The sequence below is a fragment of the Schistosoma haematobium genome, chromosome 2, assembly GCF_000699445.3.
Source record: "Schistosoma haematobium chromosome 2, whole genome shotgun sequence".
In the NCBI taxonomy this organism is placed as follows: Eukaryota; Metazoa; Platyhelminthes; class Trematoda; order Strigeidida; family Schistosomatidae; genus Schistosoma; species Schistosoma haematobium.
The window spans coordinates 24,449,295-24,558,799 of record NC_067197.1 but is presented as its reverse complement, the minus strand read 5'-3'; the positions used below and the strand labels follow the sequence as shown (position 1 = coordinate 24,558,799).

The following is a 109,505-nucleotide window of genomic DNA, read 5'->3' as shown; positions in this document are numbered from 1 at the left end:
AACAATGAAAGCACGTGGATACATGAATATAGGTAGCACAATATAACAAACCTTTAAAGACTATGAGTGTCAGTAATTTGTCTAACAGTTTATCTAGCTGGCGTTTTATGAGATTCTGACTAAATCAAGGTAGTAGAGTACATCAATATTGCAGACAAGAACAAAAACTCAAATCGACGAAAGTATATGAAATAATGAACAACTCTTATTAGTAAATCTTATGATAAAATCAAACAGTAAGAAATTTTTAATCTATAAAGTCTCCATTAGAAGCATACCCACACAAAGCTCTAATTAAAACGAATGGTAACACACCACAATATAACTAAATCCGATGATGTAATTTGTATCATTAACAAGATAAAGCAATTTACTCGGTGAGACTTTACATAATATTCTAAACGCTTGACAAGTTGATTTTAAGAGTAAATTATCTACCCCACTTTCATTTGAATATACTTTACCCCACTAAGTGATATCGCCTGAAGAACATTTGAAATTCAAGGATCACTAGACACCTGTGTTGTTCTAGCTTATGAAATACCAACACGGTAAATTTATAATGCCGGGGAGGATTTAAATAAGAGATTTCAGGTCTTATGTTAACTTTAGACCATTTAGTTCATCTCCAATAGTCCAAATTTTCGCATTTACTCATTTTACGACCCAACGTGAAGATTATTCAGTGTTACCGAAAAAACCTGTTTCATTCCTGACATGGTCAAATTGAGCAGTCACTAGACCTTCTCGAATTCATATTGATGTTGATCATTAGATAGTAGGTGAATATTGTTTCCATGATAAACACTTTAACCAGATAAGCTTGCTACACAAAACACGCGTTCACATACTGATTTAATTTCACGATTTATCAGATAATCTCAGTTTTACGTCACGTCCTTACTTTACAGTGATAACTAGTGCAAATGATCAATAAGTGGATAAATATGTCATTTAAGTACAGGACTACTCAGTTATGTACATCCATGACACGCCAGTGATTGAAACCAAGACTTCTAGGCCTTACGACGAAACTCTAAATTTTAGACCACTAACTTGACATACAATCGTTCAAACTTCCGTCAATTTGTAATACTGTCCAACTATCATCAATTGTTTTTCACTTTAAATCAGGAAATCAACTCCGATAACTAGTCACTAATCATTGCATGATGTAGGATACATTGCTAACGTATTATATGCTAGAACGAAATAGCTGCCCGGGGCTGTATACTTTTCGATGATTATCTAACTATCGTCAGTTTACGATGTAGCGTATTCATGACTCAATAATCTCCACAACCTCATCTACTAACAATTAGAATTTGTGTGATAAATGCCAGAAACAACTGCTTATTTATTACTTAGTTATTGGTGGTTATCTTCTCACTGACTATATTTTGAAGTCCTAGGAAAAAAATAAACAAATTCACTCGAGATTAAACTGATAAGCTAAACTACTTAAAAGTATCTCTAAGTAGTCATTTCATTATTTAATGAAGTGGATTATATAAATCTATTGGAATTTGTTATGAGTTATATTCACTCTTAACTCTGATTCTCCTTGACTTGTACTCACATATGTGAGCATATGATCCACCGATCAATAATTATTGAGTCTTCCTTTAAAAATTGGTATCAGATTAGTAGATTTACAGAATCCATCCTGTTTTTTTTGTTCATTTGAAAAAAATGTCTTAAACGTTTTAACTAATAAGAAGTGATTGTCATAATTAAACGACAAATTAAAATTTACCAGTAATTGTCATGATAGAGCAAACAAAACATATTGACTTTCTATGGTAAATATATCATCCAATCAGTATTCCAAACAATGATGTATGTAAATGAATTGAATTTAGGAGATGGGCCTGCAGAGTTTTGAATTAATAAATAATCATTAGTTATCATTTCAGGTTCAGTGAATTCCACATATACAATCATAAAATGAATCAGTATAAAGTTGTGGAGATTGTTGAGTTTTATCGAGATCATGAACCGATCAATGTTAGATCACCAGTGAAAACCTGAAAGCACTGGACGGTCGCTTCGTCCTAGACTGGGACTCTTCAGCAGTGCGCATCCATAATCCTATGAATCCCTTGTTTGATTAATAAAACAAGCAGTTCCGTCGTTTAATATTAAATTATGAATAGATACACCCACTTGGGAGAATCATATTTCACATCAGTTCAAATGAACCTTGTTCGTTTTAGTTTTGTTGTGTTAATCAATTAGACGTCAAAGAAACAAAAGCATATCAAGTAGATTAAATTGATAAAAACCAGCAATTATTATGCCTTGCGATTCCACATCAATATAAAGGCGGAATGACATATTAACATACATCATTTAGAGATATCTAAGAGTAAGAAATTAGATTAACCTCTAAATGAAGAGGTTCATTGGAGTGCAACACATGTAGATAAAGAAGAATTTATTCTATCTGATGATTTCTTTAGCGCTTTTTTAACTCTCCAGTTTTGCTAAGGACTAATAATGTGATCATTCTCTCGTCACTGGAAACATTTAACTGTATTTTATTTGTGGTGATGCAGTTAACTACGAGTTCAGCACCGAAATGTTTACAAATCGTGAATACTTCTGGCCGCAATAGTTACCATACTGTAGAGAAAACTGATTACTTATACTATTCATGAAGTTGGAATAAAGGTTATTTGATGATGATAAGTGTAGTAGTAAGTAAATCCTTGAAATAATTAACTTTGTAAGTCTTCGACATTGATGGTGATCTTATTAGTTTCACTGGACATATCCCTAGCTGAAGAGACTCGACCAACAATACGTATCAGATCACGTTTGAGTACTCTGTACTACATATCTACGACAACTAGCCAGCTGAGATTGCGTACACTTCGATACATCGACCTCATTCAAATTCACGTTTACACCCTTTCATTATCGACTTCTGGTTTTACTGGTTTCGGGATTACTTCGTAAGAAGTTCCAGCCAGTAGAGGTGTTTAAAAGTGTATAACAGTGACCATCTTGACGATCATAAGTCTAAGCGAATCCGTAAATTCTTAAACCAGATAAACAAGATGGGTTTTTATTCTCCATGTATTATACTTGTAGTTATATATATATGCGTTATCACTAGTCTCACCTATGCTATTTAAAGCAACAGTGCATGAAATAATGTAAATTACAGTCAAAGATAAATGCTGCTCTTCATCGACTGTTGACAAAGAAAGGTAAATGTTTTGTCACGACTCCAGAAAACGATGTTACTGAAGGAAAATGATGGAGTATTTAAATAATTTTCTGAGGTATCCTAACGAATTGGCCATTAAGAATGCCGTCTTTATAACACCTGATTAAATTATATTCTAGTGTTCTGAAATTTTAGAATTGGGACTGAAAATTATTTTATTCCAAAGGCTGATTCGAATAGGATGCTTGAGAAGAAACTTATTTCCCTACAAAATGAATCTCCATACGTAAGGTCTGTTGTAACAGGTAGTTTGAATAGTCTTCTTAGCTACATACAAATTCTTAGAAAATTTCAAAGATACTGTAAGGATTGAACTATTAGTTTCTTCGGAACCCGTGTTCACAACTTGTAAACCAAAGATAGCTTAGAAATATTTATAGCCCACAAATACTAATGTGACTGCACAGGATAATCGGTTTGTATTATTATTTACTTTAGAAAAACAGTGATATGTTCACTTCTCAGGAGTTGAATAACTTTGATTTAACATTTTTTATTTAATGTGGTTGAATGTAGTCTAGGACTCTTCAGTAAGATGTATCTCCACTCTTGATGAAACTGATGTTCACTGTGAGATTCAAACCCACATCACCTAGCTTCACAATCTGAAATCCCACTAGTGAGTTTTTCGGTCTGAGAATAACCTTCTGTAGGGTTGAGATATTGACATTGATTGATCATTTAGTGGTAACCACTGTTATGTTTGTCCAGGCCTTAGGGATTGATTAAATAAGCAACACCGATTATTATTCGGTATTTATTTAATGGAATTATTATTTTGAAATCCATTACACATATTAGTTTTCTAGTAGTAGAATGTTTAACTTCATATTTGATATAGTTCAACACAAACGAATGGTTTTATATAACTGAGGTAAAAATTATAAACAAACAAATGAAACGAATCAGTTCAAAGTGTTTTAATCATATGTCAGTTAATATCTTACTAATAAGAGTTTTGATAAATGATTATGTCAAATTACTTCACAGACAATGTACAGCTCATTTTATTTAATTTGTAAAGGTCTATTTATACCGGAGAAAAGCATGACAACTCTTTACGCTGATAAAAGCTAACAGTCTTGGAATAATTCCACTTATTACATAATCTCATCTGAGTTATCTGGACACTGTTTACGGTGCTTCTTATGCAATTACTTGTTATTATTACTTATGAACAGATCTTACTTACGTTATATGGTTAGATTTTCCAAGTATAAATACCATTATATTAAATTATGATGTTTATTATTATCATCGTATCTTGTTTCGCTGACTTATTGTTAAAATTTGAATTTTTAACTTGATCTTTCATAATGAGGACATTTTATTTTTTGATCGCTTTATAACGGTTGAAGCTGACGAGAAGCATTAAATCGAGAGTAGCCAGTGTTTAGCTTTGACACAATCCATTAAGAGCGATTATGAATTTATATAATAAGACACTGGAATCATTTTGAAGGAGAATTTCGCTAAGAATTAGGCATAGGAAAACTTTTTCGTTTGGATACATGACTTTATAGATGTGTACATACACCAGGTATCAGACATACTCCGTTTAATTCCTGAAATGCAGTCATCAAATTCAGATCATTAAGTTCCAGTCTGGTGGTTTACAACTCTAACTTCAACACTTCATGACATGAAGCAATAATAATCCAGCTTAATCAGCGATGAATCTTTTACTTTCAACGTTGTCATCAAAGTTATGCATAGCTTAAGATCAACATGTTAGAAGCAAACAACTACCCACAACTCCATGGTTTTTAATGATACTTCTGTCAATATCAATCCTTGATAGAATAAAACCCTTAAATACTAAACCGACTGTCACAAGTTTCTCAACCAGACTATTTTCATTCAGAGAAGGTAATATGTTATACCTATGGATCTGTTTAACCATTTTCCTGTATTCATTATCAAATTTTTAGTAATTAAAAGATAAAATAATTCAATATCACATAAATTCTTCATTGAATTATATTCCGAAATAGATGATAATTATATTGGTATTACATATGGAATCTTTCCATTGCTATAAATAAATAATTAAGTAGTATTAATAAAAGAACAAATTATTAATATCAATAGAGTTAACTTAAGAAAATCATATTTACTTCACAATTTTATCAGTTCATTATTATAATTAATTTAAAATAATCTTTCGATATAATTTAATTAAAATCTTATTTATTAAATACTTGTTCTTCTGCTTCCATTTAATTTTGTAACAAATATATACATAGATTTATGTGGAGTACGTGTAATTCCAAAAGGTGTTAAACTTTCTTGATTTCCTGGACGAATTGTTTGAAATGGTGATTGAGTAATATTTTGAATAAGAAATTCTTGATTAATAGCTGTTAAAATTTGTTCAATTAGTATAGTAGCTATACGAGCACCAGGACATGATCTAGAACCTTTATTCAAATAGTAAATAAATAAAGAAATCAATGATATTAACAATGTGAATTAAACCAAGTTACAAACTTGTTTTACTATTAACATTTACATGAATATAATAATATTATGATTTATGCTACTTATATTGACAGACATAAGTAGTATGTAATACTAATCAGAAGTGGGATGCCTGTAGTAGAAGTTTGAAAAGATTGAATTGAAGAGAATAGATAGAGAAACAGAGAGGAATTGAAGTGACAACCGAATTTGAAGATTGAAGAAGTATGTACAGGACAAGCGAAAGACGACGAACAAATAATGTATTTAATGTATGATTTTCATATTTTATGAAAGCACTGTGTAATTTAGCATTTAGTAATAAATTAGTCTTTTCCACCTGAGTTTTCGTTCACTACAATATTACTCTTTTTTCATTTATAACACATAAGAAAACTCTCAATACAAAAGGATATCAACAAATGCGTTTCTCAAAATGAAATGAAAATATTAAAAGTAAATAGATATGAGAGAATTATGTTAATAAAATGTAAAAAAAATCTACATTATCAAAGAGTATTATTCAAATAAGAATAAAACCAAAGTTAACTTCAGAAAGTTTGTTGGTGCATCATAATACAAAACTACGGAAGAATCATCAACATCTTTCCCGTCAAGCCGTGTTGAATGATTTCATTGGCGATTACGTTCTAGGATATCTAAAATTCCTTGAGGGGAATCGTGTCGAACCAATAGCCGCATACTAAATACAATTATCACTTCTTCGGTTACTCTATGTCAAAAATCGATCAACTTCTGAAGTTTTTTTGTTTAGTCTGAAAGAAAATGACTATCAGTATGAAGCCCACTATGATGATATGTGTAAAACACATCCATGTCACATAAGTCGATGTTTTATGATGCAAGCAGTTAAGGAATCAGAATGTCATGAATAAACACTTCACCAGACCTTTGCATTCTTTCCACGAAGGCCAGAAACATAAGGCTGTAGACCATTCAACTCGTACAAATACTAGTTTTTATAGAAAAAGACTCAATCTAACCATATTTTGACCCATCTCGTACCTCTTTTATTCAGAACAACATTTAATAGTCTTAAAGGTAACGCAGTTTGTTATGAGTTGCATTGATTTTCACTATAGAAAAACTAGTCTCACATGTTGCGCTACAACCGTCACTCACACAACCGTCAAGATTCACAAACATGTTAATAATTCCTCACAGATCATCGTAAAGCTCTTTTTCAGTACATTTCTCTCTTAACTAATTAGAAATACTTTACATTTTGGTGTAAACAAGTATCATACTTATGATATGTGATTGTCAGAAGACTATGTACACTTTCAATGGCCTCTATGATATCCTCCAGTCAAACGGTGTCACCAATGTGATCAAGTTTAAAGTTTTTCAGACAAAAAGTTTATGTTACCACACTTTGTTTATAATATGGTCTATATCATAGTCAAAATGTAATAATGAGATCGGGTTATCCTGTGTCCCAATATCTTTTTTAAAAAAACAGTAATTAGTAACGTAACCTAATTAAGCCTGGGGATCTTGGATTTATTTTTGATTTCATTTTTAAATTTGATTCCAACGTTATCATTTTAAATGATTTAACCAACACATTTCTTTTGTAATCGTCTTAGTAATTGCCCATCATTATTTTACAAATAACATTAGACATAAATTCCATAGTTTACCTTCAAAAACACTCGATTCATAATCTCATTCTTTCGCAACTAATTGTAATAATCAGGCGATCTTGTAACTTTATTTTAATTTTAAACTGGCATTTCTTGAAGAACTAAGTGATACATATCTTTAGAGAAAATGTTGCGATGTATCGTTAAGTTGATTCACCATTTATATTGTATTAATTTCATAATTAACTGTACAACTTTTATTTTAGTGGAGAGCTATAAAGAAGACTTGACAGGACAATTTAGGAAAAGTTGTCCCAGAAGTGGACCAAATAAGTTCTCTTTCTATGTTGTATGACCGGCGTCCCACGTGTCTTTAAAGTTTGATAACTGATATGGTTTTCGCATCACAAACTTTCCCAAACGACCGCAGAATTTTCATTGTTATACGATTCTACGGTGTGGTAAGGCACTCGATTATCGCCGTGTATAGTTTACCTTGGTTCCTCGTTCCCATAGCCATGATTAGTTATTTTTATACAGATTTTAAAAATTCTTCTTATGGCTTACTGAGGCCACTTACCTGCAAACAGGGCGTTAATTTGCCTGGCAACTGCATGTTATCCTGCCAGGGCGGCCAATGTTCATTGGGCTTTTTGGTAGGTCAACAACCAGATTTAAATCTATTTTCATTCGGTATTTGATTGCCCTTATCGGTCCAAATAATGTGTTTAGATTAGTATGCTAAGCATGAATGATTTGTTAACTACTGAAATGCAAAATGATTTAAGCGCATACCACTCCATGATCAAGATCTAGTTAAGCAACCCGAATACGTGGGAATTATGTAAAAAGCCAAGCCATAGCTAATGGCTTCTTGTATCGTAGATTCGAGTCTATACTTGGATTTGTAAATAGGGAAATTCATGAGAACCATCCAAAATGACAATTACTATATTAGGAAGTGTAACATTAGTTTGTGATTAATGCAGTGGTGCAGAAAAAACTCTTAATGATCCAACCTACAACCGAATTTCCTATTAACCACTTAAATGGCTTTAGACTGCGCCTGGAAATCAGACTCATATATTCAAAGTATTTAACTATCCCCACGAAATCTGTAGAACGCGAATATTTCAAATCATAGTTAATTTCCTGTTAGAGATACATCTTGATTCCATGTATCATTTGATTGACTGGAGAGTAGATACAGAAAATGGATATCACACATTCTTTCAATTTAATCCAACTTTGATACAACATTCTATGTGTATATAAACAAAAATTAATAAAGATTACAGGCAATAATCCTTTCTTTGACTGTGTGTTTAGCAGTGACACCAGGATAATGGTAGCCAGGTTTATGAAGGTACTGCACACAATATTTGAAGTGCTTTCATTGATCACTAATTCATAGCTTTAAAATAAATTTCAAAAGTTTTCTAATAATCGTCTAAATTATAACAGAAAATATTTTCGGAGATTTAAAAACCTCTTAACAAGTATTTCAAATATGGATTGATAAAAGTATCTCATATTACTTACCAAGTGAAAATGGTATTGGCTTATCACTTTCTTGGATTTCATCCGATTTTTGTTCAGTATTAATCAATTTTTTTAACTGACTATTATGTACAGCATAAAGATTATATATTAAGATTGATGATTTCGGTATATAATAATTTTTGAGCTTAAAAGATTCACGTGCTATATGAGGTAATGACAGAGGAACTACACTAGCCCAACGATGAATCATATCAATAACATCTGAGCTTAGTTTAAATGATTCTTTCGGTGGAGCTCTTGTTAGATAATCACATGCCCATGTTAATGTTAAAGACGTAGTATCAGTACCAGCAGCCATTAATTCAAATGAAAGACGTGAAATATCATTTTCTAACGAAAACAAAAAATAGAAACAACAAACGTTACGTATTATTTGTTTCAAATTAATTTTTATAGATAGTATGAAACTAGAAAAGTAATATCCCATAAATTTAATGACATTGGGTTATGTGCTACTTATGTCGACATAAGTAGTATATAACACCAAGCAGAAATGAAATGTCTGACGTTAGAACGTTGAGAAGATCGGACAGATAAGAATGGGACCAGAGAGTAATTGGTATAAAAATGAAGGAACAATAAAGTCTGAGATAATTAATGGACGTTTGGCAAATAGGGGATTGAACGTATGGTTTTCACACTTTACTAAAAAAACTCTGTCATGTAGTGTTACAATACAGTCAGTTGACCCCACCTGTATTCTTGTTCATAACAGTACCATTAGCCATTTTAAAATATTGACATGATAAAAACTAGTTTCTTAAGTGAATCTGATTGTTCAGTATTTCTTGAACTTCAAAAGGATTTGATATTCAACGATTAATTATTATACACTGCATCCATTTCATTAATGTATCGGTGTTATTATAAACAAAATTACTGAAACATAGTACAAACATTTAAGTTTCCTGTAAACAAGGAAATCATAAATTATATCACATAATGAACAACTACTTCACTATACAATCTGTGATTTCTTTTAGAGGTGAATAAACAGTTAGAATTTATTCGAGGTAGATTAAAATAAATTAATCTTAAGGTATACCCAATGAAAGTCACATTCTATACAGAAACTCTCAAATAGATTTCAATAAATGTCAAACAAGAAAGTTGATGGAGTTATATTTAACATGTAACTTAATTAAAAAAGAACACAAGAAAAAAACAAATGAAACTCACACGGAACCAATATTCTGCGGATCGAATCATGTCATTTAGAAGTTAACTGTTAAAAATGTTCTGTTTGTCAGAAAAATAAGTTATTCAGAATTTACTAGGTAAAACTGAACTGTAAATCTGTAAATTGTATGATACCATAAGACGTGAATGGTTACTACTACTAATAATAATAATACGGTGATGTATGATACTTATGTTGACAGATGTAAGTAGTATATAGCACCAATCGGATGTGGAATGCATACCAGTAGAAGATTGAGAAGATTCATTTGAAGAAAACAGAAATGAGTTATAATAGCAATGGGATTGAGGGAATCAGGAAGCACGTAAAGAACAATTAGTGGGAGATGTACAAATTATGTATTTAATGTATGGTTTTTTATATTTTATGAAAGTACTCTGTAATTTTGCATATAAAAATGAATTGGACCTCCCCACTCCACTTCTTTGTTCATGACACTACTATTAAAGTATCTTTATAAATCCTACATAATTAGGATGTTCAAGTATTAAGTTAACAACTACACCTCATTTGAACTCAGTAAATATGATGCGAACAAACTTACTATTTAAATTCAATTTTGAATCATTGATTAATTGACACAATAATGAGTCCGAATTATATATGTCACCGACATTGCTATCAATTAACTGTCGTACGGTCTTGTGTTTCTGTAATATCTCTTCAATGTCGAATAATTTTCTAGCGAATTGAGAATGTCTAAAAATGTTCACACTGAAGTAAAGAATTGGTATGCAAAGCAAAAATGATTACTTTTAAATATTTTAAAGTAAATAGTAATGTAATGTAGTTAAACGGCATTCAGTCGCCACTTGTAGAATGTCTAGTATACGTTTAATTCCTAGCTCACTATACTATCTAGACGTTATCGATGAATGTTAGACTACCACTGAAAACCTGGAAGCACTGAACGGCCGTCTCATCCTAGTATGGGACACCTCAGCAACGCGCATCCACGATCCCACACTCTGGATTCGGACCCAGAACCTTCGGTCTCCCGCACGAACGCTTAACCTCTAGATCACTGAGCCTGCACCCAACGGTGTTAATGTCTAAATTCAAGCAATCCACGAAACTATTTCTTGTTACTTTTCATTAAATTTAAAGGAGAAAATCAATTTTTACTACATAGAAGCTTAGTGATTAAAGTTATTGACCATTCGATTAAGTAAATCTTTAAATGTACAGGCTTATTTATTTCGACCACCTGTACACTAATTACAGATATTAAATGGTTCGGCCAATAATCTATATCAGTGAAGTAGATATTCTGGTCATTTATTTTCTTTAAGACTGTTATTTTTTAATATTTCATACTAATTATTTTTATCGAATTTTTTTTAAAATATATTTTTCATATTTGTCATTCTTATGAAGTCGATATTTCCATTCTCTTGCTCATCATTCGCTTAATTTCTTTTATTGATCTATTATTATTTGAACGCATAAATATTGGTACGAATGGGCACCGAATACATATGCGCCACACAAATCTCATTTGATTTGCGAGTGGGCTGAGATACTGTCTGAGTGCCCAGACTAAAGTAGGTGGTTTTATTAGGGACCCACATCCGGACCCTTGCCCATAAAGGTCTTATCCACAAGGCAGTGGAGCAACGTCACGAGATGCAGTCCCATGGTAGCCGGTGACCAATAATTGTTTCACACGCCATTTGTTCCTTCAGGATACTGGAGACCATGTGCACCATTGGTTTGGAATCAGGGTTATCCAAATCCCCTAGGTGAACTCTCAGTATCCACCAACCTGGTTAAAGCGTCAGGCATTCACTTTCTGTCCTCTCAATTTCTTAAACAACAGTAATGCCGCGGGAAGGCAGTGAACAGGACTTCCCTGTCAGTGGTTGTATGCACGTGACCATGTAAGAGCATTTCGAGAGGGAGAGCGGAATCTCCCCACCCTCGGCCGTACTAGAGCATTTAGGGTCTCTGGTGATATGAAGTTTAGTTTTTTGGAAAGAACTATATTCTTAATAGATCCTGCACTATTATCATGTTGACTAGAAAGTGTTACAATTTAAGGTTCATTTTCATTTTTAGACAATTTTTCATGTGCATTAAGTTTAAAATTTAAAACATGAAGTAGAATGAACATGGAACTTATCAAAATCTAGGCAATAGTTGTCTTGTTTGAAAAAGTTGATTTTGTAAATTATTCGATGAGATATCATCTAGAGTATTTGAAATTTGTTTGTCGGTTAACTGACACTCTTTTCCAAAAACTAAGTTCCAAATAATTCTCCAAACTGTGCATCTCACCAATTGTCTAGAAGAAAGGGAAACATTATTAATCATTATCCAATAATTTTTAAATGATGATTTAGGAAGGAATAAGTGTTTTTTTTAAAGGTGAATAATTTGCATTGTGTTTTCTGTTTTTAGTCATAACTGAAACATTATGTTAGTCTTAGTGTTTTTAAAATCTCTAAACCTATCGGTTGTGTTGAATAACATGTTAGTTTGCGTTTAAGGTTTCGAATTACTTTATTGCAAGAGAACTCTGCCGAAGCAAGTTTTCATCAGCCAGCTAGACAGAATCCCTGAATTTTCTATAAACTGTTAGATTACCTAATTCCCCTTGTGAAGCCTTATACCGGTTATTCTGCAATATTTGTATATTATAACGATACTACTCATGAGTACTTAGTCTTCCAATTCTATGATCTCTCTAGTATTTGATTGGTTAATTGGAAATTAACTGTTCTTTTATTGGTTCGATCATTTTCTTTTCTGTCTGGCTATTAAATAAATTTTAATCGCTGAGATTATTTCAAATTTAATTTTTACAAATAATGTTTTCTCTGTACTCGGCATCCAATTTCTGTCACACTATTTGTTCCAATACTGACGAATATTCGTATAAATAAAGAACATTTTAAATCTTGTTAGGCGTCCCTATTTCATATAATAAGTCCGATATTAAATTTGTGTATTTTGTACTATGCTACTACGTAAACTCCTTCTCGTTGATAATTGAGTATTTTTTGAGAATTGTTCACATCCTTCCTTATTTGAGCCAAAAATATTTAGCTACTTTTGCAATCGATTCAGTAGTATATTAACCAATTCCCAGTTTCATGTTTTGATTCTATTAATCTATGAAATCAAAATCACTTTCATCAATCAATTTAAAGTTAATAAAAAATAACTGAAAGTTTTGAACTACATTAGTCCTGAATTCTAATGAGATATATTATTAGTACTAGTTCCATACGAAATAGCATGCGATTATTACTTACAGTGACTTTCGCTTGAACCACTGTTTACTTACTCTTGTTATCCCTCGTGGAGGAGCACAAGCCTCCCACTAGCGTTTTCCATCTAACTTTGTCCTGACCAATCCTTCCAAGTTGTTTTTAGTTGCTGTTCATTCTCTTGATGTCTGCTTTCAATTCTCGGCACAATGTGTTCCTTGGTCCTCCCTTTACCTTCAAAATTCCTAGTTAGCACTTAACTTCTGATGCAGTTTGGTGATTTTCGTAATGTATGTCCTATCCACTTCCATCGTCTTTCCCCAATTTCCTCTTGATCTGGAAGCTGGATTGTTCTTTCCCAAAGTTTTCTGTTGCTAATGTTATCCGGTCAACGGACATTGAGTATCTTGCGTAGATAAATGTTTATAAATACCTGTACATTTTTGATGATGGTTGTTGTAGTTCTCCAAGTTTCAGCCTCTTACAGTACAACTGTATCAACACCCATATTAAAGATTTTGACTTTGATATTGGTCTGAACCATAAGTTTATTTAATTCCAAATTTATCCATATCCCTTCATTGAATGTACTGTTCTATCACCTTAATCTGAATGATTTTTAACTGAATCGTTGTTTACAAGTAAACGAATATTTTTTCACTTAAGAATGAATTCTATTCAAGATTCAGCTTGTTAGAACTTGTTTCAAATACTTCCAGTAACATTTGTTTGGTATTTAAGTAATGTGACTCATAGTGTGAGTTGAAGAATAATACACGCTAGCACAAATTTGTGTGACTGAACCTACAATGTTCAAGTCAGAAAAGGTTCCATTTTAGTACAACTTAATTAGCTTGTGTAGTGTTAACACCTAGGTTTAAAACATATAGATCCAAGCTTTTCAGAAGTGAGAATTGCAAACCCCTGAATAATCTCAAGCTGAGTCGTAATAACTTATTTTAAGTGTAATTGTTTAAACGTTATTTTTTAGTGAAAATGATATTTGACTACTTACAAAATATTGACAGGTTTTCCTTGTCTTATTCTCAACTGTCGAATCAATTCATTTATTTGAGCGTTGATTATATTCTGCAATATAATTGGGTGCAATTTAGTACCTTCGTGTTCTTCGGCTGTTTTTATATTATTATGTATAAGACGTAAAAGAGCTCTTCTCATTTCCAGTGCCTTTGGTGTGTCGTAATTTGAAATACCTGTAGAAAGGAATAAAACACAATTCGAAAGTTATCAGAGCAGAATTCCAGAATAAGATGAATTCATTACTTCAGTAGTTTGTATTAGGTATACTGAATCTATTAAAAATAAATCTTATACATAGTAAACAACTATACTTGTCTGATGATCGTGTATAAACAATCATAACATTTTTTAAAAAATATCATTGTAAATTATCTAGAAATTTGAATAGTAATTAGCGAGTCAAGCCACACATGACAGTGACATAACGAGTGATGAAATTAGCAAGTTGTAAATAAGGAGTTTGGGAATATCTATTGCAGTGGATATCTAGACAATTTGAAATAAAATTAAAAAACGAATAATATCAAAATATGAAAGATATGAAATAAGACTTAGCAGTAAAAGAAAGATGAAGAGTGAATGTATTCAGTCATCTGAGATTGATTTTGGGTCACTCAATATCTCTAGCTACAGATTATGATGTAGGAGTCGAGCTTAACACTTTCCCCTTCAAACACATGTACGTTATCCACTTAGATGATCATCTAAGATAGCCACCAACATGTTCGGTGAGTATGGTGTTAATATTGTAGATAATAATGCTTTGAATTATACTGTCAGTGATATTCAGGAATGAATTTGATCAATCTTTGTTAGCGTATGTAAATCCTGTTTGGTTTACCTTGATATATCCCCAGATGATACACACAAGCCAATAAAGACTAGTCAACATTCAACCCTAAATATAAACAACAGGATAATTCAAACCCTAACTAATCATGATGTATTCGTGACAGAGTTTTTATTGAAAAGTTAGGAATTTGTCAGCATTAATCAGCAAAAAATGTTTTCTCATTCACATTTTGTTACAGTTATACTGTATAATATTAGCAAAACAAGCAATATATTTATTCAGAGTAGTTCACCTGAATTTTCTGCCAATAAATCATTTACAGTCATTGTATATCGTCCAACTTTCGAACGATTCTCATTTGCTGCTTCGTTTATTAAATCATAGTTATACAATATGATTATTGTTTTTCCCAAAACTTGAAATGACACAATATCACCATAAATCTTATTTAACTGCTGAATTTTACGAAAAGCATCAGTACCTATCAAATAAGAATAGAATGGATTATATTTTTATGTAAAATAATTGATCTAGTTTTAAAAAAATAATCATTTCACATTAGAAGTGAGTTTTTTATGATGAAGTAATGTACAACTAGAGGATTAATGAGCATTGCTACGATTGATCTGTCCGAGATTAAAACATTCTCAGAAGGTAAAGAACATCAATTTCAAATAGAATTATCATTTACAAAGTTTTTAAAATGGTAAAAGAATGATTTTTTTAACTGTATTTTAAATATAATTGTGTTTCTATAATTATTTATTAATTTCATAAAATAGATTTGATTCTTTAGATGGTATTCAACAGTTCAACTTGGTGATAATAAAGATTTCAAATTAAGTTTATCATATTTTGATGTTTACTAATAAAAAGTACTGACAGCATCAAGTGAATGCTTATGAATTTACTGATCAATGAACATTTCTCCAATCTAAATTAAGTCTCATCTCTGAATAAAAATGTGGATTCATAAAATGGGAAATAATCCGTTATAAAACTTGACAAAATCATTTTCAAGTTCATTTGTCACCACATTTTTCATTATTTCATTTAGATTTTAGCTTATTATATTAGCCCAGTCACTTAGTAACATTAATCATATTGTATTGAAGAGATGATATGAGCTTCTTGAGGATTTCAATAGCTACGATCATAGCTGTAATCTGAGTGACAGCATAAACAGTAGTTCAGTTATATTTTTAAATAACTGAAGTTAGATGTGTGAGCCATCATATTCACCAGAAAAACTAGAATGTCCTGGGTCGAATCCCATGTCATCACATAAATATCCACAATTGACGAGTTTGAAACTATGGCTTCCCTGTTGGGATCCAAAAATCCTGTGGTTTATTAGCTCAGTTTATAATACAAAAACCACACTCATTTATTAACTTATAAATCTAATTTTCCACTAAGCACGAAGTCTAATCATAAGTAATAAGAGTCATTCGACGACATTCTGATAAACACGAGTCAAATGATAATTGAATTTTAATTACATTTGAATTAGCAAACATTTATGGTGTGAACAGAGAAACAAAGAATCCATGATAAACAACTGAAGTTATTTTTTAAAACGTTATTTCACTTAGTTCAAAGTTTGTAAAACACTATCATTTATTTTTACTCCTAGTTTATTCTACAAGCCATAAGTTTTCGTTCGATGAATGATTCACTGTCATACCCTTTTCCATTCCAAAGCTATTGTAATTTAAACATAACCTTTAGTACTATATTTTTCTACCCTGAAGCCTAGTTTTGGACATAATTGTGTTTTCTAATTGTTTGTGAGTTGTGGATAAGTTAGTCATCTATTTATTCATGTATCTTTTTGCACCAATCTGAATCGTAACCGAATCGTAGTGTGAATCGGGATTGGGAATAAATCGGATGGTGATCCGGTTGACTCGTCTTCTCTCTCTCAATTGTCAACCAATCAGGTGATGTAGTAGTTTTCGTCTCTACCCAAAGTAGTTGGTCTCACTTTAAACTGACGCGATTCTAGCCTCAAGGTTGAATCAGTCAGCTTATCGTGTCAAGGCTCAATCTAGATTGGGACAAGTTATCAACTGTATGTTAGTAAGTAGACAGATCAAGGACGTAACAATATATCTCAAACATTTTATGGACAGGAAATATATCAACCAAAATTAAAAATACTTTCTCAATAAATATTTAACAGCTGAGACGATAACTAGCTATGCAACAATGCTAATAATAACAATGATCAATGTATTTTAAACCCTACTCTATCTACTATAAATTATTGTACATTTTTTCTATTATATGTTTATTGAGTCATCGGGTTACATCTTCCCCTCTTTTTCCTTTTTCCCATGAACTTAAACATACGGACTTTCATTCGTAGCCCTCCCGACAAAGTATAAATTATCAATCACGCGAAAAAAACATTTCTGTATAAAATAGCTTAATTGGACAATAATTTCTTAATTGTTTTTTTTGGTTAATTTCAGTATCTCCATTCAATAAATTTTGTTTATTTGCATACTTTATAAGTTAAATTCATATGACATAATCCTTTGATGCAGTTTGATGATCATCATATGGTGTTAGGTGTAAAATGTAGATAACAAAGTGATCACTTAGAAACAATATATGTTGTACGTAATCTAGCCCAAATAATCAACACTTGTTTATTTGCCTTGAAAATACTTTTTAGATAAATGAAATATTGTATATAGGACTTTAAAGGTCAATGTATGATTTCAATATAAATTAGTACTTACTAATTCACATGACTGTATCATTCAAATATGATGTAGTGAATGACTTCCATAGAATGTAAATGGAAAACTTCGGTTTCAAACTAAACAATTATTGAATTTAGTTAAACAGTTTTCGTTGATCTATGAAGTCCTTACAAGAATGTACATGTACATATTGTTCCGATAATCTTAACGAAGGTAAATCAACAGTACTGATCAAACAATTTAAATCTAACACACTTGTAACTCATAGTTTTCATCCTATTATAAGTATCCTAGTTATTGGTTTAATCTGCAAACACTGTGTGACTTTCCAAATAATTTAAATGAATTCCTTTTGAAAATATTCAACGATTTATTTACATATTGATAAAACTTTGGATTATTAGCTCAAGATTGAAAGATTTGACGATAAAAATTAGAGTCAGAACATTTATTAGGTGCAAGTTGTTGTGAATACTTGTCTATGCAAAAATATAAATGGACAATGAATAGAGTTCCTAGAACAATATGAGTCTTTAATTCATTTTTATATTGGTTGTTTGGATTTTCTCTGCTTAAAATTAGCCTTTATTTGAAATTTCAATAGTTGAAACCATGAGTCAATTGAAGCCAGACCACCATGGAAAACTTGGAAACACTGGACGGCCGTTTCGTCCTATTGTGGGACTCCTCAGCAGTGCTCATTCACGACCCCACCCCCGCTAGATTCGAACCCAGGACCTATCAGTCTCGCACCAGGAGCTTAACCACCTAGACCACTGAGCCGGCATCTAATGGTGTTAATGTCTAACTTCAACCAATCCACGAAACCGCACCACCGTACACCATTGTCTTTAGTGAGCTGATATCTCACAACAGACCTGGTTGAATGAAATCCGTGATATCAAAATAAATAAATAAATAGATAAAATTCTGTCCACACATTTCATGTTATTTCATGTATTTGGAAAAATTCTAAGGGAATATTAGAGTTCTATGCATAAATATTACAAACTAGAGCTAATCTGATAAATTGTAATTCAGGTGATCAGTTTTCAGAAGATAAAATTTATTGGTGATATTCACTTACCTAAACAAGATATATATCCAATTAAAGGCCAACTGATTGGCCCAGGTGGTAATTTTGTTGAGCTTTTGATGTACAACAGATAGATGATAATAATGCTAAGCATTAAAGCTATAGTCGAAAACAGAATTGTCCACATGGATATGATTTATTCACAAAATGAATTGAAAATAGTCTGTGATTAACAAAGAAACAAAGAGAATGATTGTTTGAATACGTATATTTTGTACAATTGTTGGTCAGAAAGCGAAGAAAAACAAAATGACACGGACTAGGTGAGTGAGCTAACTAGATTTAATCAAGATTTAATTGATATTTATAGTCAAACGAAAAGAAGTTACAGACATTTGACGAGTAAGATAAGAAATGCACACACATACGCTCATATAAAAACAGTCGAGGTTAATTTTTGCTAAAAGGATTTGTTACTGTAATCATATGTATTATATTCAGGAAAGTAGTTATCATTATTAAAGTTTAAGTTCAGGAATTCCTAGTTTGCATTTCGTCTAATTAATTATAATTAAACACAATGTAACATATAGTCAAATTGATTAATGCTCTATACTCGGAAAGTTGTTAAACAAGTGTTATCTATATTGAAGAGTGGATAGTGTTGTTTTGGATATACTATATAGGTAAGTCAGAGCTCTTAATCTTGGTAACTATTGGGATTTATCGACAATATTGATTTAACATTAGATGTTTAAGTATATTTTAACATGTTTTCCTTAAAACTAATCATTTGTTCTTTCTAAATGTTTAAAATTTACAACCAGATCAAAAGAAGCTCATCACAATTTAAATTTAGCTAATAACTTTAGTTCAGACAAAATTATGTAACAAAAAATATGTCAAATACAAATTTCCTATCATAATCTAATTACTTCGAGTGTTCAAATAAAAAAAGTTTCTGTCTATGTGATTATAGAAGAGATAAATTTTACTGTTCGATACACACATACTTCTAACTTCAGTCAGTTCACTATATCATGTGACTATCATCCATTTTAGTCAAAGACACCTATTTTACACCGGACATAGTTGGACTCTATTGATCATTACTTGTCACTAGAACTTAAGAAATCTCTTCTCATAGTCAGACATGAGTGAATACATGATTTACCTGACTATAGATGATTTTTGCATACTGTTCAGTCTTTAGAACGAAAGGTATGTTAAGTGTTTTTTTAGTCTTCGATGATTTTTTTGATAAAGTCAGATTTTACAATATACTACAAACTGAAAACCTACAAAACAAAAACCTATTCTAATATGGCCGACTACTAATGAATATGATTAAGAAAAGAAAGTGTAAATAACATACAGCTGTAGAAAGATATAGATAAAATCATGGTAATTCTATTAAAAGAAAATCTTTTTCTCAGAATTCATTTTATTTTAAAATCCGGTGAACTTTTGTTCTAAACACAACTCTAAAGAATTGTTTAAAATAAATCTGTATACAATTATTAGGTTTATAATTGTTTAGAATTATGAGAAGAAAAAGTAACTATAGAATAAAGTAAATAGATTCTTTCATAAATGATTGTCTTTGAATTGTAAACAAGTACGACCCTAATTCTTTATTAATTTCAGTGGATTAGAGATAAATGTTGTTTGATTAAATTAAGATTTGGAAACTGTTTTATGAATTGCTTACTTCATATAGGTTATAGATCTTAAAATTTTGTTGAAATAAAACTACGATTTATATGGGTAGATTAGTAAAGTAACAAGCACATGGTAATGAACCTAATTTGATGGTTTCTTAGTGATGTAGTTGTCAAGGTGTTTTCAAATCAGTTAATTAAAAGGAATTAATCTTGTCTATTTCTGGTAATTTTCAAGTCGATATAAAACAAACATCAACCATTGACTGATTTTCAAAAGGTTACGAATTCTTATGTAATCAATGAAATTATATGTTTAACACTAAGGGACATTACAAACAAGGTATAAAGGCTGTAAGTCACCCCCAGTTAGATTAAAATACTTAAAGTGGTTATTCACTTGATAGTAAATAATATCATGTTAGCATACCCGTTAACGACATCAAAACCAGTCATTTAGACTAGTGGATAAATTAGAATTTGATTGATAGAATCTGATCAGTACTATGACTAGATAAATATGCAGTTAGTTACCACTCGGTGTTTAGTGTAAATCCAGCTACACCAAAAATTATCCATTTCAAACTGATTATCATTGCAGTAAATTGGTTAAGCAAATGGCAACAAGCTTTGATATATTTTAGGTTTAAAAAAGCATTCATAGTAAATTGCGACATAATCTGTTCTCATATTAGAAACGATATCGAATTTTCCTTATAGTTTAATCATAGTTTCTTAAGTCGTAACGTAACGATTGACTTACCCTAAATTATCAAAGATGATGTGTATGAGGAGAAAAATTTAGGTCAAATGAACATCTGTAATAAACTGAGAATATAAGAGTTTAATTTATGGTTCGTGACTACTCACATATAACCATTGGCTTGTAATATTGAACAAATTGAGAGATTTTTTTAATGTGATACTTTACCAATATAAAGGTCAAATATCCAACTGTACAAACATACGAACACGACCAATCATATTCAACCAAGTGGATATGTCCAATAACCAAGTGACAAAAGCCATATGCCCTAATTTGCGACTGATCGTAGAGATATAACAATTTAAAATTATTGAGGTTTTGAGCTAGGGTTAATCACAACCTAAAATCAAGAGGATTGAAGACATTAAATATTGACTAGTTTACTAGAATTCTATTGTTAGCCTAAATGACTTTTAGTTACTCGTTTTGTCTTTTATGATTATCTGTGATTGTTGCGTCCAATCGATTGTTTTACAGACTACATTTAATTTAAATCTGTGCAAACTCAAAACCTAGCCCATCTCTTTTGTTAATAAGTATATTCGTGGCATAGATTCCTTTGACTTGATAGTTTCAGCAGATAAGTTTGGTACTGTGAAGGTAAGTGTAATTGACTTCTAAATTGGATACTTTATACATGCGTATATCATAATGAGGAATTGTGGAGATTGTGGTAATTCTAACTATTGAATTCATGAGTCGATCTAAGTTAGACTGCTATTGAAAACCTGCAAGCACTGGATGGTCGTCTCGTTATAGTATGGGACACCTCAGCAACGTGCATCCACGATCCCGCGCCAAAAGTACTTGAACCCAGGAACTTCGGTCTGATGGGCGAACGCTTAATATTTAGACCACTGAGCCGGCATCCAACAGTGTTAATGTCTAACTTCAATAGATCCACGAATGGTCGTGCAAGCATTCATCCATTGTTTGAGGTGGATACCTGTCTCTACCCGATACGGATTGGACTACACTGGTCACCGCTTCTCGTTAGAACTCCCGGAAATCATCTTGAAGCCGGTCCCTAGTAAGAACATTATTATTATGATCAGAATGGGTTTTGTGGAGACTGTAGTAATTTTAATAAGTGAATTCATGAGTCAATGTAAGCTAGACCACCATTTAAAACTTGAGGTGTCCCATGCTAGGACGAAACGACCGTACGGTGCTGGAAGGCTTTCAATGGTAGTCTAGCTTAGATCGACCCGTAAATTCAACAGTTAAAATTACTACAGTCTCCACAAAACGCATTCTGATTTAAATTTGTCCGTTCGTAGATTTCTTAGAGAATCTGTATTAATAAATAAACGAATCCAGTAAACCTTTTAAGGTTTATGAATAAATATTGATTTGACATATACAAGATAAAACTTCTTAACTGTAAATGAGCTTTGGTAAACAGTGTCTAGACTCAAATGCTCCGTTTAAAGTTAAACTAATAATACTACGAGTTTACACTCTATAAACCTGGATTTTTACTTCTTATAATCAGACATACAGTCCTATTGTAAAAAACACCAAGAAATTTATCCAAATATTTGTGAAATGTGATTAGACCAGCAGAAATATTTTGTTTTAGTATTATTAGTTCTCAAAAATTATTCATTATTATTAGTAGTACATTTCAGAATCCTATATTGGTCCAAATCAAGATCTGTCTAATGGTTTTAACGTCATTCACTTCCCAAATTACGTAATGAGGTGAATTTCCGAAGTGAATGAGGTCCTCGGAACATTCATTCATCATCAATATATAACAAAACCGATGGTAACAGAAGATCAGGAAGGTCATTTAGATACAATAGGAACAGCACTGGCCCCAAAACTGTACTTTGAGGTACTCTGCTAAGTACAGTTTCCCAGCTAGACAACTTTGAGTTCGTCCATACTCATTGTTGATACCAAACTAGGAATCTCTGTATTCATTTATGTACGTTGCCTCAAACCCCGATATTACTTAACCTAGATAACAGCCGATTGTGAGGAACTTTGTGAAAAGTCATACTGATATCAACACAGGCTAAATCTATAGATAACTTTCGATCTTTAGAAGCTCATCAACTATCACAACCTACTGTTAAGTTTATGAAACATGAACAACCTGTTTTAAAAGCATGTTGATTTTCAGAGATGATCCGGTTTTTGCTTAGACACTTAAGCGACCCCTTTTGAATTATCATTCCTAAAATTCCAACAACCACACTGGTCAGGCTTGCGGGTTGATAGTTCTCAGGTTTGTTTCGTACTTGTTTTGAAGATAGGGATTACCATGGTGTTGAGGAGGTATATATGCATAAAATAGGAAAACATCTGTACGGTTTAGTATCGATTGTTAAGTTAAGCCCTTATTCTAGCTTCATGACAAACCAATTTACTCAACCTTCTTGAGTCACACTTTGACCTTGTCAGTTATTCGCTTATTAAGCTTGACTGTTTTTATGTAAACGTATGTGTGTGCACTTCTTGTCCTATCCATCACATGTCTGTAACATATTCTTGTATGACTATAAATATTGATTAACGCTCGACTAAATAGAGCTGGCTCACACGCCATCTCTGCTGTGTGTCATTTTGCTTCACTCTATCCTCTTCGCTGTCTTTGCTTCGTTTCTTTGAGTGTTTGTTTCGACCAACAATTGTACAAAATAGACATATTCAAAAATTAATTCTCATATTTGACTCATTTGGTTCTGTTATTCACCAACGCGAGTTAAGTCGATAAATACAAACGAGGATTGGCAATATGTCTACTTCGAAAACAATCACTCATGCAATCTACCTGAAGTCAGATTTAGGACCACGAGATTCTATTCATACTCAGAATAGTGAGAACCTCTTTACTGCGTAGGACCACCGAAATTCAACTGAGCCCTAACCAAATCACCCTGCAGTTGTGTCATTGATCATCGAACAAATCATCGATCCTCGTCAAGATCAAGGACAATCCAACGCGCATCAGTTAATCGTATGCCATGTAGCACGTACTATTAGCGTTTACTTGCAAGTAGGAGCAATCTGAAACACAACACAACAGTTAGGAACGGTAAATGCCACTGAAGTAAGAACACGGCGTACTGGCATAACAGAGATATATTTAAAAATTGAAAGACGCGGTTCGAGTACAAGGAGGGAAGCTTATTACAAAATGGGTTTATTCGTTGTTCTGCAGGGTCAGCTTGCTTAAGGCTTGTTCCTCTTCTCCCAGTGAGTTCATTCTTTGTTGCCCTGCAATAAGGAAAAAGAACTCACACTAGTAACGTCATATATAATGGTTTTTAATACCGTTACAGCCATGGACTGGCCCATGCGGCAGTGGTCTCACTTCTGTTTGTATCTACTTTAACTAATATATTTTTGTAATAACATCCTCTGCGTTGTACAGTCTTCAAAGCATCTATGGTACATTGATACATCAATGGGGTAGTCCATGTAGAGTGCTGACCACGAGGTGTGACTTCAACGTTAGTTGGTTCGTCACGCCATTCCTGTTTAACTCGAATATGCTTCCGATCATTCGATAAAGATCATCTACGTTGGTGATCTACAGCTGAACTACGTTAGGGAGTTTCCCAGACTCCTTTCCATACCCAAAGGAATTTACTGTGCAGCAAACTTTGTTTACAAACTTTAGAATACCTATCAAACTGGTTCAGTGAAGGTTTCTAGTTCTCTTGTACAGTGACATGAGGAGGTTGAGTGCATATGTTCTTGTATATTTTATTTCCAAAAGGTTGGCCTAACTTGGGCTGACACATCGTTTTTGACAGTGTCACGAATTTTAAAGACAAGAACTGCATAGTCGCTCTTACCAAAGGTGTCTTATAATCGAGGTTTTTAACGTCATCCTCATAAGGGACCAATATGAGGTCTTGTAAAGATGATTCGGACCGTGTTTTGTTGTCTCTCTCATATATGACATTGGGACTGAGGCGGCTAAGTTTCTGTGACAGCGACTACGTCCGGCTTGGTAAAGTCTATCTGCATACCTAGCTCCAATCGCTTAGTCAGCAGATATTAGCGCCATTTACATGACTTCGTGATGTGCCCAAAGCGGCTCCAGCATCGTGTCGGATCTTCACCGTCCAAAAATTTGCAATCCTAATAATCTAATCTTGGTTTTTAGTTTTTTTTTCAGGTTTCTTCATTTATAAAACCTATGAGTAGCTAGTTCTAATGAATAAAAACTCTTGACTCGTGTAGTTTGGGAAACTGGCTTTTCTTTGACGACGTTAAATCGTTTTTATATTTAATCTGTATCCACTTGCTGGTGTTCTCTGGAGTAGCGATAGAGTCACATTACACACATTGTTGGATTCTAGATGACTGTCGATGAACGGATGGCCAGGTTGTCTCTCCTCCTTCTAGAAGCAGTCCTAACCTTAAGACAGGGTTTTTAAACGTCTCCCGGCTTCGACCACTAAGAGGACGAAGAACAGAAGTAAGCTGCTTCGTAAACTTTCCGGTTATATAGTTTTGGCTGCCGTTTTTCATCTGCTTGAACAAAATCATAGACATACATTTCGGTCTAGTGGTTTTTGCACTCACATGAAGTTAACAAATTGAAACTTTCTGGATGTTAAAAGTATACTACTTTCTTATCAGAATTTTCCATCAGAATCCCATGAAACTTTTGATAGTTGAACAGAATCAATCGTCAACTACTATGTGGTGTTGCAAGCAGGAATACGATATCCGCGCCAACACGGATAACTTAGAGCATAATTTCATTATTGACATAGTGTACAAGAATCTAGGTATCGCAGACTTCGTTCCCTATGTATCTTATATAACCTCCAGAGGTTTAGATCGACGCGTGTTTATCTTTGGATTATACTAATTGAGATACAAATATTCAATTGATTGTTACTCTCTTACGTTGTAAGTGAATACCTTATATCTGAAATACACTATATACCTTTAGTCTCTGATCCCAGTAGTGACCCGGTTAATACTCAATATGTATATAATCAAGTATTCTATTTGGTTAAACGAGCTTTTTACTCACCCAGATTCAAATTATGATCAGTAGCTCTACCTAAAGGGGAGTTTCACTAACTTCTAAGCCGACTTAAAGGCCAAAATCTGTAACCCCTATGTCTGACGGTTCAGTGCCTGACAATTTCAAATCTTCATCTTCCTAACGCTGGTGCATCTTATTCACAAATATCACTATCACTACCTAATTCTGCACATAGCATTCCTTCGGTCTCTTCAAGCAGTATGCCAACGGTAAGACTGGTTGACATAAAATGCACAATACTCACGTGCATCGAAACGTCAACACAGTGGACCAGACAGCATGTTTACTAAAATGTAAGTTAAAAACTTCAAAAACATAAGAAAATACTAATCGATATAGTACTGAAATCCGTCAGTTTCAAATCTCTCTAGCTGAACTTAACAGTAGACTTAACGAATTAGCACCCATCACACAAATATGGGGCCTTAATGCTGCTAGGAATTTTCAACAACTCATTGGGGATGAGCGTATTTTAAAGATTGTGGCGAAAGAAGTGACGGAAAGACCAATGTCTTTCTACACTGCAGTCAAACGCATTCTACATAATCGTACACACACAACTAAGTCAAGGGATATTTGCCCCAGAGTATGCGGTATGATGAACTTCAACTGACAAGTCATCCGCCTGAGAAAAAAGTCGGAAAAATCTACATGCCCCCTCCTTCTTAGTTCTGGCTGTTGTGACGATGCTGCACAGCTTATTCGTTCGAGCAAAATTATTGGCTCATTTGTTCTATACAGTAGCATAAAAGTCATTCCAGACCTCACATCCGATCAACGTCGTGTAAGAAAACACTACAGGAAATAACCAACTAGAGACAATTTGCGACACAATAAAGGGTTTAAAGATCATGAAAAATAAGCATGATGTGACTCCACAAACGGCAGATCACTCTGTATATCTAGGTGAGTCTGCAGATCATAAACGTTTAAATAAGATAAGGATTACAACTGTTACCAAAAAGAATAACGACATTTCTAATCCTGACTGTTCACGCAGTAAAGTATTTAAATGTTATTCATGTGGCGACACACATCCAACTAAACCTATTCATTTGAAAATTATTCCTCCTAAAGGTACTACACAAGATGACTCGAATGAACCTGAATTTATCTCACATAGACAACGAAACTCTCCTGCTCTGACAAAAAAGGGTGGGGAGACAAAATCCATGATACGTAAGATTGAACCCAACTAGCCTATGGATATCCCAACAGCAGTGAACGGGTTCTCCCCACTGGTACCATATAACTTGCCATCAACACTTTCAAGCAGCAAAACCGGTGGTAGGTTTGAGAGTAACAAATGTTTTTACACACAGACCAACAAAAACTACCGGAGAACCGATCACTCCACTCATTCCTTAAAGCCTAGAACCATTATTGAGTATGATAATAATAGACTCCTCACCCCACATCCTATCAGTACCAACTCACCACATAAAATTGACCCCTTGTATAATTACAGCCATAACTACTTCCTGCTACGTGCAGTAGATCCTAACGTCCACACTAACGCAAATAGCTATAACCGAAACCACGAGCTTAACTGTCTAGACTATTTCGCAAATAACAGTGCACTTTGCAGTCAATTTGTACCAATATTTTTTTGAAATGCAATCCCTGGTGGCACCTCTGTCGAAGCATATCTCTCAATTCATGTTGAAACCGCATGCGGAATATAAACTTTCCGCTTCGTGCAGTTTCGATCAGAGACTATTCCCACCCCCTTCTTCTGGGTAAACTCTCCGAGCAACTTCACTGGGTCATTTGATATATCCTCCTCTAACTCCAGATATCAAAATAACGAGCTACTGAAGAACAATCAATCTCTAACTTTAGACCCATATCACACCCTTGACGGTTATGACAAATTTAATCGAAATACTCTCACCCATTTTAACCTGGTGGGTCATTTGTTTAATATGCGTCTTATCTACACTAGGTTGATCTGTAATAAAAAGACGGATTTATCCCTGTTTGTATCCATTTATCTACCATCACATTTATTGATATCTGAAGCATGGACTGACAATAATATATCCAACCAAAGTATATATCATCATAGCTATTTCCTAGTTTATTATGGAGTAGATTGCCAATACCTATCCGTGACTGCAGCACCATCACCAAGTTCAAAAGACTAATAACACTATTACTTGACACTGAAGAGCTTCGTCAACTATTCCCTGAACTCCCGCTCACCAATGGGTAACTATATTATGGACTACCTAATATCTAGACTGAACATGAATACAACGGACCCCCACTATCATTTATATGAATACAACCAAATGATAGAACACATGGTTTACCCTTTCCACAATTCATGGACTATTAGTTATGCCCTTATGCTCCTACTCTTCACCATCAGATTTCGAATATCTCTGATGTTTAAAGTTGCACTATCCTTCCCAAGTGTCATGGATGCTGATCAACTATGGCCGATCATAAGAAGTTCATAATATCCTAAATTCTTGTGAGTCGCTCAGTGTCTTGTTTTCTTACTCCTTTCGGAGTAAGATGATGACGTAAACGCCGAGGCTTTATCGGAATATTTCAGTAAAGTGTTTTCTATCAGCAATGAGGAACAACCAACAATTAATCGTGATCAGGGAGGCTTGTCAATGTGCCCCGTGGTTACTGAGAAAGGAGCTGTCCTAAGATTACTTCAATACCCTAACGATATTCATTCTAGGATTATGAAAGACCTACCGGATGAAACTGCTGAACCTATGGTCATATTGTTTGATATGTCTCGGAGGCAGCCCAAACAGCAAAGAGACTACAAAAATGCAATAATCAGCCTGATGAAAAAGGCGTGGGGCAGAGACCTGACTAGTAACTATCTACCCGTTAGTGTAACCAGTGAAGTTGTCAAACTAATAGAAAAGATTATTAAACTGTGTGGAAGGGCAAAATCATTTATCCAGGGAACAACATGGTATTAAGAAAGGCCTATCATTTTCGAACGGGAAGTTTAGTCCTAACGTGATTTGCATTTATAAAACTTTTGCTGTGTTCTTACGCAACAAAAGTACCATTTCAGTTCTAAAGAATCTATCCTGAGCTATACGTTCGGTAGATTACTTTTTTTTTGAGTCTCACTATATTAAATAGTTACCTGTGGTTTTGCCTCAGCTTACTATTCGGTTTTTTTTTGTTTTTCACGTATAGACTAGTTTCAGTTTATATCACTCGTTTTGTCCATTTTTGTCCGTTTTCAGTGTGCTTTTTAGTGCTTTTTTTAAAAGGCTTAGGCTCTTGCAAGCATCTATAACATAGTTTGCTTCAACACAGTCATGAAAAACTCATGCAAACGTCCGGGATGCCGTTTTGCTGTCACAACTGGCATGCAGTGCGACGACTGCAAAGGTTGGTTCCACGAAGCATGCACAGATCTGACAGCAACTTCTTACAACAAACTCAGCAAGTCAGACCAAAAGTGGGTATGTGTCACGTGCAGCACGGACGCAGTTGTCTTGCTGAGTAACATCATTGTCCTACTGACAGGTCTTCGGAACAAGTTGTCAGTTAACTTGGATAACACTAGTAAAAAATCCGGTCGACAAACAAGAGCGTGTGACGGACTCAAAAATAGGGATGTCGACAGGCATACCAACGATGGAGCATCCATCAACACTAATGACGACGTGTTGAGGCTCAGCACCATCATTACGTCGACAGTACTAGACTCCCTAAGCAAACTCGGGTCTCCCAGCTCAGGGTCCCTGGACACAACAGTGGTTCCCAAAAACCCTGTAGGTGATTCGACCCACGTTAAGAGAGCCCATAAGAACCAGGCATCACCGCCTAAGCCGAGCAACCCAAGTGTTGCTGCACGGAAAATAACTGGTGATTTGGTCGCACAGTCTACCCCCAAGACTGTCCGTCCGGTCAATAAAGAGCCCAAGATTCAAAAACGCACACTGGCCTCCAAACAACAAGTTATTAAACCTGAACTCATCGTGAAACCTGGTAAATTAACAACAGTTCGTGACGATTCTCTCATTATCATGAACCTCGTTGACAATCCTGACCTTCCTCTCAGTCTGCAGGACAAAAACGACAGGATGCTCTGGGGTGAATTGAACAAGAAGCTTGAACTTCCTAGAATAGAGCCTTTAACGGTCACCCGGCTCACTCGAGGAAAGGATTCTAAGCATCTAAATCACCCGAGGCTTCTCCGAGTAACATTTAAGAATGCTACCGACGTAGAGGACGTCTTGCTAGCAAGTCACTTGCTGAAATCAGATGGTAACGTAAGAATATTGCCCGACATACCGTACTCTGAGCGCAATATCATACGAAACATCCCTAAAGAATCTCGCGAGAAGTTTTTCCGCGGAAGAAACATAATTGTGCAAGGTATACCGGAAAATGCAGACCCTACTCAATCAAATTCTGACATCAGGGAATGGAAATTCATTAAACAGTCCTTGAGGCTAAAACACATACTGACTCAGCATGTGACGAGACTAGCCAAGAAGGACGGTGATCCTAGACCTCGTCTAATGAAGATAACCTTCCCATCTTCCCACATGGCGGCTGCAGTTCCGGAAGCATTTCGTGCCAACAGACGTCGATTGCCACCTGGAATCCACAAGCACCCGGATAGGCCATATGAAGCTAGGACCAAACACAAAAGCAAGTTGGAGCTGACCATTCCACTTGTGGACTGTCTAAATGATAAAAAAACGTGTAAAGAACAGGGCCTACCACCTCGGCAAACCTCATATAGGTGGGCTACCTGTCCATTCACATAAGGTTCATACAGAAAAACAGGACGAAGCTCACGCGTTCCAAATTGAAAGCATAAACTGCTTATATATGAACGCCGCGAGTCTACCAAACAAACTGGATGAACTACGTGAACTTAGCAACGCTAATAAGGCCCATCTGATAGGAATATCTGAAACCTGGATATCTTCTCAGTTCTCGGACCAAGAGTTAACATTACCTGGGATGACTTTGTTCCGCAACGACAGAAAAACAGGAATTGGGGGCGGAGTAGCCATATACATAAGCTCTTGCTTGGAGGTGCACCAAGTTCACAACCTCGAGTTTAACAATCTTGAGGAATCCATATGGTGCTCTGTAAGATTGTCTAGTACTTCGAGGTGTCTAGTCGGAGTCATTTACAGAAAGCCAACTGCCGACATCGAGTACGATAGTCGTATGCTGGAAGGACTATCCCGCTCTATCCGTCTCGGTTTCACACACATCCTGATTCTAGGGGACTTTAATCTCCCTAGAGTCAACTTCGCGGAACACACGTACACTGGAGGCGACAACTCAATTGAAGCTCGGTTATTCAACCTCATCGATGACTTGGGCTTATATGAAAACGTGAGGTCGGCAACTCGTTGGAGAAACAGTCAGACACCATCGCGCTTAGACTGTGTATTCACAAACGAAGAATTCCTAGTTGACAACCTCTCAATCCTGGCTCCTCTGGGAAAGAGCGATCATGCCGTCATAGCCTTCAGTTTTGTCATCAAAACTAAGCTAGGGTATCCCAACAATAATTTGCGTTGGAACTTTAAACGGCTGAATGTCCCAGCTCTACATGACTATCTACAACAGGTGGCTTGGGATGTTCACCCTCAACTCGATGTGGATGGTCATTGGGACTTCTTACTGCACACGCTCTTATGTGCTACAGACCATTCAGTTCCTCAAACGGTTCCCAAAAGCTGCAAGCCACCTACAGTAATCAAGAACCGTACCCTTCGCCTGCTAAGCCGCAAAAGGCACTGCTGGGCGGAATACAAACGAACTAATAACGATGGAGCGTATAGGCAATATAAACATATCAGGAACATATGCACGAAGGCTATAAGAGAAGACAGGCTTCAGTACCAAACAAAGCTTATGGACAAATTCGCCTCTAACCCTAGAAGCTTATTCCGTTATGCAGCCTCTCTTCGTCAAGCCAAAACAGGAGTTTCTCAACTGGTAGGTCTTAACGGCCCGACCAACAACGATGGCGACGCCGCTAACCTTCTGGCGGCACATTACTCTCAAACGTTTCAACCGGCTGACATCAACTTTACTGACGACAGTTTCATCTGCAATTCCACAGGACTTTCCGAAGTAGACCTAAGCGCTGACTTGGTGTTCCGGAAATTGCAGCACTTAAGATTAGACACTTCTCCTGGCCCGGATACGGTTCATCCTGCCATACTGAGAGAGGCAGCCTCAATCTTGTCAACGCCGCTTAGCGTGATGTTTTCTCACTCCCTTAGCCGAGGCAAATTACCGGAAAATTGGAAGTTGGCTCACATCACACCAATTTTCAAAGGTGGTCGACGCAATGAACCTTCAAGTTATCGGCCGGTGGCTCTTCTGTCATTACCTTCAAAACTCATGGAGTCCCTGATATGCGACGGTTTAAATGACTATCTACTGTCCTTAAATTTCTTCTCACCCCAACAGCATGGTTTCAGGAAGGGTTACTCTTGTATAACCAACCTGCTGACTGCGGTGGACAGATGGACAAGCATCCTCGATTGCAAGGGAAAGGTTGATGTCATCTACCTTGATTTCTCAAAAGCTTTTGATAAGGTTAACCACATGTGTCTTATCAACAAGCTCAAACGACTAGGTATCAAACCACCCCTAATCGATTGGCTTACTTCATACCTAAAAAATCGACACTTTAAGGTTAGGGTTAATTTCACTTTATCTCAGGCTATGGAATGTCCTAGTGGGGTCCCCCAGGGCTCAGTATTAGGGCCTCTTCTCTTCTTGATCTACATAAATGATCTTCCTCAACAGGTAACGTCAGATTTATTACTTTTTGCCGACGACGTGAAACTTTGGAGAGAGATACGCAACCAAGACGATACACAGGCACTTCAGGAGGATCTGACTCGACTTCAAAGTTGGGCAGACGATAACGGACTTACCTTTAACACTTCAAAGTGTAAAGTAGTCCATCTGCGACATGTTGCAAACTACAGTTACAGCTTAGGAAACTCCTCTCTAGTAGTATCCCAAGTCGAAAAAGATTTAGGAGTCCTGGTGCCCCATGATTTGAAGTCTTACGCCAACTGTGACAAAAATGCCTTCCGAGCAAACCTTGCACTGGTAACGTTGAGGCGCATTTTTGGCCAGTTTGACGGAAGAACTTTCCACACAATCTTCAATAGTTTCATCCGTCCCCATTTAGAGTACGGAAACATAGTACTCCCCCCTCACTCCAAAAGGACAAGGTCACTTTGGAGCGTATCCAGCGGCGAGCCACGAAATCAGTTCGAGGACTCAAATCTAAGCCTTACGAAGAACGCCTCCGTTCACTAGACCTTTACCCATTAGAATATAGGCGTCTTAGAGGTGATTTATTAATGGCTTATAGTATTCTTAACACTTCTGGACATCCTCTTAAACACCTACTTAAGCTTAGTTCGAATAACAACCTAAGGGGTAACACCCAGAAACTGGAAACACAACATAGCAAGACGGAATGTAGACACAATTTCTACTCCTTAAGAGTTGTCAAAAGCTGGAATTCGCTGCCAGCCGAGCTAGTCCAAGCGACTTCTCAGGAGTCCTTCAAGAGGCAACTTGACCTATTCTTAAGGACCAAGAACAGCATCACATTATGATTTACCAATCTCTTTTCCTCTTTTATTGTTAACATACCTAGGTTCCTGCCTGGAGGATTTGGTGATCCCCTACTACTAGACACGGAAGCCTGTTAAGCGAAAGCTTCTTCTATTCCGTCCACAACCATTTGAACAATTTTGAACCATTCTTGACAAATCTGCTGGCTGCAAGAGAAGATTGGGCTGAAGCAAAACATAGAAATATTCCTGCAGATGTAATTTTCATAAACCTGAGCAAAGCTTTTGACAGGGTTTCTAATCAAATCTGGAAAGTTTCGGAATTCATTTTGAAACCGTAGACTGGATAAGTGACTTTCTCAATGATAGGAGACAGTGGGTAAGGGTGGATGGAGCTCTCTCAGCGTGGAAACTTGTAAAAAGTGGAGTTTTCCAAAGTACAGTCCTTGATCCTTCTATTTACTTTATTCAAATGAATTATCAATTGTGGCAAAGTCATTCATTGTACTCTTCACCGATTACATGAAGATTTGGAGACCTATACACATTATATCAGATAGGGTAATATTACTGGTTTATCTCAATCCACTGGTTGCATAGATAGGCAGGTGGTCATCAGATGAAAGTTCTGACAAGAGTGTGGTGGTGCAATCAAATAACTATGATGATTTATATCACTGCACAATATGTGGAGCTGTGTTACATAAAGTAATGGGGTATAAAGATTTAGGAGTCATAATGAGCAGCGATCTCAAAAGTACGAGTAACTGTAAGACTGCTGCTCTCAAAGACTTCAGGGTATTATGGGCCATTCGTAGGTCTTCTCAGTACTTGGACGAAGAGGCGTTTAGAGTACTATACGTGACTTTCATGAGACCTCATTTGGAATATTGGATTCAATCAGCGAGTTATTGTTTTAAGCATGAGACGAATATGCTAGACCTAGTCCAACGATGTGGGACTACAATTGTAAAAGTTATCTGTTGACTATTCTGTGCAGACATACTGAGATACCTCGGCTTTTTCCGTTTTCTCACTGCAGATTACGGGGTGACCATGTAGTGTGGCGTCGAATCGTGATTGACTATGATCATCACTATAAGAAGGTTGCGTACCAGATATCAGAAGGCGATTGGAGGTTGTAGCATTATATATTTGTTGGCGATCTCGTGGTATCGAACGCGCGATTGTAGGACCGAAAAGTTGACGGAACAGGAAGCGATCGTCGATCCTCGAGTTGCCACCGAAGGTCTTTTACGTAGAACGGTACCAGGAGAGACGTGCTGTATCTGTTGCTCGAGTTAGTGTACCACACCAGATTGGTTTGTATCCAGGATCTGAAGACTGCGTTCGCAGTGGTGTGGACCAGAAAACGCTGCAGACGTAGGACGGAACCACGTTGAGCTGAGGAACCAGAAGCGACCACAACAACCAATCGCAAGACCAAACACATGCCAGACAGATTCGAAACCAGAATACCGACTGAGTGAGTTGACAACAGCGTGGGTGATCAGGACAGCTTTCTCCAAGGTTGACCGAAGTCGACAGTACCAAACGGGTGATGATCGGAGGCGTGAACTCAGGATACAAAAAACCAAAGAGAAAGAGAAAAGGTGCAGCATGCATGTAGTATAGGAATAATCCTACACCGTATCCGTTATTGGCTGTGCAGTTAGTCGCGAAAGCGTACGGGTGGGAGTACTCGGCGACCAGAACGTGAGGCGGTAGTCTCGTTCGTGTTTCGTGAGCCTGCAATCTCATCCGAAGTCAAGGACGGCGTGGTCTGCTGATCTGGACGTGAGACTGAATTCTCGTCCGTAGATGGTGCAGATGACATGTGCTGTTGACCGGGAGGTAGGAATTAGGTCTCTGATATATCTAGCGTGGGATCCGAGGTTGATGTAGAGATCTCGCTAGTAGGTTTGATGGGTCTAGCATCGAGTGTCAGCTGATCGGGTATGGCACTGTCATCAACGTGTGCTGGTTCGAGACGATCAACGCTGACGATCTCGACGCAGCCATGTCAATCAACCTTGAAGGTCTTTACGTGACGAGACATCACGTGTAAAGGTCCTTCGTGAGGCTGTTGCGGAGGATTGCGTATCGAATCTACTCGCGTGAAAACATGTGAACAGGTAGATAACCCTCGAGCTAGAACGACCTGTCGATGTTGTATTCGAGTTGACACCGGAGGTAGTGTTCGCATAAATGCAGACAGTCGATGGACGTAGTCTGATTTACCGAAGTTGTTACTGCTCCAGGCAGACACAATGTCGTGTCGTATACACGTTTAGCGGCGGAACATCGGATATCTGCTTTCAAGCTCGTTCTGATGCCTAAGAGAACGAGCGGTAAGGTTTAGTACCAATTGTCGTTTTCGTGTGCTCGCAGAGCACTTTTAAATTGGCGATGAAACCGTTCAACTAAACCATTTGATGCTAGGTGGTAGGTGGTAGTGCGTATGCGTTCCATACCAAGCAGCCGGGTCAGTGGGGAGAATAATGCGGACTCGAATTGTTGTCCTCGGTCAGTCATGACGGTCAGAGGACAACCATACAGAGCTATCCATCGTTCTACGAAGCGGTGAGCAACTGTCTCCGCCGTAATAGACGTGATGGGAGTAGCCTCGGGCCATCTTGTAAAGCGCTCGATGCATGTGAGTATGTGATCATACCCATGCGGTGGTGGCAGAGGTCCCACAATGTCTATATGAACGTGATCAAAGCGAGCATCAGGCGTAGCGAACGTGCCAATGGGGGCAGCTACGTGCCTGTACACTTTTGATCATTGACATTGTAAGCATTGCTTTACCCACATACGGACATCTTTATTCATGGACGGCCAGACGTATCGTGCAGCGATGAGACGTAATGTAGCTGCGATACCTGGATGAGACAGTCCATGCAGGGCATCGAAGACGAGACGACGGTAAGCAGAGAGTACAATGGGTCGGGGAAGACCGGTAGAAGTATTGCATAGGATAGTACCTGAGCTAGTAGCTAGTAGTACTTCCAGGCACTGAAACAGTGTAGATTGTGGAGCTTTTGTACAAAAGGGATCGTTTGCTTGGGCGGCAGCTATAGCAGAAAGATCGAGCATCGGTAAAGTAACTGCATTTACTTGGATATATGACAGAGCATCAGCAACATAGTTCGAATCGCCATTATTGTGACGAAGGTCCGTCGTGAACTGAGAGATATAGTAACTACGTTTAGTGCTCGGTAGTCGCCGCATGGTCTCCAACTAACCCCATCCTTCTCGCGCACCATATGAAGAGGAGAGGCTCAGGGACTGTGGGAAGAATGAATAATATCAGTAGCTAGTAAAATGTCAAACTCACGTTTTGAGAAAGCTAACTCGTCCGGTGCCAGTCGGCGTGGTCTTGCCGTGACTAGTGGTCCGAGGGTGACTATGTGGTGCACCACACTATTGGCCACCGATGGAATCTCCTCTAGTGATTTAGTTAATTTGGGGAATTTCTCGAATAAATAGTGAAATATATCGTGACGCGAATGAAAGACGCCTACGGTTCGGTACGTGCACACCGGAGTCTATTATATTATATTTCTTGGTATCGAAGGAATACCGAGATCGTGCCAAAGGAGTACAAGCGGAATCACTGAGCAAACGTAAGTGCGTGAAAGGTCACAATCAACGGAAGGAAGAATGTCTTTAGTACAGTCAAACAAACGAGTGCGGTAAAATAATCACTGGTAAAATTGATAATAATAATAAGTGTTTCTATTAAACCAATCGCGTCCTCTTGATAAAAGTAGGTCACTACAACCTACTATTGGCTCATCGTATACTGAACGATGACCTTGGTGTTAATGTGTCAGATCTTTTATTTCTGTCTAGGACTGATAATTTGAGAGAACCCTTCAAGAGAGTTCAAAAACCGAGATCGAATGTTTCACTTCTGGTGTTCCATTTCTCACACCGAGTAGTGATCTACTGAGATTCACTACCAGAACACGTAGTATCAGGACTTTCTGTTGGCATATTCATAACGAGATTGTATGTTCACGGTGTTATAGACTACAATAATTTACATAATTCGACAAATTACTTACCCATATCACTGAACATTAAGTGAAAGCTTCTTAACCATAAGTAACCGTTTAATATATTGGACAATGTTCAGAATGAGCAGATTTTGTTCTCAAGGTCATGATTCGTCTCCTAACTAGGTTTTTTGCTCATCTAACTCGTGTATTGTAAAACGGCTATATAATATTTTGGTAAGTCTTATTGTTTGTAAGTCTGTCCACATGCTGTGGTCATTTTTATAATATAATACTATATTTGGGTAGAGGAGCCTCATAAACACTCAGTGCTTTGGCATGTAATCATTCTTGTTATACGTAATAAATGCTATTTAAATAAACTTAACCTGTGAATTTGGCTAAAAAAGAAACTAGGTGTTAGTTGTTTAGGTGAAAATCTTTTCTTTAGATGGGAAACCTTAACAGGCTACGTTGTACGCTCACGTTGACGTCCTTCGTAGTTTTTCTAAAGCGAAACTTCGAGTTGACAGGTATCAGTGGAAATGCATGGTGACAGTCGCAATAATTTAGGTTGATTTGAACACAAAAGTTATCTGCGCATTATCAAAAAGGTCTATAGGAAATCTGCTTTGCAAAACGTGTGAAGTTTTAGAAATTTCTTGTCTTCTGGGATGTCTTTCATCCACTTGGCTAAATAAAGTTTTGGCATTATATATGATGTCAGTTCGTGGTGAGAACCCTATACATAATTCCTAACTAAGACAAATTATGACAATTATTGAGATCTGGATAATAAGAGCACCAGTAATACTGGCTGCAGCCAGGTACTACAATATATACGGATGTTTGGAGAGCGTACAGGTTCCTACATAGGCCTGGTTGTGTGGATCGTGTCGTTTACACAACTGGCATTTTGTGCACTCAACAGCCGGAGTGCACATAAACAATATTTAATCTATGTGGTCGAGGCTGAAAGAGCTTTTGAGACTTTATCATGGCTCCAGAGGCCGACTATTCTGTAGCCATATGGATGATTCCCTCTACTTCATGCATTCCGGCTTTAGGACCTCTGAACCTCTTTCTAACCCTGACAAGCTTTTGAACCACGTATAAAAAGTGTGTCCATTTTATTTCCTTGGTTTTGTATAATATATTTTCGCTTTGTTTGCTGATTGGCTAATATTTCTCAAGGTCACTTAAAATTTGTTCAAAGGTCGTCCATAAATTAGAGTCTCGCCCTACCATCGTATCTTTCTCTAAAAAGGCTTGTATTTTGTGCAACGATTATAAAAGATGTATAGGTCTAAATTCAGTTTCTACCTAACTGTTGGCTTCCATTACACTCCACAGACTATTCAGAAACGTCTATCAATCTGACTGGGTCGGGTATACAACTTGTTAGCGTGAGTAGCTTTGCTCTGCGCCTGAAAAATCTGACTTTTAAACTTCGGTTGTTCAGTCTCTAGTATTCAGTAATAAGGATGGTAGGTTGGTGGAACTCTGTTAATCTTGACAGTTTGCCTTCCAGTGAAGGGCCAGCTTGAAAATGTTCACCGATGGGGCTGATACCACTTGTTCGGGTAAAACGTTCCAGTCATTGACCAATCGTTGAGAAAAACGGAACCCCACTTTAAGTTTATTTGATCGCGGTTTGTGAACCCTGTTGCTATGACCTCGGAGGTTATCAGTGCTGAAAGGAGCAAAAAGATAAGACATATTAACGCCCAAATTGCAATTAAAGATACGAAATGCCAATATAAGGTCACCCCGCGTCTTACGGTATAACAAGGGAAAAAGGTTTAGGCGTTTTAAGCGCTCATCGTAGGGGAGTTTAGAAAGACCCTTCACTAATTCTGTTCCCACACTCTGAACACGCTCAAGTGAGTTAGCATCCTTATTCAGACATGGGCCAGCTGCTTGAATACAGTACTGTAAGTGATCCTGCATAGGTGGGATATAAAATTCGAAACATCTTGTCAAAGCATTTGAATACTCGGTGAAGTGACTATAGCGCACGAAGCCCTTTGGGAGCTGCTGCGTTGCAATACGTAGTTGTTTTCAACTCGTGACTTATTATTACTACCCCTAAGTCTATATTCCTGCACGCATGGTGATGTACCTTCAATAGTATACTGGTAACTATTGCTGTGTCCGATGTTCATGAACACACTCTTCCTAGAATTAACTTTTAAGCCCCAACATCGAGCCTATCTAACTAATTTGTCTAGGCCAGCTCAAAGATCCAAATGATCAGCCTCACTTCTTATTGTTCTCCATATTTTTACATCATCCGCAAACAATGTCGACGATTTAAGCAACAGCGGTAATTCACTAACGTAGAGAAGGAAAAGTAGAGGGCCTAAGGTGGTGCCTTGGGATACATCACTTTTGACCAGCTTCCATTCGGATAGCGTCCCATTGACTCTCCCTCTGTGTTTGCGGTCACATAAGAATTTTCCTATCCATTCCTGTACAGCATCTGTTATTCCGAAGACCTAAGTGCGTAACCCTGTCAAACGCTTTGCTAAAGTCTATGAATATCATATCAGCAGACAGACCGTTATCAAGGGCCACTGTCCAAACCTCCATCAAAATAAGTAAGTTGGTCAAGCATGAATGCCTGTTTCGAAACCCGTGTTGTTCGGGAGTTATCAGATTGTACGAATTTATGTGAGTTAGTTGTCTTTTCAAGTAACCTAACGACTATGCTGGTAAGACTGACAGGTTGGTAGTTAGATACGATCTATCTCTGGACATCTTTAAATATACGACTGACTATAGCATCTTTCCAATCTCTAGGAGGTTGAGTGAATGAAAGGGACACGTTATAAAAGCATTGTGAGTGGTCTTGAAATAATGTCCACAAGAGATGGTAGCAGTCGTGGATGTAGCTCGTCAGGGCCCGGTATTCAACAAGGTTTGAGGTTAGTGGTCAATGGAAGAACAGTTTCCTCAGTCACATGTACAGGCCCTATAGCTGGTATGTCAGCGGTGTGATTAAGACAAGTACTTTAAACAATACACGTAGAGTAGACTTCGCTAAAATAGTTTGACAAAGCCTCAGCTTTTGCCAGATCTGATTGAATTAGTAAATCTGAATTTCCGTGTAACAGTAATGGGGGAATACCACTAGGTTTTGTTCTCCGTTTAATGTACGACAACAATCGTTTCGGTCAAGTACGATTGTCATACACCAACTGTCTTTCGTAAATAGTACGGCATCTAGTTATGGTCTTTTTACACATATTTCGGTGATTCCGTTTCTGATTATCGCTGGATTTGTAGAATTACCCGGACTCGATGACGACATCACGTCCGAAATACTGAGGTCCTGTATTATGTGTTTGGCCTCAGTGATAATAATTCACTTGATATCACCATCTTGAAGCACCGATTTTGGGGACTTGGTTTTGTTTATAAATACCATCGCGGTGGTTTACACATCTCACACTGTTTGCCGAGGCTGGGATTGGGTAGAAGAAAGACCCAATGATGGTCACTTTGTGACCGTAGTATGAAACATAGTTGTATGTGATTAGCATCTGTTGGTCATTAGTGACTTTCCACTTGGGGTCCTAAAGGTCGTTGGGCACACTGGCTCGAGACTATTAGATATGGACTAAATTAGGATCTAGTGGTGACCTTGTTTTAGTTTTATAAATACCAGTTAAAAAGATGAACTCCATTAACTGGAAGAAATTTTGCTTTTCTGCACTATACTTGCCTCAGTTTTTTGCTTGCTGTTACTTAATGTGTGGTACAATTTATTCGGTTCGCTAATGTACCAAAATGCTTTTTATAAATTAACTAAATGATGAAGGATCTGGCCAATTATATTCATTTTTACTGTGGAACTCATTACTAGTTTTAATGTCGTTGCCTTCAACGTTCCATCACCTGACGTACTTCGTAAACATTTAGAACTCAAACTGCTCAATAAATAGAAATACATCACACAGACCTAAAAGCAATCAGTGGATGGGTAAAATTTATCCACTTTACAATTAGTTAAACAAGAGAATATATTTCCCAATCATCTGATGGACAATTAAACAATCGTGTCATCACAATACCAAAGACAACGAGTTCCCACTCATGTTCACGAAGCACTACCCTTTACAAATCCACAATAAGTTGTCTAACAGGCCCCCAAATGCCCTGGTACGACCGAGAGCGGGGAGATACTGCTCTCCCTCTCGAAATGCTCCCACATGGCCACGAGTATACAGTTAATACCAGGGAAGTCCTACTCATTGTATTCTCGCAGTGGGGGTGTTGTTTACGGCATTGAGAGGACGAAAAGTGAATGTCTGACGCTTTAACCAGATTAGTGGACACGGAGAGTTCGCCTAGAAGAGTTGGAAAACCCTGATTCCAAACCAATGGTGCACATGGTCTCCAGTATCCTGAAGGAACAAATGGCGTGTGAAACAATTATTGGTCACCGGCTACCATGGGACTGCATCTTGTGACGTTGCTCCACTGCTTTGTGGATCAGACCTTTATGTCGAAGGCTCCAGACGTGGCTCCCTTATAGAACGACCTGCTTCGGTCTGGGCACCCGGGCAATATCCCAGCCCTCACACAAATCAAATGATATTTGTGTGGCGCTTATGTATCTGGTGCCCCCTTGTACCAATATCTATGTGTTCAAATAAGTAAATGTCTAACAGTTTTTGATGCTTTTGATATATAGTGATTCCTCAGTTCAACGAAAATGTGTACGTTTTCATACGATTTGCAGATGCTTCACTTTTCAATAGATTTAGTGTTGATAGAGCCGAGTTCAAGATCATTTACTCTCTTGAGTTGCTTTTTTTGTGAAAGCTGGTGATACTATCCAGTTGTCCAGTCTTAAGTATGTGGGGCGGGATGTCAACTTGTAACCTAGTGGTTGAAAGTCTAGTGCTTTTCACTCGTAATATATCTCATACATGTTCGGTAGATGATTTGTCGTCGTCGCCTTAAGTCAGTCCTCCGTTCATACTAGAACTAGTTCAAGAAAAGGATTTTTTCGCTTTGAATTAAAATATCACATCCTTCACTTTAATTTTCGGAATTTTATCTTCTACTATGAGATCTATTTAGCATACTTAAAAAATTCAAGTATTTTTATGGTCATTTTGATTCGCTTTTTGTTTATTGTATTGTTTTCATCACTAATATTTTCGAAGGGCTAAAACCGAATGACCAACAATATCGACTTTGTGTCAGCTATCCATTGTGGCCATTCAGAATCAAAGTTAACTAGATCAAATTCTGACGCACCTTTCAAATCGATACGCAGAGTTCGTTTTCCTGAAGATGACAAACTTATATCAGATTATTTAGAACCATTCCGATTAAGTAATTAAACAATTTTGATTATTTTTCACGAACTAGCTTTTACTTTCTATTTGTGTGAAAATGCTTTGTATCGAATAACTTAGAACACAGTAGTGATTCGTTACAAATAGATAATAGAATATTGAAGTAACATTCTATAGTTTTGGTATTGTTTGTAAAATTGCTATTTTCATCCCGATTAAAAGTGAAAGCTAATATGAATGCTACTCTTTTTCCATCAAATGAACATATAGTTTTTGACACGGAAATGGTCAAAAACGTTCATGCTGATTTTGTATCCTAGATTTATGGGGCAACCACAGCAAACATTTGGATTGATTAGATATTGCGGAAAAACCGTATAAATGCCCCAGATATATTTAATTAATTTAAAGATGAGTGACATAAAAGATAGAAGACTTTATTTTACTTTGCAAATAGTACAATTATTCATTTTTATGGGATTCATAAACATGTATATCTACCCTCAGCCGTGTCCAAGATATATTGCATAAAAAGGCAGTTCAACAGCTAATCCAATTTAGTTGATCCAAAGTCTAACTAGATCACATAAGTTGAATATTTCTTAGTATACTGATGTACTTACATCCACTGCTGTTATTGAATTCTAGTTATTTAGTTTTTTTTATTTTTGGATGTTGGGACTGTTTGTAGCTTTATTTCAGTTTGTTAATTTGCCGCCATTCAGATGTGCAAATCCGATTTGTTTCTCTAGCTTTAGACTACACCTTATAAATATCTCCATAGGTGGTTACATTAAACACAACTTTACTTCGAAAAGATTCGTGATCTGACATGAAATCCTGCGATCATATATTTCATCCCAAAAGTAGACTACTGCATTCAGCATCTCGTACATGCTTTGGGTGATTTAAATTTTCTTAAATCCGAATTAGTCTTTCATGTTGACTTGAAAAAGTGCAGACCTTTTCTAAATCTTTATGCCATTATTTCGTACCGATTTTATTAGTTCTTCTTAAACTATGTTCTGTATCTTCATTTACAACTACCATTAACATTATTAATATGGTTTACTTGGTCTTTTCGTTGTCTCAATAGTTGGTTAGTCATAAAGAACATAGAACCTGGGAGATTTGTGCATCGGTCGAAGTTTCTGTGCCGTATTTGCATAAAGGGATGAAATTATCAAGACGAATACCAGAGTGGCTTTAGTTTAAGAGGTAGTGAAAAAGATTAACCTAATATTAGTGGGACATTTGACAGCCTGGTTTGATACTTATGCACCTTTCTGGCAAGTAGTTACTATAGCGTAAATACAATCTTTAAATTGAGTCTGATATGTCTTAAATTGCTCAATCATTTGGTTTGTTAGATTTTATATTTTTGGTGTTTACTTAACTTAGTTTTGTCCTATCCCTTATTTCCTGTAGCAAGCATTATTGTTTTAACGTAACTAGTATTTTCATTTTGTTCCTTCAGTTCCAGATAATTGTTCAAGTGAAGAACTTCAGGCGGCGTACTTTTCTTCTTGTTTTGAGCATAGAATAACTCCCATTAATTTTTTGTTAGAACAAATAAAGGTGGGCTCTTTGATTATTTAGTGTAATTTCATTATTTATTTAAACACATAAACATTGGTACAAGACGGCATCAAATGTATATGCACTACACCTCGTCATTCGATTTGTGTGAGGGATGGGATACTGTTCGGGCGCCAAAACTGGGGCAGATGGTTTTTTTAGGAAACCACTTCCTGAGCCTTTGACCCAGAGGTATAGTTCACCAGGAATGGAGCAACGTTGGGAGATGCAGTCCCATGGTAGCCGGTGACCAAAAACAGGTTTATGCGCAGTTTGTTCCCTCAAAATCCTGGATCCTTTGTCTACCATTGGTTTGTAGTCAGGGTTTTCTAACTCCCCTAGATGGATCCTCCATATCCGTTAGTCCGGTTAAAGCGCCCGACATTCGCTATATACGCGTTGCCATGTGAGAGGGAGAGCGGACTCTCTCCATCCTCTACTGTACCAGGGCATTTGGGGTTAATTTAGTATAAAACTGGGGTGAAATCGACTTGTTTTTTTTCCATGGTTATTCATGAATGGTATTCTGCCTATAATTTTATGCTATACAGAACTTGTTAAAGATATTTGTTTAAACATTATACTAGAAGAAACTGATTTAAGGCAAAGTATATTGTTTAGAATTATAGCATGTGTATTTAGGATCATTTTTAATATAAAATGAAATAAAATCGTTAATTTCATACACATAGTTCCCTTTATTATCTTAAATAGAGCAAGAACAAAGATTGGTGCAGAATAATATGAATTCATTTTATTTCGTTAGGTTCTCATCAGCTGCTTACAACCTAAAATATTTGAAATTCAACATTATAGATATTGACATACTTATACAACAGAGGGCGATGAAGGATGAATATATGTAACATAATGTGGTAAAGATTTCGTTAGAGTTAATGAGGTCATAAAATTTTTGTTTCGAATATATAGAGTTTGGGAGGGAAGGTTCCAGAAAATTGAAATAGTGATTAGAAATCATGGAATTAAAACACATTAGACGATTATGTAATGAAGTAACTGAAAATAGATTAATGTTAATAAAGTGAGATATGAATTGAAATTGGTCAGTTATAGATGATGTAATTGTAAAATGCAGAAAGAGTTGAAATGACGTAATAAAAAATAAATAAAATAAAAAGGGGGTGGGGTGAATGTTACCAGGGCAAAGAAAGATTTATTACTGTTTCTTTTTGTATACAAAGATCTGGTTTTAAACGTTTGATTGCTATTGCTTCCGCGAATTTCAAAAGGTTTGAACTTGATTGTTTGTTGATCACCTTGAAGGACTTCAGTATATCGACGTCGTGCCCTGTGTCAAGATGTCTTGCGACAGCGCTGCTAAATGCTTTTAGTCCGTTTAATCTCAAACTGTTCGGAATATGTTCTTTGAATCGGACGTAGGCTCTCCTTTCTGTTCTACCAATGTAACTGCTTTGGCAGATACATGTAAATTTGTATACACAGTTGGTGGTAACATGAAAGGGATACCTGTCGACCTTTGATTGTGTCAAAGAACATGTCGTTTTGGACAGGACAATCAATTTAGCTGCATGATATGTTTTTGTCAGTGCAGTTTTTAGTCTCATATTGATTGACCCTGTGACATTATCGCCTTTGAACTTGAGTTGAATAAAAACAGGTTTTTTATTTACTGTACCCAAAGAAACTACAGTTGAACATATTTCTTCTAGACTCAAAGCTCCGGCTTTTTGATCCAAATAGCTATTGCTTCAGCCGTCTGAAGGATTCCTAGTCTGACGGATTTAGATAGATTGCTGTTAACACGGTATATTATTGTGAAGGATTGCTCCATGTTGGCTGTACTGAATTAGCTAAAATCGAGTTCTTAGTAGTTTCAACCATACCTTTGCTTAACCATACCGGAAGGTGCTCACGAGCCCGAAAATGCAAATCTCCAGAAAACTGATGTAATTTGCATTAAACCTGGATATTTTTTGATTATTAATTTGGGTATATAATTGTTATGACATGCATCTACCACTTATCATGTGACAAAATCTCCAATTAGAACACTGGCTTATATGACGTCTCGCATAACCTCGCCTGTCCAGAACATAGACTTAATCTCCACTAAATGAATAAAGTATTTAAGGCATACATGGTTTATATACAAGCAGACTTAGCTACATACATAACGAACCAATCAAATCGTTGCTTAAGCTCCCACCACGTTAATCTGGTTTGATGTGTCTGTAAAGTATCCCTGCTGCATGTGACCTACCAATTGAAAGACATTATTACCCTATTATATTAGTATGATTCATAATTTTTATTCATTTCAATGAGATGCGTAATACTGGTCGAAGCTTTTGAGGATTTGTCCTATAGCTATACTACAAGAACTGTAAACGCGATACTGGCGATCCCATAATCTATGTGAAAGTTATGTTAGAACAAGGACAACTTGGTGAAGAGGTCTCACTAAACAAATGTACTTTCATCCTATAGGTTTCTGGTTCATTTCTTATGTCACCCTGTGGCCACCATAAAAATCTAAGGGCATTGCAATCCTATGACGGGACAATCACTTGATGAAACATAGCTTCAATATCTGCCATGAGACCTACTGGTCACGCCGAAATCTTATGAACACATCTTCCAGATTGTTAACTAAATCTGAACCAGAATACACGTTTTTATTCAGGGACGTCCCGGTGTATTGTGCTGCACAGTTGAATACGATTCTTAGCTTATTAGGTTTTTTCTAACGGAAGACAGAATGGTGCAGTAAATACCAAACCCTACACCTAATGGAGTACTCTATAGTATTCTCGGCGTAACCCCGTTCAACATACTGTGCCATCACATTAAAATATTCCTTATGCAACCTCTGGCCACGGATGAGCCGGTTTCTCAAGGAATTTAATCTACTTATCGCTAGTTTTCTATTATTAGGTAGGATTTGTTGGTGACGCCAGGGTAAAGCTATTTGGTAATGCCCGTTCACTAACTGTATAGATTTGGAGATAGCATCCAAGGTTTTACGATCTTCAACCGACATGAGCACACGGTGATTTGGGTTTTCTTCAAAGCCCATCTTATATAACTGATCTAATCTTGCTTCTAGTTCATCTTTAGACGATAGATAATTTATGATACCTATACATCTCGTGGTCTCATTGTAAGGTCCAAACAACGTCCACCCTGAAGGAGTTTTTACAGCGTATGGCTCGTCAGATTTTCCCACTCTCTTCTCTTTTATTTCATGCACCTCAGGCAAATTACACCCAATCGGTGTTTTGACGTCTTCGTTGCTAACTCATGGGAGGGTCACGTTGCGCTAGTGTGAGACGACGATGCCATCTGAGATATCATTTTTAACGTCCTACATAGCATAGGCAATCTCTCGACTGTACATACCTTTGGAATTCTAAGTGATGAAGACGAATATAAAGAGGAAACTTCTAGTCGAACCACTTTACAATGAAATGCGGATTGGCTATCCAGCGTTTTCAATAAAAGTGTCTTAGATTCTAGCTAGCTAGAAGTTTTGGTTTATATATATATATATATATATATATATATATATATATATATATATATATATATATATATATATATATATAATCAGTGACCGCGCAAACCAATTATACACAGTGTGAACAGGCCAATTCACTATGTAATAAGATCTGCAAACGCATAAGGATTGGCTTTTCATATACATAAATAATTTCTGTTACAGTAATTGTTTTATTGTTTCATAGGGAATCGATTTATCGATTTGTAATGAACGTTACAGTCGTCTAAGCCTAAGAGGTACGTTTTTATATTTATAATTGTTTATTTATTCTATTTGAAAGTAATATGTATACCGTTATGCATATCACTGTATACACACATAAGTCACGTTATCCGTTTAGGTGTGTCTCATTAGTTTGTGGAAATAAAGGTCACTTGCAGTTCTTTTCATCAGATTGGAGACCAATTTTATATCTCTATTGGTGTATGTATATAGTTTCCGAGTTGATTAGGTACATAGGTACACAAGATTAAACTGAAGGTGGGAATCATTTGATTTAATTCTTATATTTAACGGGCTAACGAAATAATTGATTCATTAATTGGAAACATGTAAAGCCTAATACAAGAATGCATCTAATCAAGATGGTTACTTTTCAAAACAAATATAGTTACGGAAAGTCAACAGAAATAAATAAATGAGTATGAGTATGTTAATGATTTATATGTTTGTCTGGTTATTATCAAGATTAAGCCCGACCCAATCTCGATGCGTATGGTTTTTCAAACACATCTCAGATCGATAATTTATGACGTCATGTACTCCAACCCCCTTTAGGTTTCCTCCATTGTAATAATATTGAATTTCACATACAAGTAGACTAGTTCAGTTTAGGACGTTTAATATTAGTACAGAAAAAGAATAACGAGCAAAAATACATGCGAGCAAATGCGAAAATGAATAAAGGAATAGATGTTTAATAATGCGATATTCAAGGTTTATTAGAATAGCTTGCTGATGTGGTGTAATAGAATGAAGATAGAAAAATACAATTAGTTTATGTCACAAGAAGATGGTTGGTAATATAATTTTGTTAGGTTACGTTGGCATATAGAAACTTCCTAAATACAGTTTTAACAATATTGTTATTCAGTGGCTTGAACTGTTGTTCGACGGAAGTCATAATAGAAACCGATGGCGAGTCTTTTGTACTTTTCTGTTATTCTTCAAAAAATGGCATACATCCAAGATAAATGAAATCTGTCATCTCTTCCTTTTCTCCATTTAGTATTCTTATATTTTCGTCATTTACGTTATTTTTTTCTAGTTTCCTCTCAATATTCTTATTTCACGTCATTTGATGTAATTGTTGAAACTCTATTTATTGTATTATAGTCGCTGGTACTATGTCAAGCCCACATAGGTTATTCTAGCCTCCGCCAGATCAGTCTATTCATTTATCTCAAGCCATATTTCGACTATGTCAATTATTCGCTTATTAACGCTGACCGTTTTTATATGATCGCATATATGTTAATTACTTACCCTATTCATTATGTGTCTGTAACTTATTTTTGTTTGACTATAAGTATCGAGTCACGCTTGATTAAACCGAGTTGGCTCATTCGCCTTCTCCATGGCGCGTTATTTCATTTCGCTTCGTTTCTCTGATCGTCTGTCTGGATCAACGGCTGTATGAAATATACGTATTCAAAGTCCATTCTCGTATTTGACTTATTTTATTCCGTTATTCACTAACGTGATTTAAGTCGATCATATACAAGGGTAGCCGAGATATATATTTCGAGACCAATTATTCGTACGATCTAATTGGCGTCAAGATAAACGGTCACTAAAATATACTTCACGATTATTATCATATTTTTGTCTTTTGCCGCACTTTATCTTTAGCAAACGAAACATGTTTTGACAGACCATAACTCTCTCTTCATAGCATATAACTCTTCCACGTTATCCACTAGAGATTGGCAATCTCTGTTAACTTACACATCGTATTTTTTCTAACTGAATCACATTTCTTTTCTTATTGTCTTGCATTCCAGTATTATACTAATCAATAAGCACTTTCAATAATGCTGTGCTTTGTCTAGATCAATGTATACATGCTCTTCACTTTCTGTTCTTTTGAAATTATACTCTCACTACTGAACTACGTATTATTTGACCCTTAATTGATTTGTGAATATGTTATCCACTGGTCCTTTGCTCAGACTATTCTATTATCACATTTCCGTAACTTTTTCTTTTGAATTGTCTCCATACATAAACCATAAACCAATTTTGTTTGATTAGTTCCAGAATTCTTTTTTTCTATATGTATCTCCTGATGTATCACATTGATCTCAAAAAAGTGTACATGTTTATCTATACATATATTGATAGGTAGCTGCAAAACGTTTTCTTTTTTTAAACACTCAACATTGATGAAGAAATAGGTAAGGCTTACCACTAAGATTTTTTTTGCATGAATCAGAATGTATTTATGTGCTGCTAATGTAGATACACTTCATATACATTATGTTAACACAGACACCTGTAATATGGATTACACCCAAGTTATATTGCATACGTAATTGTGTGATAGTATGAAGTGATATTTTCCTTGCAATCAAGAAATAATTGTCAGATGTAATAAAAGAACTATAGTAATGATGTTATAAAAATGATATCTACTGGTCACCTTTGACCATCTAATTTGTTTTCGTTAGATAAATGAGTTTTTTATGTTGAATTAAAGTGGCTGCAAGCAATAGTGCCACTTCCACTGATTATATCATTTTGACATTTTTGTTATCAGCTTTGTTAATTTGCTTTCCCTTTGGTGTTGTAAAGTGCATTCACTTGAACAAATATAGATTCAGTCTAAGTTCATTCTTTTAGATAATATTGAAACTCACTATATTATATTACCATCATTCATTTCGGAAGAGAATCAATCGAAAACTAACTCTTCTCTTAGAGCCCACATATCAGTCGCTGATCATACTGTTATACTGGCACACTTTCCTCCACATCTTTCCAAAGAACAGGAAGATATGTTAGAGTATAAAAGTATAAAAATGTATTAAAGAACAACTTGAAAAGGGTATTTGTTCCCATTAATCGAAATATTCTATTTATCTATTTAATTGAATTGTAGTTTTGTTTTGCTTCTATTCTAGGTATTCGATTGAATCGATTTCATATTGAATCAATGGAGGCAATATTTCAGCGTGCACATTTTAGAGTAATTGATCTAGAAAATACATTTTTAGACGAACAGGTGACTTCATATCGTTAGCTAGTTATATTAATATATATATATATATATATATATATATATATATATATATATATATATTACATGCTAAAGCTGGTTTTCTTAAGAATTTTGTGTAATGCTCTATTCAGTATACACAATAATTCATAAACACAGTACCATTTAAATCATCAATCTATTGATTAGTAGAGAAATAGAGTGATGTGATGTATTAATAAAAGATGTTAGTGTTTTGCCAATTAAAACATGTAAAATAAAAAAATATGTTGAAGAATGTATATGTGTGCGTGCAATACGTTTTATCAAAATATCGAAATACTGGTTAACGAAACAGATTCCTATGAATATGCATTAGGTTAAACTAGCCCTTTTACAGTCAGAGATTGGGACTTTTGTGGTCCTCAACGAATTCAAATTTGAAGTGTAGTTCATCTGATTTTGAGTTAACTTGCAAAGCAACATCTGTCGAGATAACCTCTTCAAGGTGTCGGGAAACATATCCCCAGTATTGGGAAAGTTTAGTAACTTATCAATAAGCGTCCAAGCTAAGATGTGTTTCAGATCAAATTCTTCGGCTAGTGTTTCGAAGGCTTTACAGCAGCCAACTTCCGACTCTAGTAGGGCCCAGTGTATTATGACTGCCTTAGCTTCGTCACAACACTGAGTAACGTAATTTAACTTTCCAAATACGATACTCTCGTTAGCGACGCACTCTTCGAAACTCCTCATAAAATTCCAGCACTTTGCAGAGTTGCCCTCGAATTTTATAATTTCTCTCTTCGGAAACTTCGAAATGTTTATTATAATATACCAGGATAGCTACTAACTCATGGTGAAACTGATTCGATTTCACAGCTTGTTTCCTTGTTGAATATTTGTTGACAAGATATTTCTTGCTGTTTTTAGCTCAGTTTTTTTCATTCAGTTTCCTTCTCTAACCGAGCCATAAGTAACTTTTTTAATTCCGTCTATCATAGAATGAAAGCGAGAACAAAGAATTGAGCAGAATAACATGAATTCATTTTATTTCGTTAGGTTGTCATCAGCTGCTTACAGCCCATAATACTTAAAAATCAAAATTATCGTAAAGTCCAAGTGCTTATAACAGTAAAATCAGATGTGTATCATCATGGCAGAGTAATGAGATTGAAAACACAAAGTGTTGTAAATATATATAATATAATAATTATAGAATTAATCTTATAGCCGTTCCTGGTCGATACTATGAGTCTGTGAACGATTCATGAACAGTTCTGGAAATTCTTCAGTATCACAATACTTATTAGGACGCATCTCAGCAATATGCGTAGTGGTTATTTAATGATAAATGATGTACTGTTCTAACTTTTGTAGGATTCAATCACCTACAGATAAAGTTTTCTAGACCGAATAATTTACTTGTTAAGAAAAAATAATGTAACCTATTTATTAAGCCTAGGTTTACTTACTCAGACTAAGTCTTATTGTTTATATGATGACATGATCGATATGTCCAAGTGGAATTAGTTAAAGTGGGGTTCGAACTCGTGACTTGTTAAAAGCGAATTGCTGCCTTTTCAATGTATCACCGTTTACCAATATAAAATCTCATTTTTTACCAGTCAAATTATCAGTTAATAAACGTTTTATTCCTAAAAAGCGTTGTATCATGTAACTAAGTTCCTTAAGGGCTTGTGATTTACGACTGGTAAATCCATGTGTTTATCGTCCACATAATTGTTCTTAAAAATCACCTAACTATCCTTGGATGAACACAGCATACTCTGGACTGCTAGAAAATCATCCAATCAATCTTCGACAAAATTATTGGTAAACACTGATTTAAAATCATAAAAGAGGATATTACCATTTATTTTATATATATGTTTTTTTCTATGCCTCTTTGATTTAAGTTATTTCTATAACTTGTTTCAACCTGTGTATAGTAATATTCGTGCGTGTTCTATAAGTTGTGCGCATCTGTCAGTGTCTGAAGTCATTTATTTAAGATGTACGTTCGTATTTATAGTTGTATGGTGAATATAAATTCTGACTTTGGCGTTGGTTTAAAAAACAACTTTCAACCAACGCCAAAGTCAGAATTTTCAATACAAATGTCACGACAGTTCTACTGTATGGAGCGGAAACTTGGAGAACTATGAAATTTATCATCTAAAAGATACAAACGTTTATTAACAGTTGTCTACGCAAAATACTTCGGATCAGTTGGCCAGACACTATCATCAACCACCTACTGTGGGAGAGAACAAACCACATTACAATGGAGGAAGAAATCAGGAAGAAGCGCTGGAAGTGAGTAGGACACACATCGAGGAAAGCATCTAACTGCGTCACAATCGAATGCATTTAACACAAAATTACAGGACTTGTTAATAAAATCTAACAGTCATAAAGTAAATGCCTAATTTGCAAAATGTCCATCAATTGTCCCAAAACGTCTCAGACTTCATTGTTCCTGTATTTTCATACAAATTGCATTCTGTTTCCATTCTTTACTGTTCGATCCTTTTGTCTCTCTGCTGCCAGACATTCTATTCACGAGTAACGTCATATATTACTTATATCGATATAAGTAGCACACACCGCAATATATTTACTACTAAACAACTGCAAATATGAATGTACAGCCTAAGCAAATGATTTCGTCCAAGAGAAAATTTTCTTCGCTGAATTCTCTTTATTTTTACTTGTTTATATTTTTTGTTGTCCTATTTATTTTTTTAATCTATTATTTTCATTCTAGTCTGCTTCGTCACTGTTTGATATGTTACTGCATTATGAAAGTTGTACAGATCTAAGTATAAGTTTAAATTTAAACAAAACTCTTCCTAGTCAAGCTTGGAGTCGTTGTGTTAATTTCATGCGAAAGGTACGTGTCCCATTAACTGTGTGAAAAGATTAATTTTTCTCTTTAATTCGTTCATTGTGATTTCATTTTCTACATTATTTATTGTTTGTAGTACAACCAAAAGGTAACCGAGTGGAAGCTTGAGAGTATCTTCACTACAATTTTATATCAAAATGAGTGTTCAGTGGACTGAATTATATTTTTTAACAGATTAAAAATTGATGATGATTAACTTGTTCATTTTCATCTAATTAGCTTTCGTGGAATTTTACTATAATTTTACGCTTAAGTGTTCTATTCTTGCACAGCATGATAAATTAAGTGATATTTCTTTAATTAATAACTTTTTAATTTACAGTGTATAATTTAATATAGTTTGTTAGTTATCCCTATATCATTAAAATATTTTACCAATACATAACCACTTCAATACATCGTTCTCTAGTTGAATCACATCTCGACAATAAAGAAAACGTTAAATGAAATACATACACATACAGGTAAAGCAACACAATGTTGAATATATCATTAAACATTAGTAAATATGTTTTACAGGTTAAGTGTACGTCGTTTTCACACTTTTCACACCTCACCTTACCTCACGGGTTTCCGTCTCCGGCGGTAAGGCCCTTTGAAGAACGGATCTAACACGATAAAAACTTCCCACAAAATGACTGGCGGAGCACTTTAGGGATTAGTTCGACTGGCCTTCAGCCACACTTCGGTCTCCCACGATCTCCAGTCAACCTGAATGGCAAGTCAATGTAGGTCCTCCGTCTCTTTACGAAGTTGAAAAAGCCATAGGAAATCTGAATCGAGGGAGAGCAGCAGGCCCTGACAGGTTTACTCCTAAGATTTTTAAGGATGATGGTTCAGTATTAGCAGTGAGATTAACTGAGGTATTAGGTAGAATTTGGGAACTGGACGCAATCCCATCTGACTAGTCTCAATCACTGATTGTGCCAGTCTATAAGAAAGGACAAAAGTCCTTTCGTGACAATCACAGAGGAATCAGTTTGACCAATTAATGTGTCTAAAATATTAGCTTCAATAATACTTCGACGCCTAACTAAAGCTCATGAAGAACAGACTAGAGAAAATCAGGCTGGTTTTCGACCTGTATAGACCACATATTCACACTACGTCAGGTTCTAGAACACAGACACACGTTCAGACGCCCCACAATCGTAGATCATATCACTTCGTTTCCTGACGTTGCTTCACTGCAAATGAGGAAAATTAATATTTCTTACCATATTAAACTTGACACTGTTTAGTATCATTGTGTTATTTTTCTTACTTCAATCGACATTTTGTGAATAGTTTCAATTCTGAATTATCTTTGTTGGTGAGATATTGATCAAGTTCTTATTATAATTGGTTAGTTACCGAGTTGTAATGACCGATTTCATATTTGTCCTAATGATTTAGTCCTAATCAAATTCCAATATGGTCACTAGTATAGGTAGTCCAACATCGTGTGCATTATATTTTATCTTTATTACCTCCAACCACCTTACAGTTCGTATTATCTTTGGGACAGCAAGAACAAAAATTTGAGCAGAATAACTTTAATTCATTTTATTTCGTTTGGTTCTCGTTAGTTGCTTACAACATGTATTATTTGAAAATAGTAATTACAAAATAGGTTCCAATTACTTATATTCTTACTTATTGTCAGCGTTCATTCATTACGTAACTACTTGTTTCTAAAACTTTTGACTTTTGTTACTATCAATGTTGTAGAATGTTCTTTTACACTGGGTAAACATTTACAATATTTTATTTAGTCTATGATATTTATTGACTCCCTTGCTATACTATACTGATATTTGATCCTATTAACCTCTAAATAAACTCCATCATTTAAGTAATTTGACCTCATTTTGTAATTATGATTTGTAGATAATACAGGTTTTAAGCAACTGACGAGAACCCAACGAAATACATTGAATTCATGTTATTCTGCTCAAATCTTTGTTCTTAAACTCTTCACGATGATAAAGGCAACTATGTATATTGAAATTCGTAATATTGTTTTCAATCAGTATTTTAATTGTTTTTCTAACTTGTATTCTAAATTACCCGCAGATATATTTATAAGTATAATTTTTAAAAAATTATGAGGGTACCAAGTTCATTTCTTTGTTTTATATTAATTTTTATTCATAGTCATCTGCTCTACGTCGATTCACACTGAGTCATACTCCATTACGCTTAGAAAATTTTCATGGTCTAAGTTTCTATGGTCTATGCTTGGAACGTTTACATTTTATTGATTGTAATTTAACCGGTCAAGCATTATATGGACTTATGCAATGGTTGTACATCCTTTTGAGTTCAACAAGTTTATATCCACCAACACGAGACAGATCATGTAATTCAAGTAGAGGACATAAATTTCGTGGTTGGAGACATCGTAGACACTCTTATACTACTTCAGCATTAAATTTATCAAATACAAGTACTACAAACACTATTAATACTAACACTACCACTATTAATGATACTAAACCTATTTGGGAATTAAAATTAGGTTTAATGAATAATAAATTGACTTCTTCAGATGTTGAAGCAATACTACCACTAATTCGTCATCAGTTATTTATTCCAAGAATTTCGGGACCTGAAACTGTTAAATTTGAAGGTCATAATAATAATAATAATGAAATTAGCTCATCAGATGCCCTTGTAAACAATAGTTCACATACGAAATGTACACAACTGAAAAAATCCAACTCATTGTCGTCATCATCGTGTGATTTTCTTCCAGTTGGAGGGATTGGTTATTTATTGGAGTTGAATTTGTCTCATAATAATATTGGTGTAAGTTGTTCTTTTAGTGTACCAAAAGACCGTACCCTTGTTGTTTTGTTTATACATTCAAAAGGGGGAATATTAACTGGTTAGTTCGAGGGTTTTCTGTTGATTGATAATTTTTGGTATCTGTTGTTTCATCTGACACAATGGTAAATCATTTCAATTCGCTACATTTTGAGATAGATTAATGGGAGAAAAATTGACAAGAACAATAAAATATGCATAAAATTTGTTAAAAGTAAATAATAATGGATGTTGAGTGTGAATTAGACGATACTAGAATAGAGGTTTTAACCTTTAGTTGTGTATTCAAAATTATCATACCGTATATTATTGGTCTTGTTTGTAAAATCGTTGTATTGCAAAGTATAGGTATCTTAAATAGGTACATATTATCGAGTTTCTTTTGTTTGAGTTTTTTGTCTATATTTTTTAAATGTAAATAAATACCAAAAGCTCAAATATTAAATCATTTGACTCAGAGGAACAATATGAAAACATGTGATGTATACTTGAATTTTTACTTCAAATCTGCGAATCTACCCACACGTAAGCCTTTCAGCTTAGCATCCAAATCTATCAAACATTATTTTATGATTTATTTTAGTGAATAATGAGTAATACTGTATAGTAATTTAAACAGTGTTTAAACTGGAATCACTGATATGTAGATTGCTCGTATACTACTGAATAACTCATAATCAGCTTTCACTGTCGTATCTGAATTCTATTTAAAGAGTCCATCTTCTATATGTAGGCTCTAATATTCTTAAGGAATAAAACGATATACTTATCCTCGCTAAATATAGCGTCTCATGAAAGCCTGTGATGACAATTAAAAAAAACCCGGATCATTCCGGCGCCGTATTATTTCACAATCTACTTTGTATTACTTTATGACTGTAAATTATAACCTTTGAAGACATAAGATGGGATGTTAATAATTAAACTTAAGCGTCTTCTATGGACTACTAGTGTATGAGAAAACCACTGAGTGATTAGTGCAGAGCTTAATTGTGAAACTCTAATTAGATATGAAAGTGTATGGTTTCGTCAAACTAGGTTTCTGAAACACATCCTACATATATACTTGGCTTTATCTTGGAAAACTTTACTGGTTAATCTAGGAGTAGATTGTAAAAAGACCAAAGGTATCTTAATGAAGATGTAGGACTGTTACTGTGTACTATATTAGGCGCTGAGATTTTTATGGTTAGGTTCCGTAAGATTATTGTTAAATAGGATTGGATATCTTATATGAAAGGTAAACAATATGTTAAAGATAGTAAAGTATTAATACTAATTGAATGAATGAATTGTAAATGTTCATATGAAATAAATTACATTGGATAAGATTCTTTGTTAAAAAGAACAAAAAGACGGAATCGTCCAAAAAAATTAAAGAATATAAAAAAGATCAAAAATCGGAGTCATAGTAACAAAACCAATTGTATAAAGTGTTTCTGTACACACTGATCTAGGTTTCTATGGTGTATAGTTAACGATTTTTCTATAAAAAAGAAAAAAAAAGATTTACGCTCCCATCTGTCGGTAGATTGTGTTTATTCTTATAAACTCTATAGAGGACTGAATAATTCAAAGTTGAAGTTCTACTGTGACATGCTATAAAGTAATCTCTTATATGTCGAAAAAATGTTCCTCAATAACAGACAATTATTTTTCTAATTCTGACATGTTAATTACATTGTTGATTACAAATAAATTCCTCTTTTTAGAAATGTCATTATTTGTTTAATTTATAAATTAAATTTATTGCTTTATTTACATAAAAATTTAATAATAATCATTAGTTTCTTAATGTTTATTAATGTTCATAGGATGATGGTTTAGGTATATTGTGTACTGGACTGCTTCAATCTTATCGAAATCGTTTACGTGAACGTTTCTCTACGTTGAATGATCAAGAAATTCTTAAACTAACCACTATGTCATCATCACCATCAACAGAAAAAAGCTCCGATTCAAATTCTAATCGCTGTTGTACACAATCAATACCAATGAAAATTTGCAGCTTAGAACGTCTTTATCTTGTAGACAATAATTTAAGCATAGATGGTATGCAATCATTGGCTATTGTATTAATGCAAACACCAAAGTCACTAATCTCTTTTGTTGGCGGTTTAATTAGCTTAGATTTAAGTAACAATGTAAATATTGGCGATAAAGGTGTTGAAATATTGTGTGAAGGTTTAATCAGAAACTATAGTTTAAAAGAATTATATCTTCGTTCCATTAATATGTCTTTTTCAGGTAAGTTAATATTGTGTGTATTATCGCTTGTAATTGTAATATCTTCCCATTTAAATAAATTTTAAATGTAACTAATGAACAGTGTAGTTGGATATTGTTTTACATAATATTGTGTATTATGTGCGAAGATATACACATTCCTTGACCGCTTAAGTCAGAAGTTCGTACTTACCTACTAATGAACATTGAATGTTAAATGAATAAATTATTGATTCATAACTATATGTAAAATTTCAAATTTGGTAGTGAAGTTATTTTTTTCATCACCAACTGTAACTGAAGTAGCCAATTATAAGTTCTTGTTTCTACTTCTGTATGCGAGTTGGCTTTTCTATGCGGTTGTCCGAATTGAAGTTAAGGAAGAGAAGATTGAACCTGTGTAACACCGGGTTAATAGCCTAAAAGTTAAGCTACTGAACCATGACTCTACAGTTTAATTTGATATCTGTTCGTAATGTAATCATGGAAACTAATTTGTGGATCGGCATATTAGATCGGTATTGAGTATTCACTATTTTGCAAAACTTGGAGCCAAAATAGAGCGTCTCTTTGATGCTTTTTTGCTTTATTACACTCTGTTTTCAATGTATATTTTCATGGTAAATAAGCAGATGACGTATACATACATTTTTGTCACAACGGAAATTTACGGTTTCTAATTCCCCCTCCTCCTCTGTTTCTATCTTCAGGATTACAAGTTAGCTCTTGCTTCGTGATGCAATCTGGTGATTTCCTTAATGTGTGTTCTATCCATCTCCGGTGTCTTTTCCTAATGTACTCTTCATCTGGAAGATGCTTTGCTCTCTCCCACAGTAGGCTGTTGCTGATGGTATCTGATCAACATACACTGAGTATCTTGCATAGACAGTTGTTTATAAACACCTGTACATTTTTGAAAATGGTTGTATTAGTTCTCCAAGTTTCAGTTCCGTACATCAGAACTGTCTTGACGTTCGTATTGAAGATTGTGATTTTTATATTTGTTTACAGGTTTTGGGTTGCATGTGTTCTTCAACTGTAGGAATGCGGCCCTTGCTTTGCCGTTCCTTGCCTTTACGTTTGTGTCTGATCCTCCTTGTTCATCAATGATGCTACCCAGGTACATGAGACTGTCCACCTCTTCCAGAGTTTCTCCATCAAATGTGATTGGGTTGGTGTTCTCCGTGTTGTATTTCATGATCTTGCTTTCTCTTTTGTGTATGTTGAGGCCCACCACTGCAGAAGCTGTTTCATCTCCACTGCTTGTCTTGACCTTTATTTATTGATGTGTATGGAGTAGAAGAGCTAGGTCACCTGTGAAGTCATCTAGCTGCATGCAAGCTGCCTATTGTATTTCTCGCTTTCCCTGAGATTTAGTGGTCTCCGAAATCCAATCAACCATTAAAAGAAGGAGAAAGGGTGAGAGTAAGCAGTCTTGTCTGACACCAGTCTTCGTCTGGAATGCATCTGTCAACTGTCCTCCATGCACGACTTTGTAGTGTAATCGGTCGTATGAATCCCGGATGATGTTGGGGATTTTCTCAGGTACACGAAGATGTCGAAGAATTTTCCATAAGGTTCTCCTATTCACGCTATCAAACGTCTTCTCATAGTAAAGAAAGTTGATGTACAGTGGCAAATGTCATTCAATTGATCGTTTAACAATTATCTATAGTGTCACGATTTGGTCTGTACATGTATACAGGTTCTTGTAGTCGACAAAGTTACACTTTTTGTTGTTGTGTTTTATTCAAGGAATATTTTGACTTATTGTCTAGTTAGTGGAGCATAACTTGTCGTTTAAAAAGGTTCCAAGATTTATTTAATTGTTGATATTTCTTAAATCACATACCATAAAACCTTATTGAAACTGTTGTTTATCAACTGAATGATTGCATTTCGTGAAAAAGAAACTTAGTTTTAGTTCAATTTCTTGTTCTTCACTGGTATTGTATTGTAATATTTACTATAAAGACCAGTGACTTAATAATTTAAATATTCACTTTCCAAATACTGGTTCCCATTTTCTGAGGTGTGCTGCATCACCAACACTCAAGCAGTTAAAGTATACAGCTCAAGCTAAACTGCGTAAGTTTGCACTTCGTAAACAGTTCATATTTGTAGTTAAATTCTACCCACAAGAAATAGCAACCATAGTGTCAAGATTCCAAAAAGAATCTGCTAATAATCCATAGATAAATTTAGAGCGTTCAATCAACATAGTTTGTTAATTTCCAATACAATTTTATGCATATATCCTACAGTCCCTACAACCTTGGCTGTTGATTAAGTGTTTATCGATGAAGATAATTATAAAGCATATATATATTGTGCACAAATTTTGATTTCAGTATTTTAAAAGTAATTTTCATAAAAAATGTAACACGACAACTTGGGAGTCACTGGAAACAAGGGAGGCAGTGTTTCATTCTACTGTATACGTTTGTACGGTACTAGTAAAAATGTTAATTTGTCCGTAGAAACTGCGTGGATCTCAGTAAGCATGATACCTCTAAAGCAGTGCGTTCTTGAAAAGAGAGACAACTAATCATCATCAGTCATACTAAAGCTACAAACGAGTTATTGAAAGTAGGTTGTTTTTTATCGGGGTGGAGGACCAGTTAAATTGATGTTTACATAATCGTACGTTTTCATTTTGTGATTTCCTCGTGTAATTACTTTTGTATTAAAGTTTATATCATATGTATGTAACATCATTTAGCTTAATTATTTTCATATGTTTTATATATAGAGGTCACTTATTAAAATGATCATACGATACTAATGGAATAAATGTACCAATTAGCATAGTTTAGATAAGTTATTCACTAATAATTTACTTATGATTTATGGCAATAAATGTTGATTCCTATATAAATAAAAAAAATTCGATCGTTTGGTTGACATCAGATTGTCACGAAGGAATCTGTCCTGAAATGTCGAACAACATTAAATTACAGTGTTAATACCCATCTTCATTACTGGATATTATCGTGCTTACGAATAATAATTTTTTGTGATACATAATTGATTGTTGTCTGTTGCAAGTGTAGTTTATTTTAATGGGTGAATGCGTTTCTCTGATGGAATCACTTATTTAACAATTACAATTCAGCGTCATTATTTTGTTCAAATAGTGAGTAGTTTATTAGTCACTTGGATGTAAGTATCAATCAAATAGATTATTCGAGAGGTTTTTCTACAAACTATTAAACTGTTTTCTTGATACTTTTGATATGCAAAGTACACTCTATTGTATGCTTATTCAATTTTCGCCTTTTTACTTTAATAAAAACACTAGGAATTTTCGCTTTATCCAGTTTTCTCAGTGAATCAAAGTGTCTAAAGTATTTGGATATACGCAACAATAATTTAGATATAGCCTCTATAATGGCTTTATCAAAAACTTTATTCATTAATAAAACATTAACAAGTCTGGTTTCAGATGCACATCGTTGGGCGAATTCTCAGCTGGATCTATCTGATGTAGGTTCAATTTAATGATATATATAATGGAATATACTCGTTGAGACATAAGATAAAAGAGATTGGTTCAGCCAACAGTCCTCTTTTCGGCAAATTCAGATAGATAAAGAATTATAATTGAAAAGAGAAGGCTCAGAGTGATATGGTGTTGAAGTTGAGATGGACTGTAGTCGGGTGAATAGTGGGAACAAAAACAAATCATCTGAGACTAAATGGTCTATAACGATGAAGATAGAAGGAATGCAGATTACTGTGAACAAAGAAAAGGAAGAAAAAGAAAAGTTACGAGAGATTAAGACTGTGGTAGAAGAGGAGGTTGTACAAGTTTCTTTAGTACACAAAATTGTGGTCCTTCTAGATATATAGCTAGTGCTTCGATAATGCTAAGAAGATGGAACATAACTGCTTTTGACAGCTCTCTAATTACCTTGTAGATGAATTTGAAAGCAGAGTCCGTTTTCATCAAATAACATGTGTGTTCACAAGATGTTCAGTTATTGAACTCTATTTGTTTTACCTCACTGCTATCATGTTTAGCTAAATTTTACTATCACTATTATTATAAATATTACCATTTTGAAAAATAAGTATATATTTATGCTTGTACAACTTTGAAAATGAATTCTCCGAGAAGTAAACTGTTCAGCTAACCAATCTTTCTTGTTTTACATACATACATTTGTTTTAGAAGTTTTTTACCACTGGTTTATATTATTTTGAACAACGGTCGGATAACGGATTGTGTTGCATTGCTTTATCACTTTATCTTGAGGTGGTGTCGATGTAGTACATAGATATATTTGTCTCTTTAGGAATTAATGCAGTGTGTTTGAATTTCTTGGTTTGGTATGTTGAGTTATATGAGGATCATCTTACAGAGTATAATCTGCCAAGTTTTAATCAACGTATAACACAACACGTTTATGCCATTATTGTCGGAGATTCTCTTTGGGCTTTAACGTCTCAGAATACTTTAAATTTTTAATATCTCAGGTACCTTAAATAATGTCACTTTCAATGGAGTTACTGTTTCTCATAATGAGACTGTAGATTTATGTATACTCGTCAGTTACTAGTATTTGATCACAGATGTCTTAGGAATATTGCTCGCATCTGCTGGGATCAACGGGTAAGTAATAGTGAGATCAGACGTAGGGTATTACGGAATGATGGTAAATCAGTTGATGAGGTTGTCTTTCTACATCGACTGAGATGGTTGGGCCACGTGTTACGTATGCCTGAACACTGATTACCACGGTACGCAATGCTGACTAGTGTTGGATACGGTTGGAAGAGAGTTACTGGCAGTGAAACCAAGGCGTGACATTAATTCATAAAGTCACTAACTTCTGGTCTGAGCCATGTTGATAGATGCAAACTACTCGGTTGGCGTCCACTCACCTATCGTAACCAATGGTTGGAGACTGGGTGATATGACTCAGAATGGATCACAATGACGTAGGAGTATACACTGTTTATCTTCCCTTTAACCGTGAGATTCAAATTACTTTGTACCTTTCTTTTTACGAACTAATTCTTTCTCCCTGTATTATATCCTTATATGCAGTCTTTATTTAAATATTACTAGCGTTCGCGCAATCGCTTCTATGAATTAGGTGTTCATCTTGTTATGCTAATGAGGTATGACAACGTGGACTGATGCATATATATGCATGTCAGATCTGAACTACATAATTGGTACACACTGATTCACATTTTTAATTTCAGCTAATTCACAATATAGAGCATGACCTTAATCCAATGCTATTGACGATATCTCACTCTTAACATGATCAAACTCCACTGGTAAACGTGACATTATTCTGTTAATAATTATTTGTAGTTTGAATGCCAGATTCTGTTTCGTTTTGGAGGTCGATACCTCATACGAATAGGTTTTGTTATTGGTCTATACATTATCTATTCAGCTTGTTAACCAATAAAACTCGTCATGTACTTCATGCTTATTTATGGAGATAGTTTCTGTGTAGTTGAAATAATATTGATTCTTGATTATCAAATCGAAGTGTCTTCTTTAGTGTGTAAGGAGTTGTTGGCGTTTACCAACTTTTTTTCAGCTGTGTAGTAAGTATGAACACCGTCTGCCAAGTGGAGAGTGTGTTTATTGTCCAACTTTCGGCTCTGAATCGTGGTCTATGAAAATAGAAGACATGCGTAAGCTGGAGGTGTTTGATCACAATTTTCGTAGAGTCATTGTTGACATTTATTGGAACGATGGAATGTGTAATGCTGAGGTTTTCCTAAGGGTACTCGGTAAATGTAGCAAATTGGTTGATTAGACAGTGAATCTTCATCGACTTGAAGTGATTAGTACATGTGTTATGTATACCTTATCACCGTCCACCTAGACGAGTGATGGTTGATAGTGCAAAAGTAGATAAGAAGATAGCTAGGTGCGGTCAAGTCAATACAAAGCATCAGTCCATAAAGTCTTTGACTACTGGTCTGAACCATGTTGATAGATGCAGACTACTTCTTTAGAGTCCACGAGGTAATTGTGGTCAGTGATTGAAGGATTTGAGTGGAATGACTGGGAATCGTTCACACTGGAACAGGTCCAGTCACTCTTGGTGATGCCCATCTGTCTTTAGTTTGTAAAGGTGAAGAAAATGTGAGCTGGAACTAAAATTCTAATCAATGGATTTTTAAATAAGCTTGATTATTAAATGAACTAATGATTTTAAAAGTATTTTTCTGTATTATGTTTTATTATCAGTTTATTTTTAAAGTCCAATATGTTATCTGCTTATAGACTACTCGAGATGTTGATATAGATATGATTTTATCCTACCTACACTGAGTCATAGTTGGTCATTCATCATTAATTCAAATTATATGACATCTATCTGATTGACACTGAACAGATCGATTCTTTACACAAAACTAATGTTCTTCATTTGTTTACGCATTTCCTGATATAATATGGATTTTATAATACTCTATTTGTTACGGATTGACATCAGTTTGGACACCATCGAAAATCAGGGGGCACTAGACAGCTGTTTTATACCACTATGAAACTCCTGAGCACTGCACATCTACAATCTCACCGATAATAGAACCTTGGATCTATTAAGATCTCTAACCGAAGTGCTACCTACTTAAATATTGATTTAGGATTTACTGAATTATGCGACACTTGTCGAATGAGATTGGTGGTGATTTTTTTATGTGTATCTTAGGTGAGTTTCTCTAGTCACAAATTTTATCCGAGTTAAATTTGAAGGTTATTTATGTACCAAATTAATTCTTCATTGATCAACTTAAAACCTTGAAATAACCCATACCTTTTGAGAAAGTATGTAAAATTAATGTTATCTGAATGAATGTACAACTATTTACTAAGGTAACTGGTTAGGTTGTATCTAGTGCCAAACATTATTCTTGACAAATAAATATCATTAAAATTTTTTACATATTTACTGTGGAAAATGAAAGACAAGTTCCACTTCCTATTGTTTGTGATTACCATCATTTTTATTAATCAGTACTAATCTTTATGAAGGTTAAGTAGTCCTCATAGGACCTGAGGTTCCTTAGCTCGATTCCATGTAGAGTCGTGGATCCACACTGCTGTTAAAGATGAAACAACTGTCTAATGCTTCCTAGTTTTCAATGGTTTTCTAACTGTCATTTTAATTATGTGAACTATGAGATTCAGCAATCTTCGCATATCCTTGCAGTATTAATTTTATTTATTTATTTATTCTTTGTGCTGTTTACAGAAAGATAAAGATTTAATTAAATCTCTCATTGAAAGCATCGATTCAAATCTTAGAAGAAATCGTTTAGAAACAGAATTAGTTGATGATAATAATAATAATAATAATAATAATAATGTCTCGAATATTAATTGTGATACAATCACACCAACTGATGTTGTCCATGACGAGAATTCGTTGGGACAATCTGAATTAATGAATAACAGCTCAGTGATACAGTGTAATGATAATTCACTAACTAATTGTAATATAATGAATGGTGAGATGTCATTGGACACAACAAATTGTACATCGGATATATCAGTGATACGAAGTTATGAATGTGATAATAATAACATTAATAATGAGTGTGGTCCTGATAATAGTAGTAATGTTGATCTCCAGTCAGATAAGTCGTTAAATACAACGATCGAACAACTTGATAGTGATAGTAATGTCGAGGTTTTGGGTAATTTAAACTGCGCAATAATCTCTACCAATCCTATTAATGAGATATTCACTGAATGTATATTGGGTAATCAAACAATGAATAAAGATGGTAAATTTATCAATAATAGTAATAATATTAATAATAATGAGAATTTTGCAATAATGGAAAAACGAAGTAAGGAAGAAAAGAAAACAACAATAGTGGTAGAACAACGACGACCACCTTTACTTCAACATTCATCCGATTCATTTATGACTATTGAAAATCTCTCTTCTTCATCTAACTTATTCCAAAATGTAAATATACCATGCTTCAAGGATGATAAGTCATTGAATTGTAATACCGAATCAGATCCAATTCAGTCATCTGTAAATGTTTTTGACGAATCAGATTCACTGAATACAATAAGTCAAAATAATCATAATCATACAAATGATGACGTAATCAGTAAATAAATACTATAAAACAGAGATCGAAAAAATCCAAATGAATTCCTCACCGTAATAAAGATATGCCTTCATCAGTAAATCTGTCAAAAACCAATATTAATTGTGTTTGACATAACAGTAATAAAAGTAATAATAGTGCTATGATTTTGTTGTTCAATATTTTTCCCCTTATTATTAACTTAAGAAAAAAACAAAATAATTGTGCTTTTCTTTTTCTGGTAAGTTATTTTTAAAAGGTCATTGAGCTTTTTTGTTTTTATGTTCATTGTTAATTATGAAATGATTTTTCAAAGATCTACCAGAATTATGTCTAGTTTAAACAGGACTAATGAAGTGGTTGATGCAGTTAATAGTTTCGTTTATTTTTGTATGACAGCATTAACAATAATTCTTCTATGTAGATATCTTTCATCATTTATGTTACTTGATAGATACATCAATGTTCATCCCAGCTCACATATACAATTAAATGTCCATTCTCTTCTACTTTATCCGTCCTCGAAAATAATTGTTGAAATTGTATTAAATCATAAACTAGAATACATTTTTTGAGATTAAATATGAATTTCTTAAAGAGATTAATGTTTTCTTCAGAGTATATTGTTATCAACCAAGACTATTTGTGATAGTCACTTTGATGATTAATCACTTTCCCATCGTATCTTATCTCAATTAAGATAGAGATGAAAAGATTGTTTTGAGAAATTAATATATTGGTGTTATTTGTTGAATTATAAATTAAGAGAAATGTATCTGAAACGGATGAATAATCAAAACAAACTGAGATCTGGTTATTATTGAAATATAATAGGTAGAGTCAGATATGTTACCTAAAGGCCACTAATTCAAGTCCTTCAAATTTCAGTCATCATTTATAAATCTATACAATATTACGTGTTATCAGCTCATATATCATATAAAAGATAAATAACGGTAGATTCTTCTTGAAATCATTCAACTCGGTGGCTCATACGAATGATAATAAAAGTGGTAACTTCTTGGTTAAGGTTGAATAACTGTAATACTGAATTCTTTTGTATTTATTCATATGGTCGGAGCCAGCTTTTTGATTTCCAGTAATATGTTTATTCCATCAGGTTTGAAAAAACCAATGTATTTTATGGTTTTACTTTCATGTATATTAAACATAGCGAGTAAACTGTTGTCTTCACAAAATTATAACTCAATCTGTCTATATGTACGCAATGGATTTGTGACTTCAATGTGTTCTATAAATTGCTTTAAAACTATAGGTAACAGTTTTGTCATAGATATCGAGAATCAAATTACTTGAGAATTTTATATAGAGAAGGTTGGTAATTCTTTATTTATCGTATAAGTGAGTCCACATCTTTTTCCCTTCAATAGATATTAAAAAGAGCTTAATAATTGTGTCCTATACAGATATAGTGTATTGAACAATAGAAAATGTCTAGACTTCTTGTTAACTTATTTAAAGGACAGTCATCCGTACGATAACAATTTATCTATATCATTGTACCTTTCTTATTGTTGCACTTCTATGGATATGTATGCTTGAGTATTACTTACTTACTGTCTACGCATATATTCATACATTTGAACCTACTCATTCAACTCGCTGACTCGCTCTCACACCCGCTTGCCTGCTTGCTTTTCGGCAATACTATCTCATGCTTGTTTAGTGTACCTGTAAATTTGGATATCTGTGTGTGGTGTAATAATAAACGTAATCAACGCTTCGTATTCGCCTTCTGAATAATACACCGTTTGGGCATTATCTATTGACGGTTATCAGGGAGAACTATATACGAAGTTTAAGGATTATATTGAATACCGACCACCACACCCATACAATTGATAATTTGACATTAGTTTGACATAAACTTGTCTTGTGTTACCGCACCATTTTTCTGACTCAACTATGTTTACCATAGATAGATAATCTGAATCCAAGTTTTCGTTGAATTTCATTATAGATCACTAGCAATGCATAACATTTAGTTTTTCTGAGATTTAAGATTAAATATCTGCATCTTATATATCCAATAGATTTTATATTGTAATACAATTATTTCGTAATGTCACGATGTGTTATTACTTTCTGCATTCCTGCTTTTGTCAATTCTTATAGACCATAACATTGCCAATCCACATTTATTAATTAAATTACTTTAATCAGCAATAGGTCAGTCATACGTCATGAATGTTTCAATTAGTGACTTATAGAAAATGACTCTTCTCCAATCTATCTAGTATTTAATTTGTTGAGAATAGAAGTTATTACTTCAAATATTCTTTTAAATCAGAATGTTACTGCTTACATAACGAGTTTGTTTGGAAAGTAATCATATTAGACATTTATAGTGAAACTATTGATTTGATTCTGTCTCGTTTGATTAGGTTAATCTCGTTTATTTATTGTTCCACGTAATAAATTGTTTGTAAATTGTATATGAAATGTTTTATTTATCGAATTCTCATGTTTTTAATCTTTATTAAAGCTATTCAGAATCTGTTCAATTCTCGAATTCTATGATATATATATATATATATATATATATATATATATATATACTGATTTGGCTCCAATGTCCGATTTGACGTACAATATCCACGACCCTAATCCGTACCTAATAATCTCTGAATTTCAATATTGACTCCTATTTTTTCTCAAAAATAATATTCGTTGTGATCTGTTTTTTATTTGTTTTTTTTATTATTAAAACAGAAAAACTTTCTTTAATAAATACTTGCCTAGTAATTTTACAGTTACGTCGTTTTCTCCCATATCGATTTCAATGGAATTTCACAAACTCAATTCTAAGGTTTATAAGTGTTCATTATGAAATTTTCTTTTCCTTTTTTGTTGTAAATTGTATTTTCAGTTACTGTTATTTTAATTATGTTGCTTTATTATGCAAACGTATACGGATGTATACATTCTCAACTACTGATCACATTGATAATTGCAATACTTTACTGACCTCTTTCTCATGTATCATATTGACAATAATGAATAATATTGTAGGTATCGATGCCAAGGTTAGTCTTGATAGTTTCAGATAAATTGAGCTTTGGGTACAAGGTTAATAATAAATATATTTTTTTGTTATATCCCAATGAGTAGAAAATTTTATCCCTGACGTTTCGTGACCTATTGTAAGCCACTTCTTCGGAGTAAATAAATAACCGAATTTAATTTACATATGTTTAAATAGTACTAAGGAAACATTGAAGAAGTTGATTACATTAAGCCATGAAACGTCAAAAATACAATTTTTTACTCATTGGGATATAACAAAAATATATATATATATTATTAATGTAGAATATTGTTATCATCAAACACTTCTTGAGTATGTTGGCATCAGTTTAAATGAATCTTGTTTACTATTAAAATTGTACAATGCATAGTCATCTATACACTCATCATTTATTCTTTTGACTCATATACATTGGTTTATTCTTATTATCATTATTCATTTCTATTATTTTACTGTATCCTACTGTAATTTGTTTTCATTACCAGTATCGTTGCCTATGATAATTTTAAATAAGTATCAGCTTATACCTTTTTGTACACATTTCTGTTTATTTCCATTTTAATCTAATATTCTTTTTTTATTCCTCATGTTTGTTTTTGTTTTTTCATTGTGAAGTTACAAACAATTAAACAAAAGGGTTTCAAGTTTTTCTTTTCGGTTCTATCATGTTTTGTATATTTTTTTCGAAGAATACTAATATTATTATGATTGTCAGTAAAACAATATATTTGTAACTATTGAATTATTAAACCGCTGTAATCTTTTGTTTATTTTGTTAATTAGATATATCATAATGTTTGTTTGTATGTATATGTGTGGATGGATGGATGTTTGTTTGGTTATCTTTAGGAATTTACTAGTTAATTCATTCTATTTTCTGATTGCAATACATATCAAAATAATTCTATATTTTCTATGACATTTTTCTCCTGCAGTTACACTTTAAACTCATGAATCTTTTGTTAAATCGTCAATTCACCGTTTGTTCTCATCATACTTAATTTCTTTTGTGATAGGTCATTATCATTCATTAATGAAATACATTAATAAAAAAGTAATTACATTCAGTCTATTTTCCAATTTGTTAATTAAAATCATTACCCATAATTGTTGAATTGCATGCGATGCAATCAAACTTGTGAAAGTATTTAGTCAAGTAATAACTACTTAGCTTATATATGACTAAAATACTTTACAGACGGAGTTCCTTTGATAATAATCCCATATTGATTTACATTTTGAATAAGACACATATACGTATATACAGATTGTTCACGAAAAGTTTTACACAATCTAAATGATGCGATGATGGATGCTATTTGAAGTATTGACTAAAGTTTCTGTATCATGTGATTTTTAGTAATCACCAACTATTGATTTATCAGTTAGAATAGTTATTGATTCAAAGAGATGATCCTATTGTTGTATGGTATGTTTCAACTTCATTTCATGTTATTTATGATTCATTTAACAATTATGTAGACAAATAATACTTTTCTTCCTGGGTAACTTTCGTACAACTAGTATTGTCTCATTAAAGTAATTGTCGTGAGGTTATTCCCAGCATTCCACTTATCAGTAAGTGCATTGTACTCAGCACATTTGGTTGTCTTCCAGCTTTTTTGGTGAGTTAGTGCTAGATGGTAGAGTAAAATTTTCATCAAATATTTCATCTCAAACTCTAACGCTTGCTACTTTTTTTATTCGGGCTGCTACACTGACATGTTTGTAGCAGATAGTTATGAGTAAGTCCAAACACCTGAAGTGAGATCCTCCATGAAATTACACTACAATATGCAGCACATATCTATTAAGTGAATGAAAACATTGTTAAAGCCGCCAGATATCATGCAGTTAATGAATATTGAAGATGTTTCGGTTAATCTCACTCCATATCCTGACTTTATAATTCAATGTGCTTATAAATTTAGCGTATAAAAGCATTTTAGTATGTAGGTTTTACGATGGAAAACTGGTGTATTTGAGATTACAGTGCTTCAGTTTTATCTAGTCAAATGTCTTTTCAGCATTACAGTAAAATCTATTTTTAATATGGATTCATTTTACTTTCCCTCAATGAAAGAAAGTCTAAAAGTATTTTTTTTCCTAATAAGTTCTTAACTATATTACCACATATTATTAAATATTTTCTTAGATTGTTTGACAGTGAGTGGTAAGATTTGTTGTTAGATTCAAGATAGTCATCTGTATTTCTGTTGATAAGTTATGTGTGGAGGTATTGACTTTTATCAATTAGATTAATTTTATTTAAGTCAATGAATTGATGCACATGATCCATCAGCACACACATACCGTTGAAATAGCTACGATATATTTAATTTCTAACTAGAGGGTTGTGCATGCAAATAAAATAAGTTTGGAGATATTTATGAAGATTACAACTACCAGTGAGTCGGTCTGTAAATGCTTCGGCACACAGATAACTTTCGAAATTTAAGTAGCAGTTAAAAAATATGGTGTATCGGTTACTGATCCTAATATCTTTGTTTTTGGTGTTGCGTTCTCTGAGCTATACGGTTCAATTGTAGATCTTTCATCGTTATTCTTGAGAATAATTTTAGCGCCTACTTTATGTAGAAGTGATCTAAATGTGCTTCCAGATGTTTGGCGACAAATAGGATAAAGTGTGTACGTGTATGTAAAAAAAGAGATCATACAGTATTGAAACTCAACTCGCATAAAATTTTTTAGACCTAATGCTATGATAAAACACTGTTCAGCATACATGTTGTATTGAACAGTCTAAAAACCAAAAGTGAACTGAAACGTAACCCGATAAATGAACAACTGAGCATTATTTAGAAAATCCTTTCAAAACTTGAGATAAGAAAGAGTTAACATTTAAAAGAAAACCAGTCTTCATTTACAACAAAGCCGACAAAGATATTTATGTCGTCTAGATAATCTTCACTTGTTTATAACTATTGGCGCTTGACAAATGACATACTTTTTAGTTTAAGATGTTCGTGGAAATTGTTAATTTTCATAGTTTGCACCATGTTTCGCGGTAGGGTCATGGATGTCCACTCTTGAGGTGTTCCATACTAGAATAAAACAACTATTCAATGCTTTATGGTTTTCAGTGGTTGCATAACTAAGAGCAGTTCATGATGTAAACTGTCAATAATCTTTGTCAATGAAACATTTTGGCATTTAACATTGTCATTATAATCTACAAACAAACTTTTATTGTCTGTAGAATAATGAAATTATTTTTAACAAAGTACTATTACACATATTTTTGCAACTATTTGTCCTTACAGTGATGTACCCTGTCCTAACAGCGTGATTTTTTTTGTTTTTCATATTTATCACCAACGTTTTACTTGTATTTGGTGTGCGTGTATGAGTATTTGTGTTTTTGATATGCAACAACATGAAGATAAAGTTCATCTATTTCATTTTGAAATAGGATTAAGGCGGGACAAAATAATCAGAATAATGAGATGATATTGTTTAGTACTAACAAATAACGCCTTTTAGTTTACTACTATTGTACACCACATATGTTTCTCCGAAACAGTTGAAAGAACATATATTCACTTTGATTTTGTAGTATATTTATTGCTCATATTTCACTTGTTATTTTTTTTTTGTTTATTTTCGTCAGTGCTAGACTGTGTGTCCTTTCATTCTAGCGTATAATTGATAGAGTTAGTTGAAGAAAAACGCTATAGTTCTCTGTTTTTTTCGTCAGATGTTTGAAATTATCTCCCAGAATACAGATTTATATGCGTGAACTCATAAATGAAAATATTTCATTTTACACTGCAATAATTCATAATAATATAGAATTTTTTAAATAATATTCTGTTTTCAGGTATTTGACTAATTTCTCACATTTATTAATAATAAACATTCAAGTATTCACGCTTTTATTCTTCATGTCTATCTACTCAGAGCATTAATGACGTAATAGTTGGTTGAATAACTTGTAAATACCTTTTAACCTTTCTTATGGAGTGGTAATTCACACGTATTAGAACCAACTTACAAGTAGATTTCAATTTATTTAATTATCAAACATAATTGAGATCATGGACTGATCAATGTCAGACCACCATTGAAAACCTGGAAGCACAGGACGACCGTTTCGCCCTAGTATTGGACTCCTCAGCAGTGCGCATCCACGATCCCACACACGGGACTCGAACCAAAGATCTTAGGTCTAGTGCGCGGACGCTTAAACTCTAGACTACTGAGCCGGGCTCAGACGGTGCTAATGTCTAATTCCAACCACTCCACGATATTGCGGGACCGCCTTCATTGTCTTTCGTGAGTAACTACCTCACAACATAACTAATGAAAGTTGATGTAAAGGTGGCATACTGTTTAGCAGTAGAAAATCATTTTGATGCATTAGTTTTTATTTTTGCTTAAAATGCACCTTGAAATAAGTAAAAGAAAATCATCTTTGAAATAGATAAATTAATATATTTGTAATATCCCAATGAGTAGAAAAATTTTCTGACGTTTCGTGACTCAATGTTAAAAAAATAGGGATAAACAAATAGTAAGATTGATAAAAGGTTAGCTATACAGTATCTCGTAATTACTGTAGTCAGTTTTCTCCTTAACCGTTATTTGACAAATCAGTTATTCCTAACATTATCGTGATTCCATAATGAAGCAAATATATTCGCGATTAGAATATTGATATTTAATACGGAGTAATGAGTGAAAATCTGATTAGTAGGCTAAACTATGTAATAGAACTTTAACTCATCTAATATCAGATATTTGTAGAGAATTAACAGGGAGTCTTTTTTCTGAATAAGCAATATGCCACTGATAATCACCCAGTGATCAATACAGTTGTATGTATTATCAGTACAAACTTCAAAAACTCAGGAGTAGGGTTTCGAAGTTATCACCACGTGAAGTATATCTGACATAGCATCACCTCTGGTTGTTGATACACTTTATTGAGTGCCAATAATCTCAAAATATGAATCTTACAGAATGTTGTTTGTGAAATTGGTCGATGAAATGTGAGCAAAATTAAATAAATATCAATCCATAGATCAGTAAATATGCTTTGGATGTTTTATGATGAATAAAACAAGAAACCAAGTTTCATTGTAAATCATCGTGACGAAGTCAATGTTATATTAATTTTTAAGTCATATCATATATTCTGTGTCCTGTTTAGAAATATCTGATTTTAGTAAAATAGAAAAGTCAGTTTAATTCTTTTTTTGTTTTAAAGATTTATCACCCTCACTACAGTTGTATTTGTTAGTGTTAAAGGTTTAGAGAAAATTTCTAAAGAATATTATCTATTCCATGAAATATAGGAAAGTCCAGGTATGATACTGAAGATGAATAAGTACTTAGCTAATAGGTTATGTAATTTTGACATTGTTTTTAAATCGAACTTATCGTAACTATCTAAATTTATGCGGATACCTCTTTCTAGAAAACATCTAAGTATACTGATATATAGCGTGGAAATAGCATATTTTTTGTGTTATTTGACGTTGAAAACGAATAATTTATAGGTATTCAAGTTGTATGTGAGCGAATAATTGCGTAATGTATTAACAAGATACTGTTAGGACAATTGTTGTAAGACAATTTATATATGAGAGCCATTGATACTACCCAGCCACCTAAATAATAAATCTATAAAGTTGGCTTTGAGCTGCTGGCTTGGCGACTTTGTTTTTTTAACCAGCTTAATTATTAACACCCTATTGTATTAATGTACGAATTCATCCTGATAAATATCTTTTATCAACCAAGTATAAGTATCAACTTAGATGTACCAACTTCTATATCCGTTATGTTTATTGTCGAATAAATATAGGGAGATATTAAGAAGCCACCTACTGGAACCTATTGATCATTTACACCTCTCGTATAGATCGGTTAAAAGTTCTGACCAACTTGATTTTGAATATCCAAATTGTTCAGTGGACTATCCTCTTACCTTATTACTTATTAAAAAGATGCCTTTAAAAAATAATTTGACATTACAATTTATTTTATAATGTTATCCAGAAATTCAAAAGCCTATTTCGTCTTTTCCTCCCAAACTTCCCAACTTTTACAAGTTGAAGATATCACCTCATCATTTAAATGATCCAATATTTGAAAGAAACATGCAATAAAACATTCTATGGAATTATTTTACAACTATTTGCATCATATTATGGACAGTCCCCTGAATAACTACAACTTGAGTAATATCTTCATATTATCTAATGATAGATTTATAACCTAATGTTAATATCGCGAATTATATCTCGCTGATAGGTTTAATAGAGTTACTGAGTACCTTAATTTGATACCGAATAGATTGATTAGCTCTTGATTTTGTTGTTCAAAATTTCAGTAAAAACTTTTAATGTATCCATTTATTATACACACGATTTCTTTATGGACATTTATTATTGTATTTTATTTTATATTAGTTTGCCTTTTGTTTGGACGGGATGCTATGCAGCAAAAGGTTGAAACATTTTGAGATATTAATATAAACTACTCTTATTAATATCAGTAGTTAGACAAGGTCTACTCATTCTCCAGCCTACCGTAAATAACGTTAACATATCCAACTAGATGAAAACTGGCGATGACTATTGTTCAAAACCAGTCAACGGAATTGTAGTTTTGTAATTAAACAGTAAAGTCATGACTAAATGAAAAGAAAAACTGGTTTATAAAAGCCTCGCTTTGATGCGGCAAATGTAGATTTATGTTCTTTATTCAGTTGGACTATTATCTTGTTTTTTGATTAGCACTTCTGGCCTACATCAGGTATCGAATTAATGTTAAAGAAAACAAATGTTTTAAATTTATCAGTTACGTTAGACAGGCGTTTTAGTGTTTGATTTTTTGTATGGATTTATGTACATTGGTATTTCCTTATGCAATCCAAAGTTGCATTTATATCAGCTTTGTTCTATCCACTTCCGTTGAATTATCTATTCTAATAACGAAACGTAATGTAAATTATATCCCAAAACATAAGAGTTTTGATAAAGATATTTTTGAACGATCAAAATTTTGCATATATTCAGTACTTAACTCACGTTCTGATTGTATCATAAAGTGGATTGTCAACAAAGTAACTAGTTTATATGGTGACCTTACGGCATAATGAGGTATTTTAATGTTAATTCAGAACTTACCTACACTTCTGTTAAAGTAAGATATCATAACTGTTTTTACTAACTTACCATGATTATAATTGTATTTCACTGAATATTTCAACTATATATGTTTGAACGTAATTTCTTAATGAGTGTAGACATAGGATATTTCTTCTCAATTTTCGTCAGATATGTCAAGATTGATAACAAAGACTGGTTCGTAGTCACATTTAGATCAGTTATCTTTGGATTTTCAAATCGAGGTATGTTTACACAAAATCTGATCTACAATGATTTTAATATCAGGTAGGCCTTAACTATAGAAATTCCTATCTACATATTACATGATTTTATAATATATTTTACTGTCCCATAAATCTTCATTAAAAGCATCTCTTCTTACTTTAGATGATTTTCTTGTCGTCTTCAATCATAAAACAAATAAATCATATGATTATATTACAATCTAATCGATTTATTTCAATTGGTGATCGAGTTTCTCTTATTAGAAAAATTACAGCTCAAGATGTGAACGATTTTGCAAAACTTACTGGTGATATTAATCCAATTCATTTAGATTCGAATTATGCTAAACAAACACGTTATAGAAAATGTATTGTACATGGAACATTTATTCAAGGGTAAATAATTATCTAATTTTACTCATCAAATTTCGTTTCATTTATCTATAATTTTAAATATTATGGAATAATTGTTTGAGCGTAAATTCAATTTTATGTACTAATTTTCTTCTTAAATGTAGTACAGTATCAATAGTCGGTTACCTTAACCAACCAATGGTAATAAATTAGTAATCAGTAATTTAAAAAAAACAACAATTTAGGGGCGAGCTAAGCAAGATTTTTCATCTTTCCATGTAATTATTCACTATTTTTTTAGTTCTGTTGGTAGCTGCAAAATTTCAGTTTGGAATCTGTGGGATAATTTCAATCTATGGTTGTGAATGGTAAGTAGTCTGACCGAAAATCAGTTTCTTTGGAATAGTTGGATTCATATATTATTCTCCTTTAAATTGTTACGCAAACTCAACCACCTCCTACCTTGGCAGATCATGTTATTTGTTGTAAACGTAGACTGGGAGAAAACTGGGGGCATCTAAACCAAAAAATAACATCAGTCCATAAAATTACTGACTATTAAAACTTTCTCAGACAGCTCACACTATTGATGATGATATTTTCAAAGTTCTCATAATAATAAGGCTGAAATATTATGAGATGGCAAAGTCTAAAGTACATTTCCTCAAACAATAATATACACGCATTATATCATAGTTTGATTAAAATGTGGTAAACCGTACTCTTGAAGTTGATCTTGTAATTTAACATTCCAACCAACAAACCTGAGTGTATTGAATTCAATTACTAAAGTAGTCATATACGTGTACAAAATAAAGGTACCAAGAACAAATTGAAAGTCAGTTCGTGATTTGTTGCTTTCTAAATATATTTATCATCTTCTTAATGTTTAATTCATTCATTCTTTGCAATAAAGTATATAAACATTGCAAAATTTCAGAAAAATCGAATTAAATCAAATAACTTATTAGTCAAATATTATAACCCTAATCTCTTCTTTTTTATTTTATATTTAGTGTTTCATTTACGAGCTTGTTTGTTTTTTTTGGCGAAGAAAACTTTCTTCTCGACAAAACCATCTATTTTTTTATCTTTCTATGGACATATATTTCCTATATAGCTATACATACGGATGTACAGCTTAAGTAAAGAATTTTTTTATTCACTGAATTCTCTTTATTTCTATCCAATGACACAATGAGTTATTTTTTCTTCTTGTGAGATTGATAATAATCTCATAATATTTTTAGTCAATTATATCCTTTCATATGATCCTATTTGACCGAATGCTATAAGGTTTTGCGAGTGAATTAAATTTGGTATTATCCAGAAATTGAAAATATACTTTGATAATAGTTACTTTTGAATGCAGTTGTAGTGAACAAGGACATCAGTGGGGAAAATCAAATGCATTTAACAAAAAATTACAGGACTTGTTAATAAAATCTAACAGTCATAAAGTAAATGCCTAATTTGCAAAATGTCCATCGATTGTCTAAAAGTGACTCAGACTTCATTGTTCTTGCATTTTCATACAAATTGCATCCTCTTTCCATTCTTTACTGTTCGATCCTCTTGTCTCTCTGCTGCTCGACCTTCTGTTTACGACTAACATTATATACTACTTATGTCAATATAAGTAGCACACACCACAGTTATTAAACTGAGTATTCTCCAGTATTTAGTTTTAATCACCTAATATCAATCCATTGTTATATTGTTAAAATTACTAAATGGTAGATATAATACTAACAAGTAGAGTTTTAAATATCATCCCAGTTCTTGTTCTTATTTTGATGGAACTTTTCTGATAAATGAAAATTATTTGGTAGTACATCGTTTTAATGAATTTCTTTAGTTCGTCAACTGCGTTTAACTGTTGATGTATTCATAATATCTTCATTATACAATTAGTATTATGTTGAATAAGAACACCACCGATTTATTAGAATGGAAAAACCAAAGGATAATGAGTAGCTTTTTCATCACAGCACACAACTCATCAGCAAAATTCTCCCACAATTATGTACTGGATATTTAGGTATTTCAGAGTACACAAAATTCAGTCACGAAGATACATTTTCAGATGGTGGAAATTTGTAGTTTACGTTAGTGATTTTGATAAAGTTTTTTCTCTGAAGTACCTGAAGTTTGAAGACGTTCAGAAGAACTCTGAAAAGCTTTACGACTAAACCATCCAGCTCAGAGAACAAAACTTTATCAAGATATACTTTCATTATTCTAGTAGATGTTGGGTAAAATCATCTTAATTCTAACTGTGGAAATATCTCAGATTATATCGTTAAATGATTTTTTTTCTTGATAATTTTCAAAATCTTCAATATAATCTTGTTTTGACAGTTCTATACTTGGTATTAATCAATGATGAAGATAAGTGTAAATTTTTAAAACAAAACTTCTCTCCTTGTTTATGAATGATTATAAGCTTTTCTACATCACTTCAATTTGTTTGTTGATCTACATTTTCTTTCAATTGTTGTTATTATCATTGTGTTTACTAATTCATTTTCTATATATCTTTTATTATGATAACTTTTTCAATGATTGGATTATTTATTCTCTGAAGAAGAAGAAGAAGTGACTTACGCTGAGTCCCGAAATGTCAGAAAATTTAATTTTTCTACTGACTGAGATATTACAAATATATTAATTTATTTTTCAGTGATTATTTAGTTGTGTTTATTTTTTCGTCGATATAACCACTTACTACTTATAAATGTCTAAAGTATAGCGTTATTTTAACTAAATTCCAGTGGGAATTTATTTTTTAATGTTGGTTTATAACTAAAAAGTTTTATTTTAGAATGAAACTGTTTAGTAACTAAGTGAATTAATGTGTTAATTATTCCAAAGATGTGTTAAATTTTCTCAATGTCTATACACCCGGACAGTATCACAGCCCGCACACAAAATGAAAATGACGATACCTACTGAAAATTCTATTCACGTTGTGAATTGCTTGACTGTTAAGTCAAGCAATTCACATTATTATTATTACTTTTATTATTATTATTATTATTATTATTATTATTATTTACCACGTCACTTATTCACTCTCTTTTATTCCCATTTTATGTATCCTTATTTTTGGACTTATACAGAAGCTTGCCTATGGTGGAAAATCGACTCTATCTAAACGTTCTTAAGTCATTGCCTGGTTGAAAACTGTATGCTACCACCAAATACGAATACTGAAGCTGTTTTTCTGAAACCACGTGCACCATTCAAACTGGCTACCTTCAACGTTTACACACTTATGCAGGTCGGACAACAGATAGAACTGGCTATATCTTTGGAAAGTCTTAATATCGACGTTTGTTGCCCATCCGAGACTCGTATTCAAGACTCTGGTGAAGTGCTACAAATTCGCTCTCCATCTGTCGCTTCAAAAAGCTTGTTTTACGTGCGCTTATCCGGGGACCCTGTGGCATCTTCGTCTGGTCTTGCTGGCGTTGGTGTCACACTAAGCGCTAGAGCTGAGGCATCACTAATCGATTGGATCCCCATTAACAGTCGGTTATGTGCTGTTAGATTAGGAAGTTTCATCAGAGTGAGAAGAAATCGGCATGAGAAACGGTGTCTTTTCGTCATCTCCGCCTATGCCCCGACAGATTGCAGCCCGGATGCAATCAAGGATGAGTTTTACCACCAGTTATCTGTTCTTCTCCAGAAAGTGCGTTCGACAGATATTGTAGTACTAGCTGGAGACTTGAATGCTCAGGTCGGGCGTCTAGGCACAGAAAAGAGTCGTTTAGGTGGCCGATGGGGACTTGTTGGTCGCAGGACAGATAACGGGGACAGTCTACTGCAACTGTGCACAGACCACAACCTGTTTCTGGCTAGCACTAACTTCCGGCACAGTCATCGCCGATGTGTCACCTGGAGTCCTCCCTCTGCATCTTAAGCCTGGACTCAGATTGATCACATCGCGATCAGCTACCGCTGGCGTGATTGTGTACAAGACTGCCGCTCCTTTTGGAGTACCTATCTGGACTCTGACCATGCCTTGGTCTGCGCCAATCTTACCTTACTTTTCAGTGGCCAACGAAGTGATCGTCACCAAAGGATTTATGTCAGCAAATTGGTTGCAACTTCGGTTGCAAGCAAGTATCGAACCGAGCTAGCTTCTAGGCTAGCTATCATTCCACCGAAAAGTATAGATGAGCATTGGTTGCAGTTGCATGACACCATCAAAATGGCGAGTAAAGCCGCTTGCGACTTCGCGAAACGTTGGAGCGTGCTAATGAGCTGGAAGCAGCAGCTGCATCTGGTAATTGCCGGAAGCTCTTCCAACTCATCCGAGCCACTGGCAGCAAGAAGTCTGGTGTGAGTGAAACAATCTTCGAGGATGATGGGATGCCAATCACTAACATCCATCGACGTCTTGGACGGTGGGCGGAATTTTTCGAAGGGCAGTTCAACTGGCCTGCTGCTCCGGCAACATCGGTCAGACTGTCCTGCCCTCCATGGCCGGTGACGACTGATCCACCAAACGAGGAGGAAGTCCGCAAGGAACTCCAACTCTTGAAGCGTTACAAATCACCTGGCCCAGATGACTTACCTCCGACTCTTTTTAAAGATGGTGGTGACTTTTTGACTAAGGAATTGACGACGTTGTTTACAAACGTTTGGGAACTAGAGAGTGTGCCAACGTCATGGAATGAGTCGATAGTTGTCCCTATCTTTAAAAAGGGTTCACGTCGTTCCTGTAACAACTATCGGGGGATAAGTCTACTTCCGATTGCGTCCAAGCTATTGGCTTCCGTCATACTTCGTAGGTTGTTCAAAACCCGAGAAAGATTGACTCGCGAGGAGCAGGCTGGTTTTCGTTCTGGTCGAGGATGTATTGATCATATCTTCACCCTCCGCCAAATGTTAGAACACCGCCATACTTATCAAAGGCCAACAATCGTAGTGTTTCTTGACATCAGGGCTGCCTTCGATTCGTTGGACAGGACTGTTCTCTGGGATTGTCTACCGTACACTAATCTGTGGTCATTATTGTTCGTTTTTTCTTTTTTTTCTCCTTATACACACCCTACCTTCTTTTTTCTCTTCCCATTCTCATTATTTTGTGTGGCGCATACATATATATGGTGCCCCCTTGTACCAATATTTATGTGTTCAAATAAATAAATAAATGTAATAAACTGCACATAATCTAACATTTGAAGTGGCATTTTTTCTATTGCTCGGGTTTTATTTCCTATTTGCAGCAAAGGATTAAAACATACGAAAACTAGAAAATATCTAGGAATACTGTGTCTAAAGCGTTTAGCGTACAAGACTTATCAGTGTTTCGCGCATAAATCGGTTATCATGTATTGATTATTTTCATTTTCTGCCTCATAAGTGATATTTGCCTACTAAGTTATGCAACTGAGAGTTTTGATGCGATATGTTTTCATTTTTAGTGACTGATAACAATTGATATTACTATTTATAACTATGTTAAGCGGGTATATGATGAGGTTAAAGTTTCTCTACTCTATTGTTTGACTTATCATGCTACATCGTTTAAATAAATCCTATAGTGATATGGTACAAAACATACGTAAAGATTTATATTGTTGATGAGTGAGTCATAGACGAAATGTTACCTTTGGATATTGCTGTTGCTTAATAAACCGTAAGATATTTAGGGTTGGTGATTGTATTCATTATCCATACAACTCATCATTAAATTAAACTGTAATAATTGTAGCTCTTTAACTTGTTTAAACTATTTAAAATAAATCATTCCAGCTTCTTGTAATGTTTACTAATATCTACTAAATTGTTGTGTTTGTTATGTATAGAGTTTTCTTGAAAATTACTTTGGAATTTTTCTCCATTTTCTGTTATCTTTCATTGTTAGTCTACTTTCTTGTTTGCTTGGTGTACATTTCCCTGGGACCGGATGTGTTTTACATGCAATAAATTGTAAATTCCCAGAACCATGTAAGTTTTTATTTTTAATCAGTATCTAGTTTCTTTTTATCTGTGTTAGTTGTATAAATAGTTTGAAGCTAAATATGTTGATGCATTTAGTCGGCAGGAGACCTTTAGCCTAAATTTCATACTAATTGCTTGAAATCTTGAAAGAATTAGTGCTGTGTGTATGTTTTAAAAACACGTTACTCAGCTCCAAAGTATAAGCTCGAGAAATTTTGTTCTTTATCTCTCTCCATCATTGACTGTATCAAGGCACTTAGGGGAAAAATAAAGAAATTAGTTGGAAAGTGTAAATTACCATGTTTAATGAACTAGGATCTACCGTTTAATGCCTTAATGCATAAATATTCTTACATTGTAAGAGAAGGACCTAGAGTGCATTTATCTAGCTGTAGTGTTGAGTATTTTTAAAAAAATTTCATTTCTAATAATCATGTTTTTTAGTCAGTTTTTAGTTATATAGTTTATGTTTTTAATTACATAATTGTGGAGCGGACGACTATTTTGTTCATAATAATTCTAAGTAAAGCTTGGTAGATCAGTATAGTTCAACCAACTGATGTCGTTTTTGTGACACAGTAATAATCTAAAGAAAACAAGGAAGCCATTGACAATCTTAGGGTGTAAAACAAAGGTTACATTCTGTTTTCGGGTTTCTCAGTTGTAAACACATGCAAGCTTAAATTCTGTGACTTATTGTCAGTAGTAAACATCTTTTGCATAGTTACTTCAAACAGAAAAAGTGTTATTTGAGTTCCAGCTAATCTACCTTCATGTTTGATCGATTTTTGTTTTGGTAAATAATCAGTCATCACAAAATGGTTGTAACGTGTTGTGAATGATAGCGTGGTCGATTTAGTAATCAAGTCGGATCGATCTAAAGCATTACATCATTCTCGAGCGTTTTCCACTAACTGTTTGTCTTGATGCACAAGTTAATTAGTGATTGAATATACCTTCTCTCCTTGATACTTTTATTTTACAATATTACGAGTTGTAGTTCATTAATTTAGTAAGTGATGAACATATTAACTAGATTTTTTAGCAAATAATCTAGATACCTTACTTTTAGGTTATACTACTAAGATTTTAAGCTACTCAATTGTATCTTCTCAGTAGTGATAATATCTCTACTTTGAATAATAATAAAGAAAATTCAGCGAAGAAAATTTTCTTTCCGATGAATTCATTTACTTAAACTACACATTTGTATTTATAATTATATGGAATTAAACCGAAGGGAGGTCGAATGAAAATCTTATGCACTGCTGAGGTACTGGTAATCCACCAACTCAAGCCCGAACTTCGCATGCAAAAACAATATGTATAACCTCTCATCGTTCTTTGACCCTAATTCCCTTTTATATAGTATGTTTAGATTTTTCTCCCATTTTTATTTCACTTTTTATTTTTATTTACTATTGATTTTTTATTGGTGTTTTGTAATTTTTAACCGTAACCAGTTATTATCTTTTGACAATTTTTCATGACTATTATTCAGTCCTTATTATTATGACCTTTGTGTTTTTCGTTTCACTTCATATCTGTCAAGTGGATAATTATCTTTCATAGTTCAGACCCGTGAATTATTTCCAGCCTTATATCCTTCTCTTACCCCTTGATTTTTGCATTACCTCATTTGATAATAAGAGTCTCGAATCAATTCATGATGCAATCTTTTCTATCCTTCTATAGACATATATTTCCATATAATTATAAATACAAATGTGTAGTTTAAGTAAATGAACTCATCGGAAAGAGAATTTTCTTCGCTGAATTTTCTTTATTTTTATTCAATGACCTAATGGGTTATTTTAATTATCTCTCCTTTAATTTATTCATTCATTTGATCACAGTATTTGTTGATGAAACATGTCGAATAGAAGCTCTAGTATCTAAATTACGTGGAAGACTAGCTACTTTTGATGTAAATGCTTATGCCTACGGAAGAAATGCGGTAAATTTTTACTTTATTTTTTCGCATTATTTTGCGCTCAAGACAATAAAGTGAATTTCGAAGCTGTTCTAAATCATATATGAAGTTATCTTTTTTCGAATATTAAGCGAGTATTCATATAAATTATTTTGTGTTAACTGTAATTTATTTTCTCCTTCATTGTGTGCTATGCAGTACTTGTTCAATTCGATGTTTTTCTATCGGTTGTTCAGGAAACAAATATCTTGAAGACGTCTATAAAAATTGTATTTAGGTAAATTTATACAAAATGGTATATATGTAGCGAACAGGACTTGGCGGGGATGATCAATTTATTGTTTATAGCAAAATTACAGTGTCCTTATAAATTCTGAAAACCACACATTTAATACTTCATTTGCGCATCTTCCCTCAGTTGTCCTTTACATCCTTCATGATTGTTTCAATTCTGCTTTTATTCCAATTCTTTTCTAATTTTCTTTCGGTTCTCTTCAGTTCAATCTTCTGATGCCAGCCATCCCATTTCTGATTGGTGTTACATGCTACTTATATCTGTCGACATTAGTAACCTACACCACATATATAGTGAAATATTAATTTACTCTATACTTGAATTTGATAGATAAGGAGAATATGTTAACTTTTAAAGTTGATGTAAAAATGATTGGTTTGAAGTGTAAATAAAATTCTGAAATTCATATAATTTATTCAGTATTGAATGATTTAGAGTTATTTAATGTGAAAAACCTGTAGACGAAATTAATTCTAACTGTTGTTCAGAAAATGATTTAATTTATTTCAATCAAAGATTTGAAACACAACAAGAACACCAAGGTTTGTAGAATAAAATGAATTCGTTATTCTATTTCATGGTTTCGCATTAGCTGCATACAACCTACAACAATTATGATTATTCATATAATTATTCCCAAATGTTTAGCATACTTTAGTTTCTGAAGTTTAGATAAGTGTTCAAAACGTGACCTAAATTATAATCATTAAAGGAATAAGGATACAAAGTGGATACATATCGATCTTAACTGTGTTTATTCACACACTTTGCAAAGCTTTTTGTTGTTGCTCTGGTTTCTCAAGGAATCTGGTTGTACTGTGGTTTGAGCTACTAATGTCGACAGATATAAGTAGTATGTATTATCAACCGAAAGTGAAATGTATGGTGGAAGAAGGTTAAGAAGATCGAAGGAAAGAGAACGAGAATAGAGAATGATTGATATGAAAACGAAAGAACAATGAAGTCTGTAACGATTGATTGACATTTTGCATATGAAGTATTTACTTTATGGTTCTCAGATTTACTAAGAAATTCTGTAATTGTGTTGAAATACATTTAGTTATCATCACTGGTGTTTTCGTTCACTACAGTATGAATAATGTTAAGTTACAATGATAACAAGGAATACATAATAGAGTGAAGAAATATTTTCAATAATTTATTTTTCAGACTCTATTCTTCACATTAATAATCCTAGGATTATTTTTCTGTTTCATTAGATGAAAATTACTAAACTCTGTATAGTATAAAGGTTGCAGTTGAATTAATTAGTGTGTTATAAACTCAAAATAATAGATTTCATTTTGATTTACTTTTAAACATTAAAGAGATATCATTAAAAATGTATCGTTGGGATAGTTAAACATATAATTATGTGCAAAATAATATACGAAAGGGATTTTTGTGGATATTATAGTAATTTAATAGTTGAGATCATGTATCAATTGAAGCTAGATTATCATTGAAAACTTGGAAGCACTGGATGGCCGTTTCGTCCTATTGTGGCACTCCTCAGCATTTCGCATTCACGATCCCGCCTCACGAGATTCGAACCCAAGTTTTCCATGGTGGTCCAGCTTCAATTGACTCATGATATCAACTACTAAACTAAAATAATATGCCTTACAATGATAAATTATGATCAGTAGATGAAAATATATTCTATGAAAAATCGTATGTTAAAAATTGATTCAATGTAGGTTTTGTTGTTTCGTAATTATCTTAATGAGAGTAACAATAATCATTCATACATTCAGAAAGTATATCATTTAAAATGAAAGGGATGAATGTGTAGTTAAGAACGAGAAAAAATGACATGTTAGGGAGTATAGATGAGAATAAAAGGAAAAGCTGGTTATGTTCATGTGTTCTATTAAAATTGGTTTAAGAATACGATAACTTTATTGTTAACCAAAGTAAACTAATACATTAATGGGATCCTTTTTGAACATATAAGTCAGGTTTTTTAGAATTGATATCGATTTCTTCAGCTTTACAAAATAAGCGTTATCTTGAACTTCTTGATGAATTATTCTAAAATCGGTGTATAACTATCAAGTATCTTCTATTTTGATATCATATTCATAGTTAATTATATGGAAAAGAATGACACCATTAATAGATTTGTTAAATTTTTACTAACCATGTCAGCATGTGTTCACCAACGATCTAGAATAAGGGTCTTTAATTACGGCCAATATAACTAGCCTTACCTTAGTACTTACACTGCTAAAGACGCATAAGTGAGTCTACCGTTAGTATCTTAGCTTTGATTCACTCCTTCAGTATTGGTTTCATTGAGGAAGCGACGTGTAATTTCACAGGTTTAAAATTTGCTTCAATAAATCTATTTGGTCAATGTGTAAGAACGTTACTGGCTCTGATATTACTTTCGAAATCAAATTTTAGGCAGAGAGGTTTCTTTTCGTTTACCTCGTTTTTTGGTTCTTTTATGTATTTCTTTATGAATTATAAATTACTAATCATAAATTAATTTGTTTAAATTGATACTTAACAAAAAACCCTAAAGGTTATTAAATAATCTTTCTAGGATATTTGTAATGTGTAATTTTATGTCTACAAACTATTTTTTTATGTTTTATAGAATGTTCTCACTGGTTATTTCGATGTATTTCTAACACGTGAACAACTTTCTTTAAAGCCACCAGTTGATAATCAAATTGTCTATCATAGTGATTAATTCGTTAATGCGTTTAACCTTAAATGTACATATGTAAATATAATGCTAATAAATGAAATTATATATGTTAATGTTTATTTCGGAATAATAAAACCATATTCTTCTTAAAAAAGATCGTCTACTTTCTTTGACTGGTGGGAAAACCTGTCTGGTTGGTTGTCTTAGCTTTTGTTGGCTACATGTATCGGATTGGCTGTGTGTTCACACTGATCTTGTGTTAACTTATCATGATACTTTTTAAGATAAAAGTTAGTAATTTATCTATGCTGGAGTAATGAATCTCTCATTTATCACCATTCGCGGTTGAAAGCCAAATCAGTGATTATGAAACCAGTTTTTCTATGATTAAATGTATATCCAAAACACCATTTGATAAGAGCAATAGTTTCTACGATCCTAAAAGCCGGGATTTAATGAGTATCCCTACGTTTTAGTTCAAGGATAATTGTGCTGAACTATGGTTTGAAGGCTAGACTACTGAACTGCTGACTAATGTGTCGAAATTCTTAGTCTCTTTAAATCTAGGGATAATAAGGTATTTACATTTTTCATTTTATTGTCGATATTATGGTTTGCTGAAAAAATTTAAATGGTGTTAATTTTTAAGAAGAACCCCGAAAATGATATTCGTTTACTGAAACAGACTCAACTAACCATCCTGACAATTAGATGGGACAGGTAATATGATAAAAATCTATATTGATTAAACACTTAGTGTTTAGACTACAGTAAATTTCTTTCAAAGGAAAAATTTCAACATAATTCTTTTTGTGTAATAAACAGTCGGTTATGAAATCAAGAGGGCAACAGTTAGAACTATATTTATTTAAACATATAAACATTGGTACATGGAGGCTACAAATATATATGTGCCACACTTCGCCATTCGATCTATGTAAGGGATGAGGTACTGTCCAGGCGCCAAAACCAAAGCAGATGGTTTACTTACGAGGCCACTCCTTTAGCCTTTGACCTAAAGGTTTAATCCACCAGGCGTGGAGTAAGATTAGGAGATGCATTCCAATGGTAGCAGCTGATCAACAATAGGTTGATATGCCACTTGTTTCCTCATGATCCTGGAGCCACTGTGCACCACTGGTTTGTAATCAGAATTTTCGAACTCCCCTAGATGGATTCTCCGTACCCACCAACTTGGTTGAAGCACCAGACATTTACTTTTCGTAAACAGCACCCTTCGCGAGATCAGCAAACACATTTGTTTATCGAGATGTTCAGTATAAATAAGGTTTTAGAAAAGCAAACTCACTGAAATTAAGAGCGAATACTCTTTTATGGTAGACTTGATATATTAATTGGGAATTGTGTGATGAACATGAGTTTTATCATTCTCTAAATAAAAGTATGCACTTCTTGCCTTGAAAATCAGATAAGAATACTAGAATTATATAGTCGAATAACGGTTGATACGCTAGATAATCAACCAAAATTATTTTGTCTGTATGTTGAAGGTGTAGTCGAATGACACAACTCCAGTTAGATCATCCAAGTCTCTATTCTATAATTAAGATCATCTCCTACACACTGAAACATAACGTCAATTCAAATCATTGTAAAATAAGACTATCAGTGTTTACTAAACTCTTGATGTATTTAACGTATATGAATACTATCGTATCACAACTACTTCACACATAAAGCTAGAAAATGAATAAGTTCGTAACACTAGCATTGCAAGTCGTAAAAGATATACAGACAACCAATGATATAACATAGAACTGCTCTAACATGTATAATAATTGAGTATTGTCATGTGATACTACTTTCACTGTCCAGACAGATGTTTTAGTTCTTTTGTCGAAAGATGAATGTAGGTTTTCATCTATTTGTTTTGTGATTTATACGCAAACAGATGGATTATTATAAATGTGTTTTTGAAGATTGTTAAGTTTCATAGTTTAGATGACGGATTGATTTCAGTCAGACAACAGATGAGAACTATGATGCTCCAGACAGCTGTTTTGTCCTTGTATGTGACTACGCAACAACATGTATCCACGATCTTACAGACGATCGAATCCAAGAACTTCAAGTCTCACTGTGAGCGACTAACTTTTAGACTACTTAGCTATAATATAATTGTTTACATGTCTAACTCAGAAGAAACAAATATCTAATACCTTCTGATTTTTACTGGTTGCTCACAATCAGTCCGTAATGCAAACTATGGGATTAATTTAGAGCTAACTTGTGATTTTTTATGTATATTTATTCATTTGTTATGGTAAAATACACTCAACATTTTCATGGAGTTTTCTATGGATAATTTAAGAAGCATAGCAGCACGGATAAGGATTACTACTCCCTTTATAAATAATGATCATCAATTATTTTTAGCAATAAGGATAGTTAGCACGTTGTTATTTCATAATTCGGGGTTATTATAAATGGCTGCATACAAAACCAATTTCATTGTAATCGAATCATGTGAAAATTTAATTTTCGGAACGATGGTTGAGTTTAATAGGATTGGCTAGTGGCAGTCAAACTCCACCTGGAGCGCCCGCAGAGTTACTACCAGTCCTTGACCCGAGAAAAGAATGAGGTTTTGGGGTAGGGTTAGTAAACTCACATCGTAAAAACTCTTGCTATAAAACGCCAGCTAGAGAGAAGCATTTAAACCTTTAAAGCTGTTCACTGGACATTAAAGACTCTTTGTTTTGAAGAGTTACGACACCTCAAACTGAAAGTCAAGATTCTTCGGAAATTGTCAGGCTAGTGCCCATTTCGATAACCAGAGTCGCATTTGATGTAACTACGTGAATTCTTCAGACAATGTTGGTGATTGAGATCATTCGAATAGTGGTGAAAATGAGAAGATACAACCACATGAAAACTGGCGTCAGACAGGATGCCTACCCTTGCTTTTCCGCTTTCTGTTTGTTCGGAATTCATTTGGAACTGTGATAATCGCTTTATAGAAATGCCCTAATTTGTATCAGTATTTGAATTGCAACATAGTCATGCACATTACTATACAACTATTAGAAAAATACTTTTATTAATCCCACCAACCAGATTAGTCAAACATAATACTGAATGATCAATAATTAAATATTCAGGCATTAGGTTATAAGACACCTAACAGTATTAATCATTAGAGTTTATTGCTAAATGGTGTCGAGAAAAACGCTCATCTAGAGAGGTTAAGAAACCTTTATGATTGAACTGTTTGTATAGTTCAAGTAATCGACAATACCTGATATGTGATAACTAAAGCATAAACAGCCCTGAATTGATCATTTCTTTCTAGTTTATTTGTCCCTCTAGACAGTAATTCCATTACTACAGGTTGATATCAGCTGTACTACATCTTTGTGAATACTTTTATTATCCATTAGCATATTGGTATAGCCGTTAAATTATTTTCGCAAATATCCTGAGTATATTATTATTAGAACCGAAAACTATCAATAAAATATCTCGATCCCGATTTAATTGATGAAGTAGATTCAGATGGAATTGGATGAACTCAATCCGTATTTTTAAAACAGTCTTATTAAATTAGGACAAAATCTAGCAATGAAATCCAACAAGTACGTTTTGTCTCATTTGGTACTCGTCAGCTGAACGCCTCTCCATTCCATTATCCATGTTCACATCGAAACTTAAACCTAGTACCGCTAGCTTCAAATGCCCTACGGCTTATCCACTGAACGCTTGCAAAGAAGCATGAATTCTATTTTCAAGGCATTATATTTCCCCAGTTTTAATATTATACACTATAACTGTTTAATCTCTTCTGACACTTGTAGATCTTGAGTAGACTACTTTTACATTTACGTAACGAAAAAATTCACTAATAACTTGTTGTAACTTGTGACCTGAGTGTCATGTTAATGTATAACGTAATGATACCGCCAATTAGAGAGCAGTGAATTATCGATCGGACCAAGGACGCATAAAACACGTGGAAGCAGTCTAGAGTAATTATCGGTCCTTCTTCCTGCCTAGCCCAGCCAATTAAGTCCAGAACACCAATCTCAGCCTCTGCGATATGAATCATTTATTTCAATCATACTGGGTTTATATATCAACCAGACAGACCACAACGTACTATAAAATAGAAAACAACATTTGTACAAGAATTAGCCAAATGTGACTGTGAATATGAGAGGTAGTAATGAATAGACAGGGAATAATTCAAGAATGGTAAATCGTATAATAATAGTTCATAGATTAAAATAAAGCTCATAATAAGAGTGACATGTATATGAATAGTTTAGCTATTTAAGAGTTATACGACAAAAATATACGCATAATATTGATCCATAAATGGATCTCAAAAGTTACCATTCATTATGCTTATTAGGACCTAACATAACTAATGGTTTTATTTTGTTTAAAATAATAATTTCATTATTGAATAATTTTTTAAATTTAATTTAAAATTAAAATAAATAATGTTAGATTTGTATCAGAAGGGGGATCGTGGAGATTGTAATAATTTCAACAGTTGAGACCATGAGTCAGTTGAAGGTAGACTACCATGAGAAACCTGGAAACACTAAACGGCCGTTTCGTCCCACTGTGGGACACCTCAGCAGTGCGCATCCACGATCCCGTACCCCACAAGATTTGAACCCAGGACCTACCAGTCTCAAGCCAAGCGCTTAACCAACTAGACCACCGAGCCGGTTGGCATCCAACGGTGTTAAAGTCTAACTTTAACCAATCCATGAAGTTGCGCCACCGTACACCATTGTCTTCAGTGAGTTGATATCTCACAACAAACCTGGTTGAACTCCACTGGTAACGGCTTCTCACTAGAACTCCGGGAGTATCTCTTGAAGTCAGTCACTAGTGAGCATATGTTGATTCATATCAGAAGGGGTTTTGTGGAGAGTGTAGTAATTTTAATAGTTGAGGTCATGAGACAAGAATTCGAATCTCACGATGCAGGATCATGGATGCGCACTACTGGGGAGTCCCACAATAGGACGAAACGGCCGTCCAGTGCTTTCAGGTTTTTCATGGTGGTCTAGCTTCAATTGACTCATGATCTCATATGTTGAAATGTTAGATTTCTTTAAATTGCTTATTATATTATTCATAAATAAAATATACTATATTTCCATTTCATTAATTATTCAATTAAATAAATAATAAAATACAATTTATTCATTTTAATTTTTATATTTAACTAAACAATCAAATAGAATTTTTATTATTGAAATATTATCACTCAACCAATTCACATTATTGAACTTTGTTATAAAAGTACATAAAATTGACAGTTTCTTTCCTAGAGAAAAAGAAAAGAAAAACAAATCAAAGTCAACATATATATTTATACACTGTATAAATTGATATAATTTGATAGTGAATTATATTAATATTAGTTGTTTTTGTAAATATTTTTTTGATTATCATTTAATGGTTCAATAGTTCTTCTTCTTTCTCTTACTACCTCATTCTATATAGAAATATACAGAATAATTGAAATTTTAATCAGAAAGCGGTTTTTGTGATTGTTATAGTAATTTAATAATTGAATTCATGAGCCAATTGAAGTTAGACCACCATTGAAAACCTAGGATCACCAAACGAACATTTTGTCCTATTGTAGAACTACTCAACAATGCAAATCCATATGAGTGGAATTGTGGACACGCATTGTTGAGAAATCCCTTACTAGGATAAAACGGCCATTCGGTGCTTCTAGGTTTTCAATGGTGGTCTAACTTCAATTGATTCATGACTTCAACTATCAAATTAACTGAATTTATTCAGTAAATTTGTCTATGTATAAATGTATTGTAGTTAACAGTTAGAATAATAATAATAGATTTTTTTAAAAGTTCTTTGTTTCATTAATTTATTTGAAATTTCTGTATAGTTTGTTCTAATTTATCATAAGCTTAAGCAATGTAATTTTTAAAGAAAACCACCATGTGGTATTATGTACACATAAGGTACATAAATCAATCCAAGTAACATGAATCGTGATTAAATGTCGACATTATTAGAAGTAATTTCAATTAAAGTAAATGTGAGTATTATACTAATACATATACTTGGATTTGAAATAAAGTCTAGATCTAGATTTCCTGCATGAAATATAAGTTGTGGTGATAAATTACATTGTTTTTGGAAATGCAAAATTAGGAATAAACAAAAATACGACTGATTCCTATATAGAGCTATTTAACCGTGACTATTTACATATTCATAACTCATATCATGTGAATAAGACCTTAGTATTCAAGGAATTTATTGACCAAGTTTCAATTTAATCAACATTGAAATTTAATTATAATCATATTACCGTTTATTTACATTTATAAGGTCACATTTACGTATGTTATGTACTTACTTAATTACGTCTGTTAACCTTCGTAAAGAAGCAAGTGCCGCCCACCAGCATTCTCCATTCAACCCTGTCCTGGGCAATCCCTTCCAGTTGCTATTTTTCTTTCTCATGTCTGCTTCCAATTCTCGGCACAGAGTGTTCTTCGACCTTCCTCCTACCTGCAGGATTTTAAAATAGAGCTTGCCGCGTCATGCAGTTTTGTGGTTTCCGAAATGTATGTTCTATCCACTTCCAACGTCTTTTCCTGATTTCCTCTACAGCTGGAAGCTGGTTTGTTCTCTCCCACAGAAGGCTGTTGATGGTATCCGGCCATTTTATGTTGAGTATCTTGCGTAGACAACTATTTATAAATATTTGTACATGTTTGATGATGGTTGTAGTAGTTCTCCACGTTTCAGCTCCTTACAGTGGAACTGTGTTGACGTTCGTATTGAAGATTGTGACTTTAATATTGGTTGACAGATAGTTGTTTTGAGTTCCATATGTTCTTCAACTATAGGAATGCGGCCCTTGCTTTTCCAATTCTCGCTTTCATGTCTGCGTCAGATCCTCCTTTTTCATCGAGGATGCTTCCCAGGTACGTAGAAGATTCAACCTCTCCCAGAGTTTCTCCATAAAGTGTGATTGGGTTGGTGTTCTCTGTGTTGTATTTGTGGATCTTGATTCTTCCCTTGTGCATACTGAAGCCTACTGATGCAGAGTCTGCTGTTACACTAGTTTTCTTCATCTGCATTTGTTCGTGTGTATGGGATAGAAGGGACAGGTGTCCATTGTATTCCATGTTTCCTCTCAGATGTCGAGGTCTTCATAATCCAGTCGACCATCAGAAGAAAGAGGAAGGGTGAGAGTAAGCAGCTTTGTGTGACTTCTGTCTCACTTGGGATGCATTTGTCAGCTGTCCCACATGCACCACTTTGCGCTGTAATCTGTAGTATGAATTACCTTCTCAGGTACACCACGGTGTCTTAGAAGTTTCCATAAGGTCCTCTTATCCACACTGTCAAACGCCTTCTCATAATAAAGGACGTTTATGTATAGTAACGAGTTACACTCGATTGATTGTTCATCCATGATACGTACTGTCGCGATTTGGTCTGTGTACGACCGATCCTTACGGAATCCGGTCTGTTGATCTCGAAGTCGAGCGTCTACTGAATCTTTCACTCAGTTAAGCAATTCTCTGTTGAAGACGTTTCCTGGTACCGATAGTAGTATGATGCCTCTCTAGTTCTCACATTTGCTCAGATCTCCTTTCTTTGGTATCTTAATGAGATGTTCTTCTTTCCAGTCTGTCATTGGTACTCGTTCTTCCTCCCAAATCTTCCCGAATAGAGTGTGAATCATGCTTGCAGTTACTTCAATGTCTGACTTCAGTGCTTCAGCTGGTATATTATCAGGGCCTGCTGCTTTCCCACTCTTGATTTGTCTGATGGCCATCTTGATTTCTTCAATCGCTGGTGGAGTGACATCTATAGGATGTCTGGTGGATTCAGTGGAGCTGGTTTATTTAAGAGTTCCTCGGAGTACTCTACCCATCTGTTCCGCTGTTCTCGAACATCGGTGATTATCTTATCTTCTTTGTCCTTGACTGATCTATCTGGTTTACCATATTTCCCTGCTAGTTTTTTGTTGCGTCATATAGCTGTCTCCTATTTCCTTCTATTGCAGCTCTTCCACGTATTTCTGCTTGCCGGCTTTAATGCTCATCTTAACTTGCTTGTTTGCTTCTATGTACTCAGCTTGTGCTTGGAATTTCTCTGCTCGTATTCGCCTGTTGTTAATTGCTGTCTTCTTGTTCTTCCTTTCTTTGATTCCGTCCGGTGTTTATATAGAGATCCATTCCGTGTGATGATGCTTCTTGAGGCACAGAACCTCTTGACACGTTGAAGTTAATGCTCATTTGATGCCTTTCCAGTTGTCCTGCATAGTAGTTTCTTCTTCCTCCAGTAGATCCTGTAAGGCTTGGGACCTGTTGTTGAGAGCTATATCGAATTTGTTCAGTTTGTTAGTATCTCGAAAGAAGACTGTATTGAACCTTTGTAGTGCTGTTTCCACAGCTGTTAAGTGATTCTTTAGCTTCAGTTTTAAATTGGCCACAACCAGGTGGTGGTTTGAAGCTATGTCAATTCTTCTCCTAGTTCCCACGCCTTCCATTGTCCTTCGGAATTTTTTATTGATGCAAATATGATCTATCTGGTTCCTCGTGGTGTGATCCATCGAGAGCCACGTAGCTTTGTGTATGCGTTTGTGTGGGAATATCGTGCCGCCCATGACCAATTTGTTGAATGCACACAAATTTGCAAATCTTTCTCCGTTTTCGTATTTCTCTCCCAGTTCATGTCGTTCCATGATATCTTCATAATCGTTGTTATCCATTCCAACTTTGGCGTTTAGATTTCCTGTCAGCATTGTCAAGTCTTTTCCTGGGCACTTCTCTATAATTGATTGCAGCCTCTTGTAGAACTGATCTTTATCGTCGTCCTTGCTATCATTGGTGGGTGTGCAACGTTTGATAACACCCATCGTAATTCCCTCTTTATTTGTTTTGAAGGATGCTTTGGTGATCCTGGATCTGTGAGATTCCCATCCTAAAAGTGCATTCCTTGCTTGTTTGGACAGCATACAAGCAACTCTCTGAGTGTGTGGAGCATTTTCCTCTTTGTGATCGGAGTATAGAAGTACTTCCCCAATATCTAATCTGTCCAGCTTGGGTCCAATAGGTTTCTCTGATTCCGAGAACCGTCAAGTTGTGTCTTCTCAGTTCCACTGCTGTTTGACTGATCCTTCCGGTCTCCCACATTGCCGGACGTTCGATGTTGCTCTGATTGTTGGAAGGGACATTGGGCTCATGATTTCCAAAGAATCTCAGCCTTCATCATGAGGCGTCATAATTCTTCCTTCAACTCTCAGGGCAGTATAAATGGTGTAGTTTATTTAATCTGGTGTGCGTTTTTTAGCAAAGTTGTTTTCTACGTGATGGGTTTGCTGATCACATACCCAACCCTTCTCCTTTACCCGGGCTTGGGACCGGAAATAACTCTACAAGAGCTACAGGAGGAGTTATTTATAAATGTAACTATTGAGTTGTTCAAATCTCTAATCGTATACAGAATATAAGCTCATTCAAATCTACGGGAGGCCTCAGTAGATGAACACCAGATGGTAAGGAATATCAATTCAGAGCTTTGTATATATTGCCTTCTACCTCTTGTAGTCTGTTTAATATATAGGTGCCTTCTGTCAGTAGTTGATATCAGATTTGTTGTGAACAAATACTGTTGGATATTCAAAAATTGAAATAATTCAACGACCATACGTTTCTTATTCTTCAGTGATTCCTTATTCAATTTCAGTTTAAAGTGATAAAAATGCGATATGAATCATTATATTTCAAACATACTAAGTTTATATACCAATCAAACCGACCACAACGTACCAATAAAATATGAAACAACATTGTACAAGAATTAGCCAGATGTGGCTGTGAATGAGGGAGGTAGCGATTAACAGACAGGGAATAGTTCATGAATGGTAAATCGTATAATAATAGTTCACAGGTCAAAATAAAGCTCATAATAAGAGCGGCATGAATATGAACAGTTTAGCTATTTAAGAGTTATACGATAAAAATATACGCATAATATTGATCCATAAATGGATCCCAAAAATTACCATTCATTATTCCTATCGGGATACAACAGTTAAGGAAGCTGTAAAAAGTAAATTGGATGATTATTATTTGTTTCATACCTGTTTATTAAAAGAATCATTAATTTCATATGTAATTAAGAATACTTTTCAATCGAATTATAAGGATTTTAATTTTAAAAAATGTCTATATTTAATCACAGAAATGATTTGATCATTGAACGGAAGTGGCATGATATAACCTAATTCCATTTTAGGTAAAGTTATTTAAGGGTCTTTCGTTGACTTATATGAAATGTTAGAAAGTATTGATAATCACTTGTTGTGATGATATTACTTCCTCTTCTAAGTCAAGTAGTTGAAATGTAACGTTTTTATTTATCATTTTATTCAATACCATCATTGTCTACGTCAAGTAAATGTAAGATTTTAAAGCCTATTTGACCAAATTTATTATTAGTTGTTTACTCAAGCAGCAAAAGCTTATTAAATAAACCATCTAGAGAAATATTAAACTGAACTACAAATCTTTTATATCATTTCTTAATCATTGATATTATAAGATGAAGTTTAACCCAATCAGTTAAATGTACTTATCTTTCATCTTGTATGTATTTTTCCTTTTCAAAATAAATCTTATTTCATTGAGTTTTTTCATACATACTAACAATCTAACTGAAATTCATTCCATTCTACAATACCTGATACTCATATCATTTGATGTATCAATGAGTCTTCACTTTTATAGTCTATATATATATATATATATATATATATATATATATATATATATATATATATATATATATATATACTCTGTTTCACTCCATCTTATCTATATTTATCTTGATATTTGGTCTGATATAGTTATTCAATTCTTCACTATATACCAGAGATTTCAGTGCCAAATTCCAAAGTAGGTTAAAGTCAAACAACAAGTATTTTTTCCAAATATCATTTTGATAGTTTTAAAAATAAACTTTTTAACAATTTACAATACAAAAAATATGATCTTTTCGCGTGTTATATTTTATATTGCTGCAGGATAACGTTCGGTAGAGAAAGGTATGAATATTGATTTCTTTTGTTTACCAAAATGATACAGTATCTTTGACCTGGAGATACTTGAAAAGATTTTCTAAAACTATCGTGAAATCTGTTCAATGTCAGAATATTACAGAAAATAATAGAATAAATAATATACAAATGAAATATATTCATTCTCAATAGATTCAAATCACTTTCTTAAATTATTTGTTTCAATTAATCATCAATTAGGTTCTATTACGTTTTTGATTGAGATCATGAACCGACTGATGTTAGACAACCTTTGGAAACCTGGAAGCACTGGACAGCCGTTTCGTCCTATTGTGGGACTCCTCAGCAGTGCACATCCACGATCCCGCTCGCGGGATTCAAACCCAGGGCCTTCGGTCTCACGCGCGAACGCTTAACCTACTGGACCACTGAGCCGGCATCCAATGGTGATAGTGTCTAACATCAACCAATCCACGAAATTGCGCGACCAACTTCCATTGTACTGAGTTAGATACCTGTCTCTAATCAGAAAATCTTCTGCCCTTAGAAAAAATAATGTCGATTACAACACTTCTAAGTCTTATCAAAAAGCGTCTCATTCTAATATGTTCCCACTGAGATAAATGACTGAAATCTGAAAACAAGACACGATTTGCACTGGTACATAGTGGTTGCTTAGTGATTAGGTGTTCAAAGAAACATTATTGAACTGATAAATAGATAGAATACTGAGGTATATATCCTTGTATTCATCAACCTCTTCAATAATATATCCTGTCACCCTTAAATTAAAAAAATCATACTAAAGATTTTAAAAATGACATTTTATATATAATTAGAAATATTTATTCACAGAATTAATTTTCAATTATCTACTGTATCGTTTTATAGCTTTGTACTAATAACTTTAGTTCACTTTTAGTCTCATTTATTGATTTATAACGTTAATTGACAGTAAAATATTAGCTGAATTCATGAGTCAATTGAAGCTAGACCACCATGGAAGACCTGGAAGCACTGGATGGTTGTTTCGTCCTAAGCAGTGTACATGCACAATCCCGTTCGCAGGACTCGAACACAGGACCTAACGGTCTCGCGCGCGAACGCTTAACCTCTAGACCATTGAGCTGCTATTCAACAGTGGTAATGTTTAACTTCAACCAACTAAAATGTTAATTCATTTATTAGTGATTAATTATTTTATTCATCAAGCAATTATCAATGGACTGATAGATATTATTATATTTTCTATGAGTTTAAAAGTTCTCTCTTGTTAAAACATCAACAATTAATCGATTGAAATGAATTAAACAGGACCATGTTATATTATGACTGAGTTAAATTAGTCGTATAATTTGTTTAACTTTTAGCTAACTAAACGACAATATAATGCAAACTTCCTATTGATAGCTTAATGCAATTTCTTAATGGTTGCAATAAATCAAATTCCATTGTGTGATATGAAGTATTTTATATTCAATATTAGTTGTCGGCGATGATTAGGAGTCAAATAACTTTCTATAATTCTCTGAAAATCACACCAACAGGAAGCTAAAATATTTCATGAGAACTTAAAGCTGACTTTTGTCATAGATTGGTTTTAAATAGATAACTATTTAAAGCCAGTAATCAATGAGTAACTGTCTCTTTAAATTATGGAACCCCTCAGTAAGGATAATTTACGACTTTGTATGAGAATAAAATCCAAAACCTGACAATTTAGTGATGCATGTTTTATATCTAAATAACGGAGTCAATATCTATAATTCTACATTTCTGATCAATATGAAGGAATATTACGAGTGAACGAACCTGTCAACAGTTATAACTTTGGAAACAAAAGCTTTTTAAATTAAATTTTAATATATAATTTTGAATGAAACTGTCTTTATTGTTATGAAAATGAAACTATACTATATAATTTGATAATGGGTAAAACAGAAAACACCACGATATGAACAAGTATACTTCTTTAAATATAGATTTATTTTGTAAAAGGAAATAAAACGGAAATAATATTTTACAGATTATTTGATAAATGATACTTAAGACGCATTTATTTTTTTCTGATAAAGTATGAAATTGTAAAATGAATAGTATAGAAGAAATAATTCAACTGTATAATAATGATCAGAGAGGGGGTAATTGAAGCTTAACCACAATGAAAAACCTAGAAGCACTGTAGGGCTGTTTCATCCTAGTATGGGATTAGTCAGCAGTACGCATCCACGAACCATGACTCATGAATTCAACTGATATATGTATATATTGGCTATATAACCGAATATCCACTTTATCTTTCATTTCAATAAGTAGTATTAAGATGAAATAAAGTAGTAGGTTAACAAACGAAGTCAAACAATTCAGGTAAACTGTGTAAATCTCTTATTACAATGTACAAACCACTCATATTATTTATTGACTCAGTCAGTCAGTAACAACGTAGAACTTCGTACGTACTAAAATAAATCATATTTTATTATTAAATGAATGAATAACTTTCAATCTTTTTCTAAATTATTTTTCTTCTATATTAAATATTTACTTTACTAATAATACAATTAACAAATCTTCATCTAATTTTACGGTCATAAGGTCATTGGATTTCTTTAAATTATTCATCATCATATTTATTTTAATTAATCAAAGTGTTAATTTTAGATTTTTTTTTTGTATCATTGAATGACCTTAAATTAAACAATTATTGAAATCAGAGAAGCACTGATCATCTGTCTAAAATCCATTCGTAATATAAATATAGAATTCAACAATCTCCACGAATTCCTCACATGAATTATTTATTTTTTTGTACACTACAATTTGATCACTTAAATACGATTAAATATGATCATAACTTTAGTTAATGTTTCTGTTACTATGTATTCAATACATAGTTTCTATCCAGTTTTTTTCATTCTAATGATTAATGTAATTCACCCTAATATATTAATATAATAAATAATTTTCATTTCAGTGTTATTAATCAAATAATTATTTGAAGTTTGATTACTGATACGTAACTAGAAGGCTTGCTTGAATATCTAGGCTACCTGTTACGGACATTTGGATATTTCAACAAGTTATCTGTTCTCTTTCACTTGGTATTATTTGGCTTGTATCTTCCCATTGAGGTTTCTAAGATTCCAATTGATCAATCTGTTATTGGCATACGTGCATACTGTGCGTATGCCTCGATATTTGTTTGTTTTAACACATCATTATGCTTTTTAGTTAAAAAAGAGCATAATCAGAGACAGTTTGGTTGCTGGTGATATACATCGAAAAGAATGTACAGTACTCAGATGTCGATTTTTAAACTGCTAACATCTCATTGATGATCACTCAATATTTATCGTGTGGATCGATCAAGAAATAAGAAAAGGAAACTTGTTGAAATACTTTGTGCCGAGAATTCTACGCTGTACCAAAAATATAATATTGAATAAAGCTAATAATAATAAACCATTTTATGCTTATGATTCCGAAGCCATATCAGTCATTTCTTGTTCAAAGACTCTCGTTTCATAAACTAGGAGATAGGTTACGCTATTGATTATTGTAAATATATGCCTCGGTAAGATTGTAAGCGGCTTCAGATGAGATTGTGAATTTTTCAGATGTTAATACCTTTTTGGCAAATCATTAGACTTTAATACAAATTAACACTAAGCTTTAAAATTGTGCTTTTAAAACAAGTGTATCCACATACGACAAAATGCGTTTAAACATTTATTAACCCTTAAGTTAAATAACGACCTTACATTCTAGGTCCGTTGAAACGTATTGATATATCCGTGTTGTTAAAGAGGGAAAGGTGATACACTGTTGCAATCAGACGTACTGGCTGAAGACAAAGACACAAGTTACGGATGCTGACGTTTGCATCTACTTTTCGAGATTTGGCCTACCTTTATGAGTAAATATATGTTTGTGCGTACATTTGTTTCACGATTGACAACAAAAGCTTTCTACCAACTTTGGGTTTTCTTGATAAAGCAGCTGGTCGAACTCATATACAAGAAGCATGCATATCAGATGACCGTCCAACACAAGTGCTATTAACACAAGTAATGCATATCTTTTATAATTTTTTACAAATGCCATATTCAAGCTCAGACTTCAATCACTTCTAAAAGTAACTTTAAACACATACAATACAATAATAATCAGGGATAAGTAAAAAAAATCGTTAACTTATTGTGCTTACTAAATTTCAATCAAGCAAGCATAATGACCATAATATCATAATGCGAATTTTTTTTGTTTCTCATATTCTCTCTATATAATATGGTGTTATATGAAAAAAGCAAGCGAAAATACTTAATGACTCACAGAGAAGTCAACATTAACCCCGAATGAGGTAAAGCATCAAATCAGTAGGAAAATTAATGAATATATGAGAATTATAAATGAGTAATTGAGATCATACGGTGGTACCCAATTATCATAGTCCAACTTTTCAATATGATTACATAAGTAAAAGATAATGATGAATGATATGTCTTCTCAAAATTTTCGGAGTTCCCTGTCGCTACTGATATGTCTTGTCGATTGAACGCTACTTTTTATACCTGGCCGACGCTGATTGTTGTGTCGGAAATGCTTATCTCTTATACTAAAAACGATGAACCTCTGCAACTCCCACAACGCGAAACTAAGAACGCAAAGACTGGTATAAGTGGAGATTTATTAACACCCAAAACACAACGATGATGACGACTCTGATAAAAAAATAAACTCATTTATATATTGATTCGTAGACCCATTTGGATTACTAATTAAGATTAAATCACATATGTAAAAAATACTCATAGTTATAACAAATCACATACTAAGCATAGTTCATGTCAATAGAATACAAGAACATCGTATGTTATAGAGAATAAAATATCATACAGGAACACAAAAACGAATACTACACTGAATAATCATTGCATTGAATCAAAATGGAAGTAATATTGGACAAAACTCATAATGAGTATATCAATCTTCCCGTCATATCAATGAATAATACATTATGTATTTCATAAAATAAATATTTCATGAATGGGTTTTTTGATCTATTTGTTTTGTGTATATATGATTGATTGATAATTTCGCAAGGTGCTGAAAACCGATTCCATTTACAAATAACCGTAACACAATTCAAATTACTAGTTACTAGTTAGTAAGATTACCCTAGATACATATTTATTAAACATTTGATCTTGATAGCTCTAATAGTAGCCCGAAAATATTCTGAGATGACTGAAAGTGACTCTTTTCTTTTAGATCACATCATAAGATAATGTTATGTAATATCTCAACAGAAACTTCCATTGTGTTTCATAGTGCAATATTAGATTTATTTAGAGCAAAACACAGAAGCTGATGTTCTTCATTTGAAACTGACAATGTTTATAGGCTCTACCACCATCGTACGCTATTCAAATATTCAGAAAACCAAAACTATGGCGATTCACACAGTTTCAGTGTTCCGTGTTATTTAGGATCCGAATTAAGTTTTAAATCATTTATTGATATGAATGATTAAATTCATTATATTACACTATCAACGGATACAACTTCATATTTCATTATTAGTTGTAGCTTAACAACAGGCGGGGCTTAATTTTAAGTTGATTAATATGCTGAAAGATCAAAGTGAATACATCATATGGAAAAAAGATGCTAAATACATGAACCAATATTCAGATAACGTAAATGATAATTGTTTGTCACTTTGCTCTTATAATTCTATCCTGTCTAGAAAGTCCACTAATAAAAAATGATTATTACGTGAATTAAATAAGATTTTATTTGATTAGTAAATTGAATATTTCTCCTATTATCAGATGAAATGATATTTTAATACAGTTTACTTAAAACTCAATCTATGCTTTAAGCATAACTATGAAAGTTACCTAAGTTACTGAGTGATACAAAAAGATAGTAATACGTCAGAGTTATTTCCATTATTTATAATGAGATTTTCAGTTACCGATATCATTAGTAATAACTAGTTTCTATTTATCTGAATTAAATTTTATTATATAGTATTAACATATTCAAAGAACTTTCATAAATATTATGACAATACTAGTATAAGAACTACGTAATATGTAATAAAATGGACACTAAATCTCTTCTTGGCATGCAATAATTCTATGTTACTTAAGGTTACAATGTCCTTTTTATTATTATTGTTAGTAGTTTTACTGATATAACATCTAAAGTCACTGAATTGCATATTATTTTCTCTAATAAACTAGTGTTTGAATAACTAACGAAGGATAGGAAACCGTTGATGGGTTCTGAGATGTGTGTATATCAGTTTAGCTGCATCTATAATGTAAGTAACATAGAGCATACTCAGAGGGACTTATTCTTACATACTCGTGTACACGTACAAACATTCTTTCTCAATTGCTATATAACGAGCACCATATCAAAAGAAGATGAAACCTCGTTTTAGTACCAAACCTTGACCAATCTAACTAGAGTGGCAAGACTAATGTTCAATTACTTAGCGATGACAATGAGATCAATCCTAACAAAACCGAACTTGTTTATCCAACCTATCCGTTAACAACAGTCCGTAACTGGATGGAAAGTTGAACCCTGTTAATTGACAATTTTCGGAATATTGATCCTTGAGGGTGATTGATTAATTACTGACTAATGTTGTTTTTCTAGTTTTTTAAGTGATGACCGAATTCTATCGATCAAGTCATTAGTCCAAATGACTCGACGTTGAATGCTGGATGTAATATTAGGTGGTTGGAGGTGAGAATATATTTATTGGGATAAAAACTAACATGTTTGTCAAAATATTTTTATTTTCATGTAAGAATTGTTTACAAAATTATTTTGAAATGATTAATCGTATGGGATACAATTTAGCGATCTGCATAAATTTATCGGACAAATCGGTTCACTTATCCGATTCTTAGTTAAATTATTTTAAGTTGAAATAAGTCATATTTACCCTGATTGCAGATTTCGTGCTAGTTGCCACGCATCAGCAAAGTGCGTTTATTGTTCGAGTGGGAAAAGGATTCTCCTCGTAGTATTCGAACCCGAATCACTCAGCTTCACACTTTGAGATTTTACCCCTAAGCAGTCCGGGAAGTGACTGTACGTTTAAAGGAATGAGATGTTTACAGTTTTTAGAGATAATATATTTCATTTACAGATCTTAGCAATGCAATATCAGTAACTTCACTTGGAGATACTATTTAAAAGGTTATCGTGATCGTCGATAAGATAATAAACAATTGGTAGAATCATGTCAATAGGACATTTTGTATTTGATTAATTAAAAAGTCAAACAATAGAGCAGTAAACAGGAAATTGATAGAGTATAAATAATTTGTCATCAGTTTTACATTACTTTCACATGTTTGCATTTCCTAAATTCTAATTAATTAATGCATAATTATAGTGTTTTCATGAGAACAAAAAATACAATCACAATTACGTAGTCTTGTATTTGTCACAGCTGAAAAATCGTTCTCAATAATTGAAATAAAGGATGGAGCAAAAAAAGGTTTAGGTGTATAAATTTTTCATATACTGCAGCTTACAGGATGGTAGAATTACTGATCAATGAGAGATAACTAATAACACGTCGTCTTTACTGATCAGTTTGCAGTACAATCATTGATCTGAATGAATCAATATATCACGATTCATTTTTTTAATGAAAGTAGTCTCCCAGAACTTCTGAATATAGTTAGTGTCTCAACAAGTGGCAATCATGAAAAGCTATATGGATTCCAGATAAAACTGTTGTTTTCCGTGGAATCCAAACCTGTTCCACATAGATTCACAATGAAAGGTAATATTAGAAGGGGTTTTGTGGATATTATAGTAATTTTAATAGTTGAGATCATGAGACGAAGATTCGAGTTTCGCGATGCGGGATCGGGGATGCACACTGCTGAGGAGGCCCGTAATAAGACGAAACGGCCGTCTAGTGCTTTCAGGTTTTCCATGGTGGTCTAGCTTCAATTGACGCATGATCTCAACTATTAAAAAGGTAATATTGTTGAGGATATTGTTAATTTGTATCAAATTGCCTATAAATTAATTTAATAATTCATTTATGAAAGGACCATTTAAAATAAGAAAAAAACTGAATTTACAGACACTATTATTTAAATATAGACAGTGTTGTATAGCAAGTTAGAAATCATCAACATATGACAACTAACATCGGCTTTGTATAAAGTGATATTTTTTAGACAAATATTGTAGTTTAATTTTGATCACGTATAATGCTTATACAAAATTCGTCTGAAAGAATGAAACTAAAGACAAATTACTTTCTTGAAACATAGATTATCGAAAAAAACATTCGAGAAATAAACGTAGAAAAGTTTTCTTAGTTTAAATCAAGAACCCATCTTAGTTTGAACTCTAGTGAAACCTAGAAGCAATGGATGATTATTTGGTTAAAGTATAAGACTCCCAACTATTTTATATTTATGATCACGCATTTGGAAATCGAACTCAAGAATTTGGGTCTCATGAGACCATGCTTGACTACTAGAACTCTTAGTATGCGTGTCTAACTTCAATTAATTCACTATAATGCGTAATAACACGTGCTCACTGTCTAAATCATTCTTTTTTTAATGTCATTTATTTCTTTAATCTATTTATTCACACTGACAAAAATTGGCTAAGTTTAAGATTGTGGAGATTGCTGAGTTTTTAATTGCAATCGTGAACTGATCAATTTTAGGCCATCATTAAAACCTGGAAACACTAGACGGCCGTTTTGTCCTATTGTGGGGCTTCTCAGAAGTGCGCATCCACGATCCCGCTCGCTAGACATGAACCCAAGATCTTTGGTTTCGCGCACAAACGCTTGATATTTAGACCACTGAGCCGGCATCCAACGGTGTTAATGTCTAATGTCAACGAATCCACGACTTGCATCACTGTCCTTCATTGTCTTCAGTGAGTAACTGCCTCAAAACAGACACCGTTGTACTCCACTGGTAACAACTTCTCACTAGAACTCCATGAAATTGATCTTGAAGCTAATCGCTAGAGAGTCAGTTCATGATTTCAATTAAAGAAAACCGTTTCATACGAATAAATATTTGGGACATACTTTTCACTTTAAAAAGACGGAAAGTTTAATATACTTTCAAACAATAGATTTCATAAGCTTTCTTTTAAAATACTATACAAAAATCAGTACTTTATAGTTGAAAAACTAAAGCATTTCTATCAGAATGGGTTTTGTGCAGATTTTTAGAAATTTCACTGGTTGAAATCATGAGTCAATTGAAGCTAGACCACCATGGA

At 33.9% G+C, this 109,505-nt stretch overlaps 3 protein-coding genes across 5 annotated transcripts; 1 reads left to right on the top strand and 2 right to left on the bottom strand.

Annotated features, from left to right (window-relative positions):
- Nucleotides 1–5,261: 5,261 nt before the first annotated feature.
- Nucleotides 5,262–24,243, bottom strand: CYP2E1 (Cytochrome P450 2E1; the record flags this gene model as incomplete). 2 transcript variants are annotated; one of them, XM_051214700.1, is made up of 7 exons in its annotated part: nucleotides 5,262–5,655; nucleotides 8,845–9,195; nucleotides 10,611–12,350; nucleotides 14,294–14,492; nucleotides 15,405–15,593; nucleotides 18,914–19,085; nucleotides 24,072–24,243. In XM_051214700.1, 4 exons carry the CDS (start codon nucleotides 19,047–19,049, stop codon nucleotides 12,188–12,190), a joined length of 687 nt encoding a protein of 228 aa, XP_051067883.1. In that variant the 3' UTR covers nucleotides 5,262–5,655; nucleotides 8,845–9,195; nucleotides 10,611–12,187. The 2 variants fall into 2 exon arrangements, with proteins under 2 accessions (XP_051067883.1, XP_012797503.2); XM_012942049.2 differs by lacking the exon at nucleotides 24,072–24,243 and having other exon boundaries at nucleotides 10,611–10,765; nucleotides 18,914–19,016.
- A 13,593-nt stretch (nucleotides 24,244–37,836) lies between these two features.
- Nucleotides 37,837–89,350, top strand: MS3_00006531 (uncharacterized protein). Of its 2 annotated transcripts, none has more exons than XM_051214698.1 (15): nucleotides 37,837–43,233; nucleotides 44,674–44,774; nucleotides 48,500–48,551; nucleotides 51,438–51,538; nucleotides 54,279–54,404; nucleotides 56,556–57,209; nucleotides 59,042–59,474; nucleotides 62,755–66,142; nucleotides 66,686–67,779; nucleotides 70,045–72,016; nucleotides 77,895–77,968; nucleotides 78,114–78,346; nucleotides 84,183–84,265; nucleotides 86,116–86,216; nucleotides 89,093–89,350. In XM_051214698.1, the coding sequence occupies exons 1-8, from the start codon at nucleotides 43,074–43,076 to the stop codon at nucleotides 62,952–62,954; spliced, it is 1,827 nt and encodes a 608-aa protein (XP_051067881.1). In that variant the 5' UTR covers nucleotides 37,837–43,073; the 3' UTR covers nucleotides 62,955–66,142; nucleotides 66,686–67,779; nucleotides 70,045–72,016; nucleotides 77,895–77,968; nucleotides 78,114–78,346; nucleotides 84,183–84,265; nucleotides 86,116–86,216; nucleotides 89,093–89,350. The 2 variants fall into 2 exon arrangements, with proteins under 2 accessions (XP_051067881.1, XP_051067882.1); XM_051214699.1 differs by having other exon boundaries at nucleotides 37,837–38,121; nucleotides 43,062–43,233; nucleotides 62,755–62,939; nucleotides 77,895–78,346; nucleotides 89,093–89,188.
- On the bottom strand, nucleotides 47,359–49,809 carry MS3_00006532 (uncharacterized protein; the record flags this gene model as incomplete). Its single annotated transcript, XM_035730841.1, has 4 exons — nucleotides 47,359–47,499; nucleotides 47,536–48,049; nucleotides 48,070–48,272; nucleotides 49,801–49,809. 4 exons carry the CDS (start codon nucleotides 49,807–49,809, stop codon nucleotides 47,359–47,361), a joined length of 867 nt encoding a protein of 288 aa, XP_035585514.1.
- Nucleotides 89,351–109,505: the final 20,155 nt, after the last annotated feature.

Coding starts and splice junctions, on each gene's coding strand:
- MS3_00006531 (XM_051214699.1), top strand. CDS start 43,074: ATGACCAACAATATCGACTTTGTGTCAGCTATCCATTGTGGCCATTCA. Junction 51,539..54,278: donor ATACATTTTTAGACGAACAG/GTGACTTCATAT, acceptor TTTTCATTCTAG/TCTGCTTCGTCACTGTTTGA. Junction 57,210..59,041: donor TGTCTCATAATAATATTGGT/GTAAGTTGTTCT, acceptor TAATGTTCATAG/GATGATGGTTTAGGTATATT.